Here is a 142599-nt window from a genome sequence, read left to right on the forward strand (position 1 = left end):
AGTTGCTGAGAAGAAGTGGCTGTTGAGAGGGTTCAGCCCTAAGTTGGACATCTGTATCAACCCCCACCCAAGACTCAGGGAACAATGGTTGGGGTGGGGGAGATAGGACAGGAAGAACCTAAGAGCTGGAGGATGGGACAGGAGCTGTGAAATGCTGTCTTCCGGACATGACAAGGCTGTGGTTACCTGCTCAAGGTCTATACTGGGTCCAGCCAGCTGGCATTCCAGCACGGGTCTGGGAGGGGCTCATGAGGCCCCACATCACCCTTCTGTTCCCCAACACCTGTGGGGGAGCTGTCAGCCATTGAGGGCTGCTGGGGGAGGAGGAGTTAGTTTTCCTCAGGGCTGTGAACTGTGTGCTGGTAGTCATCGTATCCTTGCTGAATATCACAAAATGTGGTGAGAGAAGCGTAGACACGCAAAGCCTTGTCCTGTGGGAGGAGAACGAAGGCCATAATCTTGGCTGAAGTGGCAGTGACTGCCTAAGGTAATGACACTGGAGCCACATTTTCAGAGCAGACCCTCTGGTTATCCCCTCCTCACACTTTCCTTCTTCCAAGGTGAGTACCACTGAGCTATACCCACAGCTCTATTTCATTTCCTTCCTTTCTTCCTTTCTTCCTTTCTTCCTTTCTTCCTTTCTTCCTTCCTTCCTTCCTTCCTTCCTTCCTTCCTTCCTTCCTTCCTTCCTTCCTTCCTTCCTTCCTGTTTTTGGTTTTTTGAGACAGGGTTTCTCTGTGTAACTGTCCTGGACTCATTTTGTAGACCAGGCTGGCCTCAAACTCAGAGATCTGCCTGTCTCTGCCTCCTGAGCACTGAGATTACAGGCGTGTACCACCACACCTGCCTCATAGCTCCATTTTCAGCTTTTAGTTGAAGACAGGTTTTCACCTACCTCAGTCTCCCAGTAGCTGGGATGACAGCTTGCCCTTTCTTCTGCTTTGGGATTACGTTTGTGACATGGGTGCTGTGGTAGGCAGAGCAAGCAGTCTCTCAATTTTCCGGCTTGTGTTATGGATGGCAGGCCCTTTTAGAAGCCCCATTATATTTCTGATTATTTATATATATATTTTTTTTCCTCATAGAATTTGGAGGTGCATACTACTCACTCACTCATTTATTCACCCATTTCTTTACTTTTTTTCTCCTCTCTCCTTGCTTCCCTCTCCCACCTTCTTCCTTTCATTTCTTCCAGCAACTTCCCTCACCACCCATTATAATTAGTTAATATAAGACTAGTGAAGTATGAGCTGGAGAGATGGCTCAGTGGTTAAGAGCACTGACTGATCTTCCAGAGGATCTGGGTTCAACTCCGAGCACCCACCTGGAAGTTTGTAGCCTTGCTGGCTTCTGTGGGTACAGCATGCACGTGGTATGCAGACATACATGCAGAGAAAACACCCGTACACATGAAAAAAAAAATCTCAGACACAAGTGGAGCAAGAAGTAGTGTTTTTCATGTTGATCATAACACATTAAAAACTATCATTTTAAATAATAAAATGAAGGTCACTTCTAGGTGTGGTAGAAAGACAGACAAACAGTGGTTCTCTTCAGTGTAAGTTTATCCTATGGATTATCAGTAACTTTCTCATACTAAGACTTAGTTTTCCTGATATTCAGTTTTAACTAGGCTTTATGTCTGTTTGTTTCCTGTCCCCCCTGCCCTCCCGCTTGCCTGACTGTATTTACCTATGAAATAGGCACATGGAAGACATGAACATTTGGGGATGGGGGTGGGGCTAACAGTTCAGCTCAGGGCTTTGCGCTGCTGTGCACACGGCAGTCCTGGATATACCCCAGCCCAAGAATGGTCCTGAAGAATCTTGGAACCTTTTAGCTTTTTAGAAAGTAACACAGTACAAAGTTGCGCCCCACCCTAGCGTTAGCACTTTACGGAAGCAGGGAGAAACTGTCAAAGCTATGAGACTTCCATTCATGCAGAGTTAAGCCACGAGGCTCCCGCCTGTGCGTGCGTGTGTGTGTGTGTGTGTGTGTGTGTGTGTGTGTGTGTGTGTGTATGCACATGCTCATGCTCCAGTGTATCTGCACATACGTGTAAATGTGTGTAGAGACCAAGGGATGCCATTCTCCCTCATCATGTTTTTTTGAAGCAGGGTCTCTCACTAGCCTTGAACTATCCACGACCAGGCTGGCTGGCCAGTGAGCCCAGGGATCCACCTCTCTCCATGCCCTGGTGATGAGATCATAAGCACGCACCACCACTTCTTGCTTTTTAAATTTTTTACTGTGGGTTCTGGGCACTGAACTTGGGTTCTCCTGCTTGCATGGCAAAGACTCTACCAACAGAGCATTATTCCCAGACCCCAGACTTAATGTGGAGCTCACCACTTTTTTTTTTTCCAACTGACACTCCTTTGCTGACCTGGAATCCGGATCCCACACTGAATTTGGTAACTCTGATCTTCTTTTAAAGCTCAGTATTTTGAGATATACGTCTGTTTACCTTTGTTACAAAAAGGCAGCTGGCTGAGATTTTTGTAAATGGAAGCTGTTTGGAGCTTTCAAAAGTCAGTCAAGTTTTGCAGAGCCACAACAGAAAGAAGAGTACAACGCCATATTTGTGAGTGTCTGTATGGGGACTGGTGTGAGCTCCTGGCTGTATGGACGCCGCCTTTCTGCCTGTGCTGAACTTAGGAACATATTATTTATTGAGCAATTGTCAGCATTGCGCTGTTGTTATCAGATCACTTACCCCGTGAGGGCAGAGACCAAACCCCCTTTTTGGCCCTAACACAATGTCTGGCATTCAGTCTGTGCTTTGCAAACATTTACCAAATAAACCATGCATATAATTGTTCTCCCTAAGTCTGCCATTATCTGTTCAACTGGTTTCAAGGTCAGAGTTTTATTAATGTGGTTTTTTTTCTTTTAGATTTATTAGCGTGTGTTTGTATGATGAGGGGGCACACATGCCAAATTGTGTGTATGTGTGTGTGTTTAGGTCAGAGAACAACTTTGTGGAGTCATTTTTGTCTTCCCTTTATGTGGTTCCAGTGATCAAACTTGGGCCGTAAGCTTGTGTGGACTTATTGGGGCATCTTGCCAGCCCTACGTTATTTGAGACAGGCTCTTATATGTAGCCTAAGCTGCCCTGGAGTTCATGATTCTCTTACCGCCACAGTCTGAGTGCTGACAAGTGTCGCCACCACAGTCTGAGTGCTAACAAGTGTCGCCATACCTGAAGGTTAGCGTTAGAAATTAATCAGGAAGGGCTATATTGTGCTGCAATAATTCATGATAATTCACAAATCATTGACTCTCAGTGGTTTAGAAAAAAAAAAACAAAAGTTCACTTCTCACTTTCTGGCATGTCTGAGGACAACAGAAGACGCCTCATGGGCCTCTTGATACTTAAAAGACAGGAGGGCAAGCCAGTTGGAAGCTGACTGTGTGCATGCCTGTAACCCCAGCACTCAGGAAGCAGAGGCAGAAAGCTGAAGAGTTTGAAGCCAGCCTTTTGGTTACCTTTGCTATATCCCTTTAGTTAGAAGTAGCTACATGGCTTCCACTAGCTGAAGGGATCTATGAAATACAACCTTCCTTTGACCCCAAAAAGAGGTCCATGAAAGGGAACTCGGTGGGTGTGGCATTGTACATCCTAGGTTTAATGGCTCTTCTTTTTCTGTAATTTTATCTGTGAAACGGACAGCCTTTGCTTCCTCACCCATGCTTCAGACCCTGGCTTGGCACAGAGAGGACGTGCTGTCGGGACTTGTAGATGGAATAAATGGATGCATAAATCAAGGACCGTCATCCAGCTTTTTCCCCCCCCTGGCTTTAGGCAGCATACCCTCTGAGTCATATTTAATTCCTTTGCTGCCAAGCTGAACTCTTGAGAGGACCCTAATTAGATTCTTAGAAGAAACGATACCCATCAGACAAACCAGTGACGGGAGGCTGCCCACAGAGCCCAGCTCCAGGCTGGGAAAATGTAATAAAAAGGCCCATCCCTGCAGGCACGAGACAGATATGCAAAATAGGTCACGCCAGCTCACAGCGGGCATGCTGCCCACTGTGTCCTTCAAGAATCAGAGCCCTGCTTGCCACTACTCTGAGGAGGAAGTACACGTCTACACTACAAAGAGACAGGCCTCCTTTCCGATGATATCAACCACCTGAGTGTTCTCATTTTGTGGACAAGGATGTTTTACAACCAAAAAAAAAAAAAAAAAAGCTGAGGGGGGGTGTATTTCACAACCAATTCTCTTCCTGTACATTGAAAAGCAACACCAAGATTTTGTGATTAAAGTGCCTTTGTGTGTGTGTGTGTTTTTTTTTTTTTAATTGTGTGTGTATGTGTATTTGGGAATGTGTGTTCATGGAGTGCAGGTCCTCTACAAGAACAGCAAGCTTTCTTGAGCTGAGCCACCTCTCCAGCCCCTGGTGATCTTGTTTGCCATCTGCTCTCCTGTGAGAACATATATGGTTAGTCACAGTGTTACATAGCATCTCACAGGGGACTTCAGTATCACCCATGGAGAAGCTGAGGGTCAGGAAAAGTTACACGTAATGTGAGGTAATATCTGCTGCTGAGCAATGAGTTTGAGGTATAATTGTGGTGTGTCCGTGTGTGCCTGGGTGTGGTCTGTGATTGCTTTATAAATATAAACACTGGGATTCCGGAGGGGACTCAAGGTCCAGAGGGGCTTGCTGCCAAGGCTATGAACTGGTTCAGTGCTCAGGACCCACAGGGTGAAAGAGAACAGATCCCTACTCTGACTTCCACACGTGTGTCATGCATCTCTCCAAAGAGATAAATATAATAAAAAGAAAGTTTTAAATTTATTTTTAAAATGGGTGCAAGAGAGAGGGCTCAGCATTCAGGCTGTAGGAGGTACCCTCCGGGACTGTGTAACCTGTTGGTCGGTGCTTGGCTTTCTCAAGGCTGTGACAGGGTGCCAGACACAACTTCAAAGGGGGAAAGATTTGTTTTGGCTCACGGTTTCAGAGACTTTAGTTCACAGTCCTTGTCTCTGCTGGTTACGGAACCTTGGTGAGGCAGAACATTATGGTGGTTGGAGTAGGGAAGGGGGGAGGAAATTCTTCCTTTCATGGCGGCCAGGAAGCAGGCAGAGACAGGAAGGAGCCAGAGCGGCTATGCCCTCCAAAGGCATTTCCCCAGCGCTTTACTATCTTCCCCCAGGCCTCGCCTTCCACAGTTCTACCATCGTCCAGCTGTCTATGGTCAGTTTAATCCAACAGCAGCTTAGGCATTGTTTAAGCCGGAGGCTTCGTGATGGAGCCATTTCAGCAAACGCCCAGAAGTGTGCTTTACCAGTATCCCAGGCGGTCCCTTAATTCATTCAGTTGTCGGTGGAGATTGTTAATTACGGTCTATCTGCTACTGTTGTGAGGACAGCGTGATTCCACACTGGTACATTAAAGAGTGACCCTCTGCTGCTTGGAGAGAAAACAGCATAGATTTCAAGTATTGCTCAACACACACACACACACACACACACACACACACACACCCCTTCAGCCTCATTTTTTTCCCTACTTTTGTGCTGCTAGGGATTAGACCAGGGTCTCCAGAGCATTACCAATGAGCCCCATCCTGACCCCTTGAATTCGTGAAGAGTTCCATGTTTTTGCTTATTCACTGGTAGTTACTACTCAGTGCAGCTGAAAGCCCAGACTCCAGAGTCAAACACAAATGTGATTCGACTCTCAGTTAGGTATGACCGTGTGCAGACCATGCCCGAGCATGGTCCGTAACAGCAGCTGCTCGCTGGTTGTATGAACTCAGTATTACTACAAGGGTGGGTATATGACCCACAAGTTACCCACACGCCTTTTACTCTGAACCTGCTCTGGGGAGCTGAGGCCTGTGAGCTGCACGCTCTCCAGTGTATTCATGGGGACTGCTTCAAAATGATAAATGTAAACAAAACATTGTAGTTGTGGTGGGGGGTGGGGTAGATAAGGCTGGGGGAGGAGTGTGGGATGGGGCAGGACTCACTTAGGATGGAACCAGCATCTTTCACAAGCTTTAAGCAGATGTTACTCTCACTGGCCCAAGGTTCCCAACTTTGATTAGCACAGAGCAAGGCCTGAAACACATGAGCCCTGGAGCCTGACAAGCCCCAGGTTCAAATCCTGGCTCCTCCACTTACTGATTGAGATTGGGGAAGGCCTTTAATATCAATGAGCCTCAGTTTCCCTCTCTTTGCAGCGAGGCTAGCAATCTGCTAAGTAGTGTGATTCCGATTAATTTCTCAGGCCAGTGAGGGCACGGAGCAAGCTCGCAGTAAGTGCTGGCAGCTGTGGGGCCAGCTAAGAATCGCCCTGGAATTCTGGAGTTAGTGTTGTGACCACTCAATAAAGGCTTCACAGAGAAGGTGACAGGTGACCCAAGTCTGAAGAATAGGACAGGAGGACAATAGGGACACATGCTTTATGCCAGGCAGCGTTCTTGGATCTGCACTCAGTATAACATGGGGTTGGCAGAAAAGCCTCACCCTTCCTCCTCCTCTTGTTTCCCACTTGCTCCTGCTGTCATCATTGCTCTGGCAGCGACATGTGTGGGGATTTGTACGGACCTCCTCTGTCAAATATGGCAGCTGCCCGTGGCCAACCAATGCTGACAATGCACTTGCCTAGTGCCACATATCAAAATGATAATATTTTAGATATACAGAATGAAAGAAAATACCTTATATCTCATGAGATACGCAATAAGATGTATTATTAAAATAATTTCACTGTTTCGTTTTGTTCCTTTAGAACGTGACTCCAGAATAAATTTAAATTGCATGTGTGGCTTATGTTTCTGTTGACCCGCATGCTCTGGGGACCCCATCTGCTCCTTGATTTCCTTGCTGAAGGCCAGGACAGAGCCAGACAAACTGAAGCCTACCCTCAGGTACGCTCCCCATGACTGCAGCAGCCAGGGGAGCAGCTATGGGACAGACTGAGGGCTGAGTCTGAGAAAGTGACATCAGTCATTCTGCCCCCAGAAGGTTATGCCAGCACAGTGTATCAGTTAGCTACTGCTGTGTAACAAATGACCCCAAAGCTTAGTTGCCGTTTGCTGTTGCCTATGGGCAGCTGGAGAGTTCTGCCAATCCAGAGGCAGCTGCGCTGGTTTTGACCGGCTTTTTGATTCATCTTTGGTTTCACTTGTTTGTAATGGTCTTTTTTTTTTTTTTTTTTAATCAATATTTTCTCCTTGTTTCCTAGACAATTCTAGGCAGCCAGGATGCAGAACCATTGGTTCACACCCAGACTGGTGATGATCAAACTTGGGAACTCATCAGGTTTTCCAGAGTAGGGTGGAGGCTTATTAAAACACAGAATTCTGGGTTTCCTCTCTGTCTGTCTGTCTGTCTGTCTGACTCTTGTTCTCTCTAACTCTCAGGCAGATGCTACTGAGCCAAGCACCACACTCTGAACACCATCACATAAAAATAAAATACCCATAAGGCAGTAAAGAAAGGGAGTTTCCTTAAGACATCGTAAGGAAGGATAATACAACAGAGGCTAGGAAAAAAAGAGGTAAAAGGTTAGACACAAGAGCCCTCACTCTGTACTTCTCAAAAGAAGCACACCCCTCTTGGTGTATTTGGTATCAGATTTCTATTGTGTTATTTCAGGCTCATGATGCCTTGTGGGCGGGGATGATTAGCAAAGACCAAGAGAGGATTTGGAGGAGAGGTGACTTTGAAGGCAGGCTTCCTGGAACCAGGATTGTGACAAGGCACAACAAAACAGGGGTTCCTAAAACCTGTCCCTTGCTTTTGTGGGCACAACATGGAGGAGGAGGCAATCGGGGAACCCAAGAAGAGAGATGGTGGCAGGAGGGACTCTTATTATTGTGGAATACAGGAACCAAGCCAGTGTAGACCGGTGCAGACCTGCACTCCTCAGAGAAAAGGAAGCAGAGAAAGTGGTATGCCAGCACAAATGCCCATGCTGGCAGCCAGGAGAGGACCAGGCGCATCAGGCCCCTGGCACCAGGGTCATCTCTGATCCTTGTTCCTATCTCCACACAGAGACAGGAGAATGAGAACCCCCTAAAGCTGAGGGCCTCCTGACACTGTTGGTCTTCCCAGAATTGCTGCTGGAGTTCTCAGGCATCTCCTGTGCCCATCTTGAGAAGGAGTTGAACTCTACAATGAGGGAGAGAAGAGCTCTGTCAGCTTTGCATCCTGGGAATTGTTGGGTCAAAGTCAGAGATGACTGTTATCTTTCACACCCAAGTTCCTTGAACCAGGAAAGGAACCTCATGGGGAAACAAATGCTATCTGGCATCCCTGAATTATAGCATAGTCCTGTTTTGGTCATAGCCTTGGGTCTAACCAACCAAGGATCAAAACTATTCAAATATGTGTGGGTGCGCACACATAGAGAGAGAGAGAGGAGGGAGAATTAAAAACACATAAAATTTCTGAAAAAAGTAAAAAAATTACATCATCACATGTCGTATGTACCATGGAGATAATGAAGTCTGTGGAAGATAAAAAGAAGAAAACATATAGAAGTACAATGTTATTTATATAAGGAATTGAATACCCAGTAGACTTTTGTATCTGCAGGACTCCTGAAAACTGTCCCTCATGGTTATCTAGGTGATAGTTAAATGTTCCTGGAGCTGGGTGTGGTGCCAGGCGCCTACCTGTAATCCCAGCACTTGGAAGTTGGTGACAAGAGGATTGTGGGTCCCAGGTCAGCCTGGGCTACACAACGAGATCCCATCTAAGAAGCAAGCAAGCAAGCAAACAAACAAACAACAACAACAAAGCTGGAACCTTTGCTACCCAGCTGACCTAAGGTACTGACAAAGAGAAACTGCATGTCAGAGACAAGAAAATACTTCCTCCTTCTGAGGCTTCGGGATGCAGGTTTGGCACACAGCTCTAAGGAGCCTAAGGGAGCTTAAGACTGAGTTGGGAGGGCTGGAGAGATGGCTCAGTGGTTAGGAGCACTGTCTGCTCTTCCTAGAGGTCCTGAGTTCAATCCGTGGCAACCACATGGTAGCTCAAAATCATCTAGAATGTGATCTAATGCCTTCTTCTGGCATGCAGGTCTATGTACAAATAAATATACATAAATAAATAGATCTTAAAAAGAAGTGGGGTGTGGTTGGGCTCCCTGGCCTGCCCTGGGAGCACACACATGGAGGCCAGCCCTTCAGTAACTAGATGGTTATTCAATGGCTGCGACCTTTTCTTTGGAAAGGAAGGGCGGGGGACCAGGAGTCAGCTGTCTCTGATTATGCCTCATGCAGGAGGTATTAGCTAAACTTACTCCATGTTGCACAACTGTCCCCTGGCAAGACAGAAATGAAATATCTGCTCATCTCAATAAAAGGCACCATGGCATACCTGAGTATGTCTACCTTAGTGAACCAGTGAGTTAGTGGGCTGACTTACAGCTCATTGGTCCCCTTCAGCATGGTCAACCGGCTTTCCCATCACTGCACAGAGGGTATCTTCCTTTCTAGTAACTGTCTACTCTCTATAACCTAGCAGCCTCGGGACACAGCTGCTCTGGTAGACTCACATGCCTGTAGGAGAAGGTGTGTGTGTGTGTGTGTGTGTGTGTGTGCGAGCACGCATGCACACACGTGCATGAGTGTGTGTTCAAGTGTAGTGTGTGTGATCTCAGATGAGGATCTAATGACCCTTCCCGCCCTCTCCTTCTACAAGGCCGTGTCAATGGTCAGTGGATCTGATCTTGAAGTCACGGCTGTTTGATGACAACAGTAACTACTCTATGCCCCAAAGACAGACCCCACAACAACGTGAGGTACACACTCAGGCGTTGGGTGCTATCAACTTGATACAAATTAGAATCTCTGGAGTACAGAGCCGCACCCAAAGCACTGCCCTGACTGCCTGGATTGATTCGAAAAGACCCACCCTTTCTTGTAGCGGCCCAGATACGAAGGTGTGGCCCAGGGAAGCTATGCTGACTCTTGCCCGCTCTGCGCCTCTCCTGTGGCTGAGTTAGTTGTGCTCATTGAGCCTCGGCTGCTTCCAGAGCTGGCCTCAGAACCAGCGTTGTCAGGCCGGACCAAGGACAGCAGCTCTCCAGGAACGTTCCAGGTTCTCGGTGCCAGACTAGGATCTGTGAGGCACCCAGCCCTGCAGACTGAGGAATGCCTGGGTTTCGGCCTCCTCAGTGAGAGTAGCCACTGGACTCCTCTAGTTGCTGAGGCACCCGACCTCCAGGACGGAGCAGTTACCAGGTTCGCAGGCTCCCAGGTGTCAGACGGATGCTGTTACTGTCTTAATGTAGGCTGACCTAATAATTAATATATGTTCTTGCACGTACTGTGGAGCTGTGGTTCTCATCCTTCCGAATTCTGTGACCCTTTAATACAACCCTTCACAGTGTGACGACCCCCGGCCTTAGAATTATTTCCTTGCTACTTCGTAACTGTAACTGTAATTTTGCACTGTTGTGATTGCACTGTGAACATTCCTGTTTTCCAACGGTCTTAGGTGACCCCTGTGAAAGGGTCATCCCAGGGGGTCACGACCCACAGGTTGAGAAAAGTGGCTCTAGTGACTTCTGACTAATACAGACGTCATCCTTTAAAGGACCGCACTGGGGGAGTCTCCCTTTTCATGGGATGGAAACGGTAGGTGGGGACCACTGTGCCCTCTCCAGTGAAGTCATCCCAGCCACCAAGAGAAGTCACTAGTAAGTCAGGGTGCGGCTGTTAAGAGCCGTTACCCCTGAGTGACACCTGCTCTCTGAATTAAGATCTCTTCCCTTCTGCAGATTTCCATACGGTGTGAGTTCCCTCTATAAGCTGTGACGTCAGATATGCTTTCTCCAATAGGAAGGTCAACGAATAAAAGAATTTCCATTAAATTACATCTGTGGAAACAGGCCTGGTCACTTGGGCTCCATCCTAGAAGCTTCTATCTTCATGGTCTTAAACACAAGTATCAAAAAAAAAAAAAAAAAAAAAAAAAACACAAAACAACAACCTGAGGTACCCTTAAAGAATAAGTTTATTTATTTATTTTGGTGTATGTGTGTTTGTGTGTGTGTGTGTACAAGTGTGTGTGGGGAGTGCACATGCCCATGAATGCATGTGGAGGTCAAAGGTTAACATCACCTGTGCTTCCTTAATTTATCATCGTCATATTTTTTGAGGCAGGGTCTCTCACTGAATCTGAAACCCACTGATTCATCCAAACTAATTAGCCGGCAGGCCCAAGACTCTTCCTGTCTCTGTCTCCCTCGTGCTGGGCTTAAAATCACATGGTGATGCCCCCAGCTTTTCCACCTGTCTGGTTCCTTGAACTCAGGTCCTCATTCTTGAGTACCAGGCACTTTACTGGATGACCTCCCTCTTAGCCCTGAATAAAACTCCTGAACACCCGGTTCCCTTTCTCCACCCTGAGCTTTTTAGCTGCAGGCATACATAGATTCGGAGCAGCAGAGGGAGAGTGGGCTGTTTATTTTGTATTTTAATTTTCAACACTGGGTAAACAGAGGTTGTGGAAGAGTGAACAGGGAGTGCAGGGGTGGATGAAAGAGAAGGTATCCTGGATCCCAGAAGGACCTTAAGGGTAGCTTGATGCCTGCTGTCATTGTCCTAAAATTTGTAAAGAGGATGAATAAAGTGCTCAGGTTTTTTTTTTTTTTCAAGACAGGTTTTCTCTCTGTAACCCTGGCTGTTCTGGAACTCGCTCTGTAGACCAGGCTGGTCTCAAACACATAAAGATCTGCCTGCCTCCCAAAGGGATTAAAGGCGTATATCACCATATACCCAGGCTAAATGTCCACATTTTATTTTTTTTCCCACAAACTGCAAATTTGAAGTAGCTACACCAACCAAAACAGAGGGTCAAAGTGGAAGGGGATGAGCACTGAGCTGCCTCATGTGGCTCCTACAGTGGCTGCCATCTTTGAACCATACACATCCCATTTGTTATTTCCCTTGAGTAAAGAGAGAGCTTAGATGGTTACCTTTCTGTGGCTGCTTCCAAAACACCATAGCAAGGGGCTAGGAATTCAACACAACCTATGGAAGTCGTTTCATAGTCAAGGCATAGCAAAGTGTGCAAGGCTGGCTTTAAAAAAGGACCCCTGTGTAATCCATAAGCATTTTCCTATGTGCACCTGTCTCGCTGTCAGTTGTGGCATGGCCTACCCTTTACCCCTGATCGTCTGTGAATCTGTATGATTTCCTTACATTGGAGCAATGTAAGCCACGTGGTGTTTCTGTTTTCTCATCATCTTATTTCCACATAGGAACTGTTCTTGTCCTCTTCCATATGTTTCTAGTGAGGCTGTTAATTATGGTGCACTCCCCCTCATCCCTCCTCCCCCAGCCACAGGCATGTACATGTCATTCAGACTGGGCCAATCATAATGTTAGATTCTCCTTGTACCTGTGATTGAGCCAGCATGGCTCTTAGGACTCACTTCTGTCCTTTGATTGCACTGAAATGGAAATTGCAGGTCACCAGGGGTCAGGCTAATCAGAGGATTTCATTCCCCCTCATTCCCCTGCAGTCTCCAGGCGATGCTGTACCGACGGCTTCCTTCCCTCTGCAAACGCTTGGGCAGTGAGCCCCAGAGCTGGTGCCCTTTATTCAGAGACAAAAAGGTTCCATGAGCTTGACCAGCATCCTACTTTAAAAGGTCAGCGTGTTATTACCCTTTCAGTGCCTTGCTGTTTATTTTGTGTTTTGCTTGCATGGAGAGGCCAGTCAGTGCGGTGCTGGGCTAACATACACGAAGCTCTGGGTTTGAACCCTCAGCACTGTATAAACCCGGTGTCCCGTCCTGTCACCCTAGCACCCCAGAGGGGGAAACAGGAAGAGAAGGAGTTCTGGATCCTCCTCAACTTCACAGTGAGTTGGAGACCAGCTTGACACACATGAGACCCTTTCTCAAAGCCAAGCCAAGCAAAGCCAAGCAAAATAAAACAAAAAACAAGGATGGGGTTGGGAGAAGCCACATGTCATGGCTAACCTACACTGTCTAGGTTTATATGGATACACTCTGATGTTCACAAAATAGCTAAAATTGCCCAATGGTATGTTTTTCATAAATGCCACAATTTTTGATTGTGGTATGTGTTTACCCATCACGGATGCCTGAAAACATAGTGTCCCAACTCATGCCACTTGGGGAAGAAAGACAGGGGAAGAGGCAGGTTTAGGACAGAAAGGGCAAGCCAGGGATTTGGTTTTTTAACACCCAACCTATTATGCTGTCTTACTTTATTGTTTTGTTTTAATTGTGGTGCTTGGGGTCAAGCCCGGGCCTCACCCAGGCCAGGCAGGCGTTCTGCTGTTGAGCTCTAGCCCTAGTAAACAGGGGTCAGATATTTCTCCTTAAAGGTAAATGGTTTTGGCTCTGCAGGCCACCAGGTCGTTGCCACTGGTCTTGGCAGCTGTCACAGAAACAGAAACGTGTATCCCAGTAAAGCCATGCTTGGCCAGTGTGCTGAGCCCCATTCTCAAACCCGTGGCTGGAGGAATGGAGCAGCTTGTTACAGAGGGGGCTTTGGTGCTCTGAAGAAGAAAGAAAGGAGGGCTGGGGATGGAGGGTCAGAAGCCTGGCTGTGCTGAGCTGGCTCCGTTTGACCCCTGGGAACACACATCAGGTGTATAGATGCCAGCTAGGCAGTCACAGCTTGACTTCAATGGAAAAGAGATAGATCTGGGGGCTGGGGAGATGGCTCAGTGGCCGAAGTACCTGGTGCAGAAGCAAGAGGACCTGAGTTTGATCCCTTGTACCTATGTGAAAAGTTGGTCATAGCGGTATACCCTTTGTCCTTGGGGGTGAAGATGGCCGATCTCTGGGGCTTGCTGGGCTTCCAGTGGAGCTGAATTGGTGAGCTGACTCCAAGGCCAGTGAGAGACCCTCTTGCATAGGGAGAAAGCAGGATAGGAGGATACCCCAACGCCAGCCTCTGTCCTCCACGCACAACCACACGGGCAGGCACACATGCAGATGAGGGGAAAGAGAGGGATTTAGTTAGCTACCTGGTGCTTCCTGCTCCGTGTGAGGTTCTAAAGGGTAGCAGGCACTCACTCAAGGAGAGGACATTTTGCCATGCCTGTCTGATGGTACGCTCTGCCATTTAATAAAGAGGAGCTGATCACTCAGAAGCAGGTAGACTGAATGTCACAAGCATGCCACATGCCCTACATACCACCTGCCAGCAAGATGCCCAGGGATCTCAAATCTGTCATCCACCTCCTCCTCTCAGCTACTGTGCACATGCCAAGGACTTATAAAGAAACTAAGGGTTCCCAAGCTGTCCAGTGTGAACCCATTCCCCTTCTGAACCCCCATCTCCGTGATCTACACTCTGCCTTCTGTGTTTGACCTGTCTAGGGACAGGATCCATCTGTCTACTGGCTTTTCTCATCCTTTCTGAGGGAGAAGGCTATGGATGAAAGGGCACCCACATCCAGAAAGGGAGGTAGCTTCTGTTTAGCTGTCTGGCCTGGTGTCTGGGCCTAGGTAAGGTAGCACTTTAGTATGGCAGAACAACCCAGCTTGACTCAAAGCCTGGGAGGAAGAGACAAGAAAAGGGAGGAGAGGGAGGACACAGTTCCTGTCAAGAGCACACCCCAGGAGGCTCCCACCTCCCAAAGATCTCAGCACCTCCCAAAAGTGCAACCCTGGAGGCCACCCTATTTAAAAAAAGCATTTTAAATTAATGTGTGTGTGTGTGTGTGTGTCTGTGTCTGTGTGTGTGTGTGTGTGTGTGCGCGTGTGTGCGCGCGTGCAAGCATGTGCAAGCATGTGCACCCCCATGATGCACATGAACAGGTAGAGGACACACAACATTTGGGAGTCGGTTAACTCCTTCTATCATGTGAGTCCCAGAAATTGGACTCTGGTCTTCAGGCTTGCATGGCAACTGCTTCAACTGCTGAGCTATCTCACCGGGCCCGCAGTAATCTCACACTTTGCAGCATTCTCATTTCTTTGCAGTGTGATAGCATATTGTCCCGGTGTGGAAACACCCAGTAGAGCTTGTTAGAAATGCAGAACAGAGCAAAGGCCCTGCCCCCAAACGGCTGATGGGAAATGGCACGTAAGAACTGCATCGTGAAGCAGGAGGCTCTGTAGTCCCCATGCTGGGGCCAGCATCATCGCCTCCTGCAGGCTCAGTACAAGCAGAGACCTGTGGTCCCAGTGCCCAGGGCATCTCATTCAGCAGGGTAAGATTCTGTGCTTCTGGCAAGGATGCTGTTCATTGCCCAGATACTGCTTCCGACGTGTGTCCAGAGTACCTTGAAAAGCACCATGGCACCCAGGCCCAGTGGCACACACCTTTAATTCCAGCACTTGGGAGGCAGAGGCAGGTGGATCTTTGAGTTCCATGCCAAACTGGTCTACAGAGCGAGTTCTAGGACAGTCAGAGCTACACAGAGAAACTCTGTCTTAAAAAACAAACAAAAAAAGAAAGAAGGAAAGAGGGGGAAGGAGGAAGGAAGGAGAGGAGAGAAAAGAAAAAAGAAAGAAAGAGAAAGGAAAAAAAAATTACTGTGGCTCTCAGGGAACAAAAAGCCGGGAAGCAGGGCTGACCATGGTGCCCGTGTCATTCCTACCTGGAAAGGACTCCCAGCCCGAAATTCTCTTCCTGCCTCTGGGAGAAAACCACACAGCAGATCTCAAGCTGGTTTCTCATTATTAACCCAGGAAAGCAGAGTTCATGCGCTGTCCTTTGAAGCCATCTCTGTGTTGTCATGTCCATGCCAACCCCAGCATCCTCTTCTGTTTCTGCAGTTAAATCTCATATTCATTCTTCCTAGCCAAGGAGAGAGGGGGTTGAAGGGAGAGAGAGAGAGAGAGAGAGAGAGAGAGAGAGAGAGAGAGAGAGAGAGGAGAGAATAAACAGGTGGTCACCCACTCTCTGCAAATACCCTTTCATATGTGTGCAGGCTGTTATTAAATCGCCCTCAGATTTTCCTTGTTGAAGACTAAATCATTAGCTCTCCTTTTCTGAATCAGGAGGTGGAGAGGATTGGCTGACTGTAGTTGCTAACCTCAGTCTTGAGCCAGCGTCGGGGTCCCAGTGATTTTTTAAAGGCTAGACCATCACATTCTTTCATCTAAGCAAGATCCTTAGGGGAGACACCAGCAGACGGCATGCAAGATGAAGCGACGTCTGGTAGGTTGCAGGGACCAGCAGGAGCTCAAGCGGCACGGGTGAGTCAAATGTCTTCAGAGCTGATGCCCATCGGGTGAGTGCCCCGCCTCCATGCCAGCTTGTACTCTGAGCTATGACAGCCAGTGAGAGAGCATCACTCAAAGGCATCCTGGTGAGGGAGGGCATCCTTCCAGTTGGGAAGTTCAGGAGTATCGCAGAGATGATGTCCTGGCATGTTAAGGTCAAGGCTAGGCTCTGTAACACCTGCTTCCAGAAGCATCCTTTGGCAAGTTGGCAGGAACCGGGGGTGCCCAGACTCTGTCCCTAAACCTACTGCATCCAAGTGTCCCAGCGACTCTGGGAAGAGGGAGTTTAATGAGATTGTTGCCCTCTGAGGTACAGGGCAGTTTAAGAATAACTCGTGTCTGGGGTGGCTCTGTCATCTCGATCATGGCTGTGAACAAAGAAAGATAAGCAAGTGGTGGGGTCACTCACATCGATAGGGACTTGTGTGTGTGTGTGTGTGTGTGTGTGTGACTGTGTGTGTGCGCACACACAACCACCCGGGGCCTCACACCTGTAAGGAAGTGCTCTGCCACAGAGCTGTGGTGAGCATTTACCGAGAACCTCCCAGGGCTGGTACAGTGCCATGGGATAGACAATTATTCTCTGCATGTGTCAGGGAGAGTGCTTCCTGCCATGAGGCACTGATTCTGACCCACTCTCTAAAAAGCAGGCCGAGGCCCACAGAGAAATGCATCCCGGGTCTTACTGCTAATGAGCCATGAGCAGCACGGCTCGCAGGCAGGCTAGCTGACTGCAGCAGCCAGCATTTCAACCTCCGCCTTGTCCCTCCTTCCTCCTTGACACACTTGACCTTTCCAAGCATGAAGTAAAATAAGAGGCCTCAGGTTAAACGTATGATTTGGGGAAAAGAAAGGGAACCTCTTCAGGCAAACTATGCTTCTGTGTTTTGTGGATTTTCCCTGGTGACTCAAGTTTTCTCTAGCACCGGCAGGAAACTGGTTTTGCAGATGCAGAAAACTGAGGTTCACGGAGGTGAAATGGGTTGTCCCTGGTCACACCCCATTAGATAGGCAAGACAGAGATTTTGCCCCTGGCAAAGGTGGGGACCAAAAGAACTCTGAGGGCCATTCGGCATAGCTTGAACTCTGGGGATCCTCTTTCAGACTGTTTAATTAGTTCAAAATACCCAGGCATTCTGGGTAGAAGCACTGCCCAGGGAGGGATATAGGGAGAGCTGAGGCAAGATCTGATGGGCATCTTTTATATGCCATAGAATTAAGATGGATTTGGGAAATGGGTTCCATCAGTGAGAATGGCCAAAGTTGATGGTCACCAAACCAGAAACTGCATTGCTCCAACGGGTGGCAACTGCTGATTCTGCCACTCTGGCGCTTTTGAAGTCTAAAGCGTATTCTGAAGGGCTGGAGCCTGCATTCCCACCTCTAATTCCCTTCCGAAGACTGTTATTATGTTCATGCATGTGCCACCCAGGGCTTGATGCTCTAGGGAGATGGCTGGTTCATCTTAAGAGCTGCAGATGGCAGAAGCCTCACAAGAGGAACTGAAAACCAGTTCCCGGAGGCCCTGCACTAGGGGAGAGAGAATTCCAGAAACACCTATGCTTTTCTCCAGCCTAGGCCTCGGCTACCTCTTGGTGGGAGGGAGGCTTCTGTCTCCAGCATCGCTTTCTTAGAAAGCCAGCCTCTCCAGCCATCACTGTGGCCTGGGATGTCATACATGTCTGGCTGCCTGGCCAGCCTCACTCTAGCAGGGTGCTGGGTCCTCTGGATTAGCATGTGACCAGAGCAGGACCAGGACATGTGACACAAAGTCTCTCTTCACTGGGACCACAAACATAAAAATGCAAATCAAGGATCTTTTATTATTATTTTTTCCTTTGCCTCGGGAAGCAATACCCAGGGAGGAAAGCTATTCTGAAAGAAGCTATAAGAGGTGACAGGCACAGAGACTCGATGGTATGTGAGGTACCCCTAATTCCAGCTGTGTCTGGAGAATCTGCCCTTTGACCCTTAGACTTCTCCGCTAAGGAGCCCACGGATTCTTTTATGCTTGAACTGGATTGAATTTGGTTTCTGTTAGGAACTCCAGGAAACGTGTATTAGAAATTCCATATATGGAAAGATGAAACTCCTCCTTCCCAGCTGACCTGCCCTCCTCTACCCTCCCCAGCTTCCCACAGCTGTCATTGCTTAGTCATCACTGCTTATGCATCCTCTGCAACCACTTACTTCAGACTTGTATCATCTAGCCTGGGATGTAACAGCTTTCCCATTGGCCTCCCTGACCTCAGGCTTATAGACTCTATGCTCAAAGGCAGACAGACAGACAGACAGACACATTTGCCAAAAGTCTTTCCTTCTGTGCTGCCTCCTGGAGTGACAGGAGGAGGCTCCATTTCTGACCTCACCGCTGGTTAAACCTCACTGGTTTCACTGCAGACTGAAAACTACCTGCAGTTCTCAGTCTCCTGGCTAAACAAACACACCTGCTGTGGTTTTTTTGGTGGGTGGTGGTGAGGGGCTTTATCCCCTGTATCATTAGACCATGGGAAGTCCGTGGAAGCCTGTAGACAGAATTTCAGAAAAATTCTTTTTTTTCCTCATGTAAATATAGAACATAGTAGAGCAGACAGCAGAGAAATTATTTACTTGGGTATGCAGTTATCAAAATATTTAACCAAATTGAAATATAGTAATATTTCTCTTTCTTTTCATTTCTCCTGATTTTTGTTTTTATTTATTTTACACTTTTCTTTAACTTTTGAGATTATATTATAATTACACTTTTTTCACTCTTTTTCCTCTATCCAAACCCTCTTATATACTCCTTCTTTCTCCCTTTCAAATTCATGACCTCTTTTTTCATTAATTGTTGTTACATGCACACACACACACACACACACATATCCCTAAATATAACCTGCTTAGTTTGAATAATGTTACTCATATGTATGTTTTCAGGGCTGACCATTTGGTACTGGATAACCAGTTGGTGAGCTCTTCCCTGAAAAGACTGTTTCTCCTGCACTCAGCATTCCACAGTTACTTGTATTTTGTTGTGTAGGGCTGAGGCCTCATGGTTTCTTCCCCCGTCCGTTTTAGCATGTCTGTTGCTATTGTCATTGTTCTGTTCATGTTAAGACAGTCATGTTGCCAAGATTTGTGGGTGTGGTTTCTGACATTCCCATAAGATAAAATCACACACCAAGCTCCCTGATCTTCTGGCTCTTAAGATCTTCCCACCTCCTCTTCCACAAAGTTCCTTGGGCCGCAGGTACGGGAGCTGCTTTGTACATGTATCTTCTGGGACTGAGCGCCATAACTCTGTATTTTAGTTGGCTGTGGTTTTTTGCAATGGTCTCATCTGCTGCGAAGGGGAGTTTCCTTGCTCAGGGGAGAGAACTACACTCTGTGGGCATACGGACAAATACTTGGACTGTTGTTATCTTCTGGCTTTTGAATCAGGGTGTCACCACATAGCACAGCCTGGCCTGGATTGCCCAATTTCCTTGCCTCAGTCTCTTGAGAGTTTGGGATTATCGGCATGTGCCTTGAAACCCAACTTATATGTGTTTCTTTAATGATGCGTTCAGTGCAAAGATATAGTGGGAGCGTGATAGCTATTGCAATTTGCAAGCTAGAAAGAGTCCAAACATGGGCTCTGTGGATATAAAGGCATTTGCTGCCCAGCCTGACGACCTGAATTCCATCCCTAGACCCACGCGGTAGGAAGAAAGAACAGATACCTGAAAGTTGTCCTCTGACCTCTGCATGCCTCCCGCGGCATACACATGCCTGCACCCCATCCCTCACACGCACATCATATATATGCATAATAAATACATTTGATTTTTAAAAAAAAAACTATTTTTAAAAAGTATACAAATGACATTTCAAGTGTCTACAGCAGCTGAAAGGCAGTACAAGAATCCAGGCATTTCCTTGGTCAGAGCATGTGCTGTTCTGGTTTGCTGTCTGTCTTTGTAATGCAAATAGTAGGATTTGGCAGGGCTGAGTGAGAATGGAGAAGCAGCCCTTCTTTTCTCAGTTCAAAGGCCCATGGACATCTCTCTGTAAATCCCTGAAGTCAAACACCTTTGGCCCCTAGAACAGTCCCCCTGTCGGCAATTCTTGGGACTTTGTTTGTCCCTCAAGACAGCCTTCTCTTGATTAGAGCCCCTGCTCTGTACCCCTGGGTTTTCCCCTGTCACTCCACGAGTCACATGTGGTTCTGCTTGTCCATCTTGAGCAATGGTGTCATCTGCCCAAGTGACATCTCAGAGCTGGGCTGCAAGTACCTGTGAAGGACAGGGAGGTGATCAAAAGGCCACAGGGCCCTGGAATCTACACTTGTCTGATGAAGGCCTTAAGCTGGCCTGTGGCCGACCCTTTCGTCTGAGCATAGAGAGGCCATGAGCAGCTGGATGTTAGATATTAATGTTAACAGAAACATCTAGCAAACTCCTCCACCTCCCTCTCATCCTCCAAGGAGCATGCTTCCTCTGTGAAGCCCCTCTTCCACACAGGGAACATTGAACCAACGCAGGTAAATAGCCTAACGTGGTTAAGCCTGCCAAGCATGAGGAGGGCAGTCGGTGCCTTGGGGGAGTACCCTTACCTGTCTGCACCTCAGTCTCCCCATGAATCTTTAAACCCAGCACAGGGGGCAGAACCTGCAGCAACGCTTTGCCGAGGGCCTACCCTGCTCTGGGCTCTGTGGTAGGTTGCCAGGGTACCCAGTTGATGCTCTGGAAACATGGGCTTGCCCACCCCATCATCCACACTCAGTGTTCTCTCTTTCTTCAAGGGAAACATAAACACTTTCTCCAAAGGGCTCCAAAGACAAGCGCTATTCTATTCTACCGGAACCCAGCTTGTGGAACCAGAGTTTATTCGATTTACTTACAAAATCGCGAGTGATCACCCCTTCCTCCCCCACCCCCACCCCAAAAAAGCAGCTGCGCTACTGGAAAACACATCTCACTTTCCCTTAGCTGCACAGATGGGGTCATTTCCCCCCCCCCCCCAACCGACTCGCTTCAACTAATCTTCTGTGGTCTTTAGATACTCTAGCATCGCGGAAGACGGCGAGGCTTCACGCCATTGGGACAGAATTACATACGAATGGCTGGGAGATGCAGGAGGGAGCAGCCGGAGACCCTCCCCAACTCCTCCTCCGCCTATAAGGGAAGGCGGGAAGGCCTCGAGTCAACAGGCCGCACTCCGGGTTCTCTCACAAACGGCACAGCCGCTCTGGGGAAGGTGAAGGCCGTTAGGCTCAGAGCATGTCGCATGCTGTGCTACAGATGTCCTACTCCCAAATGCTACAATTTTTTTTCCTTGTGTATGTTACATACTTAATTGCTTGCATATTTCTTTACTCATTTATCTCCCCTGGAAGCTAGCTAGGCTGGGCAGAAATTTGACCCCATTTTTATTGGTGAAAGGACAAGAGAGACTCCAAGAGGTTGACATGACTAGCTTGATGAGCTGGTGAGCAGCGACACCAGCTGCCGGGCATGAAAAACAGAGATCTGAGGAGGTCCCCTTTCCACCTCAAGTCTCTTGCTGGAGGGCTGCTCTGAGTTCGGTGGCCTTGCGATGGAGACCCTGGGCTGGGAGGTGTGCTAGCAATCTTTCAGTGCCGGGCGGGGTTCAGCCCCATGGGCCAGCAGGCGAAGGCAACGGGTCCTGGACGCTGGGGTCCCGGCTGCCCTCGGGCAGAATCACGCCCCGGTCGCTGCCAGACGCTAGGTGGCGCTGCGAGGCCGCCCTGCGCCAGACCTGTTGCGTCCTGGGCTCCAGCGGCACAGGTTAGGGTAAAGGCGCCCACTCAGAGCCAGCCGAGCGAGGGTGAGCATCCTCCTGCCACAGCACTGGCCTGGGGGCTGCCAGGTCCAGCTCAAATAGGTGGCACCCGCCCTTCAACCCTCTTCACACTCCACAACCCGGTTCTAGGCGCGTCGGGTGCGGCTAGTATAAAACTTTCTCCAACCCGCTTGGGGAGAGGGAGACACGGAGGGGACCCTCCAACTCCAGACCCCCACGGCGGGCTGCGCGGTGTCACCTCCGCCTTGCAGACTCCCGGAAGCCCTGCTGTCGATCAGGCAGTGGAGAGGTGCCGCTCCGGTGCCTGCCTGCAGCAGTGACCCGGGCACCGCCCCCGCCCACCCCTTTGCGGTCCCCATCCCCCTCCCCCGCCTCCCGCGCTCGGGCCCCAGCGTCGCCGGCCCCGCCTGCGCCGGGGTCGCCGCAGTCCCCGCTGCTCGCCCGGGGCTCCCCGGCCAGGCGCCCCAGCTTTATTATAACCCGGGAGCACTCCTAGGTGGGGGTCGGGGGTGCCGGCCCGCCAGAGGCCGCAGCGAGGGACCTCCGGGCATCCCGGTTCCGCGTTCCAGGGAGGCGGCCCCGCAGGGCTGGGCAAGGACGGGGCGGCCGGCGGAGGGGCGGGCGCCGCTCATCAGCCACGCCAGTCACGTCTGGGGCCACCCGGCAGCCCACTGGTGTCTTGCCGGCTGGCCGTGCCACCTCGCCGGGCCGGCGAGGGCAAAGGGGCTGTGGCGACGCCATGCCCGGGCCGGAGTGAGTGAGCGCGGGCGAAGATGGCGTACATCCAGGTAGGACCGTGGCTGGGGGCGACGGCCAGGGGATAGAGGGGACCGCACCCCCTCCGCCAGGAGCGCGCAACGCGGGAGTGCGCACCGCCCAGCTCCCACAAACTTACTGGAGAAACACACACACACACACCATCACCACCACCACCACCAACAACAACAAAACAACGGGTGTCCCAGAGCAGGCACCTCTGCTCTGTCCTGGAGCCAGGGCAGGGGACCCCAGATCCCAGTATGGAAGGCCCTGTGTGGGACCTGCACCCTCGCTCTCGCCTCCCTGGAAGGCGAGACCATGGGGTGACTTTGCACACACACACCCGGGGCCCCTGGCACCCACCCTAGGGGAGGGGCAGCGGGAGGGCGGCCCGGGGCACGCCAGCCACCCGGCCCGCCAGCGCCCGTTGCCGTGGTGACGGCTCGGGCTAATTGGCCGGTGGAGCCAGCTGGAGGCAGCTGTTCAGACCTGGAGGGACAAGGACATCGTTCGCACGGGCACTGGGTGCAGAGGGGTGGGGACATCCAGAGGCCAGGGCACACGGGTGAGGGAGGTGGGGACGGTTACTTTAGTCCTTAGAGGTCTGAAAAGTGCAGGAACCCTCATCCCTCCCACAGAGCACCCCCAAAGACACCCAGAATGGAGAGAATTTCCAAGTTAGCCCTCCCGCTCCACCCCCCCCCCCCCCCCCGCAATTTGGAGAGGACGGGTAGGGATGAACTATGCTGCTTGGCCAAGAAACCCTTTTCTTTACAAATTGGAAAGTGGTGACAGGTCATCGCCAAGGTCACATGGTTAGATCTCCACCAACCCCACCCACCCCCGCCCCCGCCAACAGATCCGAGGAGCTGCCTGCTCCTAGCTGGAGGGGAGAGGAGCCCAGTGGCTCCCAGGTCCAGGGACTCACCTTTGTCTCCCTATCTCAGCTTGGGGGGAGGGCGAGGGGGGGTGGGGACTGCAGATCTCCTCAGAACCCTTCTGCTCCCTTGTCTTGGCTCCTCAGATGGCCTGTCCCCTGGTGGAACCTGACCCTCTCCTTCTCTGGCTTTGATCCCCAGGAATGGCTTCCTTTTTAAAAAATGGATTGCCTAGGTCCTGATTTCAAGTTCAGTGAAGGTCAACATTTACTATACATCTATTGTGTCCTGAAAGTTGTTGGGATACTTATTCAGTAGCTGTTCAGTGACATCAATTACAGGACAGCCCTGAGGACATAGGTCACAGTCCCTGCCCAAGAGAGTGAGAAGAGAACTGTGAAACAAGCTATCATGGTTCTTCATTGAATTATACGTCTTCTTTTTCTGAGGCAGGCAGGATCTTGCTACGTAGCCCAGGCTAGCCCGTGGTTCTCCGGCTTCCATCTTTTGTCTTCTGAGGGCTGGGGTAACAGTGGTGGGTCACTGCGCTCAGCTACCTGAGCCAGGTCTCAGCACGGAGAAGTTAAGTCACTTGCCAAGGTCACACAGCTCCTTAGCAGTCAGGGTGAGATCTAAACGGTAGGCTGGGAGGGAGATGGGCAAGTCAGGCATCTCGATGGCCCTGGCTTCTCTCTTAGAAGAAGTCTTTGAACTTCTACAGAACACGGAGAGTAATATTCTTTTTCTTCTGTCACAACTTGTCAATTGGGAAAACAGTAGTAAAGCAAACACAGAGGGAGATCAGAGAGTGGGCGTGGCTATGCGCCGGCAAAGCTTTATTTCTTTTGGTCAGTGGGTTTCAGAGACTGAGAGTCGGGAAGTCCTTCTCTCCTGGAAGGATGCGCTCCAAGCCAAGGATGCGCTGCCAAGGCTTGAGTGACCTGGAGTCGGCTGGCCTCTGTGTGGGATGCCTGGGATTTTCTCTTCACAGTTCCTGGCTTGAATCAGTTTCCCACTGGTAGCAGGAGAGCAAGCCCAGAGGAGGGGATAAGTCAGGATGAGGCCCTGGCCTCCGGGCTTTTTTACTGTCCCCTTTGTCCCTCCCTGCCTTAGGTTGCTCCTGGGCCACCATCTTGTACTGGAGAAAGCTATGCATCCTTGGGGGAGCTTATGGTTCTTTGTTCACCACGGCTGTGTAAAAGATTAAATGAATCTCTTGTGACCACCCATCTCCTGAGAAGATACTTGGAAATGGCTAGAATGCCATCGGTGGTTGGAAAGCATTACTTTGCACCAAACTTTTCACTTTGTGGTGGTTGGGGAGAACGTGGAAGATTGGGCAGGACCCCACAGAGAACACCGTTGAGAGTTTGTTTTCCACTTCCACCCATAGTCCTGGGGGTTTAACTTAGATCACTGAGTCTAGTAGCAAGGACCTTTACCCACCGAGCCATCATACATGCCCTCACTTGTGTGTGTGTGGGGGGGGGGGGAGGGTTGGTTTGGTATGGTTTGGTTTTGAGACAAGGTCTTGCTGTGTAGTCCTGGCTGCCTTGAATTTACAGCCTCCCTGCCTCAGACTCCTGGAGGCGGGGCGATGGGCGCTCTCGCACCTGTGCTCAGTTTATAGTGAGCATCTTCAAGCCCTTTCTCAGGCAAGCCCCGCAAAGGCAGCTTTTATGGCTTGGACCTGCCAGGGCAGCTCTTGATGCCCAGGAGTGATTGAGAGATGTTGTCTCAGAAGCCACAGGAAGGCATGTTTATTTTGAGGTTAGGAGCCACACAGCGTTTTCTTATCGAAGGTCCTGTCTCGTCAAAAGAAGCGGCCAGGCTCAGAGCCCACCTCCCTCCCAACTGACTAGGTCGCATGCTCTGTGACATGCCTTGCTCTGTGCCTGGCTGAGCTTGGGTTTTGAAGGGATGTGTGATCAGTGCCTTAAAGTGCTTTCCCACGAGACAAACCGTGGCACTTCAAGGAGCTTGAGTTTTAAAAGTTCATAGAGTCTCCACCTGTGATATTACTTATTTAATTTTTATTCACTTTACATGCTGGTTGAAGCCCCACCTCTCCTCGCCTCCCAGGCTCGCCCTCCCATTTGTGTTATTATTAATCTATTTTGTTCCCCGGAGTAGGACTCTTTTGGCTGGAGTTCAGAACCCCGGCCCCCATGTGAAAGCTGAGTGTGGTGGTATGTTACCCTAGTGCTGGGGAAACGGGCAGGAGGATCCAGGCCAGCCAGCCCTGATGAGCTCCAGATACCTGATTAAGACCCTGTGTCAAAATAACAATAACGTGGAGAGCAACTGAGGAAGATGCCTGACACTGACCTCTGTCCTCCACACATACGTGTGCATGAGTATGTGCATGTGCACAGGCACCCACTGGAGCATGTTCACACGCCCTACACGTATGTGCGTGTGTACACACGCACACACAGTGAAAACAAATTAACTGTCATTGTTTTATTTTAACTTACAAAAAGATTAAGGCCAAGTTGGGGACGATAGTACATGCCTATAATCCCAGGACTTGGGAGGGTGAAGCAGGTGGATGAAGTGTTCCAGGCTAGCCTGGGCCACAGAGCTCTACCCTGTCTGGGAACAGCCAGCAGGCAACCAAGCATGTGTGAGGCCTGTGCAGGAAACTGTCACCCATGGGCAAAGGGAGCTAAGATCACATGACGGAAGCAGAAGGCAGCTGGAAAAATAAACACACGGGGAATGCTACAGTGTTAAATCTGAGCTGGGTTGGGCTATCTCCAGCAATTAGAGGGCTCCCCTTGCTTTGTTTACAAGGAAAGGTGAGAGTGAGGGAGAGTCAGAAAAGATGTTAACCTCTGGGAACAAACCCAGGCTGAGTCCTCCCTCCTGGCTCCCTGTGCACCCCAGAGCCCTGGTTTGGGCGGCACCTCCCTGCCTGGTCAGCTCTACAATCTGCCCTGGCTGGTCAGCTGCATTTGACACCTGCCTGGTGCGCTATGATTATGTAGTAGGTTTAGTTTTGAATCACAAAATCCTGGGGCTGGGAAGATGCCTCAGGTGGCAGAGTTGCTTGCCACAAAGTCTGATGACCTGAATTTGATCCTTGGAACCGGGTGGAGGAAGTAAACGTGCCCTCTGACCTCCACATGGTTCCCTGGATGTGTGTGACCACACAAAGAGAGAGAGAGACACACACACACACACACATGCACACATGCAGAAAAGAAATGTGATAATTAAAGGAAAAAGAGAAGAAATCCTGGCTCTACAGAGGAGCCCCTCCTGGAAGAAGAGGGAGTCTGGGGCTTGGGGACCTATGAGAAGAAGATGGGGTAGGCAGGGAACCACACCAGGGAGGGAGGGCGGGCTCCTGGCTACCTTCCAGCCCCTCCCCCATTTGTGGGTGGTCAAAGGATGCTCTTGACCAGCAGGATTGGAGCAGGATTGGAAGGTAGGGCCCTGACAGGGGCGGGGGAGTCAGCCTGTCAGTTTAGCTACCCAGGCCCTCTCGGGTTGGCTTCTGGCTATTTCAGTCTGGGAAGGTTTGCGAGTCCCCTGAAGTGGGCTGCGTGTTGAGCAGCATGACGCTCCGTCTACCCGCTCTGATTCATAACAGCATACGGTGCACACCAAATGGAAAAGCTCACACTTCCCGTTTATTCGCTGTTAGTTAACCAAGAGGCTCCCAGCAGCCCTGCAAACATAGCCATACCTTGGTAGTAAACTCTGCTCCCTCCCCAGAATGGTGAGTGTGAAGACGAAGGGTGCTGCTTTCTGTTGTTTTTTTCTTTTTCTTTTTTTTTTTTTTTTGTTTTGTTTTTTTGTCTTGCTGTTCTTTAAGTTGCTGGAATATTGCTAAACTGGTCCTCTCTCTCTCTCTCTCTCTCTCTCTCTCTCTCTCTCTCTCTCTCCTCCCTCCCCCTCCCTCTCTACCCTCCACCCTGGCTTCACCGTGGCTCTCTAAAAGGGCAGTTGGAACCACTGAACGAGGTGGGTTAATTCAATCATCTGTTTGGTCTGGATTCTAATCGAATGCTTGCCTTTCCATGCGGAGTCTGGCGTGGGGCTGGGGCATGATGGAATACTGAGTCACAGGATATTGACAAGGGTACAGTTTCTAGCCCTTTCTACCAAAAGGGAGACCCTGGCGAAAGGGACGTCACTGGACAGACAGCGTGTGTGTGTGTGTCCCAACTCAGCCGGATGCCCCCAGTTTAGTTGCATGCCCCTGGGGCTATTCCCCCCCCTCCCCAAGTATCTTTTCCTTTTGCCAGGAGAGAACCCTATGCATTGTGTGTTTGAGAACATATTGTCTGGCCCTCTGCATGTTGTAATAAACGCCCACCTGTCAAGAAAGGCACACACATAAACCACAAAGGCAAACACCTGCAAGTGTTTTGCTTGCTGGAAGGGCTGCAGCCTCTTCTGTTTGCCGTCTCGTGCCCACAGTGAATAAATAGGAGAGGGGGGAAAATGTGTTTGTTTTTTTCTCCTACGAGCAACTCTGCTCTGGGGTGCTTATTTATCATAGGTGGGAGACTCCCCGGTGGGCTGCTTATAACTTGGGGTGTTCTCTCTCCCCCCACCATCCCCAATGGCCCCAGGGCTTTCTTTCCAGAATCTCTGATGTGCTGCTGTGCGGTTGGACTTGTCAACACTGCTGTCGGAGGTGCTACGAGTCCAGCTGCTGCCAGTCCAGTGAGGATGAAGTAGAGATCTTGGGACCTTTCCCTGCCCAGACTCCTCCGTGGCTGTGAGTAACCAGCTTGGAATTTTACCTCCCAGCAGCCTCTCCGCTGGAGGGCGGGCAGGGATGGAGGGAATAGGCTGAGTTTCCATGGACATAGCCGAGAAGGGCTTTTCTGTGCCCCCTCATTTTGTGGGCCAGCTGGTGGCACCAGCTGGTGGCGGGGCTCTGCTTAGCCATCCTCACACGGAGCTTCTGAGATGCCAGCCAGGCAGTGCTAATCTTGGGGACACTGTAAGTAGCCTTGGTATCCAAGCAGAAAAAAAAGACCTGGGTTCTTTTTTTTTTGAAGAACTTTTTGAAAGCAACAGCCCTCAAAGGAGGACCAGGGTCTGAGTGTCCCCTTCCCAGGCAGCATGGCAAACTGTCCTAGTACTCATCCCCAGGCCTGCACCAAGTACATGCTCAGTGACTCTTAGCTGCTAGCGCCTTTCTGGTGCTGCTTTCTGGCTGGCCTGAACAAGGCCCGTACACCTGGGACCACAGGGATGGATGCCCGAGCCCAACCTGCCTCCGATGCTGGTGGTGCTCCCTCTGGCTTTTTTTTTTTCCTGTCATGTTATTTCTAATACGTTCCCCTCCTGCACCCGAATACAACGTCTCCATCTGCCAGTCGCTCAGATATTTTGGGAATGTAATTCTGAAGCTCAGCCACGTGTCTGATCCACCTCTCTGTGGCAGGGAGAGGGATGTGGTCAGGGACTAGGGAGGAGCCAGGAGACCAGAGTTGGGAAAGACCTAGAAATAATCAACAGCAGCTGCTGGGGACTCTGGGAGGGAGGCCCAGAGAGGAGATGGTGCTGGGTACAAATGGAACACGCGGACAGCGCTTGGAACTGCCTCAGCTGAGTGTTGAGCTGAGATCCCGAAAGCCCCAGGAGCCCCATCTTTTCCTCTGGGTTGGAGGTCACGCCATGTGTGTTCTCCTTAGAAGTAAGTTCGAGACGTCTCCAGAACACAGTGGCTTCATGTCAGCCTATGTGAGTTCAAGTTCAGTGTCTACTACAGCTTTCCAGCCCTTTGACCCTAGGAAAGTTGGCTTGACTCTTCTGAGCCTTGGTTTCTCATCTGTCAAATATGATGGGGGTTGGAAAAAAAATTGTATTTACCACATAGGTCTGATGAATTTGTGTTTAGAAAAGTACTTAAGAGTACTTGAGACTTTGTTGATGGTTAAAAGAGGAACACTTGTTTGTTTGTTTGTTTGCTTATTTAGACAGAGTGTCACTATGTAGCCTTGGCTGGCCTGGGACTCTCTTTAGAGACCAGGCTAACCTTGAATTCACAAAGATCTGCCTGCCTCTGCCTCCTGGGTTCTGGGATTAAAGGCATGGACCACTATCCCTTGCTTATTTTTATTTTTTAAGACCAAATCTCATGTAGCCCAGGCTGGCCTTGAACTTGCTTTGTAGCTGAAAATGACCTTGAACTTCTGATCTGTCTGCGTCTACCTCCTAAGTGCTGGAATGACAGGCACATGCCACCATACAGGGGCCCATGCATGCCAGGTAAACATCCCACTAACTGAGCTATGTTTCCAAGTCTTGTGAGTGCAATTAAAAAAAAAAAAAACCCTGATTTGGCTTTGATTTCCTTAACTAGAGGATGAGAATAGTAAAATAACATGTTTTTCAAAGCTGTAATAAAGAGTAAATGAAGAAGGCTAGCCATAGTAATGCATGCCTTTAAGTCCAGGACTGCGGAGGTAGAGGCAGGAGGATTGTAAGTTCAAGACCAGCCTGAGCTACCTAGTGAGACCCTATCTCAAAAACAAATGAATATGAATGAGCTGCCTTCAGAATGCATTTATCCCAGGAGCAAGAGATCCCTAAGCATTCCTTTTGTCATTGTTGGGTGTCAACAGAATCCCTGCACTGCTCTTGAGGACACGGTTTGTCTCTAAGTTGTGGCCTAACTCAGTAGGTGGTCACAGAGCTGCGATGTGAGAGATGGTCTCATTTCATAGGACCTGTATAGCAGAGTGGCTCAGGCCTTTTGGATCCTAAAAGCCATACATCTTAGCCACTCAAAGGAATAACTGTTGCCAGCTACAGTGTCACAGTTGCGTTCCCAGTCCTAAAGATGGAGAATGGAGGATCATGATGAGTCCAAGCCAGCCTGGGCCGCACAGCAATGCTCTGTCTCAGAAAGACAAGGGATGGAGCTCAGCGCTGGCAGCAGGAGCGAGGCTCAAGGTTTGGTTCTCAAACTGGAGCCGAAACAGAAGGGCAAAAAAAACATCCAAATATACACATGCATGCATACACATGTGAGTGTGTACGTGTATACAATCCAGAAAGCCTGTAGACTGCCTGACTAGGAAGAAAGTGAAAGCACCGTGACCCAGCCGTCATCCCAGAGAAGCGAGTCCCAGTTTCCTTGGACTTGTTCCTCGTCCTCCTTGATCTTTGGTGCATGGCATGTGCACATGGGTACATTTTTGTGAGAGTGTGTGGAGGTCACGGGGCAGCCCCAAGCCTGGACTTTCTACCTCCTACCTGCATGCTCCAGGCTAGCTAGCCTGTGACCTTCCAGGGACTTCCCTGTCTCCTCCTCTGATCTGAGGGCAGGGGTGCTGGCTTTCATGAGGATCTGAACTGGGGCCCTTAGCATCATCTGCAGTGTGAACAGCTGTACATGACTTTCCTGCTTCCCAGGGTGGACCGGGCTCCCCCAGACCCTGAGTAGCACCTCACTGATTTTTGGCCTCGAAAACTACGTAAAGTAGAACAGGACTCTGTATGGGGGGGGGGAAGGGGAGGGACTTGTGGGGAGGCAGCTTATAGTTTCTCCAGATTTGTTTACCAAGTGGGCAGTTGCATGTTATCAAACAGACAGGAAATAGAAATGTCAAGTGCTCGGGCTGTGCAATGCTGTTCCTGCCATGACATCCGGGGCCCATCTCCGCACAGTGACATGTGGGGGGGTGAGCCGGCCTTTGTGTGTTCTGTGTGAGATCTCTGGGGAAACTGCACTCATTGTCATGTGTGTTAATGCCATACAGTCAGGTGAGGATTGTGGTGACTGCACTGTCTACCTGGCTCTATGGAAGCAGTTCCAGGAGGATCCTTATGGGAGAATGAATGAAAGCCGAGTTGTTTGCATGTCGAACAAGCCTAAATGGAGTGCCTACTGTATGCATGGCTCTTGTGAGTTGCCCGGGGGATACCCAGCTGTGGCAAGGAGCCTGAGTCTGGAACGGAGCATAGCTGAGATTTCCCTGGGACACCATGGTTCATCAACAGGCCAATCAGCTCCTGTCACAAGCTCAAATTTCCCATCTGCAAGGGAGAGGGTTCGTAACAGCTGGCTGCAGGATTGCCCGGAGAATGGCCTAAGATATGTGGTGGGCACCGTAGGTGCCACTCACTGCTGTCTGTCCGCTTTGATCAGTGAGTGCAGATCCCACTGTTCAGGAGTGACGGGATGCTTCAGTGTTGCTGACCCCAGCTCATTCTGGGATGTGGAAGATAAGCCAGTGAGCTGTCCCTGAAGATGAGCATGCAGCACTGAAGAGAAGAGAGCTGTACGGGGAGGGATGAAAAAAGGTCACAAGGATGGGACTGTAGTCTTTGGAGGATGGGCCCCTGAAGAAGAAACTCCACTGGTTAAAAAACAAACAACAACAAAAACTGGGCAAGGAAAGAGCCTGGGAGAGAACTTTAGACAGAGAACAGACAGGCCCAGGGTGTCTGGGGGAGCACAGAGGCGAGGCGGCCCCTGGCCTCACAGGTGCTTGTGTCTGAGTGGTTCAAGAGGGCAATGCCATTTAAGCTAAAGGACACTGGAGGTGTGTGGTCTTGTAGGAGGAGGTGGCCATCACGGTGAAGCTTGGCATTTGGGCAGCAGGGCCACAGGTGGGTAGGGGTCTGCTCTAAGGAAAAGTTGCTCCAGTTTGAGCCTGTCCCCTGTCCCCATGTTCCTGCCCCAGACATCTCATCTCCTGCCTACATACAGCCAGCAGCTGTCCAGTCCCCCTCTCCAGCCTGTCTTGTCTGGCTGTCACCTTTCATCTCTCTGGGAGTCCTTATATTCAGCCCCAGCTCACCTGTTGGGTGTCTCTGAAGACTCTCTAGAATTCAAAGCTTGCAATTTTTTTTGTTGTTGTTGTTTCAGGACATGTTTGTTTCCTTGTACACTTAAATGTCAAGTTGACAGGGTGTGGCTAGGGCAGCCTTAATCAGCCATTATGGCTCAGGGTGCGCCATGCACACTACCTCGAACACCCACATCTTTGAAGGCTCCCCGCTCTGTCTCTCCCAGCCCCAGCACCCCCACCCAGCTTGCATACTGGGGAGACTTCATTTTCCTTACCTGTTTGAGACAAGGTCTTTCTTTGTAGGCTGATCTCAAGTCCACAATTCTTCTGCCTCAGCCTCCTAGGTGCTGGGATTCCAGGAACACACCAGGCCCAGCCTGAGGGTCTCTTAAAGCCACCCCACGTTGTAATGTACCCAACTATGTAGTGTTCGATGCCTGTTAACTCATTCTGAGAGGTCAGCAGCCAGAGAAGGTGGCATGGTGGTCACTCCCATTTTATAGATGGAGAAAAGGAGGAACAGTAAGGGGGAAAGGAATCACCCAGGGTTACTTAGCTAGGGTTAAAAGCATCTGTCTGTCCATCCATCTACCTTCCTGTCCATCATCTATCACTTATCTCTCATCTCCTGTCTCCTTCACCATCTGTTCCTCTGAGTCTTGCCCAGGCCTCCGCCAGTTCCCTAGCATCTCCTGTCTTCATTAGCATCGTGTTGAGTCATCGCTACTGCTAATCCGTAACTGCTTCTCCACTTCCAACTTCTGTTCTCAAGCCATTGATTCATGGGTCCATTTTGTAGCCATCCTTTGGCCCCTCTGCCCTTGAGTGACATTGCAATGGTGTATTTTTAAAGGATGCTAAATCAGAGCCCTGGAGACTATTGGGACAGAAGGACACATGTGCCCAAGATCCACTAGATTGACAGGTCTCCAGCGTCAGCCCACCCAGTGTCACCCCCATGTGGGAACAGGGCAGATCTGCGTGCCCTACACGCAACTCTGGAGCCATTCTAAACCAGGGATGATACCTTTGACTTATTTTGGTTTGTGCAAAAAGCACGACTCTAGCTCCATCGTTCCAAGTGATGTAGTATGGGCCAGAGGCTACATCATCACCACACAGGCCCCAAGCTGGGAGTCCCTGTGCTCAGCCACTGGATGCTTGCCCGTGGTTTGGGAAAGGTACATGTAGTCATTAGACTGTGGGAGAAAGCAGAGAGCAGGTGGAGGCCTCAAGGGACTTTGATGAGGGTTGCCTCAGCAGCCGCTGAAATGCTCTCTCCTCTTCCAGACTGGCCAGCCGGAGCAACGACAAGGATGGGGACTCTGTCCATACAGCAAGTGATGTTCCTTTGACCCCAAGGACGAACTCCCCTGATGGGAGACGCTCATCCTCAGACACATCCAAGTCCACGTACAGCCTGACTCGGAGAATCTCCAGTAAGTGTCTGGGGACAGTTGGGGAGGATGGGGCCATTCTCTTAATACAAGGGAAAAAGCTAGCTGAGCATGGCGGCCCATGCCAGGAATGCCCGCACTTAGGAGTCTGAAGCAAGGGAATCTAGGACAGCCTGGTAGTGTGTGAGTTCCAGGCCAGCCTGATCCACAGAATGAGACCCTGTTTCAAAACAATGGTAATGTTTACCCTCAGATGGTTGATGCAGGAAAACATATGCAAGGGCTTGAACCAGGGAGACCAAGGGGGCTATTGCGTCTGTAGCCCTCACGTTTTCTATCTGTTAGTAGCCCAACTGGGCTTTCACCCAGGCATGCTGGCCCCAGGGTTCACTCTGCTAAGGTGGGGCCATGTTGCCCCTCAGCTGGGAGGGCAAAGCCTCCCTTCTGGTTCTTGAGCTTGTAAGCGCGGGGCTCTGGAGGCCAGGCATAGTCTATTCCTTTATCACTAAGGCGGGCTGATGTCTCATCTAACAATCGAAGGGGCTGTGAAAAAGCAGACGGCTCAGGGCATAGCATCCATTTAGAGTGCTCCCTGGCCTCAGGCAGCTCTGATGACTTCCAATGGCAATGCTCCTGGGGCCACCACCTCTCACCATAAGTCAGGATGCAGTTATCTTTCTGTATGCACACCGTCTGCACCCTCTGGTCCAACCAATCCCAGCACTTGGAGGCTGAGGTAGAAGAATTGTAAATTCAAGGCCAGCCCAAGCTTTGTAATGAATTTCAGGCCAATTGGGGGCTAGTTAGCAAGACCCTGTCTCAAAGAACCAAGGGGAAAAAAGATGGTGTGTGTGTGTGTGTGTGTGTGTGTGTTCATACTTAACACAAACTTTCTGTTCATGTCTTTATTATCTAACAATATGGTGTAATAGCCAAGCCTGGTGGTACAGACCTCTGATCCTAGCTACTCAAGAGGCTGAGGCAGGGGGATTATGAATTCAAGGCTAGTTTGTGCAACTTGGTGATGCCCTGCCTCAAAATAAAAAAAATGAAGAGAGGCCTAGACCTGTAGCTCAGTGGTAGAGCCTGGTCTAGATGCACGAAGCCCTGGACTGAATCCACCATACTTCAGGAAAAATAAAAAGACATAGGAAGTGTCATTTCGCGGCATTTGCGTTGCACTTAGCGTGGCAAGGCCTTTCAGCGCTGGGAGACAAAGTCATCTTCAAGTGTCCTGAGCTGCATTCGTAGCTAGCCTGGGCTGCCTGTTGCTTGTGGGCTTCAGACTGGATGTGTATGAACATATATGGATACATGCATTGGTTATATATTGTTCTTTTGCATTTATCGTGTGTGTGTGTGTGTGTGTGTGTGTGTGTGTGTGTGTGTGAGTGTGTGAGTGTATACCTCATGGTGCACGTCTGGAGGTCTGAGGATAATTTCTGGGAGTCAGTTCTCTCTTCTTTCCACCGTGTGGATTGAACTCAGGTCCCCAGGCTTGGTGGCAAGCATCTTCACCTGCTGAACCATCTTGCCAGCCCCCGCGCTGTTTCATGTTTGGGCTTTGAGCATCTGAGGGTTTAGGTATGTCAGAGGTCCTGAAACGGATTCCAGAGCTCGTGGAACACCTGAATTTCCAGTGTTTCCGGAAGAGTCCCCTGAGGCAGAGAAGCCCCCGAGGGCGTCCGGGGACCTTTGCAGATGACAGCAGGTGGCCAGTGGTGGTGATCGTTGTTCTCGGTGACTGTTTAGGTCTGGATTCCCGGCGCCCCAGCTCCCCGCTCATTGACATCAAACCCATCGAGTTCGGCCTCCTCAGCGCCAAGAAGGAGCCCATCCAGCCATCCGTGCTGCGTCGGCCCTACACCCCCGACGACTACTTCAGGAAGTTCGAGCCCCGACTCTACTCCCCGGACTCCAACCTGGATGACGTGGACTGCCTGACCGACGAGGAGCTCATGTCCAAGTACCAGCTGGGCATGCTGCACTTCAGCACCCAGTACGACCTGCTGCACAACCACCTGGCCGTGCGGGTGATCGAGGCCCGGGACCTGCCACCCCCCATCTCCCACGACGGCTCCCGCCAGGACATGGCCCACTCCAACCCTTACGTCAAGATCTGCCTGCTGCCCGACCAGAAGAACTCCAAGCAGACGGGAGTCAAACGCAAGACCCAGAGGCCGGTGTTCGAGGAACGCTACACCTTCGAGATCCCCTTCCTGGAGGCGCAGAGGCGGACCCTGCTGCTCACGGTGGTGGACTTTGACAAATTCTCCCGCCACTGCGTCATCGGCAAGGTGGCTGTGCCCTTGTGTGAGGTGGACTTGGTAAAGGGCGGCCACTGGTGGAAGGCTCTGATCCCCAGCTCGCAGGTAAGCCTCAAGTTTTGCTGCGTCGCCCCGAGGAATTCTTTTTCCTGTTTTTTGTGTGTTTTTTTTTTTTGTTTTTTTGTTTTTTTTTTTTTTTTTTTTTTTTAGATTGATATTTTAACGTCTTTCGCTGTTTCAGTTTTCCTTTTGAAGCTGGGTGTGGTGGCACGTTCCTGTAATCCCAGCACTGGGGAGGTACGATGAGGTTTGGAAGTTCAGGGTCAACCTTGGCTAGGTAATGAACTTGAGGATAGCCTGGGCTACATGTGATCTTGTGTCAAAAAAAAAAAAAAGCCAAAGGGAAGAAATATTTTGTATTTGAGTTGTTTTTATTGTGAAACAGTTTTACACGCTTACGAAGTTTCAAAAACGGCACAAAGCTCTGATTGTCCCCTTCTCCCTTGTCCCCAGAGCAGTGTCTCAAGCTCAGAGAATAAGCTGTGCCACAAAACGCTATGAACTGGAGTAGACCTTCAGATTCCGGTGGATTTTACACATGCCTCCCTCCATATATGTGTGCATGGGCATACATGTGGATGTGTGTGTGGGGAGAGAGTAGTCCTATGAAATCTTTTTACTCTTTGGTATATGTGTGGCAGTACACGTGTGTGTCATGTCTAAGGTGTGTGAATATGCATCTGTGTGTGGAGGCTGGAGGAGGAAGTCGTGTGTCCTGCTCTGTCCCTCTCTGCCTTATCTCTTTGAGTCAGGGGCTCTCACTGAACCCGGCAGCCAGCAAGCCCCAGAGATCCTCCTGTCTCATTCCCTGCAGCACAGGAGTCACAGGTATGCACAGCCGTGCCCGGGGTTTCAGGTGGGTTCCATGGTCCAAACTCCAGTCCTAACGCTTAGGAAGCATCTCCTCCCAGTCCTGTGAAATCTTCCCATATCTGCGCTTTCGCAGTGCCACGACCCTAGGAACGCTCTCGCCGCTGCTGCCAACCTGTCTAGTCGGGAGAGGGACTGTCCAGGCTGTAAAGCTGTCAGTCATTTTGACTTTCAGAAAGTGGTTTAGAAGGAAAAATAAAAGTGGAGAAAGTGGAGCTGATGATGTGTTTCAGGCAAAATGTGCCTGAAGATCGGCAGCCTGGAGACGGCTGCTGGGGAGGCCACCCTAAGGCCACAGGCTGAGCCGTGGCTCCAGGAGGCTGCTGAGTAACCCTGTGTGCATCCTGCAGGCAGGAGGAGCTGCATAGTTCAGGGATGGAGAAGGCAGAGCCGGGAGAGGCACAGCTTACACACTGCGCTGTGAGGGTGGCCCAGCCCGATGTGGTACAAACACATCGTCGTATGTGCCGGGGGCATCTCAGAGCTGTTCAACCTTGGTGGAGCATTCAGTGACCCAGAGTGGCCTTCCAGGAGGCTGGGGATTGAACCCAGCTGTGATCCCAGCTTCAAACACATACACTTCCTCTGAGTGGGTCTTCCCCCAGGTGCTTCCTGAAACAGTTGACTCCAGTAGGAACAGAGAGTTACCCTACCGGCAGCCATTCACAGGTTTACAGTCAGGGGCTGGGGGAAGAGTTCCGTCTGGCCAAACTCAAGCCTCTGCTCTTGCCCCCAAACCTGGAGACTCAGAAAAGCTATTTGACACCCACACACCTCAGCCTGCAGGTCCTCATCAGTGCTGCCCTTCCTTTCAGCGTGGTCCTCCTGGACCGGCGCTGTGGCTGCCTCCCTCCCTGCTCTCCTTATGCCCTCCATCCTTCCACGCCTCCCTCCTTCTACACCTCCCGCCCTCCATTCTTTCCTCAGTTCCTTTCTTTCCTCCCCTCCCTGTCCTCACCTCCCCCACCCTTCCTTGGCTCTTAGCCCTTCTTACAAAGAGACCTATATCAGCTGGGCAGAGCACCGGCAACTCGAGCTAGCCTGGACCTCACGGTCCTCCTGCTTCAGACTCCCAAGTGCTAGGATTACAGGCATGCACCTTCAGGCCCAGCCAGAATTCAGGCCCAGCTAGTAATGTGCTTGTGTGTAAATGTGAGGACCAACATTTTGTACCCATTTAAAAACCTAAGTTCGAGACCCATATCTCTAATCCCAGTGCTTGTGGGGCGGGGGCAGAAGGAGCTCTGGCTTGCTGGACCAGCCAGTCTTGATGGATGGCTGAGTTCTGGATTCAGTGAGAGACTTTGCCTCAAAAAACAAGGTGGAATGCTATTGAGAAAGATATTGAATATTGACCTTTGAACCCCTCAACTGACACACACACACACACACACACACACACACACACACACACACACACCCCGCGCGCGCAAGTGCAATGCATGCATGCACCTACACAGAAACACATAACACACACACGACTATTTGGGGCTCAGAGGACAATGAACAGGGAGATTTGTAGGTTTCCTCTCACTCTTCTGTACCCCAACCCGCTCAATCGTCCCATTACCTTTTGTCACTCACCACAGCAGTGTGTTTGGTACCAGGGGCGAACCCACATTAGCACATCGTTACTGCAGTTTGGGGTACACTGTCAGCATGTACATCCTATAGATCTGGGCAAATGTCTAGTGACATATGTCCACTGGGAGAACGGCAGAGAGAGTGGTGTCACCGGGGCTTGTTTTCAAGGCAAAAATAATCTGAGAGGCTCCGAGTTCTGTGCTGATTGGACCCGGTACCTGGAAACTGCCTGGAGCTGCGGACGCCCCCGGCCTGCCTTCTGGACTGCTAAAAACAGCCTGGTAAACAGAGGCTCCTCGCTGCCTTCTGTATTTTCAGAGTCCTCCCCAACTGCTACTGTCACCGCACAGCCTTCAGCCGGGCAAATGGCAATGTTTAAAGCTCACCCTGAGCTGCTGTTAGCCTTGGCCTTTAGAACCCTGGTGTGTGTGTGTGTGTGTGTGTGTGTGTGTGTGGTGTGTGTGTGTTTGTGAGTGTGTGTGGTATGTGTGTGTTTGTGATTATGTGTGGTATGTGTGTCTGTGTGACTTGTGTATGTGTGTGTGAGTGTGTGTATATGTGTATGTGAGTGTGTGTGTGTGTTAAAACTGTTTCTGGCTCAGCTTCTGATAGGCAGTTCCATAATGCTTCTGGAAACCAGATCGGAGCCTTATAGAACAACAGGAACTAGAAGTTTCTGTGTGCATGGGCCTCTTGTGCTCCTCCCCCCCCCCGCCTTGGTAGAAATCAGTTTCACACTTGAGAGATTATCAAAATTTTTAATTACGTTTTTTATTTTCTTCGTGTGTATGTGTGTACTGTGGGGCGCTTGCAGAGGTCAGAGGACAACTTGTGGGAAATGTGGGCCTAAATTCAAGTCACGACAGCAAGCACCCTCCCTCCCTGCTATTCTGATTCGCTTTCTGTCACCATGACAAACACTGTGCCCGGAACCTACCTGGGTACGAGAGGGTTTATTTGGCTTACATGTGGGTCACTGTCCACTGAGGGAGGCCATGGTGGGAGCCGGAAGGCGGGTACTGATGCAGAAGGCATGAAGGAGTGCTGATTGCTGGCTTGCTCCTTAGGGACTGCTGGGCCTTCTTTCTGATACAACTCAGGGCCTGGAGTGGCACTGCCCACGGTGGGCCACAGACTTGCCCTCAGGCAGCCCGGTGGAGACGCTGACCTATAGGTCCCTCTTCCTCGGTAACTCCAGCTTGTGTGAGCTGACAGAAACCAACGAGGATACCTTCTGAGCTGTCTCACTGGCCCCAACGTGAGCTTTGGATTCCTAATTATATAGTGTGTACTAAAGGAGAAACCAGAAACAGTTTGGGTGAGCCCCCCTGCATCACAGACAGCTTGAATGACGGGTCCAAGGCCACACAGAGTTTCCTGGTGGAATTGGGACTGGAGTTAGGCTGCCTGACTTCCAGACAGGTCCTGCCACGGGGCCAGCCATCTTTACCAACCCCCACCTCACCTAATATGGTCCAGTGATGGGTAAAAGGACGGGCCCTGCAATCACACAGTCCTGGGTTCAAGTCTTAGCTTTGCCACCCACTAGAGGTTACATGTGAACACTCAGTCTGCTTACCAGCTGTCCCAGGAGGCTTGTACAGTGGGAAGAATTGACCTCTCTGAGCCTCTGCTTCAGTCAACTTAGGAGCATTCACAGTGAACTGTTTGACTCACAATGCTGACATCAAATGATTACCCCCATACACACACCCAGAACACTCATGTCTCCATTTCTCAGGACACCAACTGTCTTATCGCTCATTTCAACTCAGATGCTGCCCTCCCTGAGTCAGTGCAGAAGTCTCCCGGAACCACGTTCTCTGACCAGACTATAAGCCACAAGTCTCTGACCCCTACCCTCAAGTTTCCTCACTTTGTAGAAAGGCTCACGGGCCCCAGGGAAGCCCTTCACTTCCTCTCTTAGCTCACGCTTTCACAAAGTTCAGCCCGTGGTGGCTTGGCCTCTTGCACTGGGACAGAGAGCATCACAGTGAGAGTTCACAATGAAGGAGGCCACCTGGGAACCGCTCACAGAAGAGATGTGTGAGGAAAGGGGTGGGGGAGGGGCACGTGTGAAGTCTCCACCCCTCTTCAGACACACCCCGCTCTATCACCACCTTGTTGGAATCACCAGTCTGGAAGCTTTCCAAACCCTGTTCTTGTTAGTTTGGGTGGCGCTTTTGGTATAAACATAACAGGCTGACCTGCTGTCAACTGTCGGCTGAGCGAAGCCCCATCCAGCTGCCTCTCCCTGGAGGCCAGAGAGTGGGGATGATACCTCCAGCTCTCTGTGTTCTCACACTTAGCTGCTCCTCCATCCCCATCACTGCCATAGAAATGCTGCTCTCCCCATTGTAAGGATTCCAGATGTGCCAGGACCTGGGCAGACACTAAATGTGAATTTCTTACAATCGGGCTCTGCCACCTAACTGGTGGGTGATATTAGACTTGTGCCCGAACCTTACAGTGCTATCATCATCACCTCCGTCCTCATCACCATCCTCATCAAAGGGTCCCTGAGAGCCGGATCATCACAGTTGCACTATCCCAGTATAGGTTGTCTGCTGTGGTTCTGGTTCATTTGTACACTGAATGTAGCAGGTTTTTCCTGTGTTGCCGGCTCCAAGTGGGTCTTGGGGTTAGGCTTGGGAGACTGAAAGTGACAGAACTCAGTGTCCTGAACTGTCCCCCACACTAGCATTCCCTAGAGTGGCCTTCTGAGAGGCCTACTCACAACCCAGTGCCCAGCGCTGCAACCCCCTGGTTCCTTGTATTTTCCCGAGTATTTTCTCAGCCTTCTCCCAGCATTCTCCACAACGGCAGAGAGCATGTCGGTGACTATCGCCTTGCTGTGGATTATCTGAAATATTCCAATTACCTGCCATGTGATCTGTTCTCCTGGCAGGATATTAAGGGCAGCAGAAATCAGAGCAGAAAGGTCCTCAGAGACTAAACCCTGGATCTCAATTTTATCCTGGACAGCATTAAAAGATGACATGCCAGGAGACACTGGGTCAGGTTTACATTTCAATTTGCTCCTGAGGCAGAGCGTGAGGTCGATGGGGAGCAAGGCTTAAGCCATGGCGCCCTTGCTTTTCAGACAAGTCCTTGAGGATACTGAGCAATGTCCTTGGCCTCTCTCTCTGTAGAAAGGGCAGGCCAGTCTCTGGCCCTTCCCTGGTTATCAAAACCAAGCCAGACCAAACAAAGAACCACTGCTTCCAGACTTAGTGAGACATCTGCTATCCAGCTGTCTAGCTGAAAGCTGTTGATTTTGAGGCACAGGATAACAGGGGTGAGGAGACTGTATTAGTTTCTTTTCTCATTGTTTTGACAAAACAACCGATGGAAACAAGTGGCTTTTTGTTGTCATTGTCCACTGTTGTCATTGTTGGTTGTTTGTGTAGGTTGTTATTATTGTTGTCATTCTCAGTTGTTGTTGTCCTTGTCAGTTGTCGTTGTCATTATCGATTGTTGTTATTGTCATTGTTGGTTTTTGTTACTGTCATTGTCCATTGCTGTTGTTGTTGTCATTGTTGATTGTTGCTGTTGTTGTGTTCTGACAGAAGCAACATGGTGGTAGGAGTATGTGGCAGAGGCTGGCCTTCTTGGTGGGCAGAACTGAGAGAGGGGGGGTGGGGAGGAAAGACTGGAACAATTCACACTCTCCAAGGACACACACAGAGCACTAAGGGCCCCTCCTACACATCTACAACCTCTCCAAGCAGCCCTGATAGCTGGGGACCAGATATGCAACCCAAGAACCTTGGGTTCAGTTCATATTCAAGCTGTGCCCCTTAGTGGGCACTGATGGAGCAAGATGTACCGAGGTTAGTGTGAGGACACCAACTCACAGTCAATGAGTCTAGGAGCTGGGAATGGCCTGAAAGGAAGGGTCTCTAGGGTGCAGGGAACTTTGCCTGAATGAGGCTTGCTGAGCTGGGTGCTGGGCAGGGAGTAGGGGGCATGGGTGAGGAGAAGATGGCTGCATGGTGAGGATTAATTTGATCTAGGACGCAGGATGTTGAGGGTGATGAGGGAGTACTTCTGTGATCTGCAACTCACCAGCTGAGGGCCTAGCGTTCAAACATATGAGTGTGTGGGTGCCACCCTCAGTCAAAGCACTGTAAACGCCTACGGTAGTCTAAAGTTCAGATCCCCAAGTGATATTATCTGATCTAGTGACTTGAAACAACACTGCTTTGGGCTTGAGATGGCACCTCACGCTGGGGCCACATGAAGGGGGAACTGCCCCCTCAAGCATCACACACCTCTGAAAGCTCTACCTCCAATAAAACCGAGGTAGGGACCAACCCTTTGACACATGGGCCTTCCCAAACACTTCCTCATGCCAACTGTGGCAACCCCTGAACTCCCGTTTCTCCTTTTCTCAGCTCAGCATCATTTATTCAGGGGAGGCTTGGGAAGATGAGTTTCCACAGGACTTCTTATTCTTTGCAACACACGCTGTCGTGCTAGCTCAGACACTGCATAAGTAAGTCATTGGCTATGGGAGTTGTTTATACACTAGAAATGCCATCACAGAATCCCATCTGTCTTTGTCACTGCTGCTTCCTTTGTTCACCCAGACAATGGATAATTACTGAACACTGTCTAAGTTACTTTCTGTGGTGGTGAAGAGACACCATGACCAAGGCAGCTTATATACATAATGTAATTGAGGGCTTGCTGTAGTTTCAGAGGCTAGGTCCGTGCTCACCATGGCAGGGAGAAAGGCAGCAAACAGGCAGGCATGGCGCTGGAGTATTAGCTGGGAGCTTCTATCTGATCTACAGCCGTGAGGCAGAGAAGGAACTAACTGAAATGGCTTGGGCTATCAAAACCTAAATGCTAACCCCCACTGACACACCTCTTCTAGTGAGGCCACACCTCCTAATCCTTCCTAAACAGTTTCACCAACTGGGGGACGAGCATTCAAATATATGAGCATATGTGAGCCATTGGCATTTACACCACCACAAGGAGCCTGTTGTGGATTTGCCGTGGGCCTGACAGGTGCTTGTTTCTCTGTAGGCATCTGTTGACTGAGCGATGGTGCAGTACAGGGCAGAAGAAGGCTGCGCAAAAATGGAAGGAGCAAATGGTGTAAGAGGTCAGGGCGTCTGATTCAGCCCTTTCTTTGCATTTTCCAGTCACTTCCCTGGAAGGTCCCCAAGACCATCCTGGCTAGTGCTGCTTCTGCTTGAGGTGTGTGTGTGGCGGGGGGAGTATTTCCAATCATAAGCTTGCTGTATGACTGATTTTGATTGTCAGCTTGATTGAACTGAAGAGGCCTGGAGGTTCCTAAAGCCTACCTCTGGATGGGTCTACCCAGAAACGATTAGACCGTGAAGGTTCTGACCTAATGAATGGTTTATTGCATTGGCGGATTCTCAGTTTCAATAGAGAATCAACTATTGTCAACTGCTGAAGCTGTGGAAGGTGGAGCCTGGTTAGAGGAAGTACAGCCTTTCTTTGAGGGCCCTATCTTCTCTGTCCCTGGACTGTTCTACTCAACTTCCTGTCTGTCATGATGTGAGCAGGAACCTCTGAAGCCATGAGGGGAAAGAAATCCTTCCTCCCTTCAGTTGGATCTATCCAGTGTTTGGTCACAGCAACACAGTCTAACACAGCTGCCCCATCAGCTCTTCATTAAAGTCACAGGGGGTAGATGGAGACCAGGCAGCATGCCTAGACCACGTTGGGGCTGAGCACTTGCAGTGAGACACTCACTGGCTGCCCAGTTGGTACAGGATGAGTCTCACTCTTTTGTGATGGAGTGGATGGGAAGTAGGCTGGCTGAATGGATGGCCATCCAGTCTAAAGCAAACTCTTAGATGCCGGAATACTGACTTGCTCTCTGTATTCTTGAAGCACTGAGTGTCACACACAAAGCTATAAGGACACATTTTACTGGGCAACATTTGCTGTGGGTCTACTGTGTGCTGGAGGCACTGGGAAGATGGAGGTACTGCTCTAAGCTCATTGCACTGTGAAGCAGAAATAAAACAAGAAGGCTGAGGACATGGCTCAGTCAGTGAAATGCGTACCTAGCCTGGGCAAAGCCTTGGGTTCTGTCCCCAGTACTGTTTAAATCCGACACGGAGCATGTCTGTATTTCTAGTACTCATAAGGTAGAGGCAAGAAGAAACATCAGAAGTTCAAGGCCATCCTCACCTACATGTTGAGTTTGAGGACAGCCTAGATTGCATGAAACTTGCCTATTTAAAAAAAAAAAAAAAGAGGAGGAGGAGGAGGGGGAAAAATTAAAATGGAGCTTTACCTTGCTTGTACACATAATCAAGAACTTACATTCGGAAGTCTGTCTTAGAAGGAAGTGAAGAATGTCTTTATGACTTAACCATAGATAAGCAAGTTTTCAAAATAGTCAAAAGTAAACTGCAAACCATAGAGGGAACAAATGATACCTTCACCATGTCAAGTTGGTAGGCTTGGACCTTGCTGGACCAGAAGCTCTGGAAAAGGACATGAAGACGAGCTGTGGCTGGGGAACATGTTTGTGATGACGTGTTGGTTTGTCTTGCGGCATAACTGAGCACCACACACCGGTAGCTCAAACAGGAGAAGTTAGCCGTTCCCGTGATTCTTCAAGGTGTTGCTTGAGCCATGTGCCCTTGGCACGAAGGAGGGATCTGCTCTGTGCTTCTCTTAGCTTCCCATGGATTCCCATCCTTTGTAGCCTTTGTCCTCTAGACATCCATTGTCATGTGTGTTTGTGATCTTTCTGTATGCAAACCTGTTTCCCCTTTAGAGGGACATCAGTCATATTAGATTAGGGTCCTCCCTCATGACGGTTTTACAAACAAGGTCTTTCTAACCTGCTTTGGGGTTGAAATTGAACAAGACAAATATGTTTTTTGGGGATATAACTGCAGCTGCATGTAACTGCCGAGTGGTTAGTATCTAGTATCTGTAATGTTGAAGGTCTTTTGTATAGTAGTAAGAAAAGAATAATGGCCAGTAGAAAAAAAAATTAACAAACAGAAATGGACAGGATTGTCATAGCCCAGAAAAAAACACCCGCTCTCCTCAGCACTCAAGAAAATACAAACTAAATTCCTAGATCAGCTACTGTCTGCTGTGGTTTGAGTATGAAATGTTCCCCTACAGGCTCCTTCATTTGAAAACCTGCTCTTGAGCTAGCGGTACTGCTTGGGAAGGTTGTAGGACCTTTAGGAGGAGGAACCCTGCTGGAAGAAATATGTCACTGGGAACCGGACATCACTTCCCTCTTTCCTTTCTCCAGCCCCCAGCCCCCAGTTATCCTCTCACAAACCCCTCTCATGCACGCCCTCTCAACTGTTAGTCTCTTTTTCTTTGATTATATTTGTTACATACATGTAGATAGATAGATTTGTGTGCATGCATGTACACCTGCATGCATGTGTTCGTATACACACAACCTGCTAAATCCATTTTTGTTGCTGGTATATATGTGATACCCAGGCTGATCACTCTAAACTGGACAACCAGTGAGGGGCCTCATCCCTAGGAAAGGCTAATTATCCTTCTCTCAGCACTCGATAGTCCTTTGTCTAGGGGAAGGATGAAATTTCCCCTCTTCCACATTGTCCGTTGATACTGCCATTGTCAGGTCTTGTAAATGCAGTCATTTCAAAGAGAGACTGCTTCACAGCAGACTTCCTGTCTCCCACAGTCTCTTCCCTCCATCTTCCTCAGTGTTTCCTGATCCATAGAGGCAGCAGCTGTGGTGTAAATTTAACCCGTGGCGCTGGACTCCCCACGATTTGCTGATCTTTGCATTGTGTCCAGTTGTGGTTTTCTGTGACTGGTCCCCATCTGCTGTAAAAGGAAGGCTTCTTTGATGAGGAGTGGTAGCAACATTCTCTGTAGGTGTAAGTCTAAGATTTAGAATGCAGTAAGGAATTATGTTGATCTAGCAAAAATGTCGATAGGAAATTCTTTCCTAAGGTCCCTTACCTCATTAGCCCCAGGAAGCGGGCTATGTTTCCAGTACCTGGAGTGATCTACCTACTGTTTAAGAGGGCCTTAAGTCCAACTAGACAGCTGCTGGTTGCCACCAAATGTGAGTGCCATTACTGCACTTTTATTCATATCTCCGCCATACTAGTAATGATGGTTCATAGAAATTGCAGCTGGGTAGGACTGGTTCATTCCCCCCCCTCTCCTGGCAGCTTGCATAGTGTTTTCTGAAACCATGGAAACTAAGCCTTAGGAAAGAGTCTTTCAGGTCAGACCCAGCTCCAGTCATTTGAATCCTGTGTCCTAACTGTGTGGTGTCTTCATCGGTAAGGGCTACCCTCAACCCCTGAGAGGCAACCGAGGGCTACACTGATAATCTTTCCTGTCACTTGGAGCATCCTGAAAAACCCTTCAAAAGGTTGGACCCTACTGTGTCTGATACTAGGGTTTTTGTTAGACTACGGTTCTTGAGGGGGGAGCATCTAAATTATTTAACTTCCATATATATATGTAAATATATGTATGTAAATATCTATATAAACATATGTCTTCATGTATACATTATATATACATACACACTCACATGTATTATGTATAACTAGGTAAATATTAAAAAATGGGATCCCGTGAGCCTTTATCAGACAACCTCAGTGTGATTTAACCTCCCTCCCTTTTCCCCAGGTGGAGCCCGCTCCTCGTTATTCCATTTCTCAGGTGCTTACAGTGCGACTGTCAGCTTCCTGCCCCTGCTGCCGTGCCTTCCCTGCCATGATAAATTGTGTCCCCTGGGAACCGTAAGCTGAAATAAATCCCTTCTCCCTGAAGTTGCTGTGGCCAAGGTATTTTATCTCAGCAATGTGTAAAGTAACCAAGACATCATTGGGTCAGCACAGTGAAAAGCTTGACAGTGACAGACAAATCTGGCCCCTTGTGTCATCACCCACAGCGTAGGCGTGGAGAAGACCTTGGACTTAGATGGAAAGTCAGATGTCGATGGTTGCAAACAAAGAGGAGAGGCGGTTATCCTCTCCCGTGCATGGGTTTGCTCTCCACGGTTCCACTTACTAGGGTCAAACGTGATCTAAAAATATAAATGGAAAATGGAGAAATAATTCGCAGGTTTTAAACAACTTACCCTGGTGTGTTATTCTGAATTTTCTTCTATTATTAGTGTGCCTAATCCAAAATAAATTTAGTTTTACTGTAGGTAAACGTGCGTAGAGAAATCATGGTGTGTATAGGCTTTACTATCGTCTGTGCTTTCACTCACTGGAGGTTAGAGCATATGCCCCTATAGATAAGTGATAAAGGGGGACAGGTGGGCATTAAATCGACACCTAACTGGATAGCTCTGTTCGCTAATTTTCTCATCATTGTAACAAAATACTTAACAGAAATCGCTTTAAGGGAGACGTTTTCTGTTGCCTCCCAGTTCAGATGCGTAGACCATCATGGCAAGGCTAGTGCAGAGACTGGAGCATCTTGGTCCATGGCGGCAAATGCTTGGGGATGGGCATATCGCTCTTCACCTTAGCACCAGAGGCAGATAAAACCCTCAAGACCTGCCCCAGTGAACCGTTTCCACCAGCTAGCCCCCAAAGGTTCCAAAGTCTCTCCAAATGGCACTGACAGCTGGGGACCAACTAGTATTCAAATCCACAAGCCTGTGGGGGATGTTTCAGACTCAAGTCCTGACAATCATCAGTTGGAGAAATGTGAACAGCCGTATCTTTGGAGTCACCATGATCTTGTGTCCTTTTGTTAAAGCATGACCTCCCTTTTCTAGTCCCTCTTTGAGGCTCAGCTACACATCTTTCCTGCTGGTGGCCATGAAGTTAGCTTACCCCTTTTGGCAACTAATCCTCCAATTCATGTTGATTGTCAAAAAAACAAAAAAAACCAAACAAACAAACAAAAAAAAAATGATCTTACTGTTTCCCAAGTCAGCTATCCTACCTCAGGGTTTTATGAGAATGGTGTAATCTAAAAGAGCATTCCAAAGTATGCCACTGAGGCCATTACAAATAACTGGGCGGGGCTGGGGAGCTGGGGAGATTTCTCAGCGGCACAAACAGGATTAGATTCTCCAGCACTCGTGTAAATGCCCACTGGGAGTGGCAGTACACCTGTACAGGGCACAGACAGTAGAGACAGTGGATTCCGTGGAGCAAGCCAGACAGCAGACTAGTTGTACCTGTGAGCTGGGTCTCACTGAGAGATCCTGTCTCAGTGAATAAAGGGGGGAGAGGGACTGAGGAAGACTCTCTATATCAGCCTCTGGCCAGAACACACACATGCACAAGCACACACACACATACCACACACAACCTAGGTACCTATCAATAGGAAAGCAGTTATAATCCAGCGTAGAATATCAGACAACACTTAGATTAAAGCTGATCCACGGCTAGGTCATTACAAGGAAAATTTTTAAGGTTTCCTACAAGGAAATTTCGGAATCTGCTTGTGTCCTCAGGGCAGCAAAGTGCTGGTGTAGTGGCAGAGGTCCGAGGAGAAGACACAGTGATGAAGTGTGTGAAATGCTGGAGTATGTGTGTGTGTGTGTGTTTTTTAAATGTGTCTTGTAAATACAAAAATGTACTTTTGTGTAAAACGGATCTTGGTCTTTGAAAAACAAAAACATTTTTCCTTAGAAAGGTTGTTTGTATGGTAAATTAGGAAACAAAAGACTTCTCCCGGGCAGTCAGAATAAAGGCAGAGGGGACCCGTCGAGCAGCTGTGTTTGTGCCACGTTAAAAGTTGCGTACACACTTTCGAAGCCTTCTTCGAGGTGGGCTGAGCATTTAGAAGCACTTCAAAGGAAGCCTGTGAGGAGAGAACCTGCCTCTTGTTTTCCCCAGAAAATGTCCTTTGTCCCAGATGGTTCTCTTTGATTTCCTTTTTATTGATTAGAGCTTGACTGTATTCAAAGGCTGCAGGAGAGGATTTGCAAGGATTTTTTTTCCCCTTTTTTGCCTGGGTGGAGAGCTATGGCATTTGCACAAGCAGGCTTCGGAAGAGCTGGCAGGGGGGACTCTGGAATCATTTGAGTAATTTACAGACGGTCTATTTTGGGTCTCCCTAGCCCACCCCACGTGGTGCTCCTCAATTAAGCTCATCAGGCTTTTATAAAAAAAAAAAAAGGAAATGAGGCTTGTTTATTTGTGACATCTCCTCAAAAAGGGAAAAGAGAGAAATGATTCCCCCACCCCGTTCCTCCTCCCCCCTCAGCTTCCCGTCTCCCGAGGCTGGGATGGACAGGTGGCAGAGCGTCCTCCTCGTGTCCCCTCTGGGATCATGATGTGAGAGTGGTTCTGTCTTTCGGGGGTGGGCCGTGTAGCTTGTTCTCAGGATCCCCCAGGTTGCAGTGGTGTGAGGTGCCGTGAGCCCTGCTTGACTTACAGCGCAGCCCCATCCCCCCAGATCCACTGTGAATTAAAAATATCAGAAGCTGAGAACGTAGTTCACCCGCCTGCTGTCTTCTGCCTCTTTATTAACTCCCGTGGTGGTGGTGGTGGTGGTGGCAGCGGAGGTGAAGGCTTGATCCTCGGTGGGGTGCCATTGGGAAGTGATAGGGTGATAAGGCCTGTAAGTGGGAAATATGAGATCTTTGGGTCACTGGGGACATGGCATTAAAGAGACCCACAGCCTTTCCCCTCCTCTCTTTTGCACTCTGTGTGGGCCAGAGAAATCCCTGTGGCGGTTCTAGGGTAGCCCTGCTTTGGGTTTCAAATGAGTGCATTTATTAAGCACACAGAGAGCATCCGAGCAGCAAGCAGCAGATAAGCAGAAGCTGCGGCCAAGAGCAAGCCATCCAGCGGGGTGCTTCCAACACCTGGAGAGGTGCCTGAGCACAAACAAGGTAACACCGTCTGTGCTCACAAGCATCCAGCACAAATACACTGGGAAGGAAGTGCTCATCTGGGCTCCCAAACCAGTCCCTCTGGGGCCCAGCCCCTTGGTTTCCATTCCCCTCTGCAGGCATTTTTATATTGTGGGGTGAACAATAGTGACCCCCCCCCGTTGGCGATAGCATTCCATCTCACTGTTCTCAAGGGCACGATGATGTCTTCAGCCCCTTAACTGTTTGCTCTTCTCTTCCCCCTCCCCCAGGGAATAGAATTGGGGGGGGGGGAGACAGCCTGCCCCAAGACAGGGATCTTTGGAGGACAGTTTGAGACCAACTTGATTGGGTCTGAAATGGGAGAGATGCCTGCTTCCAGAGCCACCTTCTCAGTGAGTCTGAACAGCGCGTGACAACTCGTCAAAGCATTTTCTATTTCACCAACCATAGTGTAAGTGGCTGTGTTCCACTAGGAACACTTACCACAGGCCCAGAGCAAAGGGGCCAGCCTGGGGCGGATTGTAACCCCCATATACCTTTTTTTTTCTTTATAAGTTGATAGTCTCAGGCATTTAGTTAGAGTGACGGAAATGCATCTAACCTTCCAAACATCACAGTCCACAGCACACTTGTGGACTGCTGTTTCCCCTTGTCCGTGCATGGGTGGTGAAAGCTATATTTGCTGCTCACCATGCTGCAAGAGAGAAAGTAAGCATGCCTCCCCCTCCCTAGCTCAGGCAACAATCAAAATACCAAATTCAAAGACAATGTGGAAAAAAGAAATCCCAAGTTGAGTCATTGTGAGTCAGGGACTGTCTTTATCAGCATGCCACGAGTGTCCCAGGATAGCCGGCTGGCAGAATGCAGAATGCGGTGTCCCGGAGTGCAGGCTGGCACTTTTGTAAACGGGAGTGCCGTGTCACCATTTCAAAAGGCCGGACACTCCAGTTCTATATAAGAGGAGACACAAGCATTCATGGAGAACGCGGAGACACCTGGCAAGGACACGGTGGCACAAAGAACAGAAAACAAGGTTGAGTGATGGTGGGACCAGGTCGTTTTCAATCCATTGGGGAGCTTGGATGAGGTGACATCTGAGATTCCCTGGGACCTGCAGGACTCCAGCACCAGTTCCTGTCTCATGTTTATTCTCTCTGTATCTCTGTATCTGTGTGTGTGTCTGTCTGTCTGTCTCTGTCACTCTGTGTGTATGTGTGCCTCTGTCTCTCTGTGTGTTATCTCTCTGTGTCTCTGTATCTCTCTGCGTGTATGAACATAGGGATTATGTGTATGCACACGTCTGTGTGACCACATGCACGTAGACGCCTGAGGAGGACATCCGTTGTCTTGTCCTGCTCCATGGCTCTTTGCCTCATTCCTTTGAGACCAGGTCTCTCCCTCAACCTGGAGCGGGACTGGTGGACAGGACCCAATGGTCTTGTCTCTCCTCCCACGTCACACAGCTCTGGGACTACAGGCAGCTAGGTGGCCATGCCCATCTTGCTTTACATGGATGGTGGGTATTTGGACTCAGATCTCTCTGCTTGGGCAGCAAGCACTCTTATCCATCTCCGCCAGACCCCAGATTTTAAAAATCAAATTTATTAACTACTTTATTATTAACAACGGGTCCCTTAGGTTTGTGCTACAAAGTTGAGGCATTCAGGACCTGAGCGAGAAAGGGCCATGGGGTTAGAAGTGCAAGTCTCCACTCGTCTGTCCGGTGACAATGCCACCAGACAACAAGATAAGGTAGACAGAACCCTACTTACATTTCAAGACCCGTCTCCAGCACACCCTTGTTCAGGAAGCCGTGGTGACCATCCTGCTGAGGGGTGCTTCAACTTCAGGCTCCCTAGTGTGCCAGAGGCCTTGTGATGCCTTTCTAAACGGAGGTTAAATTCACATAATATTGACGCACTCATATAAAAGTCTACAGCTCATCGGCACTGGTACCCTCAGTGGTCTACAGCCATCATCTCTACCTAATTCCAGAACACTCCACCACTCAGACAAGGCTCCATATCCATGAAGTGATCACCTGGCATGCTCCCTTGCCTCAGATCCTGTGCTCTCTCCTGCTGTGTCGTTTCTCTCATTGCTTGACAGAAATGTCCGCAAAGAGCAACTTAAGGGAGGAAGGTTTACTCGGCTCATCATTGGTGCTTTCAGTCAGTCACGGTGGCGGGAGAGAGAGGCAAGCTGGCACGTGGCACCAGGGAGCAGAGAGATGAAGCCTGGTGCTGGGCTCCCTGTCTCCTTTTCTTTTTTACCCAGTCCCTTGGACAGTGGGTCCCACATTCAGGGTGGCTCTTCCCGCCTCAATTAAACCTCTCTGAAAACATCCCCCAGATACACGCAGGGCTGTATAAAATCACTCTTAGGTGATTTCACTCTCGGTCAAGGGGACCATCCAGGTCAACAACCACAGCTTGTCCATTTTCTCTCCTGGGTACGTTAGTCATGGGATCACACAGCATGTCATCTTTTGTGTCAAGCATGTTTTTCAGGCTCATCTACGTAGCATGTGTCAGCGCTTTATTCCTTCACTTAAATTTAGTGTGTGTGTGTTGCTTGTGTGTAAGCACGTGTGTATGTAGGCGTGTCCAGTACATGTCTGGAGGTTAGAGGACAACGTTCGGAAGTTGGTTCTTTCCTCCCATCATGGGTTTCGGGGATGGAACTTGGGTCCTCACATTTTTATGACAAGTGTCTTTCCTCACCGTGCCATCATGCCAGCCCTCATTCCTTCTGATGACTGAGGAGCATTTGATCGTGTGCACGCACCGTCGAGTTTCTCCATTCACTAATGAACACTGGGCTGCCCCCACCTTTGGGCTGTTGTGAATAGCACTGCCATGAACTTCTGGGAGACTTGTTGGGTTCTCTCTTGGTTTGTTTTTTTGTTTGTTTGGTTTGGTTTGGTTTTTTGTTTGTTTGTTTTTTGAGAGAGTCTCCTGGTGCAGGCCAGGTTGGCCTTGAACTCACGAGCCTCCTGCCTCTGCCTCCCAGCTGCTGAGGTTTCCCCACCTAAAGCCTGGCTCATGAATAAGTTTTTGTGTGAGTATCTGTTTTTCTCTAGTAGCAGAATTGTTGGATCCCATGATGGCTGTGTGTCAAAATTTTGTATGTATGTGTACATGTGTATGTTGTGTGTTGTATGTGTATGTATGTGCATTATGTGTGTGTGTACATGTATGTGGTGGGTATGCATATGAAGTCCAGACGTCTTTGTCATGGGTGTCCCTCAGTCACCAGATGTTCTGAAACAAAGTCTCCCTGAACCTGGGGCTTACCAATTGGCTAGGCTAGCTAACCAGCAATCTCCAGGTACCCACCTGTCCCTGCCTTCCCAGCACTGGGATTACAAATGGTCTGTCCACTGCATTTCATATGGGTGCTGGGGATCCAACTGTCCTCATGCTTGCATAGCAAGCACTGTCCCCAGCACACCATCCCCGGGGTCTGTGGTTGACGGTCTTGAGACTCAGACTGTTGAGAGCTTTATAGTCCACCAGCCAGGGTTCCAATTTCAGGACATCATTTCAGTACGTGTTACACTCTGCTTGTGTGTGTGTGTGTGTGTGTGTGTGTGTGTGTGTGTGCGTGTTCTGCATGCTGCAGAACATGCATGGAGATCAGAGGACAACTTGCAGGAGTCAGTTCTGTCCTCCTGCCTTGTGGGTTCTGGGTTGTCAGGCATGGCAGCGAGTGCCTTTACCCACTGAGCAATCCTGTCGGTCCTGTTCTCTTCTGCGCATTCATTCGTTTGCCATGATGGTGGTCACGCTGGTAGGCCTGCACACTGGTAGGCATGCAGTCCCTGGTTCTCTGATTCGTTTCTCAGCCAGGAGACTGTGTGTGGCTGGCTCAATGTCTGTGATTGCACCCTCATTGCCAAGGATGTCATGCAAGAGTAAATACAGGAGCTGAGCTGCCATCTTGTCTGTCTCATTCAGAATCCAAACTGCGTGGTTTGGATGGATTCTTTCTTTTGTAAAGTGGGGCCTCTAGAAGGACAGAAGAACAGCTGTGCGGGGACTGAGCCTGGCCTGCGGTGATGTCTTACTGACAGTTTGCCTTGGTGGTCACAACCATGACACCCCTGGCCTGAGGATGCTGAACTGTCGGATGAAGCCTGCTGAATGAATCATCGCTCCCCCTGCTATTGTTCAGTTAGCCTTCTCTTCAGTTTCCACTAACTCTCCCTCAGGCTGCACATTGATCACTTCCGTGATGAGGAGGCGGAAGAGCAGATGGATCAATGTGCATGTTTCCCTGGAAGGACGGGAGTGGACGCTGTGATGTTGGTGTGGGGTGGACATGGGAGGGAGAGGGGACGGGAAGCCTGAAGCCTACCATAGCAGGATAAGAGAGCTTTGCTTTATTTAAGCCAAGAAACGCCTAGGAAGGGAATGGGTCCAGGAAGCCGCCTCGGGGAGTCTAGTCAGTGCCATCCCTGAAGGTGGCAAGAAGGGCTCAAAAGGACCCTGGGTACTGAGGGCTCAGCTCCTGTCCTCTTCCACTTCCTGTGAGAATGGCCAAGGCAGAGAAGGCTCCCCTGGGGGCAGCCATCGAGCAGCCTGCTATGTCTCCCATGGATATCTCTAGAATCTGGCTATACCACACCCCAGCCATCTTACCCTTCATTTTGTTCTTTATTCTTCTGTGTTTAGGCAGCTTGACTTAGTGTGCCATTAATCCCTCCCATCAGCACCCGGCTCCATTTAGGAGGCATCATGGGAAACTTTGAAGAAAGAAGGAAGGTGTTTCAGATTAGGGAAGAGGAACATTCACCGGAACCTGCTGGCTCCCGCTGGCTGAGCTCCTGCGGAGGGTCGGCCCTGCTTACAGGTGTGCCTGCAGGGTAGGAGTCTAAGGATGGCGGGAGGCTGCTAGCAACTACGTGAAGCCCTGAGCTTCTCTGATGACTCAGAGAGTTGAGTGAGCGTTCTTGTCTTGAACGTCTACCCTTCCAGGCCAGGGAAGGAAAAACCTGAAAGGGAAAAGATAACCAAGTAATGACAAGGACAGGTCTCAGCGAAAGGCTGGTGTGCGGTGTTGAGGTGGCATTGATTTTCAGTCCTGAGGCGGTGCCCTCGTGCTTGCTAGGCAAATGCTCCACTACTGAACTAAATCTCCAGCCCCATAAGAGACAGTGTGTGTGTGTGTGTGTGTGTGTGTGTGTAGGGGCTGTTACATGTTTGTGATGGTATGTACATGTTTACAGGTGTGTACATGCTTGTGTATGTGTACATACTTGTATGGGTATATACGTGTTGTATGTGTGTATGTTTGTGAGTATGTACTACTTGTTTGTATGTGTCCGTGTTTGTATGCATATGGGCGTGTATACATGTTTAGGTGTATATGTGTGTATATTGTGGTTATGTACAGGTTTTTGTAGGTGTGTGCGTGCACATGTTTTTGGGTACACATGTGTGGATGGGTACATATTTCTGTGTATGTGTGAGTATAGATGTCTGTGTGTATATGTGTGTGTTTGTAGGCATGTACATGTTTCGATGAGTGTGTGCATATGTGTAGATTGTGTACATGTTGGTGGGTAATACACGTTTGCATATGTCCATATTTGTGTATGTTTGTGTGTGTGTGTCTGTGTGTTTGTGTGTACGTATGTACCAAATATTTTTCTCATTCACTCTCCACCTTGTGTTTTAGACAGGGGCTCTCACTGAACATAGGACTCAGCAGTTCAGCTAGGGTGCCCTGTCTGCCATTGAGCTCCAGGAATCCTCCAGTCTCTGTGCTCTCCTAACCCCTAGCACTGAAGTGCCCGTGTGCCGCCACGCTCAGATTTTGGGTTGGGGCTGGGGATCCAAACTCACCTCCACATGTGTGTGAGGCAGAGGACACCTTACCAACAGAACCATCTGCCCATCCCCCAGTGGCACTTTAAAGCACAGTGGATCAGGCTTTAGTCCTGACCGTCATCACGGCATGGGGAGCACAGCAGTGAGCTCTTGTAGAGAGGCGGAGATTGAGCTCACTCCTCATCCAGGATCAGTGGTGGAGCTATTGCTGAGGGCTGCCTCCGAGGGAAGAGGGATTCTGTCTCAGTCAGCCTTGCCAAAGCTTGGCTGGATGACCTTCTGTGAGATGGTAGAAGAGGAGGAACCTGCTGTCAGATGGTAACAGCAGGGGTTTGGGGCCAGCCAGGGCTCAGCGGGTCAGGGTGCTCCCTCACCTCAAACTACTAAATAAATAAAATATAATGGAAAGAAAGTAAAGGAGGGATTCTTGGTAGGTGAGGTGAGCAAAGGTCTTTGGCTAAAACTGGCTTTTGCAAGTGAGTGCACAGATGGGACCAGGACTAAGTCTATCCAAGCAAAGACTCTTTGCTGGTTGCCAAGTGGGAACATGGGCCCAGCACTGGCAGACCTTCCTGTTTTTCAAGCAAAGCAAGAAAGTCTATCTTTTAATGTGAAGTCGCTTTAATGTGAAGTAATGTCTTTAAAGGCACATAATAATTAGTAACTGTCTGTTTGAATGTGACATGAGCCAAACACAATACACCCATGGGCTGCAAGTTTGAAACCCGCAGTTAACTGTGAGGTTGTTTCTTCTTTATAGCTTAACCTGATCCATATAGGAATCTGTGTTTGAGATAGGGCTTCATGTAGACCTGGCTGGCCTGGGACTTCCTATGTAGACCTGCTTGGCCTCAAACTCATCAAGATCTGCCTGCCTCTGCCTCTCAAGTGCTGCAATTAAAGGCATGCACCACCATGCCCAGGCCATATAGAAACCTTTCGGCTTTAGTCTTCATCTTGACAACGATGTAATAAACATTGTTTTCAAACTGCCACTTGCCATCAGTTTGTTGAAAGGGGTAGAGAACATGGATAAATGGACAGATGGCTAGATGGATGGATGATGGATGGATGCATGCATACATAAGTAGGTAGATGGATGAGTGGGAGGATAGAACGAAACTTCTTTAGAGACACATTCTGAAATGTTACTAATAAAATGATGTATGTCTAAGAGTTACTTCAGAATCATATATGGGGGTTAAATGAAGATGTGGGCAAATCTGGATTGACCATGAGATGGTGGTTTATCTGTATGATGACAGAAATAGACAGACAGACAGATAGATAGATAGATAGATAGATAGATAGAGAATAGAGAATAGAGATAGAGATAAATGTCTATGTATATAGGCTCCTCAGACATTTTTTTTTTTTTTTTTTTTTTTTTTTTTTACTTCTGATACACCTGGAAGTTGTCAGTGCTCTAAGAATGTTTATCTCATTAATGTCCTCATTACGTAGAGATGCTTTCTGGGGGATACATCCTACTTGGAACTTAGTGGAAAATATTCAGCTAATTCTTTGTAGGTAGAGGTAAGTGTAGATAAGGCACCACTTGGCAAGCATTTCTAATTGATGCTGTTCGGCAGTGGGTACATGGAGAATGAGTCACCACTCTAAAGTGGCTGACAGTTTTTTACAATTTTTTTTTTTTTTTTTAAAATAGAGGCCTGAAAATGAGGGCTCTATTTTCTAGGCAGTATGAAGTCATCCATTTTGGGTATTTATGCAGATTTTCCGTAAGTGTATCAGCCCTGACACAGAGGGAAGAGGTGCTCTTTGGTAGGAGAGGTAATATACTGTACGTGGTTGTGTCAAGGGATGGGCTCTGTTGTTAGCTACAGGTTAAGAACAATATCCTACCCAGGTAGGTCTCCGCTGGTTAAAGACTCTATGCTCATTTCCCTAGTCCTGACTACAACTTTTCAGTCATGTGACTCTGGACTGAGTCTCATTTTCACCCTCTGCTAAGTGAGATAAACATTATTGCCTCTGGCACTCACCAGGAAGATTAAATTGGTTGTTCTATGCAAAGCACTTGGTTATCACTCCATTGTTGTCATTGCCATTAAATGTTCTAAGAGCAGAAAACACTGTCTTAGACAAGAAAAAAACAAATCAAGCATAGCTTAGTCGGGGCAACCCTATACTCCCGATGATCCAAGTTCAATCCCTAGAACCTCTGTAAAAATTCTGAGCACGGTAGCACATGCTTGTAATCTCAGCACTGGGGAGGCAGAGATAGAAGGATCCTGGAGGCTCACTGGCCAGCCAGTCTAGCCTATTTGATGAGCTCCAGACCAATAAGAGATCCTGTCTCACATGAGGTGGATGGTGTTCATAAGATAACACCCAAGTTGGTCTGCCCTCTTGCCTCCACACAAACTCACACACATGTGCGCCTAAAGGTGCCCTTCCATGTGCATAAATACTCACACACAGATGCAAAAGCAAAAGAAAGGGGCACTCACTGTCAACTGAGGCACCCTCAGCCATTTGTTCATAAGTTTCAGGACTTAGTTTCCTGTCCATTGGGCACAAAAGGAAGAAAACTGAAAAAGCAACTTTCTGATGATGTTCTTTCCTGCAGAATGAAGTGGAACTGGGGGAGCTGCTTCTGTCTCTAAATTATCTCCCAAGTGCTGGGAGACTGAATGTGGACATCATTCGAGCCAAGCAACTCCTGCAGACCGATGTGAGCCAAGGTTCAGGTACGGTGCAATCCCCTTATCCTCTACGTCGCTAAGGGATTCTCTACTGTTTGAGGGACCCAGGTTTGGTTTGGTCTTGTTGTATCCTGTATGCTAGTGATAAGCGACGTAAGGGTGGACAGCATCTAGACCTAGAATGCTAGTTCAGAAGGAAAAATAAGTGATCGGCTATCTCTTAGGATGAAACAGGTCAGTGGTGACATCTTGGGAACCCTATTGGCCAGTTGTAACTACTTCTGAATTCTATCTTCTCTCTGAAGTTATGAATTACTGAGAACTTGCTTTTTCACGTACTATGCCTGTAATGCAGATGTCATGCTCTAGGTGGTGATGGTGCGAAAGTGATCTGATCAGCCAGAAAAGTGGGCCCAGTGTGCGGGGGAGGGAGTGGGGGGTTGCAGCTCATTTCCTGGGTACTGTACATCTTTATAAACCCCTCCCTGCTCTGAAAGAGCCACTGTGTTGTCTACTTTCTGTTAAAAACCAAATTCAAACACATTTAACAAAAAGCCAATCCCATTCCACCTGCATGCAGTTTCTTCCACGACAGCCAAGGCTGCTCTTGAAAATGAAGCCATGGTCACTGGGCTCCCTTCAGCTCAGTGCCGGAAACGCTGTCCTCCCTGATCCAATAGACAAAGGAAGTTGTTTGCAGTGAGGTGACAGCCAAGCCTCTAGAAGGCACCTTGTGCTCTCAAAAGCCACACTAGAGAATAGAGGCTTCAAGAGGGCTGGAGGAAAGATTGTAGGGTGGCTGGAACATTCAGATTCACCACAGTAGAGTCAGGATGCTGGAAGGAGAAGGGAGTCAAACTGCCTGCCACAAAATGCCGTTGTGCTGCTTGTGATCTTGGAGAAGGTACTTAGCCTCAGACATCTCAACTTCTTCATCTCCATAATTGTATAATGACAGTATTTATCTCACTGGGTTGCTTAAATAAATATTAAATTCAACCGCCTGCGTGACTCTCTTTCTAAACTGAAATGATCAAAGCCTGACAATTCTGATTCTGCCTTCACTCTCCCGTGAAGCTGTGAGCCCACTGGCCTGCAAATGGCTTTCTGCTGTCAGATAGCCTCCAACCTGGTTCTGCCTCTGCCAGCTAGATCTGAAGCAAATCACCCCTTAGCCTTAAACCTTCAGTTTTCTTGTTTGTAAACTGAACACAATGCCTAAAACATGGCAGGAGTTCATTAAGTGCTCAGTGAGTGGAGGAAGAGGAAAAGGAATCAGCAGCTAGGAAGACAGATGTGGAAACGATGGCTCCAACAGAACAGCTGGACACACGGGAGAATGATTAAGTGAAAGCAGGGGTGGATTAATGCCTGGATTAATAACTTGATAAGTGGTGAGGTGACTAAATGAATCAGCGGGTAGATTGATAGAAAAGTAAAAAGATCTCAGTGATAGAGCCCTTGCCTCATGGGCTCTATCCCCAGCAATGAAGACAGCAGAGAGATGGGGAAGGGTTAGGTAGTTACTGTTACATAGATAAGAACTTGGATGAAGGGATGGATGGATGGATGGATGGATGGATGGATGGATGGATGGATGGACGGATGGATGGACAGATGGATGGACAGATGGATGGACAGATGGATGGATGGCAGAGCTGGAGAACAGCAGGATGGCTGGGAAGTTAAGGAGATGACAGATGGCTAGACTATGTTTTTATCATCTCCATTAGTCTACAATGCTGTATCCAATCTGCAGACCCATTTGTGAAAATCCAGCTGGTACATGGACTCAAACTTGTGAAAACCAAGAAGACATCATTCTTACGAGGCACAATCGATCCCTTTTACAATGAATCCTTCAGCTTCAAAGTTCCCCAGGAGGAACTGGAAAACGCCAGCCTAGTATTCACAGGTAAGGTAACATTCTGGACCCTGATGAAGCCCTCAGGAGGCATGTTCAACTTGTTGTATAAAAAACTGAAGGTGTCTAGAGAGAGTTATGCCTAAAAACTTGTTGTCTGATGGTCAACTACCTAGATTTGAGCACCACTTCCTATCTGTAAACTTGGACAAGACCCATATATCCTAGAACACAATTGTTACATAACTGTAAGGAATCTAGATCAAGCTAGATTCCCTGGAACTGCCACATAACTGAGGGTTTTGGAAAGTTACTTGACTTCCCTGGGCCTCCGTTTCCTCATTATAAGATATGGATATTATTTGTTCTGTGTTATAGGTTTACTGTAAAGAGTAAGTGAGTTATAACCCTTGAATCATATCTGATACATATGTCAGCCTTGGTGATGGTGGTGGTACTGATGTTGAGGATAACAGTGGTGCTGATGATTCAAGTTGCTGGGTTTAATATAGGCATAGAAGAAAACAAAATCACCTAACTTAGAAAGGACAGTTGTCAAAGGCATTGGGAAGATATAAGTACAGGTGTCATGTGCCACACTCTCTAGGAAAATTTAATCTACTCTTCTGAGACGTAATTGTGCTTAATTTTAGGGTTTCCTAGTTATCTGTTATTATATAACAAATCACTCTAAATTTTAGCAGCATAAATAAATCAAACTTGTATTTCATAGTTCCTATCACTCAAGAGCCTGGGCATGAGCTGGGGCCGGAGCTCAGTTACCAGAGTGCTTGCCTAGCATGTATGAGGCTCCAGAGTCAGTCCCCAGCACCACATAAACCTGTAATCCCAGCACACCAGAGGATCAGAAGTTCAAGGTCAGCCTCAGCTACACAGCAAGTCTGTAGACAGCGCAGGATACATGAGAGCTTGCCTTAAAAACAAAACAAACAGAAATCTAACTCAGGCAGAGCTCTGCTGTACTCCGTGGTTCTGGCTGATCTGATATCCCCTTCTGAGAGTCCTGCTTTGGGGCAACTGAAAACTCTGCTGTTTAGATGTAGTCTTTCATGAATTCTTGCCAGAGCCAGAATCTGCATGACGTACTGAATAGACAGCTCAGTGGCTAAGAGTGCTCTCCGCATTAGCTTGAGGACCTTGCTTCAAATCCACAGCCTGGCTTCATGAGCCTGTAACTGCAGCTCCTTGACAGTGGCCACCAGATCCTCAAGGGAAAAAGGAGGCAGATAGCACACCCCCTTCTCCTCTGGCTTTTACATACATGTGCACCAGTGTATGCGCGCACGCGCACACACACACACACACACACACACAGCTCCACCTCCCAGGTGACTGACTGTTTTCGGTTGGGAAGCATTGTCAAAGCTCCATCAGACAAGGTCTGTTTTCCCTCTCTCTTTTTTTAGTTATGTGTATGTGTGTGTGTGTAATATTTTGCATAACACGGTACCGCAAAGGGCAACTTGATGGGATCCATTCTCTCTTTCCACCATGTAAGTCCTGAGGATGAAACTGAAGCTGTCAGCCTTGGCGGCCAGGACATTGACCCACTGTGCTCCCTTGCCTGTCTAGGACCTGTGCTTTTGACACACAGATGTGCTTAACCATTCAAGCATGGAGGTCCGTGCTACTCAGGGCCAGTGCCATGGTAAACCTTTGCTCCAGAGGTAGCTAGTGTGGCTCCCCACCCCATGATGTCAGGGCTACTTTCAGCATCATCGGGGAGCTTGAGAAAGTAGCCAGTAGTCACGCCTCATCCTCCAAGACTGGAGCAGAGTCCTGGGTCTGGGCATCTGCAGCAGGTCCTCACCGCAGTGTGAGGGTTTCAGTCAGCCACTCCACGGGTTTCACTGCATGGGTTTCAGTCAGCCACGTTCAAATAAAGTGCGAAAGCAATCAATAGGAAATCCCGCAGTCCCCATCCACACGACCTGGAGGACAGCATAGAGTTGTGAGTGTTCTTGTTTATTATTGGTCATTGGTCATCTCTTGCTCTATCTCGGGTACCGACAGGCAATAACATACAGAGTTGGTACTGTGAGCTATTTGGGGCATGCACTGGACCTTGCAGATTGTCTCCCTGCAGATGAAGGGGGACTACTGGATATATGAAAATATTATAAAGTACCCCAAATATTTTTCATGCTTAGCTAGGGTGTAGAGTCATGGCTAAAGGTAGGAACTGTGGCTGGCTGGCATTCCACCTAAAGGGCCTGGGACAGTAGCGGAAATGTGGGCGAGTGGGTTTGTATGTAGGCAAAGCCACAACCCCCCATGCTGCTGCGCAGGGCTGTGACTCGCTTTCCTTGCTGACTGCAAAGAACGCTGTTCCCTCCAGGCCAGAGGATCTGAAGTCTAGCCCGGCGCAGTGTTTCCAAACACTTTTCAAGGAAAGTCAGGTTGATCTGCAATTTAAGCATTTGCTGAAACTCCCTGGGGAAACCTGTAATTAGCCTGGGGGCTGGGCATTCCCAACAGTTCCATTCTTGAGTAGGAGGAGGCTGCTTCTGCCAGGCAGGCAGGTGATTTTTACAGCTGAGGTTTAAAAAGAAAAAGAAAAAAGAAAAAGAAGATTGATTTTCCAACTTCAAAACACATGGTTTGGGAGCTTTCTGGAAAAAACCCCATGAAGGTCCTCTGTGAGAAGGGAATGGGGGATGGCCATGAAGTGGTTGGAATGGAGGAGGAAGGGGGGACAGCATAGAGGAGGGGGAAGAGGAAAAGGAGGGAGGAAGAGGGGGTAGATACATTGGTTAGTCTTTTTGTCAGCTTGACATAGCTAGGGTCATCTGGGAAGGCGAACTTGTAATTGAGAAAGTGTCTCTATCAGATTGGCCTATAGGTAAGTATGCAGGACATTCTCTTATTTAATGATTGACATAGGAAGGCAGAACCCATTGTGGGTGGGTGGAGCCATCCCTGGGCAGGTGGCCCTGGAGTTTATAAGAAAGCAGGCTGAGCAAGCTATGGGGAGCAAGCCAGTCACCAGCACCCCTTTATAGCCTCTGCATCAGCTTTTGCCTCCACATTCCTGCTTGAGTTCCAACCCAGACTTCCCTCAGCAATGGAATGTGACATTGGAGGGTAAACCAAACCAACTCTTTCCTCCCTACATTGCTTTTGGTCAGGGTGATTATCACAGAAATAGAAAGCAAATGGCAACAGGGCGTAAGAAGGAAGAAAAGGGAATTGAGGGAAGAAGGGAGGAAGGAAAAGCTAGGAGAGAAGGAGGAAGGAGAAGCAAAAAGAGGAGGGCAGGGGAGGGAGGAGAGAGGAGGAAGAACGGGGCCCCATTCAATAGCAGAGTCGTTAAAACCTTCGAGGTTGGAGTCTATTACCATCCACCAGTTCTCCTTCTCTGTGTAGAAAAGGGATATTGGGGATCTAAAAGCATTGGAAGCAGACAGACATTTGCGCTCCTGTGCTCCCCACAGCAGCTTCCATGACAGCTAGGAGGGGGAATCACCCAGGTGTCCAGGGATGGACAGAAGGAAAAAGAAGATCTGGTCTATCCAGACGGTGAAATGTCCATTAGACTTAAAAGGGAAGGCTCTTCTAATGCCTGCCATAACATGAAGCTTGAAGTCATATGATGTAGGAAAAGCCAGCCAAAAGGTGGCGGGGGGGGGGGGGAGGGGCAGGTATCATATGAGTAGTCAGAAATCTATGAGACAAGGACTCCATGGGCTTGAGAGTGGTCACAGGGAGCTTGGTGTTACGTTCCTGCAACCCCAGGAGGGAGGTGTTAGAGGCAGGAGTTGAAGGCCAGCTCTGTCGTGAGACCCTGACCCTAAAAAACACACATTCAAACTTGGGCTCCAAACAGTGGTGGTCACAGCGCTATTATGCATGTAGCAGGTGTCGCAGGATCATATACTAAACAGCGTTAAGATGGGTCTTTTACGTGTATCTTACTTTTTCGTGGTTTTCAGGGTTTTTGTTAGTTTGTTTTGGAACAGGATCTCAGAGGCACGCAGGCTAGCCTCAAACTCTCTAAGTAGGAGAGGAGGATGACTGAGTCACAGGTAAAACCCAGGGCTTTGTGCATGCCGCCTGGGCTACCCACTGACGGACATCCTCAAACCTGTTCTTGTTTGTTTGTTTTGTTTTTGAGAAGGAGCCTTGTTCCGTAGCCATGGCTGGGTCTGAAACTTGCTATGCAGACCAAGCTGATCTCCAGCTTGTGGTGATCCTCCTGCCTCTGCCTCCCACTAGGAGCCACCATGCTGGACTTAAAATTTTTTAACAGAGGAGAGAAATGCAGTTTGGGCCACGTAGAACTTGAGCACTTTAAGGACATGATGGGATGCTGATGTGGGACCCTAGCCGGCCATCCTCCTCCACTGCCTGGAGGGAATGTAGCCCAGTGGTTAGAGCTCTGTCGTGTTGGCACTCTGCTCCAAGCAAACCTTCCCTGTCTCAGTTTCCTCCTCTGTAAAACAGGGGCGCTGGCATTTCATCCAGTGGATTGTTCTAAAGTCCAGGAGTATTAGCATGTGTGTATTGCTGACCTCGAAGAAGAAGGTGCTCCTTAGATATGCCCCGATGTCATCACTACTTGAAGTGTCCGCAGCCAGATTTCACCTTGAACCTCTTCTGAAAGAAGGCCAGGTCATCCTCTTTCCTCCTCCTTCCCAGAGTTAGAGGAGACCTTGTCTTCCTAGAGACAAACTTTGGGGAAACCTTAACTTAGGACCAAGGATCATGTCATTTGCTTCTTTCCTTCAGTTTCTCCCAAGTGTCCTGGGTTCCCTGGGACTCTGTTAGATGCTACACATTCAGATCAACTCAGACATTCAGGGCCCATGTTCTTGGGGAGCTTAGAGCTAGACTGAGGAGTGAGAGGAGGTAAGGGATGAGCACTGTCGACCAATGGAGGAATCAAGGGGATTGAAAGAACCGGGCAGGTCCCTTTCCAGAAGAGAAATGGAGGCCTCCCTCATCCTTCAGCTGGGCAGGGGTCCACATGAGAGACCCACACACTTGTTGGATCTCATGTGGTACATGACCAGGACACCGATGTTGAGGTGTCCGTCCCATCAGTGATAACCTGTACTGGACCACTCTGAAGAAGGAAAGCCAGGGAATGTCAAACATTCCTCTCTTCCTCCCCTACTGCCAACTTTCTGGCTTTCACATGCGTGAAGCAATGCAGAGTCTAGCACATGCCTATAATGCTGGTGTATGGTAGATGCAAATAGGAAGACTGTGAGTTCGAGACCAGCCGGGCTACATGGTGTCTAGTTTCCAGACTTGTAAGCCAAGTAAATCTCTATACTTAATAAATTTCCCAGCAACAGAAAGCAAACTAAAGTGGAGACTTGTTTTGGATTTGGGGATAGGCTGGCTGGCTGGCTCAGGTTGGCTTCAAACTCGCAGTCTCCTGCCTCTACCTCTGCCTCCAGAATGCTGTGCTTCTGAGCAGGCGCCGTAGCACCAGGCCTGACAAGGACTTTTGAAAATCCTGATGTCCAGACCTCGGCTTACAATTATCAAACCTGCCATGGCATCTATCTCTCAAAGCTCTGAGGTGGCTCTCTTGCATAAATTAGTTTGGCCAGCCTTTGCCTGGACCATTCTGCTCTCTCCCCACCCGCTGTCTGTTTGGAAGTCTCCCAGGCCCACTGTGAGAGCAAGTTCCAAGGCACCTAGTCTGTGTTTCATAATTGCCTGTCTTTCCGCAACTGGTTAATTGAATCTGCTGCAGCAGTGAGGTGGGTGGGGAGGCAGTGGGAAACAGATCAAAGGTTGGAGGGTGGTGCTTCCAACATCTATCCTGGAACAACTAGGGTCTGATGGGTACCAGATGGCGTTCATAAAAAGTGTTAGGTTTGAAAAGCCAGGCACGGTGGTACATGGCTGTAATCCCAGGACTGGGAGATGGAGACAGAGGAGACTGGGGTCTCAATGGCCATCCAGTCTAGCCAATCACTGACGGTGATGGTGCTGCTGCTGCTGTGGACGTTGAGGCTGCTGCTGCTGCTGCTGTTGCTGCTGCTGCTGTTGTTGCTGCTGTGCTGACCATGATGGTGATGGCACTGGTGTTGATGCTGATGGTGGTAGTGGTGATGGTGCTGATGGTGGTAGCGGTGATGGTGTGGATGGTGATGGTGGTCCTGCCATAGAAAGATCAGACTCTGGAATCATAAAGACTTGGGATGAATCTTGACCCCACCCCTAATCAGCTGTGACCTTCCTCCTCTCTGAGCCCCGCTTCTTCACACGTAAAATGAAGCATAGTATTCTGCTTATGGAATTAAAGGCGAAGGCACATGCTCAGCTAAGACAGCCGCTTGAAAAATCCTATCTGTGGCTTTAATCATCTCAGTGTGTGGGGGGAGTTGATGTTCTGGCACTCTGGAGGTTCATAGCTCAGCCCAGTTGGCTGTAGATGTCACCCCAGCACCTTCCTTACCCAATCATCATACCCCCGAAGTTACCAGCTGGTGCCATGTCCAGAAACTGACACAGCCTCCACCAGCCCGGCTGTAGAACCAGACTTGTGTGGGCTCCCATCGCCTCCTGAGTTGGCAGCGTGTGAGATGGGTCAGAGCAAGAGCTGGCATCTGCACCAGGCTCCAGCCCCAGACCTGCTCGCAATCAGTGAGCAGTGAGTATGGTGCTCAATGCCCTCACTGTCCAGCAGAGGACCGTGAAGATCACCCTGGCAACCAGAGACTAGGGAAGCTTGCAAAGGAGAGAGCTGGATGAGGGACCCCATCAACCTGCGTGTGGAGCCCAAGCTCAGTGGGAGTGTATATGACCCTTAGATCGTCTAACAGGCTTTGAGAGCTGAACCGCAGTTGCTGAATTACCACCAACTCCTCTGCCGATCCCTGGGGGACACGCTCGGGGCAGAGGAAGCACCAGAGCGCAGGCACTGAAAATTGAGCTGATGGTGGACCAATATCACACAGAAGGCAGGGTAGAACTTGTCATCTGAAACAAGTTGGTTTACTTGTTTAAACACCAACATATTAATGGGGATTAAACCAGACCCAGAATCTTACAGTGTTCAAAATATATGTTGTAACAATCCAAAATGACTGCGTTTATAAAGAACCCAGAAAATGCGACAGAGCCCTCGGGAAACATACAATTGATGGGCACAGCCGTAAGACCACTTAGATGTTGTGGTTCCCCAGAACTTCAGAGCAACTGTGGCTGCTCTAGAAACAGCGGTTCTCAGCCTGTGGGTCACAGCCCCTTTCACAGGGGCTGCCTATCAGGTATCCTGAAAATCCGATATTTACATTATGAAAATAATTTTATGGTTGGGAGGGGTCACCACAACATGAGGAATTGTATTAAAGGGTCGTGGCATTAGGAAGGTTGAGAGCCACTGGTCTAAGAGAGGAATGGTAAGGATGAACATGTCAGCAACCAACAGAGAAATGGAAGTGTGGGGACTTCATCACCGAAGAACGGGAACGGAATAAAGTGCCCGCCAGGTGGACCCCGCTGCAGACAGGTGAAGGCAGATGGCTGGGAGTCAAGCCAGGACAAAGTTCCACCCAGACCTGTCTGAGAACTACCCCTTCTCCGCCATGCTGGACTCCATCCTTCAAGCCACAGCCAGAATGAGTCCGTCTGGTCCGCCATTAACTTGCTTCTTTCAGGAAATTCATCTCAGCCGGGAGCTAATGCACCTGTGGGGGATGGGTGAGCACCAGGGAGCCTAGGGTTCATCAGTCCCTGGCCCGGCCTGAGCTAGGCTGAGAGGGAACGGAAGGCCAGTGGAGGCCAGGCCTTTAGCAGCTCCATCTCAAGCACTGCACAAAGCCAGGCCAGCAGCCGGGACAAGCCTGAGGGTTAACCTTGTGCTGGAAATCAAGGAGCAACAAAGAATCCTTCCCCCACGCCTCCTGCACCTAGGGCTGCAGGCCACTGTCCCTGTTTGCCACTCCTAGAGAGCCTTTTGCTGTACAAAACAACCCTAGGCTGGGCGATCAGGAAGCTCAACCCCACCACTTAGCCGCTGTGCCACCGACAGCAAAACCTTCTCATCTCCTTGGCCCCTATTCTTCACTTATCAAGACACAAGTAAAGTCCATCTCCAGGGCCCACTAGACGGCTCAGTGGGCAAAAGGCACTTCCTATCAAGCCCAATGACCCAAGGCTGATTCTCAGGACCTGCATGCCTAAAGAAGAGAACCAACTTCCGAAAGTTATTCCCTGGCTGCCGGGGTGTCCAGATCATAATGAGCGGAGAAGGCATGCAATAAGTTGGGGCTATGGTAAGGAGGGTAGAGTACCTTCCCAACACCTGCTGTTAGCACGAGGGAACAGATGTGGCTGGTGGCTCTGTAAGAAGTAGGTAAGACAGCGTACATGCAGGGACTTTGCATGGAGCAGCTGCTCCGTGGGTGTCGGTTTCTCGCTTTTCCAGTTTGTAAGTTGACATGAAAACTTCTTCTCTGGGTTTTGGCTGTCTCAGCCCCCAGCATCTGAGCAAGGGGTGGCTGCTTCCATGGGAGTCACTCTTGGAGAGGCTTAGGCCGAGGCCTCATGAACCTGGAACACTCAGGGGTGAAGGCCAGGCAGGGGCTGGGGAGGAAGTGCCGGCTATGTAATCATGAAGACCGATGTTCCGACCCCTAGAACCACATAATGTGGGCTATGGCGACACACGGCAGTAATCTCAAATCTGGGGAGACAGAGACGGGACCCCTAGGGCTTGTTAGCTAGCCTGTGAGCCCCAGGCACAGTAAGCAACCCCGCTTCAAGAACCGAGGCGCCTGAGGTAGACCCAGTGTCAACTGCTTGCTTCTGCGTGCATGGCCACTCATGAGCATGTACACACATGCACTCACACTAACAAGTATGGCAGGCTTCCAGCTTCATCAACGGGTACCCCACACTGGCCACAGGAGGGACTTGAGACTTTTGTGGCCGGTCCTTTAAGATCCTGAGTAACTACTAGGCCACCAGGCTCGTGCCTTGTCCACTGACTTGGCAGCCAAAGTGCCTCCCATGAGTCTGTTGTGGGATGGATCTCATTATGCTTAATGCACTGGAGTCTACAGGAGTCTATAGGTGATTCATTGGTGAGATCCCCCGCCCCATCCCTGTGTAAGGCCACCCTCGACCTCTTGGTGGCCCCTGAATGAGGAAAGGCAAGACACTTACCATGTGCCTGGATAACCAGGGGCTCAAATGAAAGCAAGGCTGCCCCTTGTTAGAGGAAGTATTCCTAGCCGGATCTAGTGGCTTGGGCTTGCAGTCCCAGCTCCTCAGGAGGAAGATGGAAAGGTCAAGGGCTGCCTGGGGTATAGAGCACATTCACAGCCAGTCTGAGCAGCTTAATGAAAGCCTATTTCCAAATAAAGAGGACAGGAAAAGGAAGGGCTGGGGTTGTAGCTAAGTGACATATTGCTTCTCCAGCATGCACAAGGTCTTGAGTTCAATCCCCAGTAATACAAAGGGGGAAAAAAGGTGTTCCTAAAATCCAGTTGAGTCCCTGGGGTGTTTGGGAACGTTTCCAAGTTACTCAGCCAGGCTGGCTAGGAAAGCAAAGCAGAGGTCAGGGGACCCTCAGCCGAGGGGGCAGGAACTCGACGGTGGCACAGTAGTAACAGCCAACCTTTACAAAGTGCAGTGTCTGCCTGGCCCCGTCCTGCACACTCTAGCACCAACACAATCATCTCCGCAATGGCCAGATGAAGTCCGTGCCACTTGTGCAAAATGCATAGGACCAGAAGCGCTTCAGACTTTTTTTAAGGTTTTTTTTTTTTTATTTGCATATTCATAATGAGCTATCTTGGGAATGAGACAAAGGTCTAAGCATGAAGTCCATTTATCTTTCGTGTATACCTTCTATGCATAGTCTGAAGGGAATTTCATACAGTGTGTCTCAACTTTTTGCATAAAACAAGATTTTTGTGGCGTGACATTCTCCATCAGGTCTGTTGTACTCAAGAAGTGTGAGATTGTGGATGTTTGAACGAGAGGCGCACAGTCTGTACTGTTCCCAGCCCACTTTTCAGGGCTGGGGGGATGCCAGGGAAGTTGAAACGACTCGCTGAAAGGTTAGAGGTCACATGCAGTGTAGGGAAGGCTGGCTGCTGCAGCAGGTCAGTCTCCAGGCAAGGCTCTGTGCTTTGCTGCAGCGGAAGCTTGCTACTCCCTGAGGCTCCATCCATGCCTGGGACCCAGGCTCCTCCCAGGCTCTGCCATCATCCCAGGCTTTTCTGGCTTTCATTTCCAGCCACTTGGCAATAGGAACAAGAGACTAGGACGGAGAGCCAGAGAGGGACAGGCATTGATTGTTGCTTGGGGAGATTTGACACCAGGACTGGAAGGAAAGCATTTCACCGCAGAGGAGGCTGGGAAATGTAGTCCAGCTCTTCAGGCCAGGGAGACTGGCCCTCAGGTTTTGAGGATCACACGGCCTTCTCTGCAGCCAGCAAACAGTAGAGGCATGCCGTACCTCCCATGGCTTGCCCTGCTGCCTCTCTGGCCCTCCTGGGTACTGAGAGTCAACTTTGGGGGCTCCCATCACTAAACGTATAGAGCCGTTTTGGGTTGTCACAGACCAGGGGATACTACGGGCATTTAGTGCAATGGTAGAGGCCAGAGACACCACCAAGCAGTGTACAGCAGCCGGGGGGAAGGGAAGGTTACAGTGCAAATAGCAATGCTGCTGACGCTGAGACATGCTGAGCTAGAGCTGGAGATGCGTGTGGGGTGTGTCCTCTGGCGAAAGTCCAGAAGGGTAGTTGTGCACGAAGAGGGCAGAGCTCAGGGGCTTCTGCCTGCCCTGTCTGGGGCTTGGTTACTCTCCCCAGGGCATTTTTTCCCCTAGCTGCCAACTGTGAAGAATCTTGGAAAAGCAGCGGAGTCATGCTGCCTTTTTGTAGATCTCAGCAGATTTGGCCGGCCTTCCTATCTCCACCTACAAAACTGTGTGCAAACAGAAATGTCCTCTGCAAACAAATCTTGTAGCCTAGCTGTCACAGCCTAGGCAGGTGGACTCGCCCACACACTCACCCACATGCATGCACACACACACAAATTACACCTATGTATGTATCCATCTACATGAGGACATACATACATATTATTTATATAATTTATATTTTATATGTATGTATTACTATGCATTTCTTTAAATACAGTGATTATCATATTTACATATTAGTAATATTTACATAAAATAAAATGTATATTATTAAAAGGAAAACTATGTGCATACATATAGGATAACCATATAAAAAGCAAGGCCTAGACTAGAACATAAGAGTTCTAAATGTCACCTACATAAAGAAGTCATTTTGAACAGCTTATTGTTGCTTCCCTGCAGGAATGTGCTCATGTCTCTCTCTCTCTCTCTCTCTCTCTCTCTGTGTGTGTGTGTGTGTATGCTCTCTCTATGACTTCTGCTAATATCCAGAATGTATATACCTACATTCTGGAACTTGCTCTTTCCATTTCATGTACTCAGTCATCCTTCTGTCTGGGTGGATATTTATTTTTCTCACAAGATTCTCTTAGGAGCCAGGCATTGTTATAAGACAGGTAATACATCAGGCATCCAGGCTTTGGTGCACAGGTGAGACCCGACCCAGCCTCCCAGTTGCCGACACCCTGTTTCCCACTAGCTCCATGACACATGCCAACAGTGACCCACGAAGGCCGGAAGTGAGGAACAATGACAGAGGACAGGCCTTAAAGTGCCACACCCATGTCTAACAGGGCATCTCTACACAGAAGGAATGAGGAATGGCCTAGAAGCCTCAGAGACACTAAAATAATTTTATTACATTTATGTATTATGAGAGAGAGAAAGAGAGAAGAGGAAGAGCACACGTGTGGAGATGCTTGAAGTCCAACTTGCAGGAATCGGCTCTCTCCTTCCGCGCTGTGAATCCTGGGATCAACTCAGGACATCAGCTCAGCTTACCTACTGAGATATCTTGCTGGTCGCTGAAAGGAGTTTTAACGGAGCGTAAACTTCACTTTCGTCTTAAAGCACATCTCAGTCTATACCACCTAAAAAAAAAGTGTTAGAGGTTTTATCTTTTGAAGGGAGAGGTCTGTAACAGCCTGCGTCTCCAGAATCGAAGCTTAGCGAAAAGGAAGACCGAGGTACCGCTCCAAAGACACGGATCCAATTTCTCTGGGTACTTTTATGGGAATTCTATTCCCCAACTTAATATTGTGAGGGTTCTCAGGCCAGACAGTGGCTGTGGAACCTGGCTGTCCATCGGAGTCACCCTCGAAGGATTTTAAGTGAACAGATGCCAGAATACAGATTCTGTGAACCCCGGGGACAGAATAGCTGAGACAGAGCATTTTAAAGAAGGAAAGGCCTGTTTGGGGCTGACAGCCTCAGGGGTGTCAGGTGAAGGTCATTGATGTGGTGGCTTTTCGGCCTGTGGTGAGGCAGTACTTTGTGGCAAGACAGGTGGACTTGAGTAGGGGAGGGAGAAGAAAGGCTAGAAGATCTCTTGATGATAATGGTCACGATGATATAGTGATATATATAAATACAAATGTGTGGCAGGACAACCTTTAAGAAGTAGCTCTCTCCTTCCACTGTTGCTCCCAGGGATCTATTAAGTGGTCAGTAGACACTCAGCTCATTGCCCATTGAGCCATCTCACTGGCCTCTCCCGTGTAGTCCTCCAGGCCTGCCTCCTGCATCTCAGTAATCCTGGCGATTAGCCTGAAGCAAGAGAATCGTACATTCAGGACCAACTTGAGCTGCATGTGTATGGAGTCCTTTTCTTCCCACCTGTCAGAAGGGGGAGGGGCTTTACCCCAATAACCTACTTATTCCTACGAGGCCCTGCCTCTTAAAGGATCCACCACCTCCCAGTAGCACAGGCAGCTGAGTTTTTGGCTTTTGGAGGACATTTCAGATCCAGAGCAAATCAGTGCTGTGGTCTGGGGCCCGCACTTTGAGAGCAAACGACGGCCCACAGTCCAAATCTGGCCCACTTGTTCTTTTACAAATAAAGTTTTGTTGAAGCCCAGCCCTGTCCCGTTTGTGGACAACTATCCATGGTCGCTTCCTCCTTCCACAGCATGGTTGAGTCGTTTCAGCAGAGAGCTTGAATGGCCCTCAAAGCCTAAAATCTTCACACTCGGATTGTTCATAGAAACAGCGTGTACACTCTGGCCTAAAGTAACACCTCTGCATTCTTCCAGTTCACTACTCCAGGGGAGAAATGACTTATTTGATTGGGACTGGGTGAGTTTCCATGAACACATTCCTGGTTGTCTTGTGGAAGGAGGTAAAGTGTTAAAGGGACCCGTCCATGCTAGGCAGTGTTCTCCATAACCCCTTCAGTGAGCCTCCGCTCAGGGCTGATGACAGAGGCTTCCTCCAATGAGAGCAGAGAACAGGGTCAGCTGCCATTCAGGCACATCTGCAGAGCTGCAGCCAATATCCGAGAGAACAGCTGGGGAGGAGAGAGGTTTGGGCTCACAGTTTCAGAGCGTTCCGTTTCTAGTTTTGTGGCAGAGGAGTTTCCTCCTGGCAGCCAGGAAGCAGATTAAGGGGGGAGTGCAGGAAGGAGTGAGGATTAGATGTAGCTCCCCAAACACCCCCCTCCGGAGGAGGCCTCTTTCCTCCAACTAGGCCTCACCTCCTCCTTTTACCACTTTTCTGTAAAGGGGTAAATAGATCCATTGACCTATTGATAATGTCACAGCCCTCATGATCACCTCTGGAAACACCCTCAGACACACCAGAAGCGTGCCTCCTAAGGGCTTAGACATTTCCTGATACAACCAAGTTGGCAATTAAATCAGACCACGACGGGTCCCTCTCTTCAGCCCACTGAAGAGCTCAGTCTACCTGCAACTTTTATTCTGCACAGAGCCTGATGCGTGAGAATCACCCGGGGTGCATTTGAGAAACACTGCAGTAAGTCCCCCAGGTCTAACCAGGAGCAGAATCTCCCTGAAGCAATAGCCGGCTGAGCAAGGAAGACATAAGTCATTGTGCCCCTAAAGTGTGAGCAGATGTGAGTAGCTGCGAAGCCCGGCCAGCACCTCCGGGAAGGAAGGTGCAGAAACAGTCTTCAGCCCAATGTATAAACTTTGGAGGTTCATGTCAAAACAAAAACATGGATTTATATAGTCACACCTTCGGAGGCTTAAAAAAAAAAACAAAAAGTGTGATCCACACCCAGATCTGAAAGTGTTGTCTCACCTCAGCCGTCATCGTCATCGTAACAGACACCAGCGCCACATGCTCCACACAAGATGCAAAAAGAAGCGACCCAACCACCCCCGGGAGCTCTACAAGATGTTCATCCTGATTTGCATTTCATAAAGAATGAGATCTAGTTGATAGATCGTCCATGCCGGTTAGTTCTCATTACCTGCTTGACGAAAATCTAGAATCGCCTGGGTAGAGTGTCCCAGTGAGGCATGGCCCAGTGTGGGCGATGAGGGGCACCGTGTTTCCATCCCATTAAGTGATGTGGGAAGACCCCACCTGGTGCCCTGGGTGGCACCATTCCCTACGAGGGAATTTCTGAACTGTGTGAATGGAGAAAGTGAGCTGAGCACTCACTAGCTTGCCTGCACTCATTTCTCTCTGCTCTTGACTGTGGCTGTGAACTTGACTGCTTCTGCTCCTGGCCACCTTGACTGCCCTGTAATGGAACTGGGAACTAAAATAACACCCCTGGGTTGCTTTAGGTTATGATGGGTTGGTGTATTGGGACATGAGCATCATAAATCAAGGAGCTTCCATATTGTGCGTGTGGGGGGTGTAGGGTTGAGGTCCACATCAGCTATCTTTCTCAATTGCTCCCCACTTATTTTTGAGACAGGTTATGTCTCTCACTTAACTTGTGGGTTGGCTAGAATGGTCGGCAGCACTGGCATTACAGGTGTGCATTCCTATGCCCGGCTCTGGCCTGCTTTGGCAAGCATTTTGCTGATTGAGTTATCTGCCCAGCCCTCTCCTGCATTACACTCTCACTCTTGTTCTCTCCCTGTGGGAGGGTCAGAAGGGAACCAGGTAAGAAAGGGAAAGTGGTGCCTAGCTTTCTGTTTCCGCCCCTGAGCCCTGGATTTCCCATCGGCAAACTTGGGCTGTGGACGGTACCTTCCCAGTAGGGTTGTGGACTAAGTGCTTTCCCTGTGCCTGGATGGCGGGAGTCAGGATCGGCGATGCTGGTTTTCAGTGTTTAAAGTGTGGTTACCCAAGCTGTCCTTATGGCTGTGGGAACGAAAAAGGCGGAGGAAAACAGATCTGTCTGAGCAGCTGCTATGAATCACGAACAGAGCCAGGAAAGCTTGTAAAACTCTGAATCGGTGTGAGATCACCCAGGCAAGTGCTCTAACGCTGAACTGCAGCTTCAGCCCAGGGAACATCTTGGAAACGGGAAAAAGCATCTGACAGCGCGCACAAAACCTGCATCTGCCCGCCGGATTATAAGTATAGAAACTGAGGCCCAGAAAGGGGCTAGACAGAACATGTATGTGTGGGGCGGGGGGCAGGAAGGTGTTCATGTGTGTGTTCATACCTGTGTGTGCTCTTGTGTTCGGAGGTCAGAGGTCAACCTTGGGTGCCATTCCTCTGGAGCCTTCCACCTTGATTTCTGAGACAGAGTCTTTCACTAGGATTTGGGGTTTGCAGGTTAGGCTAGGCTGGCTGGCCAATGAGGCCCAGAGACCTGTCTCCATCCCCCCAGCTCTGGGATTACAAGCACATGCCGCCGCGCACATAGTCAGCTCTTTGCAAGGCTCTGGGACTGAACCCCAGTCTTCCTGCTCGAGCCACTTCTCCAGACTCCTGAGATAGCTTGCTGCGGAGACAACCCTGAAGCCGCTGGTTCATTTCAGAAAGAACCTTGCTGCGGAGGGTGCCTGCTCCCTGTGAGGGGGGTTTGCAGAAAGCAAACAGACTGGGGACCACCTGGGGTGTGCAGAACTGACCTGTGCGAGGGAGGGGATCAGATGCACAGACCCCGAGGTTCTCTCTGAGGTTAACTCATGAGCATGGTGAACCAGGAGGGTTGTAAAATGACCTAGGATGGGTCTTGCTAGTTTACCACACTTTTTTTTTAATGGGGAGGCAGCTTACTCCAGCACCCAAGAGGTGGAGCACTGAGTGAAGAATGGAGGTGTTAAGGTTCCACACATGACCTGGGGGTGAGCCATGCTGTGCTACAAGCCTAAGGTTGTCCTGCAGGTGCAGTGTTGGTCCGGGGACATGGAAGAAGAGCCATCATGACCCATGACCCACAAGAGGAAACTGAGGAACTGTTTGCCTTGACAAAGCAGAGGACCACCCCACCCCCATTTTTATTTGAAGTGTTTACAGCACCCACATTCGAAGGTATCCAGCTTCCCTTCTAGAACCATCTGCCTTGGCAAAGGGAGTTAGCAACCAGAGGAGTTTAGCTACAGCCGGGAAGAACAGCAAGTGTTGACGTGGGATGCTTCAGCTTGCACAGCTGGTTCAAGGCGGCTGGATTCTGACTGGACATCGAAGGGATTCCTAATTTCTTCTTTGGGCCCCGGTTTTTCCAGATGTAAAATGGGTGAATGGGCCCACACTACCCCCGTGTCTGTCTCTCTTCTTTATCCCCTCTCCCTCACTATCGCTCTCTTTCTTTCCCTCTCTGTCTCTCTGTCTCCTTCCCCATCTCTCTGTGTTCCTTTCTCTGTCTCTCTCCCCCACTCTGTATGTATGTCCCTCTCACCCTTGTGTCTCTCCCTGTCTGTCTGTCTCTTGCTCTGTGTGTGTGTGTGTGTGTGTGTGCGTGTTGATTACTGGCATTCAGTGGGCAGAAGCCAGAATGCTGATTAGCATCCTACATTGCTCAGGATAACTAACCCCTCCCACCGTAGATTGAGCTAGCCCAAAATGCCCACAGCGCCGAGCATTGTTCCCTGTTCTGGAGAGCTCATGTGAAGATTCAGTGTGGGGCCAATGCATAGTAGGTGCTTAATAAAGCAAGGCTATGTTCACTGCTCCTCCAGAGCCTGCTTGTGGCGTCTAATAGGTTCCCTCTTTTTCTTGCCAGTTTTGTTTCTCTGAACTGCCTTGCCATGGTGATTGGTACCTCAGAAGTCAGCAGTTTGGTCAACGACTCTTTAGAGATAAGTTGGGTCTACAGGTCTATAAAGCGGGTTCCACAGGGCAGGGTGGGTATGTGGTCTACACAGTGCCTGAAGAAGAGAGCCAGATTTCAGTGCGCTGTCCACGAGTGCAGCTTCAGGATGCTTGAGGTCTGTGTGTTCAGAGGCTCGCTCTGATCAGCCCAGGCACAGGTTAAAGGGCTCGGCATAAGGAAAATTTCCTTTGACTGAACACTTTTCCCCTTAGACTTTAACTGTGTTTGAAACAAAACTTTTCATATGTCCTTTGACTCCCAGTGGAGCATTGAGCCTAGAGTAAGAGTCATAATTATAGAATGGAATGATCACAGAGTGAAATGGGGAAAAGAGATGACCAACCTCATGAGTGCAGCTTCCATTACTACAGAGAATACCTGAGGCTTGGTACATTCTAAAGAAGAGGTTTATTTAACACACAGAGGTGCTGAAAGTACAAGATTGGGCGCTCACAACTTTTTGTCTCTTATTAAGGAACTCAGTAAGACATCAAGGGTCAGGGGTCACATGGCAAGACAGAAAGCCAGAGAAATTCAGGGCTCAGGCTTCCTCCCCCATAATGACCCACTGTTTTAAATTTTATTTTTAATTTTATATATTCACTTTACACCCTGATCATAGCCCTCTCCTCTCCTCCTGGTCCCTCCCTCCCATCCCCTTCCCCCTCTCTCCTCTACCCTTGTCCCCAGAAAAGGGGAGCCCACCACCACCAACCCACCCCAACACATGAAGTCACATCAGGGATCCACTGAGGCCAGGCCAGGCAGCCCAGTTAGGGCAAAGTGATCAAAAGCAGGCAACAAAGTCCATGATAACGACCCGCTTTTTCAGGACCTAACCAGGGTTCCCTAAGGGCTACCTTATTCCCTTCTGAGAACAGCAGCCCCATGACCTAAACACCTGCCCTTGGCTCTGCCTTTTTCACAGGTTCTACCACCTACACACAACCACACTGAGGACCATACATGAACTTCGTTAGGACGACCCACACCCGACCCTTAGCACCACATGCATTCAAACTATGTCAAAACCCATGAAGTGTGAATGGGTCCTTGGGTAAGGTCTGAGAACATGAGGGCCTCCTCATGGTCCACATGGAGCTTGTAACATCTGTCCTGGCTGTCTATGGTCTGGGTTACACAGGCTGCAGGGAAATCGATTTTGAATGACAGGGGTATGACAGAAGAGTATGCATGCTTGAGCATGCGTGTATGTACGTGTGTGTTGCAGTAAAACGTTAATGTCTGCTTCCCCGTGCATGCTCCATGACAACCAGTAAAGGGTATTTGCAGGGAGAATGCCTCCTAAAGAGAAGGAGCGAAAGGATCTATTTAGAAGGAGTTGCTTTCCTCTGCTTCACCACTGAGGATGTAGTCACCCACCAGCTATAGGACTTGGTTTCTTTAAGCCATGGGCGGAGGAGCAGGGATATCTGTCTCGCTGTCTCAGACACCATGTTGATTTTTTCATGTTTGCTTATGTGAGACACTGTCTGTGCTGACCTTAAACTTCATCCTATAACCTCAGACTCATACAGGCTGGGATCACAGGAATGTCCCAGCATGCTGCATTCCTTTTCTGATTTCTGTGTCTAATCTTTTTTTTTTTTTTTAATTTTTATTTTGGTTTTGAGACAGGGTCTCACTGTGTAGACGAGGCTGGTCTTGAACTCACAGATATTCGCCAGACTCTGTCTCCTGCATGCTGGGATCAAAGGCGTGTGCCACCTCACCTGGCCTCTCACCTTAACTCTTCGTTCTTTGCAGTGACACAAAACTTAATATTATTCGAGGTTATGTCAACTCCTGAGCTTCCTGCCCCCCCTTCCATGCTGCTTTTGCACTTGATGACATCAGCCCTATTCAACCTCACCTTAATGTTTGCGTTCAGAATTGTGTATTTCTTTCACAGACCACCAGGACTTGATGACTTTACTAAGCAGTTTGCGAGAGCCAGGGCCTGAAGTTAATTCAGATGGCCAGAGAGGCACATTCCCATCCGCCAGTGCTGAATCACCAGGAGGGGCCCCCCCTCTCCGGGGCCTAATAATTCACCAGCCAAGTTACTTTGCAAATTGGGCTAGAAAGCGTGGGATATAATGCTTCCGTTTCCTCTCCCTCCTTCTGGCGATTTAGGTGGATTCTCTAATAAAGGCTGTTTTTCGCTTTCTTCCAACATAACATGTACTTGTTACATGAAGTTTTAACTCTCACAGACTTACATAACACAAAAACCAGGACTTTCCTTCCACAGAAAGGCTCTCTTGACAGCTGGGTGAACTGTGTGCCTTGGAGAGCCCCCCCTCCTTTTGAGTATGGGGCTCCCTCTCATTTCTCGCAGTCATGTAGCTCCCACAGCAGAGGTTAATCAGTGCTCTCCGCTCTTAGTATTGGCATCCACAAAGCATATTCTAAGCTGATGTCATAGGTGCAAATGACCCACTAAGGAAGAGTAACGGGACCCTCTAGGTGGTTGGGCTCCACTCTCATGAATGGGATCCATGGGTTTCTTCACCCTTCCTCCACAACACCATGGGGAGCAAAGCAAGAAGGTTCGATCTTTACAAAGAGTAAGCCCTCACAACCAGACCCCAAGTGTATTATACCCTCGTCTTGGTCTTCCCAGCCTCTAGAACGATAAGAAACGAGTTTCTGGTGTTTTCAAGCTGCCTAATTTATAGCAGTGTCTCGTAGCTACCTGGACAGACCAAGATGGCAAAGAGGGCAGAGTCTAAGTGAGACTCAGTCCAGGCATTCAGCTATCCTCCCTGACCGGAGCCAAGAGGACGGTAAGGCTTCTGGAGTGATGAGTAGCAACATACTCAAAGTTCTGGCAATCGGGGAAACTGTCTTGAGCCTTGGTGTCTGGGATATTCAATGGATTTGGACACTTAGGCCAGGGAGAGCACCTGAGCAGCTGACCCCAGTCTCCAGGCCTCTCTGAAGTCAAGCTGATATTGACTGTCCCAAGTCACCAAGCATCAATCATTTTTGTTAGCAAGGTACAGCCACAATGCCCAAAGTGGGACACTTTCCACAGAAGCCAGGAGTAGCTTCCAGGGCGGCTGAGGGTGGGCAGGGGTCAGTAGCTTCAGCAACACTTCCTGAGAAAAGTATCATTTTCATCTTTTTTTTTTCCATCCTTGCAAGCAGTGTCTTGGAATGTAAGCTGGCTTTTTTTTTTTTTCCAGGAAGGATCAGGTCATGATCATTTGAGGGCTCATAAGCTACATAATGCCTCTTGGAATCATTCTGTAGTTTAAATATTCATCCTCACACATGCCATCAGATCCAGATGTTAAGGCCTTAACTCCCAAGGAAATCATATCAGGATGTGGTACTGTGAGGGACATGGTTAAGTCATGAGGACAGGACTCTCACATTTGACATCTGTGGCTTGATGAAAGAAGCCTCGGAGAGCCAACTTATCCCTCCCACTGCTTGAGTACACAGTAAGAAGAAGTCACCTCAGTTAGCAGCAGAGGTGGCATACACCTTTAATCCCAGCGCTCAGGAGGCAGAGGCAGGCAGATCTCTGTGAGTTCAAGGCCAGCCTGCTTTATGAAGTGAGTTTCAGGACAGCTAGAAAAAGCCTGTCTTGGAAAAAACAAAAACGACAACAAAAAAGCTAACTCAAAAGGGGTCCCTCCCCAGAGTCTAAGCTTGCTGTGCCTTGATCTAGTGTTGCTCAGTCTTCAGCACCAGGAGAAAGAAATTTCTGTTGTTTCCCAGCCACCTGGGTTACGGCATTTTTCCCACAGCAACCCACACAAACGAAGATATCAGCCCTTTCCTGCAGCACAAGTGCATCATGTTGTAAACAAATGGGGTTGGCCGTGTTTCAATAAAACTTTATTTACAAAAACAGATGGAGGGCTGTATTTGTCTTGGATGCTTTGTGTTGTCAGTTCCTGCTGTGTAAAATATCCTTGTATGTATTTATCTGTGTCTGTTTCTGTAGGTGGTGCTGTGGGACACAGTCCTAGAACAGATGTGCCGGGTCACAAGTTGCTTTTCATTTTGAACCAACTCCAAAAGTTGAACCAACTCAGTCTTTATTATATGACAGTGCTCGCATTTTTCCTTTTTTCTCCGCCATCTCTTTCTGTGTCTCTCTGTATTTGTCTTTTTGTTTCTCATCTCTGCCTCTGTCTCTCTGTCTGTCTGTCTGTGTCTATCTCTCTGTGTACATATTCATTTGTATGTGTGTATACATACTCATGTGAAGGCCAAAGGTCAAGGCTGCGTGTCTCCCTCAATCTCTCTCAGCTTACTTTTTGAGATAGGATCTCTTCCTGAATCTGGCGCTCACCAACTTAGCTAGGCTGGGATGGGGGAGCACCCAGGATCTGTGGCTCTAAACTCTGATATTGCTTATGCTTACATGGGCAATCACGGAACTGACTGAGACTTCTCCCCAGCCCACGATTTCCTTCTCTAAAACTTCTTCTGAAGGATATAAACCCTATGCTCATTTGAGGGATGCTGCTGTGTATGTCTACTTTTTTTTTTCCTTTGGAGTTCCTGAGATGGGGCTCACTCTATAGCATAGTCTGGCTTGACACAGGATTTCTCATGCCTCAACCTCCCACATGCTGGGATCATAGGCACAAGCCACAGGACCATTCCATTGTTCTTGAGCTTTGCAGAGACAGAGAAGGTCAGTACATTTTACCTTGAGAACAGAAAACCAAATGAACGTGGAATAGCCTTCTGACAAGATCTTGTTTTAGACTGAGGTTCACAGGAAACAGAACTCCGGTAACCTGTTCTTGTCTAGTAAGATAAAACCTTATGTTCCTTGCTAAACATGGTCTAAAAGGTCTTGATTATTAACTACTCAAGTTGTTTTTGTTTTCGTTTTTCTATGCATCACCTTAATAATTTCCTTACTAATCCAAAATTCCATCACTACTATTGCCCTTCTGTCATAAGGGTTTTTCATGTAATGAGGTCTATCTATGTGCACCAAGCCTTTTATTCACTGTACAAAAAATATACATGCTCCAATTTCCCCCACAGAGCTGACAAGCACCAGATACCCTTGAGTAAACATTGTGTTCCTTCTGCCCTGTTTCAGTGGGTATTTTGTTTTCTGATGTTGGATGGTGTTCTTGATTTTGTGTTTGCACTTTTCTTCTCCCAACCCCCATTTCTATCATTTGGAATTCTCTATGTGAACCCCACAAGGGAGAACAGAGGCTCACTACTAGCATTCAAGTTCTTTGTAGGGCTGTAGATTTGAGCTATTTTGTTTGATAATCAGTATCCCTCCTGGGATTTAGCCTGCCTTTGCTTGGCTCATACTGGGTGAATCTGTGATATTTCTTGTTCTTCAGCCTTTCATTTATAACACAGCCTGCTTCCCCATTAGTGCAATGGCACATTTGAACTATCCACGCACAGATAAAGAATGAGGCTGAACTTTGCTAGAAAGATAAATCAAGCCAACCATCTCATTAGGTTTGAATGGCACTAATTAAGCTTGCATTGGAATTAACGGAGAATTTTCCTGAGAGACAGAACATGTGACTAAGGGTGGAAGAAACTATCCTGGCCATTTCTCTTCATGAACTTCCCTCCACTGTGAAAAACAGAAGTGTGTGGTCTCTTTTTATGAGTTCAAAGAACAGAAATTTAGGATCAAAACAATAGTACGTCATTTGCCATGTGTGGTTAGAGCTGGACACACAACATTTCAGTTCCATAATCTATTAACTTGCAAGATAAAGTATAGGCGAATCCTCTAGATTAAATGAGGAAAGGGAGGCATAAAAGTGTTCAGTTTATGTCATAGATACTTTTCCTGTTTGCTGTGATAAGGTGACAAAAACAACCAAAAAAAAAAAAAAGACTTTATTTTGACTCACAGTTCTAGTACAGTCCCTCACGGCAGGAAGTCAAGGCCGAAGGAGTTTGAGGGAGCTGAGGTTACACTGACTATCAGTCAAGAAATGGTAATCAAATGTTCAACAAAGTTTCTCCTTTCCCATACAATTCAAGCCCTGGGAATGGTGCCATCCACAGTGGGCATGTCTTCCTACCTCAGTTAATCTAAAGATAATCCCCAGAGGCATGTCCAGGAGCCAGTATCTCAGGGTGATTCTAGAGCCTTTGAAGTCGACAGCTGAGATTAATAATCACCCTTGCTTGCTCCAGAGGCCCAAGATTCACCTCAGAATGTCTATCCTCTTAGTTCAATCCTAGTTGCTCTCATCTATGTTGGACTGACCGCCTACAAGATTATTGGCCGTGTCAAGAGACATTTGGGGTTGTCGAAGCTTGATGGAGGGATGCTGCTACTGGCATCTTGTAGGTAGATTCCAGAGATGCTGCTAAGCATCCTTCACATTGCTGGACAAGCCTCGATAGTAAAGGATTTTTTGGAGCATGATGCTGTTGATATACTCTTGTTTGATCCAAATCCCCAGCAGTCGTGCAAAAAGCTGAGCATCGCTGAGTGCATGCCTGTAACCCAAGTACTTTGGGGAAATAAAGACAGGAGTATCACTGGTGATTGATGGTCGTCAGTCTGGCTCCAAGTTTACTGAGAGACCCTGAGAAACAAGGGAAGAAGGGGGCAGAGTGTGACAGAGCAGGACACAAAGTCCTCTTCTGGTCTCTGCCAGGGCTCACACAGGCACACATATGTGTACTCAGGACACACACAAATCCTGGTTTATCCACTTAGCTGGACTGTGGTGAAAGCTTGCTGTCCCACCAGAACTGTCCATTCACAGAGTTCTGTTAGCAATGCGTGAGTCAGCGAGATGTAAGTTTACAGTTGCACATTGTGGGTAGCACATTTCAAAGAAGGAACACCCAGTGCAAACGCTGGCAAATGGGAATGGCTGACTTGGTAAGGGACAGCGGGAGCCTCAGCTGTGCTTGGAAGACAGCCCCTGAGAAGCAATGTCCCCAACAACCCCATATTTGCCGCTGAGCAGTGTGTGTGTGAACTAACGGCCTCTTTCTTGTGCCTTCCTCCCCATCCCGTTTCCCCTGTTCCTCACGTCCGTCCTCCCTGCCCGACCTCTCCCCTCTGGCTCTCTAGTGTTCGGTCACAACATGAAAAGCAGCAATGACTTCATCGGGAGGATCGTCATCGGCCAGTACTCCTCCGGCCCCTCAGAATCCAACCACTGGCGGAGGATGCTCAACACCCACCGCACAGCTGTGGAGCAGTGGCACAGCCTGAGGTCCCGGGCCGAGTGTGACCGCGTGTCTCCTGCCTCCCTGGAGGTGACCTGATCGCCGGAGGGAAGGCAACCTTTGTTTGTTTAAAAGAGAGAGAGAGAGAGAGAGAGAGAGAGAGAGAGAGAGAAATGTGTCACGTAAATGTCCAACCCACACCTACATATACTTTCACACATGCGCACGTGCTTAGCAAAGCCCTCTCGGCACTGAGAGCAAGCTGACCGTTGACCATACAGGAGCCACCCTCGTTGGGGGAAGCTTGTGAAGTTTCCGGAAACTCCATTCACGCATAAATCACGAGCCGGGCGGGTTCTGCTTGTGGGACTTCTGAGCAGTGCCCCTAAATGTACTTTCAACCCTCAAGGCCAGAGAAAGAAGGCCTTCCTGAAAAGAGCCTGACTTGGTTTACCAAGAGTTTGGCTGATATGTGGGGGGCTTGATCCACACCTCAGAAACATACCTTCCAGGAAACTTCTGAACAGGCCATTCTTGGGGCCTCCACCCGTGATACCTTTCTCCAAAGGTGTAAGTATCTTTCTCCTTAGTACATGTGAAAACTAGATTAGACTCTTTGGAGAGAACGGGGGGGGGGCAAGAGGAGGTAACCCAGTGTCAGGAGCCCAGGTTTATCTGATTTGTCCTTGTGTTATTTCTGGGACTCGCTGTGGGTATGTGTAAGTATGTTATCATGCGTGTGCTCTCACACGTGGGCACATGCGTGCCTACTCATCCTGTTAGACAGCATGGTGGTAGCCAGGGCCTTCATGCTCAAAGCTCCCTTACCTCTGCCTTTCATCCAGTGCAAGCTTACCCCATATCCTCCCACCCATCAGAGACTCCCCCGCACCTCAGGTAGCGATAGATCGCGTGTCCGTAAATAGGGTTACAATAGAGCAAAAGTAACGTGTATGACTGGATCGTGGTGGTTATGACCCATCAGGGGTCTGGCACGTGAATGAAAATGGTGCCACATCCCTCCACCATGACCCTTAACCATATAGTCCGAAGATCCTTCTGTGTTTTGCGTGTGCACTGGTCGCGTCTTGTGTGTTAAGGCTTTAGTAGCTAGAATAGACTCCTCCCCCGTGGGATGCTTCTGTATCTTTCTCCACAGCATATTGTCCTCTGTGGCGGGGAGCTGTTTGTTGTCAAAATTAAAGATTATTTATTTGTGCCATGCACTGGAGTTATCTTTTGTTGCGGTTTTGTCCATGCCATAGAAGGAGGAGGGTGTTGGCTGTTAGTGTGCATGAGGCGACCAGCCGGAGCCGAGAGGTAGGAAAGTGAAGCGCTGTTGGATCCCCAGCACCCACATAAGAAGACAGGCCCAACAACAAGCGTTCATGGTCCTAGTGTAGAAGGTGGTGTGTGTGTGTGTGTGTGTGCATGTGTGTTCTGTAACAAGACTTTCCTTGGAGAAATGCAACATACATGTCTAACCCCAGATAAGGAGCCCACAACAGACTAAAGCACAGATACTGACAAAGTCCAACTTGGCGTACCAATGAGTTTTATTGGGAACCCTTACAGTAGTATGGGTGAGGGACTACTCTCAGGAACAGAAGTGACTCAAAGATAGCCGCATCACCAAAGCCCACCCCGGTGACAGCTCACAAAAGCAGACAGCCTGGAGCACACTTCACAGCCTGACGGCAGCTCAGCAGGTCGGAGACTGTCCCTTCCAAGCAACTGAGTTAGGAGAGAGAGAGAGAGAGAAAGAGAGAGGCTCTGAACTTGACAAGGGCTTTTGAAACTTGAAAGCCCACCCCCATGACACACTTCCTCCAACAAGACCACACCTCTTAATCCTTCTAATCCTTTCAAATAGTGCCACCCCCTGATGAGTAAGCATGCAAATATATGAGCCTACGGGGCCATTCTTATGCACACCACCACAGTCTGTATTAGATGCATACAGATTTCCTTTCTCATCATTGTTCGCCAAATGATGCCATGCAACAGCTGCATTAGTAGCAACAGCCAGAGCGCCGCAGATTGTAAGCAGCCTAAGATGACGTGATCTTCAGAGGGCATGTACTATGTAACATGCTAAGGCTAGGATTAGGTTAGTTCTGTGTAAACACTGCATTATCTTATATAAAGCAGTTGAGTATTTATGGTTTTCAGTATCTCTGGGTATCCTTCAACTTGTCCCCCTCAGACACCCATAATCCAGAGTAGGTGTGGCCAACTGTCCTGCTGGTTTGTTTTGTCTGACAATCGATGACTACCCCAAGGGATAGATGTGAGGATATGCTGGAATCAAGCTGGCAAAGTCCTCACTTGAGTCTTGGCACAGCACCCAGTGGCTATTATTACCTGGTGTGCATCAGACAGCTTCTGCTGGGGACAAGAAGGAACACTGGCAGCTCAGATCAGAACCATCCACATCTCCAGGAATAGAGTTTGTCAGGAGACAGAGAGATGTGTTGAAAGGTGAAGGGAGGACTGAGTTTCTATAGAAACCAGAGCCCAAGGTGCCCTGCTTTGGACTACCCATTGTTTTAATTAGCATCCTCCTCCTCCTCCGGTAGGAGGTGGGAAAAGAGACGCCTGGACCACTCCACCAACTCTGTGTGGTATGGGGACCCAAGTTAAAAGAATAAAGGTGGGTGGAGAGCAGTAATGGAGAGTTTTAAAGATACTTTCATTTCCCCGGAACCCCTGAGTATTCTTATCTCTTTGAGAAGGCATTCCCCTCTTCCTCCTCTGCTGCAGCTCTGAACTCAGGCCAACTGCAGAACACCATGGGATTTCAACTATGCCCCCAGACTTGACACAAACTACAGACCTATACCCTGCCTGTAACTGAAGGAACAGTTCTATCTAGGATACCAAAACCAGCCTGTCATTTGAGGCACTGGTATTTTGTTCCTATCAAATACTGAGTGGTTGCAAGGAAGAAACTCCCCTTTCTTTTCTGGGTATACCATTGTCCACTGCTGATGAGAGAACTGCCCTTCATTAGTTCAAAAAGGCCAACAGAAATAACTCCAGAGGGGTTGGGATATAAAAACCTAATAGTTTACGCCTAGAAGAAAATGTTGGAAGGCAAAGCCTTTCCATTTCAAAGTGGCTAACCTTTGGAGAACGTGTTAGCTTTCCACCACTACATCAAAATACCTGAGGCAGAGAAAGGATGAAAGATCAAAGCGGGCCATGGTTTTGATGTGTGCTGAGGGCAGTGAATGGAATCACATCTTGGTGAGAGCATTGAAACCAGGAAGCAGAGACAGAGGGAGGGGTTGATGATCTCACAACCCTTGAGGGGTCACACATGAACGACCTTAACCTCTTCCGGGGACAATGTCCCCAGTTACTTCCCGTTAGGACCAACCTCTTAGAAGCTCAACCACTTCCCAAGGCTGCCAGATTCATCACAGGGACTTTTGGGAGACATTCACGTCCTATCCAGACCACAGCAGCTCCGTTAGTTTGAAAGTTGAGGTCATCTTCTCCAGCATTGTTTAAGGTCTCCAGATCATGGGTGCCTCTCCCGTGCTAAGCATTTTCTAAGCGCTTGTATGGGAGAAGCATCAGTTTGTTCAGATTTTGTAGGCAGGAAAGCCAAGGCTTAGAGAGGTTTACTAATTGCTGTCTAATCACAGCAGAACATGAGAGCATCTGTCTCGGAGTTTATCAAATGAATAAGTATCGGCTCCTCTGTTATAAAGTCACAGACAGAGGACTTTAACCACTAAATACCCAATATTTTTAAATGTTTGAGTGCGTATACATGTGTGGATACAGGTGTGCGAATGAACAAGCAGAGACCAGAAGAGGACACCGGGTATTCCCCCCGCCCCATCACTCTCTGCCTAACCCTTTGCGATGAGGTCTCTCCCTGAACCTGAAGCTCATGTTCTCTTGGCTAAGCTGGGGAGCCAGCATGCGCCAGCAAGCTTTCTGTCTCTGCTTCCCTTGGAGCTGAAGTTACAAGAATACTCCAGATACCCAGTTTGTTGCCTCGGTGCTGTGATCCGAATTCTTATCCTTATGATTGCCTACCAAGTGCCCTTGACCTCTGAACCATCTCTCCTGCCTCGTAGATAACATTTTAGGAGCTAAGCAATGAGAGAGAGAGAGAGAGCTATAGTGGATGGATGGATGGATGGATGGATGGATGGATGATAAATCAGCAGACGTTTTAGACAGAGCTTCACTGACTTGCCCAGTCTCTCATAAACACGTGTATAGGGAGGACAGAATAGCATTCAGTAAGTGTCATTTTAAGAAGCTAGAAAATGTACGCTCACACATACACTCACACACTCATTCACATGTAATATATAGATCACTACAAAGAGAGCCTTACTTTACAATCTTCAATTAACAGCAAACAATACTTGTTAAGGGGAAAAAAAATCATCCATTTTCTGTCTGTAAACTTGAGACTTAGATCAGGAGTTGTTGAACCACAGAACCTGGGCCATGCCCAACCCATTGCCTGTCTTTATAAATATGGTTTTATTGAAACACTTCCAGGCCTATTCCTGGGTCTTTGGTAAAGCTGAAGAGTGATAGGTTAGCAAACCCTGCAAAGCCTAAAGAACATGCTCTTTCTTTAAAAAAAAAAAAAAGTTCTGCACCCCTGTCTAGAGCAATATTCTGTAAACTGTCTAGAGTGATATTCTGTAAAGCAATATTCTGTAAAATGAACACACAAGCCACCGGAGAGCAGTAAACCAAGGGCAGGTTCTGATTCAGTAGCTCCTGGCAGGCTCTGAGACTCTGCAATTCTGATGTGTTTCCATGGGTCACACCTGCATTTCAGCAAAGGATACATTCAGAGAGGGAATGGGACTGATGGACAACAACACTCAGACACATACTGCAGGACAAATGACTATAGCTGGGGATTCAGAGGTATCTGTCTGCCTAAAATGTTCTGTCTACTATCTATCTATCTATCTATCTATCTATCTATCTATCTATCTATCTATCCTCTCTTCACAAGAATTTCCAGGGGCCTCTTTTGGGCTATTCTCCCTCTCCCATCATATTCATTCACAGAAGGACATTGATGTAGTTGAAACGTTTGCCCCACCAAAATTCATATTGAATTTTGTTAATGTGGGGTGTTTATCTCCAGAGTTTATCTCTTCTTCTGCTCTCTCTCCTCCTCTTCCTTTTTCTTCTCTCCCTCCTCCCACATGTAATTCTACAGCAAGAAGATACAGATACACTGATATTGAATTTTACAACCTTGAAACTCTTTTCATTGTAAATTATCCAGCCTCAAGTATTTTGTTATGGCAGCAAACATGGGCTAAAGCAAATGAGTTTGGCTTTCTGGTAGCCTCCCAGAAAATACCAGCAGGAGCCTCTACATCTCTACTCCCAGGATGACAGCCCTGACAGGGAAATGACGACTTTACATTTTGTACCACCTTCATGAATGTCATTTTAGGGCTGTTTAGAGCAGAGAGACCTCTAAAGCAAGCTGTGGTGTCTCCCTTTGCTCACCGCTGTGACGGAACACCTGACACAGAAACTCGAGGAAGAAAGGGTTTGTTTGGGCTCACAGTTTTGAGGGTACAGTCCATCATGGCGGGGGACACGTGGAAGAGAGAACAGCTGTAGCTGGGAGGGAAGGTGGGTGGGGCGACTGGGAGGGAAGGTGGGTGGGGCGACTGGGAGGGAAGGTGGGTGGGGCGACTGGTCTACTGCATTCACAGACAGGAAGCAAAGACAGATGGATACTGACGCCAGACTGGCCTCCTCCTTTCCTCTTCTGTTCAGTCTGGGCTCCCAGGCCATCGGATGGTGTGGCCCACATTCAGGGTGGGTTGTCCCTCTTCAGGTAAGTCAGAAGTGTGTCTTCCAAGCGATTCCAAATCCAGTCAGGTCAATGATGAAGGCTTATATTCACACATTAACATTCATATTCACAGGAATGTCAGCACTCTGATAAGCATATACAAGATGCTCACCACTTCTGAATAAATATACACGCTTTGGCAGCTGCCCTGATAGGATGGTCTTGAGACAACTGGTATACCTGAGACTTGCTATAGTCTGGAGTTGGGCCTGAGTTGAGCCTGTATGCTGAGTCATGCCTTGGCAGTCGTCAGTGCCAATACCAGTGGGGCAAAGCGTGCTATGTGGGTGAGAGCTAAGTTGTTCCTCACAAGCATCGCGGCGGGGTAGAGGGTAGGAGGGGAATGAGTGACTAGGAAGCCAAATTGACATATTCCCCTCTTACTCATGAATGCCAGTTACGTGAAGTGTCAGAGCACCTCACTGAGCATTTCAGGGGAGGATAAGGGGCACGCAGGATGGAGAAGATGCGGCTAGTGCCAGGGAAAATCTTTGATGAGATCAGTCGCAATAATAGAAACATATGCTGTTATTTAGTGAGCATCTTCTACTGGCCAGCATCCATGCTAAACAGAATAAACACCTGGCTATGATAGTGCACACCTGTCATCCTGCTCTAGGGAGGCTGAAGCAGAAGGATCATGAATTTCAGGCCAGGCAGGGCTATCTAGTGAGATCTTGTCTCAAAAATTCCAAAAAAAAACAAAAAAAAAAACAGTGTAAGCAAAGGAATGCATTTCATTTAATCTCTTGAAGATATGTACTATTTATCGTTTATAAGATAGCAGGGGAAACTTAGACTCAGCCAGACAAAGTGGTTTGACCAAGAACACACAAGATAAAAGGAATTCTCAGCCTGGGGAGTTGGATCAGTTGGTAAAGTCCTTGCTGCTCAAGCGATGGACCTGAGTTTGAATCTCCATGCCCGTGTAAAAAGCTGTGTGCAGCCACATTTATAGTAATCTTGGAGCTGATGAGAGAAGAATCCTGAAGGCTCATTGGCCAGCCAACCTAGCAGAACCTGGGAGCTCCAGGTTCAAAGAGAGCCTCTGTCTCTAAAAGTAAAGAGGAGAGCCGTTACTGAAGATTTGACGCCAACCTCGGGCTTCCACGTGCCCATACCCAAACTAACACACACACACACACACACACACACTAGGCATGCTCCTAAATGCAGTGAATACCCAATAGAAACACTAGTGGGTTTTAAGACATTTAAGAATGAGCAAACCACACAGTAGGTTCAGGCACAACGGATGACCACTGTGGCATTTGTGACTCATTGTGTGACCCTTCTGCTGATGCTTCCTTTGACCCTGAAAGCAGCTTGAGAGACCCCAAAGGCATCAAGGTCAAACTAGTGGACAGGACCTCGGTAAACATTATTTCCTAGAGCCCTGATGTGGGTGCTCTCCTCATCTCTGGGCAGCGCTTCTGCTGCAGAAATAAGGGCCAAGTCTTGTCCAGTTTTCAGATTTGCAGCAGGAGTCAGAAAACTGGCCTTAACTTAAAACCTAATTTTAACCTAATACTGACATCAATGTGGGTTGTGTGTGTGTGTGTGTGTGTGTGTGTGTGTGTGTGTGTGTTATGTGCTGCTTGGAAGTCAGGATAACCCTCAGGAATCAGTTCTCCCTTCTATCGTGTCCATGCAGGTCTCGGACTTGGTGACGTGTACTGAGCTAGCCCTGTTCTGTATTAATTTGAAGACCTCATGTGGTCCACACAAACCACCTCCATGGCTAGGGGCCTGCTGTAATCAACCTCTACTGCATTTTCACCTTTTGAGAGGTATTTGGCCTACGAGGACAGAGATGGTTGGTGGCCCAGGACAGAGGCCAGAGAAGAGGAGACATGGCTCAGAGCAGAGCTGGGAACTCAGGGGGCTCAGGCGCTCCCAGCTGGAGCACTGCTTTGCTCTCAGCTGTCACTCTACATTGTGTCCAGTGATGCAGAGGAGTGGGGGGAGAGGCAAGAGGGGGAGGGACCGGGGTCTACCCCATCTGTCTTAGCTGCTGGAGGCCTGGCCTGAACCTAGAAGAGCTGTTGGGGACCCACACTCCGCGCTGCTCTGCTCCAGCCAGAGGCAGCTTCCTCCGGGCTCAGAATGCAGAAAGGGGAACTGTGGGCTGTGGCCTTCCTGGCTCTCCTGCCTGCACAGGTCTTTCCACACACAGACATCAGTATCCATCCAGGTGAGCACAGGGGCTAGGGCCAGGGCCGGGTTGGGGGATGGCACTCTTACAGACTTGAGGGATGCAGGCGTGCTGAGGGGAAGTGCTGGGGGATTGAGCTGACCTCCTGATAGCTCAGCCCCGAATGAGAGAGCATTCCCCTCATCCCAAGACCCTTAAAGTTTAAATCCCAGCTTTGCAGTTTACAAACTGTGTGACCTGGCAGTCTTCCTTCCTTCCTTCCTTCCTTCCTTCCTTCCTTCCTTCCTTCCTTCCTTTATATTTTAGTTATTCAGTCATTTATTTTTGAGACAGGATCTTGCCATTAGCCCAGGCTGGACTTGACATTTCAATCCTCCTGCTTCCTGCTCCAGAGTGCTGACATTACAGATGTGTGCTTCTATAGCTCACAAAGTTTCTTAATCATCCTGAGCCTCAGTTTCTTCCAGAAAGTGGAGGCCATAAGGCCACCCCGTTCAGGCCATAGAGAAAGTGTTTAGCACAGTTCCTGCCACCATGGTACTTTTGTTAGAAATTTGCTATCTGGGAACCCCCTCCCCTCCAGCCTTGGCAATGCCAACAATACCAGAGAATCCCCAGATGCAGGGTCACTGAAGATGGACATGCAGGATGAATACAGTTGTCTCTCTATCGGTCTCCCTGGCAGCCTGGCTCCAGCAATCTCCATCCCTATGGGCTCAGTGGGATGTCCCCGGGAAATGGGACTCATCACCCTCAGGCATGTGACCTCCTTATATGACATTAGGGGGATGAGAAGAAGCCAGGGAGTTTGAGTACTTCCAACGTTGCAAAGGGGAGGCTGGGGTGCTAACACCAGGGAAGTGCTCTCAGGTTGGGAGGCATCCGACAGCTCCCTGGGCCAGGGTAGATCTATATATAACACCCGAATCATAGCCCCCTCCCTCCTCTCATCCTAGCCCTCTCTCTTCCCCTCCCTCCTCCCTTATCCCTCAGAACAAGGGAGCCCCTCCACCACCAACCCACCTCAGCTCATCAAGCCAGGCCACAGGGGAAGAGGATGTGCTCAGCCCTGCCAGTGGGGGTGATCAAAAAGTAGGCAACAGAGTCCATGTCAGAGACAGCCCTGGCTTCCCTTACTAGAGGACCCACGTGTAAACCAAGCTGTCCATCAGCCACATCTGTGTAGGGGGCCTAAGTTTAGTCCACGCATGGTCCTTCTTTGGGTGCTTCAGTCTCTGCAAGGCCCTCTGGTGCCTGGGGGCTCCACTTCTACCTAAGCTCTCCGCTTCTACCTAAGCAGCGTAGGCTATCATGGCAGAATCCATAGACAGCCCAGAAGTGCGGAAACTGACCTCGCAGCCCATGGTTGGAAGTGTCTGTTACACCAAGCATAAGGGGCTGAGTTTTATCCCTGGTGCCAAGTAAAAATCGTGCACCACGGTGTGCCTGTGGGCACAGAGCTGGGGAAACAGCGACAGGAGGATCCCTGGGGCTTGCTGGCCAGCCAGCCTAGGTGAATCGGTGAGCCGCCATTCAGTGAAAGACCCTGCCTCAAAAAAATAAACACACATGAACAGACACACACACGCACACACACACATACATACACAAAGGTGGGGATAATAATGACATGATGGTGCAGATAAGGTATTAATCACATGACAAGCATCTGGAAAAGCATTTTTTTTTTCTTCCAACACCTCTTTCACTGTAGTTGTTGGTGCTGGGATGTTACAGGCAGGAGAGTCGTGACAGGCTTCATCAGAGACAGGAAGCTGCAGACACCACATCCGTCCCTATGTGCCGCCCTCCTTTACAGACAGGTGAACCAGGATCACCTCAAAACCAGCAATCTTGGAGACCTCACTGAGAAATCCATTCCACTCAACCCTTCCCTGCTACGGTGGGGAAACTGAAGCTGAAGTCTGACTGAGGTCATCACTGCTCGTAGGGCACTTCTTTCATTTCCCCAGATCCCCAGCCCAGCAGATGAGTCCCAAGAAAACTGAGAGACTGACACAAACATCAGAGCATGCACTGCTGGGTGACTAGTGAGGACTCATAGGGCCTCTTGGCTTTCTGTCCTCTTCTGGATACCCTCAGCTGGCTATTCTACACAAAGCAGTACAGGGCAGCCATCGGCCATTCACCCCACAGCTCCTGCCCTCCATTATCCATCCCCTGAGCATGCTGAGCTACTCAACCTCACAGATCCACTCAACCTCACACCCGAGTCTCCCTCCCTCCTTCTCCTTCGGACAAGCCTGGGAGGATTTAGCCATACAGGACTTTCCCCCCAGCCTTTCCTCTTTTTCTCTTCCTTCCTTCCTTCCTTCCTTCCTTCCTTCCTTTCTTTCTTTCTTTCTTTCTTTCTTTCTTTCTTTCTTTCTTGGCAGGGTCTCTCACTGATCCAGCAGGTCACTGATCCGGCTAGGCTGCTTGGCTGATGAGTTTCAGCCTTCTCTGGCTCCCCAGCACTGAGATCTCAGAGTTGCATCACCGTGCCAGGCTTTTCACGTTGGTACTGGGGATCTGAAGAATGGGGTCCTCATGCTTACACAGCTGGCACTTTACCCACCAAGCCTTCTCCCCAGCCCTGCCCATGCCATTTTGAAGATGAAACCAAGGCCCAGAGAGCAGAGTTTCCAAGCAGGGTCATCAGGGATCAGAGTCTGAGCCCCTCCGCTAGAGCACAGAGACTCAAGCAACTGGATGACCTTCCTCCTACAGTAGACCCAATCCTGGAGTGTGCCTCAGACACTCTGGCCCATTGCTCCCCTCTGTAGGAACAGGGCACTCTACACATATTTTGGAATATTACTTCACGTATAACTAATATCATGCGGGAACAGCATGAGGTCACACATTTAGAAACGTATAGAAACTCAGGTAATGCTGGTGTCTTTACATCGTGGTTAAACTTGTAGTCCCTCGGCTGTCCGCAAGAGCTTGGCTCCAGCATTCCTGTGGATGCCAACATTTTCAGATGCTGGGTCCCTGCTGTAGAAGGATGCAGTAGCTACGTCTAACTAAGGCCCACCTCCCATGTTCTTGAACCCACTCATAAAACCGATACAAAGCAAACAGTTGCTGGAGTGCGCTGTGTAGAGAAGGACCACATGAAAGAAAAACTGCCCCTCCGTTTTGACACATAGGAGTCTTAGATAGGAGACTCTCAAACCCAAGGCCAGCCTGAACTACCTAGTGAGACCTATCTCAAACATCAAAGGCTGGGGGTTGGGTAGAGAGTTTGCCTGGCACATGTAAATCCCCAGGCAAGATTCCCAGCACCTGGAAGTCTATCTTCAGCACAGGTTGCTGCCCCACCCCCACTCCAGATGCTTTCCCTCCACTGTTGGTTAAATTCATGAACCAGAGCCTGTAGGTGTGGAGGCAGGGTTTTCAGAGAGTTACAAAGATGATTCCCAGGAGCAAATGGCAGCCTCTCTGGTCCTCGTCAGCAAACTGGGTTCCGGTCTACTATCTCTCCTGGGCTGGCCTCCAGGAACCAAGCATCAAGCACTCAATGAATGGTCCCTGCTAGGAACAATCTAAGCAATGGTTTCAGGACTTTTCCTCTGTGCTCTGGGGCCTCCGGAGTGGCTCAGAGAGGGAAGATGCTCAAGATGGAAAAGGCAAGGCTTGCTTTTAAGGAGGACTGCTGAGCATTCAAACTAGACAGGCAACAGGAGGTGGCCCTGCCCGCCACCTCGCTTAAGCCTGGAAGACACTTCCTTTTAGCTCCCAGGAGTGTCCGGGGGCCCACTATGGGAATGGGGGAAGGTAAGCGCGGCCCTGGAGCCTCCCTACCTCCTCTCCTCTCTGGGCAGGAGGCGGTGGCAGCAAAGCAGTGCATCTGCAGGAGGCAGCAGAGAGCAGAGCGTTGCATCTGTGGGCGGCTGGTGCAGGGCCAGGGGAGCTCACAGCCAGATTGAGTGGGAAGGTGACAATTTATTCTCTCAAAGTGGGAGAGCTGGATTCTACCGATGTTTTCGTCCCGGAACAAGCTTAGCTCCCAAAGACTCTGCCTCCCCCCACACCCCCCAGCTGGGAGACCTTGGCTGCTACTTATTGAGAAAAAGACCATGTAGTTTGGCTTCTTGGTTTCCTGAGCAACAAGCCTCCTCCTGCTCTAAACCTCCTGTCTGCCTCTCTCCCTCAATCCCCATCCCTTCCTCCAACCTCACCTCGGATTCCTTCTTCTCAGATTCTTAGTTCTGATGAACCATTCCCACCCCGCCAACCCCCCATACCTCCCCACCCGGGTCCCTCTGCCTGGGCCACGCCCACTGCCTGGGCCACGCCCTCTGCCTGGAACATTCTCTGACTCTCACCAGCCTTCAGTTTTCTGCTGACTCATCACCTTTTCCAGGAAGCCTCTCAGATCTCGAGTCTGGCTTGTGTGCTGTGTTTAGATGCTTCAGGAGTAGCCCTTGCCATCTTGGGCCATCTGGGGGACCCTTGGGCTGGTTAGGGGTCCTGCTGATGAAAACCCTCTAACCTCAGCTTCCAAGCTCGCTGAGGCAAAGGCAGAAGGGAAACACCAGACAGGTAGGAGTTAATTCTTGTCTTTCCCAGGCCTCCAATTAAAGGTCTTTACTGGCCTGGGTGGAAGGAGAATAATTGGGCAGTGACCTGCTACAGCCCCATTTTCTGGTTTATTTCAACCCAGGCATGCAGAAACACCCCCCTTTTTTTTTCCTTAGTGAAGGGGAAAACCTCAAAGGGATCAGAATTAGGGGGATGTAAAGTAGCTCAGGAAGGATTTTCCACCTGGGGGAAGAAGACTTGGAGACCCAAGGGCCTTTACCTCCTCCTCTTCCCACTCAGCCCCACTTCATTTAATTAATTATTAATTCCTCTTTACCAAGCCCTATCCAAGGCAGGAAGAAAGGGAAGGAGGAGGGAAGGGCAAGAGGGATGAAGGAAGGAAGAGCAAGGGAGGGAAGAGGGGAGGGGGTGTGAGGGAGGGAGGGAAAAAGGGAAGGAGGAAAAGGAGCAAGAGAGGGAAAAAATATTCCTACTACAGGATTGTCTTTCTCCTTACAGACCAGCGTTTCTAAGATTCCACACTTACTCAATCACCCATGCTTGTTAAAATGTGCTTTCTGACCCTCTCCCTGGCCTTGAGTGCCCCCAAGAGTTTGTATTGCCAGTGAGATTTCATGCTATATTGCTCATCACATGATAGTGTAGGACAATCTGGAAACCTAAGACCAGGCAACTAGCCTTCAGTGCTGTTTGAATACATCCCTACCTGCTGTTTTCATTCAAAACCTAGGCTAAAGAGACGGCTCAGCAGTTAAGCTTAGGGCTCTTTCAGAGGACCCAGGTTCAGTTCCCACTTCAGCACATGCACCAGGTAGCTCACAACTGCCTGTAACTGAAGAGGCGTCAGTGCCAGCCTCCAAGGACAGTGCTATCATATGCATGTAAGTCCCTCCCCATAATTAACAATAAAATCAAATGATTTAAATCTAATTCTCATGTACCTTTTGGGTACCAAGGTTCTGAGAGAGAAGAAGTGATCACGGCAGCTACTGACCATAGACAACCCTAGACAAAAATTCTGGGTGCATGTGAAGTCGGGGTGCATATCTTACCAGAGATAACCATCTGATGTACCTAAAGCCACTGAGCAGAGACTAGAGGAGAAGCAGGAGACTTGCCCACAGAGGTCTGATTAGGTGTTTGTGACTGGCAGAAGATGAGCCGACCTGAATCAAAGCAGAAGGCACGAGCTCTAGGGAGCTGCCCTGAGCCACCCGCACTCGGCCTGCCAGGCTCCCACGAGGAAGCAAGGACAGTCTTTGTGGTCAGCAGGCCTCCACCATCTTCTTAGACTGAAGCTGTTGAAGCCCCACTTTCTGTCTGTACGGCACATCGTGAATGCCCCTTGGGGGCTAGGGAGATAGATAGCTCAGGCTGTAAATAATTACCCTGAAAGCATGAGGACTTGAGTTCAGTACCCACAGAAACCACATTTAAAAAAAAATAAATAAATAACAGGCATAGTGGCTACACTTGTAATCCCAGCACGGGGGAAGCAGGGACAGGGGCATCCCGGGGGCTCACTTAGCCCAGCCTAAATTGGCAAGATTCAGACCACCGAGAGACTGCCTCGAGGGAAATGGAGGGACAGCACTCCTAAGGGTGACATCTGAAGTTGTCCTCTGACTTCCACATGGATGTGCTCCTGCATACACATGCAAATAAATAAACAATACGTGCTCTATGAATTCTGTCCACTGTGTTGTGCTGTCCACTATGTTATCTTTGTGTGTGTGTGTGAGAGAGAGAGAGAGAGAGAGAGAGATTGTTCTCCACTTCTTGTTTTCTTTTTCCTTCCTTCCTTTTTTTGTTTGGGGGAGGGGGTGGGGTCTTTCCACTATGTAGCCACGGCTGACCTGGAGCTCACTATGTAGACCAAACCATCCTTGAGCTCATGGAGATTCACCTGCTTCTGCCTCCTGGTTGCTAGGGTGAAAGTCGTGGGCCACAATGCCAGGTGTCTCCACCTGTTTTTGAGACAGGGCTCCCACTGAGCCTTAAGTTTCACCTGTTTGGCTCGACAGGCTGGTAAGCGAGCCCCGAGAATTCACCTGTCTCTACATCCCACAAAGTTGAGCTTTCTCTGTGGCCGCAGGGATCTGACCTCGGGTCTGCACGGTTGCACAAGTGCTTTACCCACTGGTCCAGTCCCCAGCCCCTACTCGCTACGTTGATTCCAGAGTCAGTCAGCTATGATGGCGAGTTGAAGGCACAGACTCCCCATCTCTGTGCCAGATATACATCTGAGGAAGAAGAGAATGTTCCTAAGACTCGCAACTGGTCAGACACAGAGCTGACCAGTACCGCGGTGTCCCGGGGACCGCTGCTCGCTACTGAGTCTCCCAACCCAGTGCACAGGGGGGGTCTCAGCTGTCTGCCTCTCCCATCAGCCTGAGTTCTGTTTCCAAGAACACCCCCACGAAGTTCTGTGATGAGCCCAGACTTGAGAGAACTGTATTGTCTCAAACACAGGTTGTGGGGTTAGTTTTGTTGTTGTTTGTTATTGACAACCGACCCTGACCCCAGCAGTGTGATGGGTGAAAGAGAAAGTCTTGCTTCTAGCTTGATACACACCCTTGCCAGATAGCCTGGAATTGCCAATCGAAACAACGTATCATTTCTTGCTTATAAAATTTGCAGAGATCCCCCAAGGAAATGATGGCAGTCAGGGCTGGTAAGATCGGTTTCCTCAGACAGGACAATGGGAGCGGAAGTTGCTTTCAGGAAACAATTTAGAAACTGTTCCAACCCCTTCCAAGCCTCTCCTCAAAAACTACCAGAAACACTGGCAAAGCTTGTTGCGTGAAACCGCTGTCTCAATATTATTCATAGCGGGTTTTTATGAAATCTAATTACCCAAAAATAAGGCAATGATTAAACTCTAGGAAGGCTACGTAGGGGCTATCCCAAAGCAGCCTTAATAGGGGCAGCAGAGATGGCTCAGCAGTTAAGAGGAAACCCAGCTCTGTTCCTGGCACCCCAGTGGTGGATCACAGCCACCTGTAATTAGAGCACCAAGGGGAGCCAGTGCCCTATTCCAGATCAGTGGGCACATGCATGCACGTGGCATCTGCACACACAGCGTGCACACACGTAATGCATAAATAATTAAATCTCTTTTTTGGTTTGTTTGTATGTTTGATTAATTGAAATAGGGTCTCTCAGAAACAAAATGGGAGCCTAATATGGGGGGGTCCTCTGAAAGGCTCCACCCAACAGGGGATTGAAGCAGATGCTGAGACTCACAGCCAAACTTTGGGCGGAGCACAAGGAGTGTTATGGGAAGAAGGGGGTGTAGAAGGAGCTGGAGGGGACAGGAGTGCTACAAGGAGACCAACAAAGCTAAAAAGTCTGAGCCCAGGGGTCCTGGGCTGCAGAGACTGATGCACCAACCAAAGACCATGAATGGAGAGGACCCAGACCCCCTGCTCAGATGTAGCTGAGAGGCAGCTCAGTCTCCATGTGTGTGTGTTCCTGAGTAAGGGGAGCAGGGGCTGCCTCTGTCATGAACTTGATTGCCTGCTTTTTTTTTTTTTTTCTTTAAATCATTTCTCCCTGGCGATTCGGCCTTGCCAGGCCACAGAGGAAGAGAATCCAGGCAGTACTGATGAGACTTGATAAGCTAGGGGCAGATGCCAGGGGAGGAGAACTCCCCCTTTCAGTGGATACGGGTATATGGGGGAGGAGAGAGGGAGGAGCAGTTGAGGGAAGGGACTACAATCTGAATATACAGTGAATAAATTGTAATTTTTTTTTAATTTTAAAAAGAAATAAGGTCTCTCTATGTAGCCCTGAATGTGCATCTATTTTTAGGCTTCAGGCACAGAGCTGTTAATCATAATGGGTGTGTTTTACTCTTAAAGATATGTAATAAGCCACAGCGACAACGCGAGCATCACCTCCATCTCTGTTTCCTCTCCATCCACAGCACTGTCAGAGGTGCCTCAGATGTCCCTGCTGTGTCCCCTGTTCTGGACAGAGTTCAAAGGTCACTGCTACAGATTCTTCCCCATCAACAAGACTTGGGCTGAGGCCGACCTGCACTGCTCTCAGTTTACCATTGGTAGGAAATCTGCCAAGCTGGCCTCCATTCACAGGTGAGTGGACTGCCTAGACCTCTGTGGCCTAGCCAAGTGCCCCTTTGGGAAAAAGATTAGAGTCTAGTGTCTCCAGCTGGTGTCTGGCTCAGATCATTGAAGCTACTTTTTACCCGATACAATCTCTCATTGAAGTTATCCTGGGTGAAATAAAGGGCAAGGAACTGAGCAGTGGTATCGGAGGGCATGCTGGGAGAGTCATCTTTATAATTGGCAATTTTGTACCGTGCTCTGCAGGGTACCAGAGCTCTTGACCCGGTGACACAGCTGACCTAATAAACACGTGTGGAACAAGAATTGGTGCCCGGGAAGATAACTTGGGAGGCAAAAGCTGCAGCTGTGCAAGCATACGTCTGTATCTGATGCACATCTGTAATCCCCATACTGCTTGCATAAAATGGCAGGTAGAGATAGAAATTCCTAGAAGCTTTCATCTTGGCTCCCTGGGGTTAGCAGCAGGGCAGGAACACGAGAGACCTCTTCTCAACAAGGTGGAAGGCAAGAACAACTCCTCCGACCCCACTCTAGATTCGACACACTCCATGGTGGACACTCCCACAAGTGGCGGCCCTTGCTAAGCACATTTGGAACATGCTCACGAGAGCTGATAGACCTTCGGTCCTGGGCTAGTGAGCTGTGACTTCCCTGATGCACTGACATTCACCTCTTATCTATAATGGGAACCGCTTGTCAGGGGGATCTACCCGTCTGGTTGTGGGAGCAACTGAGGGATGGGGTGCTGCCATTTGTCTGCCATTTGCCTCACATCCTTCCTCTGCCCTCCATTCTGTGGACAGCTTTTTCTGGACTCACTGATATCAAGGCAATGGGTGAACCACTCTCTGGGTGACCAGTGACCTTGACTTTGCTCGGGGAAATTTCTGAGCAGGAAATGCAGGGCAGAGACTGGAGCCTTCTCCACACCTTTTCTTCCTTTTAACAGGAACTGGGGTGGGGGGTGGGAGGGAAGATGTTTCCCAGGCATTCCCTGGAGGTTGTGCCTTCCAGCTAGGTGTTTGAGCTTGGTTCTCTGACAGCGTTAGCTGCAAAGAGAACCGGGCAAAGACATATGCCTTCCTAGGTTATAATATTTACGCAGTGAGATGAAATCGTCTTATGGGAACGGTTTTAGGGCAGAGAGCCAGGCATGTCTGCTCCAGTCCCAGTTATACAGACTCAGGACTGTATAACATGGAACACAGTTCTAAGATAAATGAGTGCCTGTAGCCGCTGTGTGTCTGTTTCACTGTGTCCATCTATCCATCCATCCTTTCCTAGATCCCTCTATTTTTCTAACCAATCATCATCCATCCTTTATCTGTTAACCACATTCTTACTTCCTTCCATCCATTCACCCTTCTCTCTGTCCTTCCATCCATTCATATATATATATATATATATATATATATATATATATATATATATTTTATTGTTTTGGACAATGACCCAACACCAGGGTCTCTGGTTTCTTTGTTAATAAGCTTTTAACGTCAAGGGTGGGACTCCTCCAAGAAGGCAGAATAGACTAAGTAAGTTCAAGCCTAGAGCTGTATTCCCCAGAAGAAAGAAAGAAAGAAAGAAAAAAAGAAAGAAAGAAAGAAAGAAAGAAAGAAAGAAAGAAGGAAGGAAGAAAGAAAGAAACAAAATATTTAATGGTGCTATGTGGGAAAATATTAGGAAAGAGGAAGCTATGTGAAGATTTGGCAGCACAAGGTGGGTCTTGGAGAGAGAAGCAAAGTGAGCATATTGGAAATCTTATTAATTCATTCAGCACGCACACACAGTGTGTGGCCCTCCACTGGTCTTTTTATCTTCACTGTGACCCGCGTCATTCGAAGTGTTTCTGAAGTGGTGGTAAGTGCTGTGCTGAGTCTTTCCCTGAGCAGGAAATGCAGGGCAGAGACTGGAGCCTATAGGGTTGACCTAGTTAAGAATGACAGAGGGGTTAAAGAGATGGCTCAGTTGCTAAGAGCACTCACTATACAACTGGGAGGACCGGAGTTCTGATCTCAGCATCTACGTAACACCCCAGCTGCCCTAGCAAATGCCTATAAACAACTCCAGTTCCAAGGATGCAGAGAGACATTGATCGCTGGGGCTTGCTGGGTTCCATCCTAGCCAAGAGAGCACAAGCCCCAGGTTCGTGGAGAGACTGTCTCAGAGGAATATGGCAGAGAGTGACAGAGGAGGACACCTGGTGCTGTCCTCTGGCTGCCACACATATATACACGTGTGCACACGCTCAGGCAGACACACACACACACAAACACGAGTTACTAATTAACTGAAACCTTACGAGAACGGAGAGGGAAAACGGTTACCTTCTGCCCTCCTTGACTTAGTCGGGAAGCGGAAACAAGCTTGCCTCAGGCTCCATCCCATGGAAAGAGGCGGTGGTAACTGCTGCTGTGCTTCCTGCGTCCACAGCTGGGAGGAGAACGTCTTTGTGTATGACCTGGTGAACAGCTGTGCTCCTGACATCCCGGCTGACATCTGGACGGGCCTTCATGACCACAGGCAGGTGAGGTGAGGAAGCCACAGCTGCCAGAGCCCGGGAAGAAACTCCAGCCAAAGCTCCGCTTTCATTTAACAATGCCAGCTCACAGTTACGCACCAGCACATAGACGCCAACCTGCCTCGCTTAGCCATGGAAGTGGGTGTGACAGGAACATTATAGGACAACCAGAGAACACCTCTGTTTTGACTTGGATTCTCCAAAAATGTGGTTAGATATGTGAGGGACTCCCCTCTCCTTCAACATTACTGAAAGCCAGGGCTCAGCACACAGTACCTGAGCGAGCACCCTATCACTGAACTGCATCCCCAAGACCACTTATTTGTTTCTTTTGAGGCGAAGTCTCTCTTGGTTGCCTGGGCTGGTACTGAGCGCATTCTTTACTGAGCAGTGAGAATAAAGTAGGTAAGGTTCATGTGACAAGGGCAAAACAAGGTGCCTGAGGCCAGCAGCGCTGAGGCCATAGCATACATTACAAGTAAGGGCTTTTATAATGCCGTCCCTACCCTGGAGCTAATCCAATACCTGGTCTTTCTCTTTACTTTCTTGCCTCTGAGTGGACCCCAGGAAGGGCAGTTTGAGTGGACTGATGGCTCCCCTTATGACTACAGTTACTGGGACAGGAGCCAGCCTGGCGATGGCATCCAGACAGACCCAGAAGAAGACTGTGTGCAGATGTGGTACCGGCCCAGTAGCGGTGGGTACCCCGGGACCTGGGCTCTCACAGAGCTGCATAGAGAGGCAGCATAGGGGATGGGGAAGCACCCCGAAGTGTGGGGGGCACAATGAGATGTAGGGTCAGGATGAAGGACAGGGAGGCTTCAAGGAGCATGGAGGGGCACCACGGGGAAAGGTGGGACACAATGGGAGTTAAGAGGCTGCCCTTTTTTAGCACCTTGGAGAGCACCCCGGTTCCCTGGGGCTGGGTATACTGTCCAGGGTAGTAGTATTTCAAAAGGTCTTTAATGGTTTGCTGACAATCAGGTGCCAGACAGATGAAAGGGCATTAGAGAATTAGAGTGGGTGGCAGAGATTTCATTACATCCATCATTTGATGGGCACAGTGTATATCCCTTTAAAAAAATCTTTGCACTGAGAGGTAGTCTCCTGTGCACAAATGTGGAAGCCCCCAGCCCAGGATGGTCCTTCTGAATGTCAGAACACAGTTGCGTCTGGAGGAGCACAGAGGCGTGGGCACCGAAGAGCACACACCTGAGTGTGAGTTCTAGCCCTGTCTTTGTAGCTATGTCCTTGCAGGGAGTCCGTTTTCTCTCCTGGGAGATGGGCTTCATCTTTACCCCTATGTGAAAGTTTGCTGAGATAAGCCAGGCACAACAGGCCCAGCACAGTGATAGGGGCACAGGCACGGGTTGTCGGCCATTGTCTGCACTCACGTCCTGTGCTCTATCAGCTATGAAGCCCAAGGTGAATCCAAGCTTCAGGAAGTTGAGCCATTCCTTCAAGGTCACAGAGCAGGCAGGGAATGGAGCTACGTTTCAACATGCACCGAATTCCAGGTCCAACCCTCACACTGTGCTCCTCTCTTCCTTTCCTCCTCCTGAGGAATGGTGGGAGACAAAAGTGAGTCACTTATCCTAGGGGCCATCCTGCAGCCCGGAAAAAAGTTTATCCTTCCCCGACTAGTAGAAGACCAAACCAGGCTTCGTGAGAGAATAGGATAGGAGCGCTCTCTCAGCAGCCATCAGCCTGTGGGAGAGGACTTTTACTCCAGATCGGCGATGCAGGGGCTTTTACTGCAGTGGATGGATGTCTACCCAGACTCTCTGCTTCTTCCGTTCACAGCTCTGAGGTCCTGGAATGACAGCAGCTGTCACAGGAAGTTCCCCTTTGTCTGCAAGATCCCATCTCCGAGCACTCACTGATGCACTCCTGTCCCACCCTCCTGTCATGAACTCAGGAGGTGCCTAGAGCAGAACTCACACAGAGTAAATGTAGCACACACAGAAGGAGGAGGAACTCTGAGCAGGAACTCCCAACAGGGTCTCCTTAATTAACCAGTGGCCATGTGGCCAAGAGACAGCAGGCCAACTCACACAGGTCCCAGCTTCCTGAATTCAACTGAATGTAGCCATCTCAGTCTGGTCTCCAGTTCGTGCTCGAAGTGGTCACTCTGACACAGATGGACTGGCTAGCCCTGGTGAGGTTCATGTCGGTGAGGCAGAGTGGAGTGGGAGTTGAGACCCTCTGTGGGGTTCTGGGGAATGAAACTAAGCTGTTGGTGAGAGGGGATGAGTTTTGGTTTTTGGTTTTTTTTTTTTCTATTCACAAGAGTGAGGTTTAGTTGGACAGTGTCCATGCAGGTAGAAAAATTGGATCCAGTTCTAAACTTCCCCCCACCAACCAATATGTGACTTCAGGTAAATTACTTCCCCTGTGAGAATACTGGTCTGTACATGAGTGGGAAGGAACTATGTTCTAAACATCTAAGGAATGTTGGCTTTGAGTCGGTGTGTGGGAGCTGGTACTGATCTTAATGCCAGTCAGTGATGGGTCCCCTCCACCACCACCATGTTTCCTTGCCAGAAGAGCAGGTTGCGTCCAACACACATGAGAGGGTTTGGAGGAGCAATTTCTTGTTTCAGAGACCAGCAAACATTTTTCCATAAAGGATTCCACAGCAGATTTTAAGATCTGTGTACCTTCCGCAGCTGTGAAACTCTGCCTTTGTTTGGTAGAAGATGCTACTGGGACTGTATCTAAAAGCCTAAGCTTCGTGGAATGCTCATGTCCATGCTAGTAACTCTTCTGTCACTGTGACCTGTTGCTGTAATAAATGCCGGCACCAAAAGCAACCTGGGGTGTGGTTATTTCATCTTACTCTTTACAGTCCGTCATTAAGGGACTTGAAGGCAAGAGCTTGAAGCAGAAACCGTGGAGGGATGCTCCTTAATGGCTTGCTTCCCTGGCTTGCTCAGCTAGCTTTCTTATGCAGCCCAGGCCCACAAGCTTAAAGATGGCACCTGCCACAGTGGGCTGGGCCCCCCTACACTCATTGTTAATAAAGAAATTGCCTGTGCCAGATGGGGGTGGTGCAAACTTTTAATCATAGCACTTGAGATGCAAAGGCAGGTGGACATCTGTGAGTTCAAAGCCAGTCTCATTTACAAAGAGAGTTCTAGGACAGCCAGGGCTACACAAAGAAACCCTGTCTCAAAAAGGGAGTGGGGAGAGAAGAAGGAAGAAGAGAAGGAGGAGGAGAAAGAAGAAGTCGACGAAAAGGTAATTCTTCAGTTGAGGTTCCTCTTCCTAAGTGTCCCCAGGGTTGTATCAAATTAACAGCTGGTGCTAACCATGACAACTCATCACAAAATATTATTCTTTGGACCTTTTTTTTTAATTACATAAATTTTATTTTTAACTCTCATATTGCATAAAAACAAGTGCTGAGCCAAATTTGGGCCACAGCGTGCTGACCCCTGTCCATGTATTTTCACTGGGTGGACCTCAGTGTGCTGACCGCTGCCTGCATGGTTTCACTGGGTTGGTGGGAGGGATGACACAAGCAAGGAATAAGGCTCAGGGCTCCAGGGTTCCAAGCAGAGGTTTGCTCCTCACTCAGGATGTATCTCAGTTCCTTTTTCTGCTGCTGTGATAACATTCCCTGGCAAACACAACCGAAGGAAGGAAAGGGGTATTCTGCCTCACAGTCTTTCACAGCAGCCAAATCAAGGCCTCAGGAGCTTGCAGTAGTTCACATCACATCCGCAGTCAGGAAATGGAGAGAACTCAGTGTTTAGCTGTTTAGCCTCCTCTTTACACATCCAGGGCCCCAAACCCAGGCAACGGTGCACACACACACACACCCCGCCATGTGGTGAGTCTTTGAGCATGTACTCACCTAACCTAACTCACAGGTGTGCCTGGAGGCTAACCTAGACTACCTAACCCCTCACAGGTGTGGCTGGAGGCTTACTGCTAGGTGACTCTGGATCATGCCAAGTCGACAGTAAATATTAACCATCACAGAGCAGGACCAAAAGTATCCCTGAACCCTGTGTATCTGTTCATTCACCGTCTAGTAGCATGGGCTATCCTGTCTCGGGAATGTTGCAGGAATAAGATGTGATAGGTGTCACACTGTACTCAGTTGACACAACCAAAAGGCATCCGTGGTCCGCATGCGTCAAGAAATCCCAAGGGGCCAATATGGTGCTTAGGACTTGACAGCAAAAGTATCACTGAGCCCGTTTTACCAGGATGCTCATTCTCAGGTGAGAAATTTGGGAATCTCAAGGACTCTCTGCACAGACACCTGTACCTCCCTCTGTAACGGAAGACAAGAGGAAGAGCACCATGCTGTCCACTCATTTATTTATTGGTGTGTGTGTGTGTGTGTGTGTGTGTGTGTGTACACTTGTTGATGAGGGCATGTGCATGGGGGAGACAGAGGTCAACATCAGGGGGCTCTCTTTGATAAATTTCCACATTTACTTTGTGAAATAGGGTCTCTAGCAGAGCCTGAAGCCCGTCAACTCAGCTCAGTTGGCTGGCCAATGAGCTTCAGAGATGTGCTTGCCTCCAGCCTACCCTCCAGTCCCTCAACCTCCAGTACCAGGTACAGGCCCCCCACCACACCTGGATTTTTACACAGGTCTGGGGCTCTGTACGCAGTTCCTCGTGCACGTGTGGCCGGTACTTTACTGACTGAGCCATTCTCCAGCCCCCTTACTATCAGATTTTTGCAGCATTCTATTCCAAGCCCCCAGAAGACTTGGAAAGCTCTTCAGCCCTTGTTCATGGACTCTTCTAACAGCAGCACCCCCCAGGCCGCCCCCCCCCCCCGTGTGACTGCCTCACAGCACTTAGCTGCCCCTGTGTGGCTGCTTACTTGGTTGCACCGGATTGTTCACCGTTGCTGACAGCACAGTGCCGAGCATCTTCCCATCTTCTTAGCTACTCCCTTAGGCAGCCGGTCCTAGGACTGGAATTCCTGGTTCAAAGGGAACGGATGTTTAAAATTAGAGTTGCATTTTCTCTGCAGAAATGACGTGTGTGGACTTAACCGGTGGGGTATGTTCATCTCCTCGATGGTGGTGATGGTGTGAGTGTGCAACCACGCACATTCACATCAAACACAGGAAGGTTACGGGCAGGGGCACGGGTTGTGATTTGAAATAGAAATGCCACACAGAGGCTCATGCATTTGAACACTTTGAACCCACTGGTGACACGGTTTGGGGAGGTCATGGAACCTCTGGGAGGTAGAGCCTTTTTGGAGGAAGTGTGTCACTGGGGGTGAGGCTTTGGGGTTTCAAAAGCCCAAGCCGGTCCTGGTGGCTCTTTCTTCTAGGATGTGGAACTCTCATCTGCTTCTTCAGCACTATGTCCATCTGCGTGCTGTGATGCTCCTCATGGCGATGGACTCAACCCCTGAAACTGTAAGCCAGCCCCAATTAAACATTTTCCTTTATATGAGTTTCTGTGGTCATAGCGTCTCTTCGCAGCAACGGAAGACTAACTAAGACAGTAGCCTTGTCCCACGTCCAGTTCACCCTGCTTCCCGTTTGTGGTTAAGATCTGATCTCTCAGCCTCTTGCTTCAGGCACCTGCTGGCATGTCTCCCTGTCATTCTGGACCCTCCCTCTGGAATGTCAGCCAAAATACACTCTTCCTTCTATGGGTTGCTTTTGGTCGTGGTGTATCACAGCAACATAAAAAAAACTAAGCCCCATGTTGATGAGGCTGGGTTTTTTTAATGCATTACTCGACGACAGTAGAGAAGTTTATGTGTATATGTGTGTGTGTGTGTGTGTGTGTGTGTGTGTGTGTGCATACATGTGCGTTGTCAGGGTGCTCAAGCCAACCTGGTCCTGGAAGACATGGGTTCCTCTGTTGTGGCTGTAGAGTGCTTTCTGGCCTCGTTGGGCTTGCCTTAGCTTTCATAATAACTCAGCATGTCCCTACCCTTTCTTTCTCTAGGACCCAGATGGGCACTGTTGTCTGGGCACCATCTCTTCAGCACCTGTTAAGGTTCATTTCCTTGAAACAGGGTCTTTCACGGAGCCAGAATCTAGACTAGCGGATAGTAACCCCCCAGTGATCCTCCTGTCTTTGCCCCCAAAGACAAGGGGCAACCGGCATGCCAGTGGCAAATTCTGGATATTTACATGGGTGCTAGAGACTTGAATGCATGTCCTCATGCTTGCACAGCAAGCTCTCTTTCCACTGAGCCATCTTTCCAGCTCCTTCACTTTTTAATAATGACCCTTCCTTTGGGGAACTTGATTTCTCTTGCAGTTACCAACATGAATTTCTTCCAATTCCACACCCTGTGACCTGACCTGACCACACCTCCCAAATATTCTCACACTGGAAAACAAACTTTGAGCACGTGGACCCTTAAAGGGATAAAACCATGTCAAAATGGCCTCCTCCATCATCTACAGCATCAGAACAAGAGAGCGCATAATGATCTAAAGTAAATTGCTGGAGGCCAGCAAAATGCTTCAGTGGGTAAAAGTACTTGAAATGGAGCTGGCCAACCCTCATTCTATTCCCAGGACCTACATGACGCAAGTTGTCCTCTGAGAGTCACACATGCCTATGGCCCATGCATACAAACTCTCACACACACTCATACACAATAATATCTAACTTTTCAATAAACTGCCAGTCAATGACTATATCACAGCCATTCAAGGGAGCCGTAAGCAGTCTGTAGGTAAAAATTTAAAACATATTTATGAGCTTTGATTGAAAGACAAAGCAAGAAATGATTTTTAAGAGTTATAAATAAGGGGTGAGCCTCTTTTTTTTCTTCCATAAACTCTTGGCCTTTTTTTTTTTTTTTTTTTTTCTGAGCTGGCAGGGGAAGAAGCGCTAGGTTTTCCACTTGCTCCTAAGTTTGGAAAAGCCCACCTCCCACAGCTTAGGGACTATTTAATTAATACCCATCCCATCACAGTACCCAGCAAAACCACCAGGCAGGAACCTACACTCTGCCCTCCGCCCACTGGAGTCACTGCTGTTTGCTTTACAATAGAAAGAACCCACCAGCACCATGGGCCTGTCAAATCCCGGGGTGGTGGGAAGCATTGGTCTGCACTAATGATACCATAGATGCCCAGGGATAAGTCCCCAGCTGCCAGGAGAGGGTGGGAGAAGCCCTGCAGGAGCCCTCGGAGCCTCTGCGTGCTCTGCTCCCTTCCACAGAGCTGTTGACAGCTTGATGCCCCTGGCACCTCCCTGATGATCCGCTCGATGCCTCACCCACCCCCTGTGTCATTAACTCATTACTTTCACCCATGCAAGCCAGCCCACTCCATGCAAGCAACCCGCTCCTGGCCTGGGTACTTGTCCTTGCTGACATCTCCTAGAGAGGGTGTTGCAAAAGGATAGTGACAGTAAGACGGTAGAGGATTTGCCTCCAAATTTCACTTAAGGACACACCTGCCTTTGTTTATGAAAATATCTGCGTGTCCACCTGTATGTACGTGTCCATGCGCACCTGTGCATGTCCGCACAGAGGCCAGAGGACGATATCAGGCTTCCTCCTCTTCTTCTCACTTCCCTTCTTGTTGCTCCTATCAGATAGGGTCTCTCACTGAACCAGGAGCTAGGTTGACAACCAGCAAGCCTCAGTAGCCCTCCCCGATGCACCCCAGAAGACCCCAGAGTTACAGGAGCACTCAGCTGTGCCTGGCTAAAATCTGAGCTAAGATCCCCATTCCATCTTCCCAGACATCTCCCCAGCCCCAGGAAGACATCATTGGATTTAGTTTTAGGCGTGTGTGTGTGTGTGTGTGTGTGTGTCTGTGTGTGTTCGCTCTAGCGTGCGTGCCACTTTTGTGCAGGTGCCTTCAGAAGCCAGAAGAGAGTGTCGAACCCTCTGGGACTGGAGTTACACGTGGTTGTGAGCAGGCATGGCTGCTGGGAACCAACCCTGTCTCTTCTTAACCACTGAGCTATCTCTCACCCCGAGGGAAACCTCTTAATAAAGCCTTTGATGTAGGGGATGGAAGTCAAGGTAATGGAAGAGGAAGCTATCAAGTGTACGTCCAAAATTGGGGTCAAAATGAGCTAGGAGCCAAGCATGGGGTAGCCAGTAATCCCAGAACTGGAAAAAAAAAAAAGCAGGAGGACTGCTCATGGTTTGAGATCAACTTGGGCAACAAGGCAAGTTTCAGACATGGCTAATAGAGAGACCGTCTTGAGCAAACAGATGGATGACTACATTTCAGGGTGGACGTAAAGGAAGAAGGTAGCTCCCCGGACTTTCTGTTCCATCTGTCAGCGTGTAATTTTCAGAACATGCTTCCAGGTTAAAAACAGCGCTTCTGCGATTACACGGTGAGGGCATGTTGCAGATTCGATCCTCTTGTTCATGGGGCAAGCAGTAGGATGCTAAACTGGCTCAAAGAGGATCAGAGGGAAGAACAAGGACCCCAGGCATCTATGCACACACATCCCCATGCAAACATTCGGCAGAAAGAATGTCGAGGAAACGGCTAGTGAAACACAAAATTAGTTAATGGCCTATGGACGGGATTAAAAAAAAAAAAAAAACTCTCTAGGCCAGAAACTGGCAAATCACAGCATGATGGTGAACCCCAATTCGTCATCCAAGCATACAGAGGAGCCACCAGCTATAAGTGGCTTTTACAGTTTTTTCAAATTACTGGGGAAAAAAATGAGATGCATGTAGGACATGTCTTCTTGGGCATAAAGATGGCACATGGCAGTCTGGAGAGATGACTCAGTGGATCCCGGGTTCCAGCATAACAGCCGGGCGTGGTGGTGCTCCCACCCCAATGCCTGTGCTGGGAATGGGAGACAGAAACAGGCAGATCTCCTGAGCTCCCTGGCCAGCCATTCTAGCTGAGAAGGTTCAGCGAAGGACCTTGCCTCAGAAAACAAATAAGACCAGCAATGATAGCGGGTGATGCTCAGTGTTGACCTCTACATGCGCGCACAAGCATACAAACCCAAGCGTGGGACACACCTGTGCACGTGCCCATGCCATATGTGCACACAAAGAGGGGAAATGATGTGTGTGTGTTGCATTTTGTAGCATAGGAAGAGTTACTGAGGACTGGCAAGGCGGCTCAGCTGATCAACGGCGCTTGCTGTGTTAGCCTGCAGACCTCAGTACTATCCCCGGAACCCATGTAAGTGTGGAAGAAAAACAAAACAAAACAAAACAAAACAAAAAACAGCTCCACAAGGTTGTCTTCTAATATCCGCGCATGCCACAGACACACCATGCGTGTGTATGAATGACAAGATAAAATGGTACTAAGGTAGGGTTGGCCGGCATAGTATAAAAAATGAAGCAAGGTCGGTCGTGGTTAGAAGCTGATGCAACTGCAGGGCTCTGTCAGAATGGGCGTCATTTTGTATTGTGAGGTACAGAACAAGACCACACCGACCACGCAAACCAGCTGTGACATGGGCTCGCAGACCTGCACCCCACCATGCTGGCTTCTCCCTGCTGTGGGTCTTGCAGACCTGGCCACTGCCATCATGCGTCTGACTTTAGGTCCCCCCACAAAAGGACTGAAAAGTGGAGTAAACCCTGTTGTCAGAAAACCTCCAGCACACTCCTGACTGCCAGCCACTTTAACTCATTAATAACATCCTCACTCTTAGTTCTTCCCTTTGAGACCACCAATCCCAAATCTCAGGAGACCCAAGTAACCGTCCGTGAGAAACCCAGATCTCCCTTCTTTATTCTGGAGGCAAATATGAGGAACCGTAGCCCAGGGCATGGATTTCTGTTGCCCCAAACACCATTCTCTACCATAAGGACAGTTTAATGAGCTTTTTATAGCTACAGAGCAAAAGAAAGGCATTTGCAAATCCGTCGGGTGGGTGTTTACAGCAAAATGCTCTACCACTGACCTCCGATGCTATCTGAGAATATTCTTAGCTTTGGGGTTGGGGAAGCTACTCAAATGCTTTCCAAAGGTTTTATCTGATAGTCGCAAGGACATTACCTCACACAGAGGTGGGCAATGGGTGGCTACGAATGGAGCTAAAAATAACCCAAGATGCTTAAGCTCGGAAATGAGTTGCGTCTGTGTAGGATAAAGATCGCATAGTGCCCTGTAAGTTGGAGTCAGAGAGTCCAGCAATCCTTGAAAAGTTTCCATTGGATTTTGAAAACTTGTGCTGTGAGCTTTCTGCCTTGTTCCAGAGCTTTTGATGCTTGTTCTGAGCATTCGAAGCAAAGAGATCGCTAAGTAGGACCGGGAAAGTGACTCAGTCAGTATGACACTTGCTTGCACAAGCATGGGGAGCTGAGTTCAGATCTCCAACACCCACAGAAAAAGCCAGGTATGGTAGCAACTCGCCAGCCAGTCTGACCAAATTAGAGAGCTCCAGCAAAGTAAGGGATCCTGCCTCCAAGTGTAGGGGAGTAGGTGGGGAAACAGCTCACTGGTTCTAAGAGCACTTGCGGAGGACCCAAGTTTAATTCCAGATACTCACAGGATGGCTCACAGCCATCCTAGCCCCAGCCCCGGGAGATACAGCGCCAGCTTCTGACCTCCACAGGTACACATCACTCATGTGGTGGGCATAGAGATATGCAGACAAAGCAGGTATACCCATCACATAAAATAATCTAAAAACATTTCAATGTAAGTGCAACTGGGGGAGACACGTGATGTTGACCCCGGGCTTCTACACACGTGCTCCTGCAGCCACACGAGCACACACAGAGATCGCTAGGCAATTCCAACTGAGTGTGGAAGGTAGGCTCCCTCCACCCCCGGGGAGTTCCCTGAACTGAAGAGTTAAAGGGGCTGCAGCCTGGGCACACTCAGACATAGACTCCTTAGGTAACAAGGGTCTGTCAGGAAAGGCCTCCAGCCTTCTGCTTCTGATTCTTTTTTTTTTTTTTAAGATTTATTTATTTATTATTTATACAGTGTTGTGCCCGCACATATGCCAGAAGAGGGCACCAAATCTCACTACAGATGGTTGTGAGCCACCATGTGGTTGCTGGGAATTGAAATCGGGACCATTGGAAGAAGAGCCAGTGCTCTTAACCTCTGAGCCATCTCTCCAGCCCCTGCTCCTGATTATTATGGCTTGAAACTGGCTTTTTTAAAGAATGGACACAAAGAGAAGAAGCCAAGTTGTCAGATAAAGGATGTCACAACCTTACAGACCCCATAGGGAATGTCACTCACTTCAAAAGGGAGCATGCTGTCCAATCCACAAGGAATGGTTCCCTTCCTGTAGCCACCCCACTGCTGGGTGATCAGGGAGGGATATTGGTGCTAAATTTTGTTATCTGGGCTCTTTGCTGTTTGGCTGTGTAACCAAAATCTGGTGAGCTGGTACAGTGGCACACGCCTGTAATTTCAGCGCTCAGGGAGGCAGAGGCAAGCGATCTCTGTGAGTAGTTCAAGGCCAGCCTGGTCTACAAAGCAAATCCAGGACAGCCAAGGCTACACATCGAAACCTTGCTTCCAAAAACAAACAAACAAACAAACCTGTTGCTTTGGTATTGGCTTCTAGTCACGTGGGGCAGAAAGCCCTCACTTGGTAACAATTTGGACAACTCCATCAACCAATTCATTAAAATAGAAATATTAATTAATTAATTTACCATTGATTGATTTAATACACATCTGGTTACAGGTTTAAACCATTAATGAATAACAGCATAACCAATGCCTTACTCTCCAACCAATCCAAGGAGCAGCTCATTGTGTCTGTCTGTCTGTCTCTCTGTCTGCCTGTGTCTGTGTTGGTTCGTGTGTGTGTGTGTGTGTGTGTGTGTGTGTGTGTGTGTGTGTGTGCAGGTGTAGGTGCGGATGTGGGGGAGGGGTGTAGAGGCCAGGGAACAATATGGTTCTTCAGATGTGTTCCATTCATTTTTTTTTCTTTTTGAGATAGGGCTCACTACATAGAGCGAGCTGGCTGGCCATCAAAGCCTGGGGTCATCTTGCCTCTGCTTTCCCCAGCACTGAGATTACAAACACCCTGCCATGTCTGGCTTTCATAGGTGGGTTCTGGGCATAGAACTCAGGTCCTTGTGCTTATAAGGCAAGAACTTTGCCAACTGATCCATCTCCCTGTCCTTAGAACCACGTCTTTGAGAAGTGCAAATAGGAAATGAGGTAAGGTCAGAGTCAGGAAAAATAGACCTGATACCTACATCCTTTAAAGGGGAAGGCACTGGAGGGTCGGTCTCAAGACATTTCAAAGTGCCCTTCAGATTTCTTTGCCAACAGGCAGGGCTCTAGGCTATCACTGTGCTCCCTGGGTCTTTCTGGATGTTTCTCTCTAACTCTGATACCATGTACGGCCAGGGACAAATAGGATGTAGAATCACAGAAACAGTGGGTTCTTTATAAAGAATCCATGAAAAGATGAGCAGCGAGGGGTGTGGGGGACAGCCACATGGGCTGGATAGTTCGCAGATTAACTGTGGGGTTTAACTGCCTCCTGGACCACCGCGTGCCATCCTAAGACATGCTCTACACGCGTCTCATTTTTTAAAATGGGAGCTTCGTGCGCCATGGGGCATGTGTGAAGGTCAAAGGGCAACTTGTGAGGGTCAGTCCTCTCTTCTACCATGAGGGTGCTGGGGATTGAACTCAGGTCAAGTCTGGTGGCAGGTGCCTTTACTCGTCTCCCCACCCATCCCTGGGAAATGATAGCTGCATCTACTTAGAAGGTACCGTGTGGCATTTCAGCATATGTGGGGTGTGCGATGGACAGGCCAGGGTCCCCGGCACATACATCAACTCAGACATTGACCATTTTCTGTGTATGTTGCCGATGTCTAGAGTTCTCTCAACCAGCCATTTTTAAATGTATGATCACTGTGCATCTTAATCACCCTGCTGTGTTATAGAACCATAAAAGTTATTACCCTTAACCAACTACATCATTGCCTCTATCCCCACCCCCACCCTGCCAAATCCCTCCAGGCTATGATAAGTATATTTTATCACAATAGCAACAAATAAATAAGGAAGGAAGGAAGAAAAGAACTGGAGAGATTGCCTAGTTGACAAAATGCTTACCACACAGGCATAAGGACCTGAACTTGGGTCCCAGCATCATGTCTGTAACCTCAGTGATGGTGGGGGTGGAAACAGATAGATTCCTAGAACCCACTGGCCTGCCAATCCAGCCAAATCGGTGACCTCCAGGCTCATGAGAGACCCTGTCTCCAAAACTAAGACAGAAAGGCACGGAGAGATGGTTCTGTAAAAAGCTGCGTGTGACCTGTCACTCACCAATACCCCACACTCTGAAAGCAGAGAGCAGAGGACAGAGGACTGCACAAGGCTCCAGGCTAAGCGAAGGACCCTGTGTGAAGGGACTAAGGTGGAGAGTAGCAGAACAGGACACCTCACCTCCTCCTTTGTCCTTCACACGCACAGGCAAGTGTGCTCGAGAACATGTGTATGCATACCACACACACACACACACACACACACACACACACACACGTACTCACAAAAAGAAGATAAAGAGATGAAGGTCAGCTGAGGAAGACCTCTGACCTGTACATGCATCCAGAAAAATAAATAACCAGGGCTGAGGATGTAACTCATACCCAAGACCGTGTCCAATCAGACGATTGTAAATAGTAAATCCCTTAAGGCCTCCTAGGTGTTTAAGATGGGTCCCTTTCTTCCAAAAGTGTCTTATTCAGAAGCGTCTCCAGAGGCCAAATCCAAAGGATTTGCACAGAGAAAAAAAGCTAGCCCCCACTTCACATTCAAACCCTACTTCCTCCAAGTAGCTGCTAATAACCCAGCTGGGCAGATGGAGGTTCATTTTTACTCTCATCTCAAGACAATGTTCTCAAAGCTGAAAATAGCCTTACCCACAGTTTCTCCTCAGTTGGGCATGTTTCATCCCAGCAAAAGAGAGAGGGGACACACACACACACACACACCTGAGAGAAATGAGATCCACCAGCTAGGGAAAGCCTCCAAGCCTGACAGTGGGATTTTGGGATTCCAGAGAGCCTGAACCCCTGGCCCACCCACCTGTATGTCTCCAGCCTTAAGAGGTATCCCCCAGGCTTCCTTCAGGAAGTCTCTATCACTGCCAAACCCGAGGCTGCAAAAGGCTGGAGGAGATGTCTACTGTTTCCTGAAGACAAAACATGTATCTCCCAGCTGGCTATATCATTTCCCAAGAGTGACGATGGATGGCATTCAAGGAATGCTCAAAATGTGCCAGGTGGCATGCTCCCTGGGTTACTTTTCCTCTCATCATGAACAAATAAATACCAGACAAGAAGCAATGTAAGGCGCGTGGGGTGTATGGCTCACAGTTGGAGTAGACACAGTCCACCGTGGCTAAGTATGGTGTTGTACAGGACTACCCTCTGAGCTAAACTGCCATGGGCCAAGCTGGGCCAGCCCGCCAAAGACCCTCACCGCTGGCCTTGGTGACTGTTGACGTTCCCTCTTGGAAGAAAAGGCCAGGGAGGGACATCAGACCCTCACCTGAGTATCCAGCCACACCCCCAACCAACTGTATGCAATTCTGTCCTGATTGCCCTGGTCGTGGGGGGAGGAGCTAGAGAAAATAGGTGTGAAGGATGGGGGGTGGGGTTCCATCTGCAAAGCCTTGGGGAGCCATCACCCCTGCTGGGCACAAGCCTTTCAGTGTGGCTGCCCTAGACTTACTGGTACCTCCTGGTGAACTTTGATGGAACCTCGGCTGTTGGTGGGACCTTAGGAGGAGAGATGAATGTATCTCTTGCCTAGAGAAGAAATTTTAGCAGCAAGGGCAGAGGTGCCTTAGGCAACTGGTCCCAGGGGAACAGGAAGTGAGGCCAGGCTATACAACCTCAAGGCCTGTGCCCAATGGCTCCACAACCTTCTAAATCAGCACCACCAGCCGGGGACCAAGCTTCCAAACTTCTGAGCTTCCGGAGGACACTTCACATTCAAACCACCCAGCTTTATCTGCACAGGACAATAGTTCCATAGCGTGGACCTTATACTTGCCTTTCTTTGGGAAAGTGAAGCCCAGGGTGGTTAAGGAACTTGCACGGGATCACGCAGTCACCAGAAGGCGGCAGCTGGCAGGCACATCCATCTGACTCTACAACCTGTGCGCAGAACCACCCCCCAGCTTGGCTTTCACACGTTCTACACAACAACCATCAGGAGATGCGCTTAACCTGGTGGCTTCACAGCAACGCCTATACACACACAGAGCAAAGCCCCGAAGCATAAAATATTATTACATATAACGTTCTTTGCTATTTTCTATTTCCTTCATTAATAAATTTGGGGGCGGGATTTCGCCTCAGCCTCCCATATGCTGTCATTAAAAATGGCTGCCACCACACCCAGCTTATTCTTTTAATTTTGTGTGTGCCTTGTACATACATGTCCACGAAGATGAGAGTACATGTGCAGACATGTTTGGGTACGTGCATGCATGTGTGTGTTCACACATGTGGAGGACCAACACTGGATATATTGTGACTTACTTACTCCGACTTTGTGTTTCTATTCACCATTACCCCTCACTAAGTAGAATCATACAGTGTTTGTCTTTTGGTGGCTGGCTTGTTTATAACCACCCTGCTCTCTTCTGCCTGTGTTTGCACGGAACAGCTCTCCTCCTCCTTTCACTGGCTCATTGCCTCTGTGACTCTAAAGTGGGTTTCTTGTGGTTAGCAGGTAATCGCGTTTTTGTAAGTTCATTCCGCCGGTCCCTTCCTTGACTGAGAAATGTAGTACTTTTACATGGAAAGTGATTCTTGATTAAGTGGGAACGTGCTTGTTTCGCTATTTATTTTCTAGTTATAGCTCGTTGCCCCTCATTCCTGCATATTCTCTCCTTTTAGCTGATTCTTCACAGTGAAATGTTTTAATTGTCTTCTTTCCTTGTGTATACACGTTCTATAGATATTTTCTGAATGCACACACTTATGTGCATGTATTTTTTTCCTCTGCGGTTACCATGGGGATTTCATCTCCTGAGATTACAAGCCTCCAATTTGAATTCACCACAACCAGCTTAACTTTCATTTTATTTTATTGAAAATTGTTTTTTTTTTTCATACAAAATATTCTTATTGCTGTTTCCCTAACCCTTGCTCCTCCCATTTCCTTCCCACCTCCTCTCTCATCCAGTTCCACACTCTCTCTGTCTCTCCTTAGAAGACGAGTAGGCAGCTGGGTGTGATAAGACAGACCTTTAATCCAGCACTCAGGAGGCAGAAGCAGGCAGACCTCTGAGTTCAAAAACCAGCCTGGTCTAAAGAGCGAGTTCCAGAACAGCTGAGGCTACACAGAAAAATCCTGTCTCAAAAAAGAAAGAAAGAAGAAAGGAAGAGAAAGAAAGATCTTTCAAACATAGTAACTCATTCATTTTTTTTTTAAAGAACAGAAACAAGCAACTAAAGCATAATAATAAAAAAAAAAATACCACAAAAACAAATCAGAATAAGACAAAACCACCAAACAGGAAAAATAACCAAAGAAAAAGCCCCCCAAAAATGGACATATAGGCGACCTTGACGTTCAGCTTCTGAACCATGGCAGTGTCTCTCCTGCTGCAGGGAGGACGAATCCGGGCGCTGAAGGCTGTGCTCCTGGAGGCCAGGGTGCCCCAAGAACTGGCTTCTGCTGTGGCCCTCTCTACAGAGTCAGGGACGAATGAAACAGGAATACAATCAAATCCCAAGAAGCAAAGTGCAGCCACAGAGCCCACTCCAGCCCCTGAGCCGATGGACATGACCACCTACAAGAACCTGCAGCATCATGACTACCACATCTACACCTTCCTCGACCTGAACCTGGACCTCTCCAAGTTCAGGATGCCACAGCCCTCCTCAGGACGAGAGTCGCCTCGGCACTGAGCTCAGCTCAGGGCAGCCCCATGTCAGCCCATGAATTCTTGCCTGTAAGAATAAAAGCCAGTCACAAAAAAAAAAAAAAAAAAAAAAAAAAAATGCACATATAGGCAGAGACAAACAGGTCCACACACAGAAGAATCACAAAGCGGTACTATCTACACACAAAGATTAAATCTCTACTTAATTTAGATTAGCTAATCTAAATTAATTACTGTAAGATTAAAGAAAAAAAAAGACAACATTATAAGACAAAGAACTTCAAAATTGCCGTTGAGTTTGTTTTGTGTGGGCCGTTACTGCTGGACAGGAGCCTGCCCTTACAAGTGCTGTGTTTCCCGAGTGAGACCAGAATTCTGTGGAGAAAAGTAATCTCTCTCGTGTAAGTGGCTACTGAGTGGAGATAGCTTCTGGGTTAGGGAGGGAGCATGTGCCCTCTTCTCCTCCCAGCTCCAGGACCCCACTGCTGGAGGCCAAGCAGGCCCTGCGCATGCTGACACAGCCTCCGTGAGTTTTGTGAGCCAGCCCTGTTGTGTCTAGAAGGCTTTGATTCCTTCCTGTTCTCCGTCACCTTTGTCTCTTACACTCCTTCTGCCTCTTCTAAAGGGTTCCCTGAGCCCCGAGGAATGGGATTTGATGGAGACACCCCTTTTAGGGATGAATGTTCCAAGGTCTCTCACTCTCTGCATACTGTCTGGCTCATGGGTCTCTGTATATGTCCCCATCTGTTGTAGGAGGGAGCTTCTCTGATGATGGCGAAGCAAAGCATAGACCTATGAGAATAGCAGAATGTCCTTAGGATTCGTTTATTGCTTCATTCCTTTAGCGGAAGAGTAGTGTTTGGTTTCCCCTAGGTACCTGGCCTGTCTAGTCTCAGGATCTTAGTCAGCCTGACAGCATGGGTTATGGTTTCATGAAACAGGCCTCAACTCAAATCACACATTGGTTGGTTGGTTGCTCTCACAGACTCTGTGCCAGTATTGCATCAGGCGGATCTTGCAAGCAGGTTCCCATTGCAAACCAGAGGGTTGTGGCTGAGTTGGCTTTCGTGTGTCTTGTTTGGTAGCATGCAGAGTGCCGTCCAGTACCATGAACTCTAATCCGCAGGGGTAAAGGCTCTATGTAGGCACCAGCTAGACTTCATGCTCAGCGAGCTCTGTAGATGCTGTCGCCAGCAATAGGGCCTTACTGTCAGTTTTGGGAAAGCCATCAAAAGCTTTGGCAATATCCTGGGGTTTTTTGAAGGTTCCCATGGGACCCCTTTGGTCAAGAACTCAAGTATAACCTATTCCCAGAACTGGAAGGTTCATTTTGTGACAATAGGTGTCCAGTGAGGGCTCTGTCCCCTTATTATTTGGCAATTTCATTTAGATCACTGTCATCTAGGTATATATTTTAGGAAGCTTCTACTATATTAGGTTTCCATAAGACGTCTCAAATAGCCATTGGTTTTAGCTGTCCCTCCCCGTATTCGTATTCACTCCCTCGTTCCCCTCTTTCCTCCTCCTCCTCGTTGATCCTCTCCTTCCAGGTCCCCCTCCCACACCACCCGATCCATAACTATCTATTCTATTTTTTTCCCCTAGTGAGAACCATCCCAGCCCCTAGACCCTTACTCTCTACCTAGCTCCTGTGGTTATACGGATTGTGGCTTGCTTATTAACGACCTAAGAGCTGACGCCCACACGTAGGTGAACATACACCATGTTTGTCTTTCTGGGTCTGGGTTACCTCACTCAGGACGATATATGATGCTCTCTAGTTCCATCCTTTCACCTGCAAATTACTCATTGTGTAAATGCGCCACCTTTTTTACCCATTCATCTATTGACAGGCATGTAGGTTGTTTCCAATTTCTGGTCATTATGAATAGAGCAGTATGAACATGGCTGAGCCAGTGTCTCTGTTGTAGATTTAGTGTCCTTTGGGTGTATGTTCAAGAGTGCTACAGTGGATATTGAGGAAGATCAATTTCCATCTCCCAAGGAACTGCCACACCGATTTCCACAGTTAAACAAGTTTTCACTCCAGCAGCAATGGAGGGGTGATTTCCCTTGTTCCACATCCTTGCCAGCATGGGCTGTCATTTATTTTATTGATTTTGGCCATTCTGATTACTGTAAAATGAAATCTCAGAGTGTTTTTATTTGCATTTCCCTGGTGACTAAGGCTACTGAACACTATTTTAAATGCTTCTTGACTACTTGAGTTTCTGCCTTTGATAATTCTTTGTTTAGATCTGTATCCCATTAAAAAAAAAATTTTTTTTTTATGTCCTGGGTTTTTTTAGTTCTATATTTTAAAATTTTTGCCCTCTATCATATGTGTACTTGGTTTAAAAAAAATTTCCCATTTTGTAGGCTGCTGCTTTGTCCAAATGGTGGTATCCTTTGCTATATAAAAGCCTTTCAGTTCCATGAGATACCATTTGTTGTTGTCTCCAGAACTTTTATCATGAAGGGTTTTGCTAAAGGCCATCATGTGGTTTCTGTCTTCCAGCCTGTTTATGTGGTAGATTACATTTATCAATGTGCATATGTTGAACAATTCCTGCTTCTCTGCGATGCAGTCTACCGGATCACAGGGATGACCTCATAGATGTGTTCCTGGATTCAGTTTGTATTGAGAATTTTTACACCTATGTTAAGGGAAATTGGCCTGTAATTATCTTTCCTCATTGAGTATTTATGTGGTTTGGGTAGCAGTATAATTGCGGCCTCATTAAAAAAAAAAACAATTGAGCAATGTTCCTTTTTTTATATATTTTGAGGAAGAATTTGAGGAATGTTGGTGTTAATTCTTTATAAGTCTGGTAAAATTCTGTGCTAAAGCCATCTGGTTCCGGGCTCTCTTGGTTGGAGACTTTTAATTGCTGATTCTATTTCACTAGCGCTTATAGATCTGTTTAAATTGCTTATCTGGTCTTGATTTAACTTTGTTAGGTGGTATATATCAAGAAAATTATTCATTTCTTTTATATTTTCCGATTTGGTGGGGTACAGTTCTTGTGATCCTTTGGATTTTCTTGGTGTCTATTGTTATATCCCCCTTTCATCTCTAATTTTATTATTTTGGTTCTTTTCTTTCCACCTTTTAGTTAATTTGGATAAAGATTTGTCAATCTTATTGATTTTCTCAAGGAACCAATTTTTTGTTTCATTGATACTTTGTACTGGTTTTGTTGTTATTATTGTTTCTGTTTTAGGGATTTCAGCTGTTTGACTATTTCTTGCCCTTTACTCCTCTGGATGTTATTCCCTCAATTTTTTTCCTAGAGCTTTCAGGTGTGGTGTTGTTACTATTATGATATTTCTCCAATTTTTTAACATAGGCTCTTGGAGCTATGCCCCAGCCTTTTAAAACGAGCCCTAAGTTTAAGTAGGTTGTGTTTTCGTTTTCAGTCAGTTCCAGGAAGTGTTTAATTTCTTTGTTAATTTCTATCTTGACCCATTTTTTTCATTAAGCAGTGAGTGTCCCATTTCCATGAGTTTCTAAGCTTTCTAATGTTTCTGTTGCTGTTGATATCCAGTTTTAATCTGAGGTGATCAGATAGTATGCAGGAAATTATTTCGCTTTTCTTGTATCTGTTGAGACTTGCTTTGTGTCTTGAGGACATGGTCAATTTTGGAGAAAGTTCCATGAGGTGCTGAGAAGGTATATTCTTTGTGTTTGGGTGAAATGTCCAGTAAATATGTTAGGTCCATTTTGCTTATGGTGTTATTTAGCAGCAGCATTTCTCTGTTTAGTTTTATTTGAATGACCTATTGCTGAGAGTGTGATATTGAAGTCTCCCACTATCAGTGTACGAGGACCAATGTGTGATTTAAGCTATAGTAGTGTTCCTTTTATGAACGTGGGTGCCCTTGGGTTTAGTGCATAGAAGCTGAGAACTGTAATATCCTCCTGGTAGATTTTTCCAATGATTAGCATGCAGTGTCCTTCCCTATCTCTTCAGACTAGTTTTGTTTTGAAGCCTATTTTGTCAGATATTAAAATGGCTACACCAGCTTGCCTCTTCCGTATGTTTGCTTTTTCTACCCTTTTATTAGGACTCCTAGTAAGATGTGTTTATTGACTAAGCAGTGACGTTGCACACCTTTAATCGTAGCATTTGGGAAACAGGCAGACATCTGAGTTTGAGGCCAGCCTGGTCAACAGAATGAGTTCTAGGACAGCCAGTGCTGTACAGAGAAACCCTACCTCTGAGGCAAGGGGGTGGGGATAGGGTGCTTATTGGATGCAGCAGAAGGATGGATCCTGTTTTCCCACTCTGTTAGTCTGTGTCTTTTTCCTGGAGGAATTGAAACATTGATGATGGGCATTATCAATGAGCAATGTTTGTTGATTGTCACTATTTTGTTGTGGTGGTGGGTTCCCCCCCTTTTCTTTTGACTCGCTAGTCTGATATTTATTCCTTGTGTTTTCTTGGATATGATTAGCTTCTTCAAGCTGAAATTTTCCTTCTAGCACTTTCTGAGGGCTGAATTTGTAGACAAATACTGATTAAATTGGGTTTTATCATGGAATGTGTTTCTCCATCTATTGTGGTTGAAAGTTTTGCTGGGTATAGTAGCCTGGGATGGCATCTACGGTCTCTTGGAGGAGTTTGTAGAACATCTGTCCAAGACCTTCTGGGCTTTAGAGTAGTCATTGAAAAGCCAGATGTTATTCTAATAGCTCTGCCTTCATATGTGACTTTGTCCTTTTCCCTTGCAGCTTTTAATATTTTTCTTTGTTCTGTACATTTAGTGTTTTCACTATTATGTGCCATAGGAAGTTTCTTTTTTGGTTCAGTCTATTTGGTGTTCTAAATGCTCTTGTACCCTGGTAAGCACCTCATTACTTATGCAGGGAAAATTTTCTTCAATGATTTTATTGAAAATTTTTTCTGGCCAGACACAGTGGGGCACACCTCTAATCCCAGCACTCTGGGAGGCAGAGGCAGGAGGATCTCTGTGAGTTCAAGGCCAGCCTTGTCTACAAAGTCCAGGACACCCAAGTTACACAGAGAAACCCTGTTGTGACAAAAACAAAAGAAAGAAAATGTTTTCTGTGTCTTTAACCTGGCTTTCTTCTCCATCTATTTCTATTATTCATGAATTTAGTCTTTCATAGTGCACCAAATTTCCTAAATGTTTTGTGCCTAGATATTTTTTAGATTCAATAGTTTCTTAATATATTCATTTCTTCTATCTTGTCTTCAATACCTGAGACTCTCTCTTCTATTTCTTAAATTCTGTTGAAGCTTACTTCCTGTTTGAGTTTCTAAATTTTTCATTTCCAGTTTTCCCTCAGTTTAGGTCTTCTTTATTTATTCTATTTCTACTTGTAAATCTTAAACTGTTTCCTTCATTTCATTCCACTATTTGATAGTGTGTTTATAGATTTCATTAATGGAGTTTCTCACTTCCTCTTTAAGATCCTTGAGCATATTCATAATTGCTGTTTTGAAGTCCTTATCTTGTGCTTCAGCTGTATTGCGTTTCTCAGGGCCTACTGTGGTGGGGTTGCTGGGTTCCAGGTGAGGCATCTTGTCCTGGCTATTATTGTGGCTTTACAGGATTGTCGAGGTATCTGGGTTTGGGATGATTGCAATTCTGGGTGCTAGTACCTGGTCTTGACTTTGTTGGGGGAGGAGGGATTCTATTCCTTAGCTTCTGTTGCCCTCAATGGTTCTCAGGAACGTGTGGTAGCCATGAGTTTCCTGGTGGAGACTGCCTCTGAACCCCTGCCAGGCCTGGCCACTGGACATTCCAGGGAGAATGTGTTCCTTGGTATGTGGAGCTGAAACAGAGTGGAGATGAGATTAAAGGAAAAGGGGTACAGAAAGGGGGTGAGTCCACAGGAGGGAGGGGAGCAAAGTGTGCCACTCGAATCTACTTGGTCCCCTGGGAATGGGAGCAGTGAGAAGGGACAGGCCATAGCAGGCTGTCTGCTGCCAGGACAGGACGATGGGTGGTGTTTGGTGGAGAGAGGAAAAGCAAGCTCTGGAGATCACCTACCTGCTTCCCTCGCCTATCTGCTTCTGCACCAGCAGGTTATCAGGGGATGTCTGTGGGAGTTGGCGGCTAAAACAAAGGGACAGGGACATGAGGGAGGAATCAGAGGAGGTCTATGTGGTGCACTAGAGATGGAGCAGAGAGGAGAGGGGGCACCTCTGCTCTGAGGCTGCCCCTATGCAGCGGCCTCCTCACTATGAATCAGGGTTCACCACGGTCTATCACCTAGCCTACCTCAGAAGTCGAAATCCTTAGCACATCCTCCAGATGGTGACTCGTGCAGGTAATTCTAGCACTCAGGAGGCTGAGGCAGGAGCATCACAGTGTTTTAAGCCAGTCTGAGCTACAAAGTAAGTTCTAGGTCATTCTGGGACACAAGGTAAGGCTCTTTTCAAAATCACAACAACAACAAAAATAGGTCCCAGGTATAGTGACACTTTTGGAGTTTGGGTGACTTTTTTTAAAAAAACACAGAAATATCGTAAGAATATGTTTTGGTTTTAATCCCAGGTGTGGGGATACAGGCCAGCTTTGCGGCAGCTGACTATGATTTACCTTGTGCTCTAGCAGAGTCATGGTTTTCTCAGCTGCAGATAATTTCTGCGATTGTGTGACTTTGGAATTTTGAGGACTTTTCACAGAATATATAAATGTTGGGGCCCTGAGAGGCAAGGTGGATTGTTGGTTGGTTGGTTTTGGTGGTTGCTGTTGCTTGCAGTTTGTTAAGTAGTCATGCGGAAAGAAACAAGAGATCTTGACAGGGAAGCTCAAACTTACCTTAAGGAGTTTGATACCCCAATCAGCAGGGGACAGTCTAACGATAACATTGCCCCCTTTTTGACTCCTGACTTTATTCCGAGATCTCTTTCCTCTCCGTTCTTTTTTCTCTCTTGTATAGTGTTAGGGGGTCGAAAGGAAAGAAGGAAAGGGGGAGAACAGTGGGAGAAAGAACCCACAGCGTTGTAAAACTCCAGTTACACTCAAGTTTCCCCAACAGTTCAATCGGATAACTCCTCTACTGTAAGCACTCTCTAGTTAAGGAGAGAGGTAACCATGTGCTTAATCTCCCTGGTCTTCCATGCTTCTAGAATCTTCCTCCAGCTTTAAAAACTGTTTACAATCCACTAACTTTATTCCCCAACACAAAACAGTCTGAAAAAGATTTGCACTAAACTATGCTGAGTCATCAGCACTTAAAAATTTTGTTGAACACTGCTATGATCCAGGAGCTACACATGACAGGAAATCTCAAGAGAAACGAAGCAAGGCTTCCAGGGATTATACATATGCTGGGGCAAAAGGGAATGGAGCAGGGCCTGGGGCTCAGGGTCCTCACAGGTCTATTTCTGTTGTATGGTCTAAGAACCATAGTTGACTGGACGGAGGGAGAACTCAGTCGTGTGCACCATGTGTAAGGGCCTGAGTCCCACCTCCAGCACCACCACTGCAGCAGCAAAACACTAAAAGACTACATAGGAATGGTTGGTGTGTGTGTGTGTGTGTGTGTGTGTGTGTGTGTGTGTGTAAGCCGGAGATCACATTGGGCATCTTTCCCAGTTACTCTCTGCCTTATATTTTGAGTCGGGGACTCTCATCAACCCTGGAGGTCACAGATTTGGCTAGACTGTACAGTCAATAAACCTCAGAGACCCCCCTGCTTCTGTTCCCCAAGTGCTGGGATTACAGACAATGTGCTCCTGTGTCCAACTTTCTGCGAGGGTGCTGGGATCTGAACTCAGGTCTTCAGACTTGAGCAGCAAGCACGTTACTGACTGACTGAGCCACCTCTCAGGCCCCAGGAGTCATTTTAAAACAACAAATTGTTGAGTCACTTCTGTGTGTCTGTCACTGTGCATAGCACTCAGAACGTGAGAATGCAGTCATTACTCCGATACTGAGCTCTCTGATTTCAAACTTCGTGATCCTATTCAAGGAACCAAGAGCAATTGCTCTCTCAAGGTGCAGAAAGAGAGATAGTAGTGACCAGGTTTGGGAGGGAGGATGGGAGATACTCTCAGGGCGTTGAAGATAATTTGAAGGCCAATTTAGCTGTCATGGAGGTCCAGGACGGGTAACGCTGGACCCTACAAGTTCTCTGCAGTAGTCAGTGGCTAATGACTCACACTCATATTCATATTCAATGTATGGGGGTTGTGAGAGGCAGTGCTGTGCACTATGAATTTCCAAATGTCTGGGGGTGGGGGGCAGGCTTGCCAGCCCACACAGCATCCATGGCCTGGAAGCAGTCAGTCTACAGGACCTGCCCCACAACAAAGCACCCAGATTAACAGTCAGAGTCACCATGGCTTGGAAATGCTCACATATTTATTCCAGGCACTCTTCAATTTGTTCTGTATGATTTCCCGCTACAGGGAATGACTACGAAAAGACGCTGTGCCCTTCAGCAGGTGCGGGCAGATGCCAGCCAGGCCTAGCTTTCTGAGAGAAGGCATTAGGAGGGAAGATGCAAACTATTAGAAAACATGAAAACAGGACTCCCGGTGTGCTCAGCAGAGTTGTGAAACCCTTGAGGCTCCAAAATATCCTAGGGAAAGACCCGAGTTCCCAGCAGCCACACAAAACAGTGCTCAGACTCCACAGTGAGAGAAAGAGAAGTGTGAGCAACAGCAAAATGTTACGTGCTGCCCGTAAGAAGAGTGGAAAGTAAAAGGCAGAAGATCCTGGTTTTTGAAAAGGACCTCATTCATTCTCTTGGGCATTTACATATATGTATATATGCACTCTGTATGGGTATATGTGATGGCCAGGGCTAGATGCTGGGTGTATTCCTCCATCATCCTCCACCTCATTTTTTTGAGACACAATCCCTCACTGAACTTGGAGCTTACTGATTTGACCAGGCTGACAGGGCAGTGGGCCCCTGGGACCCATCTGTCTCTGCCCCCCTCCCAGTGCTGTGGTTATGAACACACACTGCTGTGCCCAGCTTTTGTGTGGTTCTAGGGACCAAAACTCAGATCCCTCTTGTTTGTGCAGCAAGCCTATTACCAAAGGAACCTCGCCCCAGTCCCTGGGCAATGGCTTTTGACATCTCTGATTCAAATCTGAGAACCTATAACACACAGACAATCTGACATAAGATTTTTGAGGCCTTTTGAGACTTCCTGGAACACCAAGGAGGAAGGAAGTTCTATTCTGCAGGGCATATGACACATCTGTAAGGGGTTGGTCTGATGCTGGTATTTTGATGCTAACTACTGGCCCTCAAGATCTAGTTACTGCCCTATCCTTGTTGTGTAAACCTGCCAAAGACATTGTTCCTGATTGGTTAATTAAAAAGGCCTGTACCTGGGCAGGGTGGAAGGAGGTAGGTGTGGCTAAGGTTCCTGGGCTTTGGGGACAGGAGAATCACGGGAAGGAGAGACACAGATGGGAAGAGAGGAAAAGAAGAAAGCCACCATGGGTTAGGTGAAGAGAGAACTGTGCGGGCTGGGAGGAAGTGACCCAGATGAAGGATAACCGAGTGTTTATGGAATTATGGATGGCAGGTAGCCCAGATAGGAATGGTTAAGATGGATGGCGTTGGACGGGGGCTGGAGGTGGATGGTGGAGCTAATGGAGATAGCATAGGAGGAATTATCTGCCCAGCCCAACGTGTTACAAGGCAATCATAAAATCTAACAGGTGTCTGTGTCTTATTGACTGTGATAGCAGATTAAATAATACCGCTGTAATAATTATAGGGTTAACAATACACAGATTTAGCCCAACACCACTTTATTTACAACAAACATCTAAAGAAATGTCACCACACGTGGTGGCACATGCCTTTAATCCCAGCACTTGGGAGGCAGAGGCAGGCAGAGCCCTGTGAGTAGGAGGCCAGTCTGATCCAGAAAATAAAACCCTGCCTCAAAAAGTAAAAAGAAAAGAAATGTCACTTGGCTCTTAGAATCCCATTACTCAGTGCTGGATTAAATCCAGCCTTCATCCATGAGGGACTTATTGGTCAGTGCAGAACAAATGAGTTAACATAAAAGGAACTTAGATGACCACAAGAAACCCTGCCACCGGGGAACGCTGTCCTTTCTGCTGTGCATTTCATGCCCTGCAGCTCACTCACATCACCTCAGCTAAGCTCCCCCGCCAAGCGCGTTACCTGTCTGAGCCATCTTGCCCGCCCACTTCCGAGATTCTTGTCAGTTGTTAGGCGCGTGCACTGCTCTTGCAGAGGACCCCAGCTCAGTTCTTAGCAGCCATGCTCACAAGTGGCTCACAATGAACCGGAACTGAAGCTAAGGATCTGACACCCTCCTTTAGACTCGTCAGGTACCCACAACCACAAGCATCCACGCTCACACCCAGATACACGCTATTTTAAAGTAATATAAATATTAAAGCACGGATTTTTTTTGTTGTTGTTTTTTAATTAAAGAACTACAGAAGCCATCTTTCTGCCTACCGGTTTGTTGCAGGGAAAGCACGTGGCCGCTGATCCAATTAGGACCCTCTGAGATTTCATCAGCGGCAGGAAGATCTGTCTCACCCTCTGGATCCCAAGCTGAGGGGGCGGTAGCCTGGCTTGACTCACGACCCACACTTCAGTGAGGCCAAAGCACTGAAGGAAACTGTGCTCTGCCTAGTCTGTGTTAAGCCCTCTTCTCTACTACCTCAGAATAGCACACAATTAGAAAATGGCTGAGCTCAGATCTGCCTTAGCCCAAAGCCCACCAGATGATCCCCAGGTATGCTGTGGATTCTCTCACCCGACTGTGCTGTGGAAAAATGGTCATCTCAGGCAGTGCTCTGAGGCCTGGTCATCCCTTTTGGCTTCCTAGTGGGGGATGTCATAGAGATTTGGTAAATCAGGCAACTGAGTTTGGCATCACTGAAATCCTCTCAGCCATAGATCATCAGCCCACTCAGATCATTTGCCACTTTTAGGCTGTGTGATCGTGGGCTTGCCTGTGTTGCCTGAGTCTCATCTGTAAAGTGGTGATGGACTAGCAACAGCTGGGCATGGCGGCATGGTCCCCCCCCCCGGCCGATCAACTCCAGAGAGCAAGTGAGCCCCAAGAGTTCATAGGTCAACATCGGGAGACTATCTCTGCAAGAGGGACAGGGCTGGGGAGACAGCTCGGTGAGGAAATGGACTTACAGCTGAGCTTCCAAGTCAGCTCCTGTTAGCCAGTCACATGACTCAAGTGGCAGGGAACGCCTGTCATAGACTCCCTTTGTAAACCTCAAGGAAGGAAATGGCTGGCAGCGACCCCACCCCCACCCCTGCCACCATCCCAACAGTCATTTTCTAATGGTTCTAACTCATTCTCAGCCCCAAGGTGGGAGAGTGTCCAGACCCCCACACACACATACAAGAAAAACCCCACCAATCCCTGAGCTTGCCCAAGTCCCAGGATACCTTTCCCTCCAAGCAGAAATGCCAACAGTGATGACCTTGGTTCAATTCCCAAGGACTCAGAAAGTACAAGGAGAGAGCTGACCTCCACATGCCCATCATGTCACACACAGACACACACACAGGTGCACACATGCACGCACATGAGCAAATACTAGAAGGAGGAGCCAGATATCGTGGAACACACTTGTAACCCTAGAACTCAGGAGGCCGAGACAGGAGGATCACAAGGTCAAGCCCAGCTTAGACAACGGTGTGAAACCCTGTCTCAAAACAAAACAGAAAAGAATGGGGCCAGGAGGTATAGTTCCGTGAATGCTTGCCTAGCATGGCAAGACTCTGGGGAGAAGGCGGGGAGTGAAGGAGAGAGGAGGGAAGAAGCCAGGAAGGAGGAGAGGAAGGGTGAGTGTTACCCACCTGGCAGAGTGAGTTAAGTGCTTGAAGAGATAAGCCTTTCCTAGTTATCATATATATATATATGTATGTATGATATGTATGATATGTATGATATATGTATGTATGTATATATATATGTATATGTATATATATATATGTATATACACGTGTGTGTGCAAGGATCCCACAGCCAATCCTCCCGTGGTGACCATGTGCAGTGTGGCTCTGCCCACTGTGAAGATGGGCACTGTGGGAGGGGCCCCCTGTTGGGAGGAGATGATGTCGTAGTGTCCTGACAATGGGATGGGGTTCTTACCACTGTCTTTCTGATGTCACAGTGCCTCCCCCCGATCTGAGGAGCCCCAAGGGCTGGGTGAATAACCCTGCTTAGAGAAGTAGGTGAAAGCCCCAAATGAGTGTGCTTGTCCATCTGCAGCTAACCCGAGGAAGACAGACATTCCATGTCCTGTGTTCCGAGCTCTTGTGCGTGCTGGGTGGCTGTCACGAAGAAACCCCACAGTACCACGGCTCAGACATTCACTGTTTTATTTCTAGCTTTTGTGAGGCTGCAGAGGTTAGTGGCCCAAGCTAGCGGGGCAACTCTGAACTACATGTCCATGGAGGGTCAAAGTCCCTTCCACTTTGTTCTCTGTCACAGATGGCGCCCTCCCTAACTGGCTACTCACCCGTGGGAAAGAGAGAGTGGAGCAGGAAGTTTCCCTGGAAGTGATGCCTGTGTTCGTTTGCACGCGCTTCAGCTTACTGTCCAGAGATGAGGACTTACTCAAGTAAGCACGTCTCACTAAAAGGGAGGCCTGGAATAATGGAGGAATGAGACATCTGGGAAGGACAGCCTGACCTTGATCCCTTGAACTGGCATAAAGAACCAGATGGAGGAGCACCTGTAACCCCAGCACCCTTGGGTGAGAGGAGAGGCAAAAAAAGCACTCGGAAGCTCGTGGACCATCTTGGCCTAGAGTGTGTTCAGCAAAGCAGAGACGAGAGAGACCCTGCCTCAGAACAAGGTGAAACGATAGAGCCGAATTCCACAAGCTACCCTCTGATGCGCCGTGGCATGCGTGCATCTAAACTCTCTCTCACACACACAAGCACACAATATTAAGTGAGCAGTTAATTTGTTAAAGACGTACGTGAGGGGCTGGTGAGGTGGCCCAGCAAGTCTGAGAACCTGCTGATGAGTCTGAGTGTGATTGCTGGAACTCATGTGGTGGAAGGAGAGAACAGGTTCCTGTAAATTGACCTCTGACCTCCATTCACATGCCGTATCCATCACACACACACACACACACACACACACACACACACATACACTAAAAAAAAAAAAAAAAAAAAAGTTAAACGATACATGACTGTGCTGTCAGACTGACTGTGGAGAAGGTGGAAAACAGATGTGAGAGATGCTGCCCATATTACCAGTATTAAGAGTTTACCTAGCACTATGCCGTGATAGATACTGAGAAGTCAAGGCTCAGGCAGGTAGACTACTGAAGACTCCATACACAGTTTGATAAAAGGGTGGGTTAGAACCCGGTTTCCCAACTCCCTGGCCCTTATAGCCCACAGCTTTGTAGAGCATGGGCCTCCCAGACCAAGACAGGAAGCTATGAGGGGTGAGGGGAGCCACGTGCAATGGCTTTGGTGTGGCCACTCCATTGTCTCAGTCACTTGTGTGCTCTAGATGACGTGAGGTAATTCTGCCCCTTTCTCCAGCCCTGATGCCACAAATGCTCAGGGGTGACTGGGTCACCAGCAAGTCATTGCATGGGCTCAGGAAGACCACCTCCAAGCATGGATGCTGATGTCACAGATAAGTAGAGTGTGGTGAACCAGCAAGCAGGGGAACCTTCATATCACCCCTCACCCCCCTCAGATGAGTGAGGGAGCCTCTCCCATGATTCCCACAGCACCTGGTATGGTCCCCAAGTCTTAACCCGTCCGATTATTCTGCTTTCCTATTGGGGAGCACTCACCTCATTAAAGTGTAGCCTGGGAAGAGAGAGGTAGCCTTGCTTTCAGAAGGTGTCCCAGTGGAGCTGGGAGGGGAGAGGCCACACCATGGAAACTACCTGCCTGGATGCCAAGCCTTGCTATTGCCCAGCTCTGTGCCATAGGAACCTACTCAGCCTCTCTGGAGAACAGCTGTGTTAGTCAGCCCTCTGTTTCTTAGCAAAATACCTGAACTGATCAACTTAAAAAGAAGGAAGAAACCAGGTATGGTGACTGCATACCTTTAAATCCCAGCACTCGGGAGGCAGGGGCAGGATCTCTGCAGAGGAAGTTCCAGGCTAGGCCAGCCAAGCAATGTGGGGAGACTCTATCTTTAAAAGGAAGGAAGGAAGGAAGGAAGGAAGGAAGGGAGGGAGGGAGGGAGGGAGGGAGGGAGGGAGGGAGGGAGGGAGGGGAGGGAGGGAGGGAGGGAGGGGAGGGAGGGAGGAGGAAGGGAAGGGGGGAGGGAGGAGGGAAGAAAGGAAGGAAGGAAGGAAGGAAGGAAGGAAGGAAGGAAGGAAGGAAGGAAGGAAAAAGAAAGGAAAGAAGGAAGAAAAAGGCTGGGTGGTGGTGGCACACGCCTTGAATCCCAGCACTCAGGAGGCAGAGGCAGGCAGATTTCTGTGAACTCAGGGCTAGCCTGGTCTACAGAGTGATTCCAGGTAGCCAGGGCTACACAGAAAAACCCTGTTACTTGCAGAGTGTAAGGGGCTGCTTAGAGAGCACGGATAACTTGGAGGCAAGCACATCTCCAAAAGCCCACACTAATATGGGTGACAGTTCCTAAAAGCCAGAACCCCAGAGCTCTCTACTCAATTTGCAGGCAGCCTTATAAGTTAGTCTTCTCTCCTCAGCAGCTGGCCTGGCAGTCTAATGTCAACTGGACATAAGCTAGAGTCATCTGACAAGAGGGAAGCTTGATTAAGACAACGCTTCCAAGCATGGTGGTGCACACCTTTAATCCTAGCACTTGGGAGCCAGAGGCAGGCAGATCTCTGTGAGTTCTTGGCCAACCTGGTCTACAGAGTGAGTTCCAGGACAGCTAGAGCTACACAAAGTCACCTGTATATTTAAACAGGAGGATCTCTGTGAGTTCGAGGCCAACACTGGTGTACAAGGCAAGCCCAGGACATCCAGGGCTATTGCACATAGAAACTCTGTCTTGAAAAACCATAACCGTTAATCCAAGCACTCAGGAGGCAGAGGCAGGTGGATCTCTTTGAGTCTGAGGCCAGTCTGGTCTACAGAGTGAGTTTTAGAATAGCCAGTGCCACATAGAGAGACCCTATCTCAAAAAGGAAGAGAAAGAATGAGGGAAGGAGGGCAAGGGAGAGAAGGGGAGAGAAGGAGGGAAGAGAGAGGAGAGGGGGCTGGAAGAAAATGCCTCCATCAGATTGGCCTGTATGCAAGTCTTTGGGACATTTTCTGAATTATCAATTGATGTGGGAAGACCCAAACCACTGTGGGTGGGACCACCCCTGGTCAGGTGGTCCTAGGTGCATATGAAAGCAGGCTGAGCAACCCATAGGGAGCAAGCCAATAAGCAACACTCCTCTGTGGCCTCTGCTTCAGTTCCTGCCTTAGCTTCCCTAGATGATGGACTGCAAGCTGAAAGATGAAATGGTCCCTTTCCTGCCCAAGTTGCTTTTGGTCATGGTGTTTTATCACAGCAAAAGAAACTCTAACTCTGACAGAAATTGATACCAGGTCATGGGGTATTGCTATGACAGACGTATGTTTTAGGGGGATTGTGGTGGCAGTTTTTAACTTTGGACTGGAAGAGCTATCAAGTGCTCAGAGCTTCTGCTCATATCACAACTTATACAAGCTTAGAGGGTGTGGAAACTTGTGAATCTGTTAAGTTTCGGGGACTTACTGAAAGCAGAGAGTCGTTTATAGAGTGAATCTTTACACCCTCTCTTTAAAACTGTCTTAGTCTTAGGGACTGTTACACAACACCCCCCAAACGCAGGATTCACCATAAGAATATAGGGGCAGGGTTACAAATATTTAGTCTATAATAATCACTTTCCTCATGGAAATGTTAAGAAGCTTAAGATGACTTTTTTTTAAAGATTTGTTGTTTATATTTTATGTATATGAGCATTTTGCTTGCATTCTCTCTCTCTCTCTATATATATATATGAACTGCATGTGTGCCTGGTGTCCATGGAGACCAGAAGGATTGCTAGGTTCCCTGGAACTGGAGTCATAGATGGTTTTAAGCTGCCATTTGGGTATGAGGAATTGAACTCGGGTGCTCAGCAAGAGTAATCATGAGCTCTTAACCACTGAACAGCTTCCTGTTCCTGAACTACTGTCTCTTTAGCCTTGAACTGCTTAATGTCTGTCTCCTCAGCCCTGAGCCACAGAGAAGCTCGCTGGCCCCTAAGCTGAGTGCTATTTCCTTGTCAGTATACCTAGCATGCACATAACCCTTTGTAGATATTTCCAATTTTAACAGTCCAGCATTTATTGGATTAATTAATGAAAGTCTGAGTCAGTTAATGATGTAGAATGAATGGTTGACTATATGAATCAGCCTACGAGGAAATGAGAAGTGAATGAATTGAGTATGTAGATGGTGGGGTGAATGGATGAACACATGAATAAATAAATGAATAAGTAGATAAGTGACTGAGAAGTAGAATTATATCCAAGAAGAAAAGAGAGCCTCCCTTTTGAAAGATTTTTTTTTCTAGAATTCCTGCTCCAGTCTCACAAATTACTCTCCTGTAGGAATGGGGTGGCTTCTGAAGTCACCTCAGTGACAGCTTCTCTCCAGGGGGCCTCTGCCCCTTCAGCCACCTGTGTTGCCCTGACCCAGACTGGAGCCACCTGACGCATCAGAGGACACCCCTCCTTGATGACAGCCAAGATCGCTTTCCCAAACTCTAAGCAAGTGTCCTAACGTCATGCTCCAGACATCTTCCAAAGCCCCCAAACCCACCACCAAGTCTTCCAAGGCCGACAAGCCCAGGGCATCCTTCAGGACACAGGACACAGTAAAGAATCCATCCAAGCAGTCTCCTAGAAAGTGCTACCGCCTGGAACTGTGCTCCCTCGAATCAAGGGAGCCACAGACACATTTTCCTATCCCCAAGGCCACAGAACCCTGTATCCGTAAGGACCCCGAGGCTATTCTTCAATCATATGGGGTGGGAAAGAATGTCTGCCCATTCCTGTGCATTCCCAGGAATGCATTCACTGCATCAGCCATAAAGGCACCCTGTGAAGATTCCCTGAAGGTACCCGCTGCAGATGCCATGAAGGTACCCTCTTCAGATTCCCTGAAGGTACCCTCTGCAGGTTCTCTGAAGGTACCCTCTGCAGATTCCCCGAAGGTACCCTCTACAGATTCCCTAGAGGTACCCTCTGGATCAGTTGCGACAACATCGCACTCAGTGGCCTCAAAGCGAGCCTCTGCAGGGGCCACAAAGCCGAGGGTCAAGATCCAACCTAACAGCAAAAAGAAGCAAGCCAAAGAAAAGCATTGCTTCTCCATTAACCTGGTGCTTGTCAACACAAACCAGCCAACTCCAAGCATCCAACGCATCCCTGTTCCAGAGGCCACAGAAGCTACAATGCCAGAGATCCCTTTTACTCGTTGAACTACCAAGCGAAGCTACACGGAGAAACCCTGTCTCAAAAAACCAAGGGGGGGAGGGAGGAACTTACAAAACAGTAAAACATCTTACATCAAAACTAGCCAGACCCCAAAATCTATACTTTTTAACAATTTATTTTATTTATATGTGCATGTGCATGCATGTGAAAGTGTGTACACAGCTGTGTGTGTGTGTGTGCCCTCAGAGGCTAGAAGAAGGTGTCAGATCTCTTAGTGCTAAAGTTCCAGGTGTCTCTGAGCTGCCCAATATGGGTGCTGGGATCCAACCAGTCATGATTGAGAAGCAAGAGCTTTTAACTGAGGAACCTTCTCTCCAGCCCTTTGGACAACTTCTATAGCATGCCTTTAAAAGAGGTACGCCTCACCCTGAAACCTGCAGTTGGGGGGTCAGCGTCAGGGCTTGGCAGAACAGCAAGCTGGGAGGAGCCTGCCTCCCTGGTGATGTCACAGATGGAGCAGCCAGGCCAGCAGCTCTCACGGGAGAGAGACAAACGCTCATCTTGTTTATATTAGCTATGATCGTAATTATCCTTATTTATTGTGTGTGTGGTGTGCGTACGTGTTCATGTGTGTGTTTGTGTGCCTGTATATTCGTGAATGTGGAGGTTGATGACATCCGGTGTCTCTGTCATTCACCTTGTCTTCTCTTAAAAGGTTCTGTTAAGTTTTTATTTGTCTTAGGAAGAGGAGCATGTGCTAGGGTCAATGGAGGGGGGGTGGAGAACAACTTACAGGGCTGATGCTCTCTCCTTCTATCATGTGGTTTCCTGGAATCCAGCCCCAGGTTGTCAGGCGTGGGGCAGCAGGAGCCTTTACCCCTCAGCCATCCTGCTGGCCCCTCCATCTTATTTGTTGGAAACGGGGTCTCTCATGGAACCTGGAGCTCATCCATTCAGCTCAACCACCTAGCCAATGAGTTCCAGGCGTCCTGCTGCCTCTATTTCCCCAGCGATTGGATTACAAGCGCCCGCCACTGCACCCAGCTTTCCTGTAGGTACTGGAGAGCCAAACTCAGGTAGGTCCTCATGATTATGCAGAAGATACTTTGTCAACCAAAATATCGCCTGCCACACACCCCCCGCCCACACACACACACACACACACACTGTGATTCTGAGTCTTGTTTCTAACAGTCAAATCTTCACACTAACAAGATAAACACCCCGTTTCTTCTGGGATCTTTAGAAAATGCCCATCCCACCCCGGACAGGCTTTGTCTGGGCAGCAGATTCTGAGACACAGGAAAGCACTATCTTACTGCCTTGTCATTGCAACCCAGTGGCCTCTACCACTCTGGCATTTGCCCACAAGTCATTTCTCTCTGAATGTGTCAGCCCATCAAGTTTCCAGACCTGACTCAGCTTACACTGGTCCTCTTTACGCACAAAGCACATCTCCTGGATAGAGAGCAGGGGCACATTCCTGAAATTTTCATGAGATCCTGGGTGTAAGCAAAAACTAGTGAAACCGCCAAACTAGACTACTCTGTGAGTAGGAATGCAGTTTTAGGAGGAGGAATCAAACTGCCAGGCTGCCTGGGTGGGGTGGCCAGCGGGCAGTGGTAAAAGCCTTGTCAGTTTTATGGGGACAGGCAGAGGTGGAAGGAGAGGTGTGGGCCAGAAGAGTCTGGGATTTAGCGTGAGGGCTTTGATCTGCTTTAGGCTGTTTAGGTTGATCAGGAACTACCCTTTGCCCAAGGTAATTGGCCATTGGTTGTGCGTAAGGGGAGTAATGGCTTTTGCTGACAAACAGAAAACCCCCCATTACTAGATTTCTGAGGACTGCTGAGTTCAGGTTCTTGCTTACCTGGTTTTGATCCTCTGTTTACCCACTCAGAGCTGAGACGAGGCTGCCACTTAGGACTATGTCAGCAGCAGCGCCATTTTGGGGGCCCACTTTGAACTTAACGCTGGGGAGAACGGAATGATGGTCTAGGAACCAACCCTCACTGAGCAGGCTGCAACTCTGTCGGCCCAACAATGCTGGAAGGCTGTGGCTGCTCACCCAGATCTCATGTGCTCTCCACTGGTCACCTAAACTGGTTCTCCAAGTCCGGGGACACACAGCGTGTGCTTGGGACATGGCTAAGGCCTTTCAGATGTGCAGTTGAGGAAATGCTGGCCTCCGAGTTGACGTATCTGACTTACTAATTCCCAAACCTGGCTCCAATGAGCTGTGCTGTGCTGTGCTTTTTGTTTACAATGACATTTAAACTGGCTTCTACAAATGCTGCAGGGAATTCACTGGCTTGTGTCACTGCCTTCAAAATCAAAGAGTGGCTGGATCCAAGGACGGGATTAACTGTGTCGCTGGGTTCTGAGAGCCTGGTGCCTCAGCATCTGCTCCATTCATGTATGCTCTGGGCTCCAGTTTCCAGAAGAGCCAATACCATGACTGAGACCTGACCTTGGGCAGGCTCGGGCAGGCTTCTGCTTTATTGGAAAGTCCACCTTCAGAGTCCTCCTCCTCCTCTCAGGAAGTGCTTTTCACAGAGAGTCTAATACTAACTGCCTCCCACAACGGGCTACTGCCTGGCCCAGTCACACTGGAACTGGATGTTAATCAGTTTCAACCTCTGTCCTCCAAGGGGACACTGAAGCAGAGGGGAGGTAGTTCTGGGGAAGGAATGAATGACCCTACAGATGCAGAGGAGAAGGGGCACATTTTAGTTACAGAGTGCCTCCTGCACAGGTGAAGGACGTGCTATGAGAAATAGTTTTTTTCTCTGAAAGGTTATTAGCCAAAAGCGGCTCTATTTCCTGAGGCAGACCCTCCCACTTCGCACTGATTAGCCAATCACAGATGGCGACTCAAGCTCCTGATGAGTTGAGACCCATCACCTATAGGAGAGATAAAAGATGGAGGCCATCTTACTGGGTATGCTCACTAGCCAGCTTCGGGTTCTGGCTCCTCTTTTCTGCGAAAAGAAACTGCCTACCCAAATGGCTTCCACTCTGCTGGTGTGTTCCTTCGTGCAACGCTGCGATCATTCTTCATAATGCCACCACAAGGAGCCCTCTGAGACCCAGAACCCGGATGTCAGAGCTTCAAAGTCTACAGGTGGGCGTGGCCTGATGAGACCCTTGCTGAAAACCTAACAGCTGTCACGCAGTGATGTCCCTACATACCACGTCCGTCCGCTTAAGGGTGTCACACTAGCCAGCCTTAGCCTGCTTACTCCGGCTCTCCTGTTCCTTCCTACAGAAACTACAAACGAATTTTCACCCAGCTGCTTCCTTCCTTCCCGCCCCCTCGGCTTTCAGCTCACCCCACTCCCTGCCACACCTCCCGGGGACGCTCTCACTGCCCAGGGCGTGGCAGCCTATGATTGTCGTGTACGCTTTCTCTGGTATCTGTGACTAGCACCAGCTGTCTTTTCAAAGGCAGCCATCCCCCCCCCCCCCCCGAGCTGCCACCTTGCCAAATAAGCATCAAGCCTGGAGACTCCCTGGCACTGGGCAGCTGTGGGCTCCACTTCCTTGCCCCGCCCTCTCTGGTGCTGGCTTCTTCCTGACCGTGCCCTCCCTGTGATGTCGCGGAGGCCTTTCTTTCCAGCCGTGCCCTCCAACTTGATTTAGTTTGGCCCCGAGTTCTAGACATAATCTAGAAACATGTCTTCTGACTAGGTGATATGAGAAATTTGCCGACCCCTGGAGAGCGGGACCCTAGACGTATGCTTTGAGAACATGAGAAGGTTTCTTCCACTTGGGGAGATGGGGAAGAGAGAGGGAAGAAGAGAAGAAAACCAACCCCCAGGAAGCTGCAGCAGGAGACAGGACAGTAAGACAGGAGAGGGAAGAGCGGGTGTTTTCCTTGTTAAGCGGGCCACTGCCTCAGAGGAAAGGAACTCCTTCGCTAGGGACACCTGGGAAAAAGTATAGAATTTGAAAAAAAGTGGGGAGGGGGGCACTGGAGTGGTGTGGTTAGGGTACTTACCAAGCAGGAAGTCTGGTTGCTTAGGCTGTCGTCTAAGGCAGAAAGCCCCAAGCGTTTCCCACCTGCCCTGACTGGCCACTGACTGGTGCATTCATACAGACAAATGGTACAGTTGGCATTCACACAGGCCATTACTGAACTTTTGACATGTGACGTTTGGGCAGCAACAAAATTAACTGTATTTACCACCGTGACCATTTTAAGCACGTGCAGCTGAGAATGTTTTAACACATCCATGGTGCTTCGCACGGAT

At 48.7% G+C, this 142599-nt stretch overlaps 3 protein-coding genes across 5 annotated transcripts; all 3 read left to right on the top strand.

Annotated features, from left to right (window-relative positions):
• Positions 1–16092: 16092 nt before the first annotated feature.
• On the top strand, positions 16093–86225 carry Syt17 (synaptotagmin 17). 3 transcript variants are annotated; one of them, XM_060366968.1, is made up of 8 exons: positions 16093–16167; positions 27576–27593; positions 28208–28356; positions 33680–33828; positions 35539–36158; positions 58807–58927; positions 60642–60797; positions 84906–86225. In XM_060366968.1, the coding sequence occupies exons 1-8, from the start codon at positions 16108–16110 to the stop codon at positions 85100–85102; spliced, it is 1470 nt and encodes a 489-aa protein (XP_060222951.1). In that variant the 5' UTR covers positions 16093–16107; the 3' UTR covers positions 85103–86225. The 3 variants fall into 3 exon arrangements, with proteins under 3 accessions (XP_060222951.1, XP_021502638.1, XP_021502639.1); XM_021646963.2 differs by lacking the exon at positions 16093–16167 and adding an exon at positions 22362–22772; XM_021646964.2 differs by lacking the exon at positions 16093–16167 and adding an exon at positions 27056–27348.
• An 11196-nt stretch (positions 86226–97421) lies between these two features.
• Clec19a (C-type lectin domain containing 19A) lies at positions 97422–106984 on the top strand. The gene is made up of 5 exons (XM_060366256.1): positions 97422–97575; positions 101504–101672; positions 104100–104193; positions 104755–104884; positions 105991–106984. The coding sequence occupies exons 2-5, from the start codon at positions 101524–101526 to the stop codon at positions 106068–106070; spliced, it is 453 nt and encodes a 150-aa protein (XP_060222239.1). The 5' UTR covers positions 97422–97575; positions 101504–101523; the 3' UTR covers positions 106071–106984.
• A 13690-nt stretch (positions 106985–120674) lies between these two features.
• On the top strand, positions 120675–121085 carry LOC110554348 (NADH dehydrogenase [ubiquinone] flavoprotein 3, mitochondrial-like). Its single transcript, XM_021646967.2, has one exon. It carries the CDS (start codon positions 120686–120688, stop codon positions 121007–121009), a length of 324 nt encoding a protein of 107 aa, XP_021502642.1. The 5' UTR covers positions 120675–120685; the 3' UTR covers positions 121010–121085.
• The last annotated feature ends 21514 nt before the right edge of the window (positions 121086–142599 follow it).

This window comes from Meriones unguiculatus, chromosome 14 (assembly GCF_030254825.1).
Source record: "Meriones unguiculatus strain TT.TT164.6M chromosome 14, Bangor_MerUng_6.1, whole genome shotgun sequence".
NCBI lineage: Eukaryota > Metazoa > Chordata > Mammalia > Rodentia > Muridae > Meriones > Meriones unguiculatus.

Coding starts and splice junctions, on each gene's coding strand:
- Syt17 (XM_060366968.1), top strand. CDS start 16,108: ATGCAAGATGAAGCGACGTCTGGTAGGTTGCAGGGACCAGCAGGAGCT. Junction 33,829..35,538: donor CCTGACTCGGAGAATCTCCA/GTAAGTGTCTGG, acceptor GTGACTGTTTAG/GTCTGGATTCCCGGCGCCCC. Junction 36,159..58,806: donor CTCTGATCCCCAGCTCGCAG/GTAAGCCTCAAG, acceptor TCTTTCCTGCAG/AATGAAGTGGAACTGGGGGA.
- Clec19a (XM_060366256.1), top strand. CDS start 101,524: ATGTCCCTGCTGTGTCCCCTGTTCTGGACAGAGTTCAAAGGTCACTGC. Junction 101,673..104,099: donor AAGCTGGCCTCCATTCACAG/GTGAGTGGACTG, acceptor CTGCGTCCACAG/CTGGGAGGAGAACGTCTTTG. Junction 104,885..105,990: donor GTGGTACCGGCCCAGTAGCG/GTGGGTACCCCG, acceptor TTCCGTTCACAG/CTCTGAGGTCCTGGAATGAC.
- LOC110554348 (XM_021646967.2), top strand. CDS start 120,686: ATGGCAGTGTCTCTCCTGCTGCAGGGAGGACGAATCCGGGCGCTGAAG.